The 110,848-nt window shown below is 39.3% G+C and overlaps 3 protein-coding genes, 1 long non-coding RNA gene and 1 other non-coding gene across 5 annotated transcripts; 3 read left to right on the top strand and 2 right to left on the bottom strand.

Annotated features, from left to right (window-relative positions):
• Positions 1-1,161: 1,161 nt before the first annotated feature.
• Positions 1,162-24,655, top strand: EFCAB12 (EF-hand calcium binding domain 12). The gene is made up of 9 exons (XM_031955511.1): positions 1,162-1,651; positions 11,794-12,296; positions 13,241-13,417; positions 14,167-14,317; positions 15,170-15,351; positions 17,816-18,029; positions 21,222-21,366; positions 22,381-22,437; positions 24,144-24,655. Exons 2-9 carry the CDS (start codon positions 11,835-11,837, stop codon positions 24,403-24,405), a joined length of 1,650 nt encoding a protein of 549 aa, XP_031811371.1. The 5' UTR covers positions 1,162-1,651; positions 11,794-11,834; the 3' UTR covers positions 24,406-24,655.
• Positions 1,844-16,397, bottom strand: LOC116421852. Its single transcript, XR_004232415.1, has 3 exons — positions 16,192-16,397; positions 12,024-12,128; positions 1,844-2,171 (listed from the first exon to the last, which is right to left on the bottom strand). It is a non-coding gene; the product is annotated as an uncharacterized LOC116421852 (long non-coding RNA).
• Positions 24,656-32,049: 7,394 nt separating the features above from the next.
• On the top strand, positions 32,050-36,665 carry RPL32 (ribosomal protein L32). Its single transcript, XM_012543650.3, has 4 exons — positions 32,050-32,155; positions 32,588-32,688; positions 35,476-35,657; positions 36,490-36,665. The coding sequence occupies exons 2-4, from the start codon at positions 32,593-32,595 to the stop codon at positions 36,617-36,619; spliced, it is 408 nt and encodes a 135-aa protein (XP_012399104.1). The 5' UTR covers positions 32,050-32,155; positions 32,588-32,592; the 3' UTR covers positions 36,620-36,665.
• LOC111719453 lies at positions 32,376-32,516 on the top strand. The gene has a single exon (XR_002769593.1). It is a non-coding gene; the product is annotated as a small nucleolar RNA SNORA7 (small nucleolar RNA).
• A 339-nt stretch (positions 36,666-37,004) lies between the features above and the next one.
• CAND2 (cullin associated and neddylation dissociated 2 (putative)) lies at positions 37,005-79,483 on the bottom strand. Its single transcript, XM_031955491.1, has 15 exons — positions 78,696-79,483; positions 66,455-66,598; positions 61,238-61,392; positions 57,951-58,074; positions 57,067-57,323; positions 55,035-55,140; positions 54,193-54,332; positions 52,762-53,054; positions 51,383-51,524; positions 48,306-49,808; positions 47,039-47,134; positions 46,298-46,467; positions 41,464-41,628; positions 40,069-40,176; positions 37,005-38,561 (listed from the first exon to the last, which is right to left on the bottom strand). Exons 1-15 carry the CDS (start codon positions 79,277-79,279, stop codon positions 38,334-38,336), a joined length of 4,215 nt encoding a protein of 1,404 aa, XP_031811351.1. The 5' UTR covers positions 79,280-79,483; the 3' UTR covers positions 37,005-38,333.
• Between the last annotated feature and the right edge of the window lie 31,365 nt (positions 79,484-110,848).

Raw genomic sequence — 110,848 nt, 5'->3', positions numbered from 1 at the left:
AACTGTGATATATGAAGGTAATAGAATATTAAAATATAAAAAATGATGAGCAGGGCGATTTTAGAAAGGTCTAGAAAGATTTGCATGAATTGATGCTAAGCAAAACAAACAGAACCAGGAATACATTATTCACAATAACAGCAAGAATGTGCAATGTTCAACTATGAAAGATTTGGTTCTCAGTGGGTCAGTGACTTTGGACAGAAAATGTCATCTGCTTACAGAAAAAGAACTATAGAGACGAGACAGTTTTTTTTTTTCTCTCTCTCCCATGGTTTTTCCCTTTTGCTCTGATTTTTCTCTTCCAACATGATTCATAAAGCAATGTGTGTTTAAAAAAAATATTGGAATTGGCTTGCCTCACCTCATTGTTGAAAAGTGTCCCATCTATCAGAGTTGACCATCACATAATCTTGTTATTACTGTATACAATTTTCTCTTGGTTCTACTCACTTCACTTAACATCCTCTCCAGTCTCTCCAGGCCTTTCTGAAACCAACCTACTGGTCATTTCTTATAGAACAATATTATTCCATAGCATTCCTTTACCATAACTTAATTCAGCCATTTCCCAACTGATGAGCATCCACTCAGTTTCCAGTTCTCAAGCACATTTTCACTAAATCTAGTGTTAGTTTGACTAGTTGATTCTCACCTAGTAGACTTCCAGTATTTTATCATTTAAAAAAGAATGGGATGAATTAATTGATTTATTTATTTCCACCATTATATATGCCCTAGATTTGAAAGTCCTGTGATTCTATTATTCTCCTGAAGCTCTTTATCTTCCCAGCTACCCAGCATGGTGTTCTGATATTTTATATATAGGATCTAAGAACATCTAAGTATCCATTTTCACACTAGAACCATAATAATTCAGAATTCTGCTTAGAATATTTGCTCAGATCTCTTGGGGGAAGTCTCTAGCCAAGCAGTTGGGCATAACCTGAGCACAATTTAAAATTAGGCTCTCGATATCCACCAGAGTTTTTGCAAACCAGAGAAAGCAGATTTGGGGGCCTTGAAAATGGCATTAATAACAGTGCTAAGAATAAGATAAAGAATACAAAAAACAGATGACGTCCTTCCTTAAGGGAAAAATAAAATACAGATAGACGTATTCCAAAAGTTAACACATGATAATTCTCAGTGAGACTCAACAGGGAAATTATACAGTTGTTCAGTCGTATCCGATGCTACTTAATTAGCAAAGGTAGTGGAATGTTTGCCATTTCCTTCTCCAAAGTGTTCCCATTTTACAGATGAGGAACTGCGGCAAATAGATGTCAAGTGCCTTGCCCGGGGAGTACGCTGAAAAATGTCTGGGGTTTGAAGTCAGATCTTCCGGACTCCAAGCCCGATATTCTACCTACTGCACCTAAGTTACTATTATTACGTGAAGTCTGTATCCCGGCAGTGCTTAACGCTGCTCCTAACCCCGCGCTCTGCCCATAATCAATGTTTAAACATAAATGTCTATTGCAGTGAATTGAATTATCTCTTTTGTCCTGGCCTTTGCTTTCCTTGCGGCGAAAGGCGTAGGATATCCTGGCTTCTCCCTCACAGAGCTTAAAGCACGAGAGAGCGGAGAGAAGACATGAATCTCTAGATTCCCAATGACCGAAGCGGCAGCCCTGCTTGCACAACCAAGGTAGGTCGGGATCTGTAGCGGTAGCCGCGGCGTGCTTGACATTGATGGGCCGAGTTAATGGCCTGTCAAGGTTCTAAGCTGCCCTTCTGTACAATCGGAGCTGCGGGACTGTAGTCATGGCATCCAATTTTACAACACACTGCTCGAAGCTGCCACAGCCAGCTAGGAGCAAAAAAGCACCAGCGCTCAGTCGGCCTTCACACTTCTAAGGTTAAAAACTCACTTATTAATCATCAAACTCTGATCCCAAATTTATTACTTATACAGTTTCCCTCTATTTTCCACCGCGTCACCCATTCTCCTGATGATACACCATCCCAACACGATGGCCCTACTCACAGATCTGATGCTACATAAAACTCCAGGTGCGGGAGCCTCTCGCGATTCTTGGGCAGATGAGCCGGTGTGAAAAGCACAGGCCTGGAAATCAGAAATCTTGGGTTCTAGTCCTGCCTTTACCGCGGTGTGACCTCGGACAAGTCAGCTGCCTTCTCTCGGACATCCTTCTCTGATCTCTTCCCTTCATTTGAAACAAAGAGAGCTGGGGTGGGCCACATTGTCTATCTCTAAGGGCCCTTCTAACTAAAATTCTTGGAGACATCCACTGTTACTGAGTTCTTAAGAGTCGCAAGGACTGAGCAAGGTGGATAGCCTACAGGTGGGAATACTTTCTGGAATACTTTCTGGACTTTCATGCTACCCTTGGGGAGCTGAAGTTCCTGTCACTCAGGGAATGGTTTATAAGATGGATGATGATCCCCAGCAATCACTAGACTAGTTTGCAATGAAAGGTAGACAGCCCGGCAAAACTAAGGGAAATCTTAAATAATTACAGATAAAAGTACCCTTGGAGATCAGCTAGTCCAAGTATCTGATTTTACAAAGAAGGAAAATGAGGTAAGGTGACTTGCTGAAGGTCACCAAGGTGGGAAGGAGAGCCAAGATTTAGACAGTTGACTCCAAATCTGTTTGGATCCTGTGAAGGCAGAGCTATTGCATAAGAAGGTGGCAATGTGGGAAAATTAAGCCTCTGCTCTATCATTATATATCAGAATCTTAAAGACTTCTTTGTAACATGTGAATCGATATCACAAAATCGGTAACACCCAGTGTGCCTCTCCAGGATTTTATTTTTAATATTCAGTCTGATTTCATTCCTCACCCTCAGGCACTTTGTATTCTAGTAATGGACAAGTAAAGGACCATACAGTTTTTCTTCCTTCAGCAACATTCAACAAATATTTATTAAAGACAGCCATTTTGCAGGCTGTCCTTATATAAAGTTTTTGTTGATTTTTTAATCCCCTGCCCTCAAGGAGTTTACAGTCTAGTAGGGGAGATAACTATGACAAATTCAAATAAAAACCATCTTCTGGTGAACCTTTTATGAAATAAAGTAAAACAAAAACAACAACAAAGCACACATACATAAAGGAATAGAATTCATAATAAGCACAATCCTAAGTATGGAGATGGGAATGAGAATGGACAAAATCTTGATCAGAAATTGGAAAAGTCAAAGGTATTGTGTGATGTTTTATATTAAAAAAAATTATTTGTAATAGCTACTAAGTTGAATTGTTTTTCTTCCTGGTCAATGTTAGATTTATAATCTATAATTTTTATAGCATAAAAATTTATATTTATATAATATAATTTAATATATTTACATATTTGATTGGAATAAGTTTAATATTTTAATACATTATATATAATGTATATTAATATCATTTTATTTATAGTATGCATTACATACTATAAATACAAATAAATATGAATTGATTTATAAATATTTTATATACATATAAGTATTTATAAATAAGTTTAAAATATATATAATAAAATGAATATTTATTTTAAAATATTATATAGTTTATAATATACAATTTTATAACATATTAACTTTTAAAAAAAATGAGAGCCACAAGCAAAAATCACTGTTCCCATCATCTTAACCTCACTTCATTTGTAAAACAATTCCTCTTCTCTCCTCCACCTAAAATACATTCCTTTGTCATCTCATCTTTCTTAGATTGGATCAGTTCACAACTCCACCAACAGTGAATTAATGTCTCATTTTCCCCACATATCCTCCAATGTTGGTTACTTTCCCTTTTTTTTTTTTTTTTTTTTTTTTTTTGTCCTATTAGCCAATCTAATAGTTATAAAGTAGTACCTCAGAATTGTTTTAATTTGCATTTCTTGCTGTTTGACCCTGGGCAAATCACTTAACCCCAGGTGCCTTTCCAAAAAAACAAATAAGAATAATAATTTGCATTTTTCCAAATAGTGAGTTAGAGACTTTTTTTTTCATATAGATATAGACAGCTTTGATTGTTTCATCTGAAACCATTTCGTATATTTTTATGATTTATCAATTGAGGAATGTCTCTTATTTTTAAAAATTTGACTTAGTTCTCCATATGTTTGAGGTCTTTATTAGAGACATTTGTTTCAATTTGTTTTCACAGTCACTATTGCTAATTGTATTTCCCTTAATACTATTCCCACACCCCCATTTATTCCTTTTTCTATCCTTTTACCCTGTCTCTCCTCAAAAGTTTTGTTCTTCTGAATAACTCCTCCCTTAATGTGCCCTTCCTTCTATCTCTGACCACCTCCTTCTCTGACCACCTTCTCTGATCCTCTTCCCTTCCTACATTGGTAGGGTAATTATTATTTGATAAATAATGGGGAACTATTGAAAGTGCTTGAGCAGTGCAGTTCATTTGTCCTTCATTCTTGAAGACAAGGGGATGATGCTATGCCATACAAGTGATTGCATTTAAGTGAGTTAATCTGAGTTATCTGAGTGATCTGGAACACAAAGACACATGAAATGGGCCTTCTAGAATGCAAAGGCATGCAATCTGGGTGATCTAGAACACAAAGGCACTTAATATAAGTGATCTAGAACATCAAAGGCACATGGATCAGGTGATGTAGAACACGAGACATGTGATCTGTGGTGATTTTGGTCCGGGTGAACTATAACACAGAGACACTCAATCTGAGTGATCTAGAACACAAAGCATCTGGGCAATCTAGAACAAAAAAGCACTTTGATCGGGTAAGCTAGAACACAGACATGTGATCTGGTGTGGTTGATCTGACCAATCAAGAACACAAAAACACACAATACAGGTGATCTAGAACACAAAACATGTAAAATGGGATGGTTGGTCCAGATGATTTAGAACACAAAGCCATGTGATCTGGGGTAATTGATCCAAGTGATCTAGCATACAAAAGACACTTAATCCAGATGATCTAGGACACAAAGCCATGTAATCTGGGTGAGTGAATCTGGGTGATCTAGAATGCAAAAACACACAATCTGGATGATCTAGAACACAAAGACATGATCTGGGCAATCTAGAATAAAAGACATGGAATCCAGGAAGGCAATCCAGGACATGTAATTGAAAAGACATGTAATCCAGATGATCTAGAACACAAAGATGCATAGTCTGGGACAATTACTCCTGGTGATCAAGAATGCAAAGACTTGTAATCCAGATGATCTAGAACACAAAGGCATGTATTCTGAGATAGGTAATCTGGGACAGATAATCCTGCTGATCTCAATTTTTTCTAGATTATTCTCCTTTTCTAGATTCTTTCCTGGATCCTATCTCTAGAAAATTGTTTTCTAGATTCTTTTTTGATGCTCAGTCTTTCCTAGATTGTTTTCTGTATTTTCAGTTTTTCTAGACTCTTTTTTTGGGAAAAACACTCTTTCCTAGACGGCTCAATTCAGAAAAACTCACTCCTAGATTATTTTCTTGAGCTTCAATCCAGAAAACACTTTTCTAGAATATTTTTCTAAAGCTCAATCCACAAAAAGCCTTTTCTTTCCCTAGATTCTTTTCTGGATCCTCTCTCTAGGAAAAAAAACTCTTTTCTAGAACTTCACTCCAGAAACCACTCTTTTCTAGATTCTTTTCTGGGCTTTCTCCTTAGGAAAAACTCTTTTCTAGAGCCTCAATCAAAAAAACTCTTTTCTAGATTCTCCCAAAAAAATTTCTACAGCCTCAATCCAAAAAAACATTTCTAGATTCTTTTCTAGAGCCTCAATCCAGAAAAATTTTTTGCTAAAATATTTTCTGGAGTCTCAAATCAGAAATTTTTTTCCTAAATTTTCCTAGATTCTTTTCTGGAACTTCTCTCTAGAAAAACTTTTCTAGATTCTTTTCCAAAGTCTCAATCCAGAAAAACTTTTCTAGATATTTTCTGGACCCTCTCTTTAGAAAAAAAAATTTCTAGATTCTTTTTTTAGAGATTCAATCCAGAAAAACTTTCTAGATTCATTTCTAAAGCCTCAATCTAGAAAAAAAAATTACAGATTCTTTTCAGAATCCTTGATTCAGAAAAAACTTTCCTAAATTTTTTCCCTACATTCTCAATCCAAGAAAATCTCTTTTCTAGATTCTGTTCTAGAACCTGAACCCATAAAACTTTTCTAGATTCTTTTCTAAAGCTTCAATCCAGAAAAAACTATTCTAGATTTTTTTCTAGGTTCCTTTATGGATCCTCTCTTTAGAAAAAACTTTTTTCTAGGTTCTTTTTAGAGCTTCAATCCAGAAAACCTTTTCTAGATTTTTTTCTATATTATTTTCTAGAGCCTCAATCCAGGAAAAAAAACTTTTTAAAATATATTTTCTAGATTCTTTTCTGGCTCCTCTCTCTAGGAAAAAAACCTCTTTCTAGATTATTTTCTAGAGTCTTAATCCAGAGAAACTTTTTTCTAAATTCTTTTTCAGAGGCTCAATCCAGAAAAGATTTTTGTAGATTTTTTCCTACATTCTTTTCTAAAGCCTCAATTCAGAAAAACTTTTCTAGATATTTTCTAGATTCTTTTCTGGATCCTCCCTCTAGGAAAAAAAAAAAAAAAAACCACTGTTCTAGATTCTTTTTTAGAGTTCAATCCAGGAAAAAAAAAAAAAAAAAAAAAAAAAAAAAAAAAACCTCTTTCCTAGATTCCTTTTTGGAGTCTTAATCCAGAAAAAAATTTCTAGATGTTTCTAGATTCTTTTCTGAATCCTCTCTCTAGGAAAACCCCTCTTTTCTAGATCCATTTCTAGAGCTTCAGTTCAGAAAAAAACTCTTTTTCAGATTCTTTTCTGGAGTTGCAATTCAGAAAAACTTTTTCTACTTTTTTTTTCTAAAGCTTCAATTCAGAAAAAATTTTCTAAATTTTTCCAGCTTCTTTTCTAAATCCTCTCTCTAGAAAAAAACTATTTTCTATATTCTTTTTTTAGAGTCTCGATCCAGAAAAAAAAAAAAACCTCTTTTCTAGATTCTTTTCTGTAGTTTCAATCAAGAAAAACGTTTCTGGATTTTTTCTAGATTCTTTTCTGGATCCTCTCTGTAGAAAAAACTTTTTCTAGATTCCTTTCTAGACCTCAATGCAGAAAAACTTTTCTAGATTTTTAAAGGAGTCTTTTCTGGATCCTCTCTCTAAAAAAAAAAAAAAAAAAAAAAAAAAAACCAATTTCTAGACCCTTAATGTAGAAAAAACTCTTTTCTAGATTATTTTTCTGGAGTCTTAATCCAGAAAAGTTTCTGGATCCTCTCTCTAGAAAAAAAAAATTTCTAGAGTCTCAATACAGAAAAACATTTCTAGATTTTTTCTAGATTCTTTTCTGGATCCTCTTTCTAGAAAAGTCTTTTTAATATTCTTTTCTAGCACCTTAATCCAGAAAACAGCCTTCTTTGATTCTCACCAGCTGAAAACACTGTCTATCTCCTATGATTCTTCATTTCCTCTTCAGTGGGGCTGCTAGGTGGGGAAGTGGACAAAGTGGATGGAATTCCTAGAGTCATGAAGACTCATCTTCCTGAATTCAAATCTGGCCTCAGACACCTATTAATTGTGTGATCCTGCTAAGTGATTCCATCCTGTTTGTCTCAGTTTCCTCATCTATAAAATAAGCTGGAGAATAAAATGCTGAAGAAAACTTTTGTGGAGAGTCAGAAACGATACAATATCTATTACTCATTTGCTTATCACATTCTCACTTAAATTATTATTTTCATCCTTCTCTACAAAATTGAGTACTTACTGAGAGACCATATCTTCCAAATTGCAGGTATTTAAGAAAAGTATCATGATGTTGAATATTTCTGAACTTCCATTTTCTGATGAGAGAACTGCATAAGCCAATGACTAAACCAAAACTAAAATTCAGGTTTCCTGAATGTTATTCTTTTAGAATGTCAGCCTTGATAGGACAAGACCAGGTTTCCTTTAGGTTCTGCTTGACTCCTGATGGTTTTAGATGAAGTCGACCATATCACCTCCTCTTACCACAGGTATCCCATAAATCTCTGTTTTGAACTACTTTATCAAAGAGATAAAAATCAAGAAATAGACTGGAAAAATGAGCAAACAACAGAAAAGATTTCTGACCACAGAAAATTACTATGGTGTGACTAGGAAGATCAAAACACAAACTCAGAAAAAGATAACAAAGTCAAAGTTCCTATATCCAAAACCTCCAAGAAAAATATGAATAGATCTCGGACCATGGAAATGCACAGAAAGGATTTTGAAAATGAAGTAAGAGGGGTAGAGGAAAAATTGGGAAGAGAAATTAGAGTAATACAAGAAAATAATGAAAAATGAGTCAACAACTTGTAAAGGAGACACACACATACTCACACCCACATATACACCTGAAGAAAATAACTCCTTAAAAAACAAGTCAAATAGCAAAATAGATTACAAAAAACCAATAAGGAGAAAAATGTTTTGAAAACCAGAATTGGTCGAATAGAAAAAGAGGCAGAAAAGTCACTGAAGAACAAAACCCCTTAAAAAGTAGAAATGGCCAAATGGGAAAAGGTACAAAAGCTCACTGAAAAAATAATTCCTTAAAAATATGAATTGAATAAATGGAAACTGAATTGATGAGAAATCAAGAAATAATAAAACAAAACCAAAAGAATGAAAAAATAGGAAACAATATGAAATATATCACTGGGAAAATAATGACCTGAAAAATAGATCCAGGAGAAATAATTTAAAAATTATTACTACTGTTAATACTATTACAACCTTAAACCCATGATCAAAAAAAGGGAGCCTACTTGTCACCTTTCAAGAAATCAAGGAAAAATACCCTGATATTCCAAAACCAAAAGATAAAATAGAAACTGAAGAGTCCACTGATCACTTCATGAAAATTCCCAGGAATATTATAGTCAAATATCAGAGCTCTCAGGTCAAAGAGAAAAATATTGCAAGCAGCTAGAAAGAAACAATTCAAGTAGCATGGAGTCATAGGATAACACAAAATTTAGTAGCTTTTACATGAAAAAGATCAGAGGACTTGGGATATGATATTCTGGTGGGCAAAGGAATTAGGATTATTCCTAAGAATCACATTGAGTATAATCCTAGGGGGGAGGAGGGGAAAGGGGAGAGATGAACATTCATTAAATAGAATATTTTCAAACATTCTTGATGAAAATACCAGAGCTAAATAGAACATTTGATTTTCCAATATAAGACTCAAGAGAAGGATTAAAAAAAAAGGAGAGAGAGAAAACAATCACAAAAAGGTGAACAAGAAAGAGAAATCATTAGGGATTGATGAGTTTAAATTGTTTATATTACAAGGGAAATGATATTTGTAATTAATGAGAATTTTCTCAGTGTTAGGGCAGTTAGTGGAGTATAATATAAATAGACAGAGGGCATAGGTGTGAGTTGAATATAAAGGGAAGACATCTTAAAAATAAAGGGGGAGAGGAAAGCACTGGGAGAAAGGGAAAAGGAAAGGTATAATGGGGCAAATTATCTCACATAAAAGAGGCAAGAAAAATCTTTTACAGTAGAGGGGAAGATGGGAGAAGGTGAGAAAGAGTGATTGAGCCTTACTCTCATTAGAATTGGCTCAAATAAAGAATAACAAACATTCAGTTGGGTATAGAAATCTGTCTTACCCCACACATAGAGAATTGAATCAAATTTATAAAAATAAGATCCATTCCCCAATTGATAAATGATCAAAAGATATGAATAATTTTCAGATGAAGTAATCAAGCTATCTCTAGCCCTGTTGGGGGGGGGGGGGGAACAATGCTCTAAATTCACTACTGTCTGGAGAAATGTAAATTAAAACAATCAATGAGGTACTACCTCATACCTATTATATGGGCTAATAAGACAGAAAAGGAAAACAACCAATGTTGGAAAAGATATGAGCAAAATGAAATATTAATGCACTGTTGGTAGAGTTGTGAATTTGTAACTATGCCCAAAGATCTACAAAACCATGCAGACTCTTTTGCCCCATAGATTTATTAAAATGTGTTATTAAACATTAATCTTTAATTTAATTTGATGTGATATCTGATATATCTAGCTAATCCACTGATCTCAAAGAGCTACAAAACCATGAAAACTCTTTTCCCCCATAGATTTGTTAAACATTAATATTTTATACAATTTGATGTGATATCTGATATATCTAACTAATACACTGATCTGTTTTGCCTATTAGCAGTTAATTTTTTTTTACAATTTTACTTTAAAGTTTGAGTTCCAAATTCTACAGCTCCTTCCCACCCTCTTCCCCTACCCCTGGAAGATGGTAAATACTGAGATATAGGTTATGGATGTGCAATTATGTAAAATATTTCTGTAGTAGTCATTTAGTATAAGAAAACTCAAAGAAAAAAATGACAGTAAATGAAAAATAGCATGCTTCGGTCTGTATTTAAACAAAATCATTTCTTTCTCTGGAAACAGATAGTAAGCTTCATCATTAGCTTTTTAGAATTGCTTTGGATGTTGCCTTACTGAGAAGTTAAGTCATTCACAGTTCTTCATCAAACAATATTGCTATTACTGCATACAACATTCTCCTCATTTGTTAACTTCATTAAGCATCAGCCCATGTAAGTCTTTCCAGGTTTTTCTGAGACAATCCTGCTCATCATTTCTTATAGTACAATAATATTCCATTACAATTACATTTCACAGATTGTTTAGCCATTCCCCAGTTGAGGGGCATCCTTTTAATGTTCAATTCTTGGTCACTACAAAAAGGTGCTATAAATATTTTTGTACAAATGTATCCTTTTCCCTTTTCCCTTTTTTTTGGATGTCTTTGCCATATAGACCCAGCAGGGATATTCATGCATACCCCTACTAGATCTGTATTCAAAAAAGAGATTAAAAAAAAACAAAAAGGAAAAGAACCTATATGTACAAAAATATTTATAGTAGCTCTTTTCTGGTGGCGAAGAATTGGAAATCAGAGGGAATGGTCATCAACTGGAGAATGACTGAACAAATTGTAGTATGTGATAGAATAATTATTGTACTACAAGGAATGATGAGCAGGATACTCTGAGCAAAACCTGGAAAGATTGACATAAACTGATGCAAAGTAAAATGTACTATATACAAAATAACACTAATATTGTAAGACGATTAGCTGTGAATGACTTAGCTATTCTCAGCAGTATAATTATCTAAGACAACCCTGAATGGACTTAGGATCAAAAATGGTATCCATCCCAGAGAAAGGACTGATCATTTTTGAATACAAATTAAAGTATCTATCTATCTATATATATATATATATATATATATATATATATATATATATATATATATATATATATATTTGCTGAGGCAATTGGGGTTAAGTGACTTACCCTGGGTCACACAGCCAGAAAGTGTTAAGTGTTTGACACCAGATTTGAACTTAGGTCCCCCTGCCTTCAGGGCTGGTGCTCTATCCACTGCCCCACTTAGCTGCCCCCATACTTTTTTTTAACTTTATTTTTCTTGAGGTTTTTTGTCAGTTTTGTTTTACAGTATAACTAATATGAAAATATGTTTCGCATTACTACATCTATGTCAAATTGCTTGTCTTCTAAATGAGGGGAGTGGGGAGGACAAAAGAAAGAATTGGAAACTCAAAAGTTTTTAAAATGAATGTTGTTTTTATGTGAAATGGGGAAAAATACTAAACAAGCCTTAAAAATGTTTTTTGATTTGAATTGAAGTTCTACTTCTTGAACTGGCATATTATGAGTTTTTATTTATTTATTGTTTTGTTTTTATTTTTATTTATGTATATATTTATTGGCATTATGATTTTTGACTGCCATCTTTTTCTAAGGATTTGCCAAGTTCAGAAAATGATGAATTGCCTATCAGAGGATGTATAGACAGCCACAGAAAGAAACAGAAATGAATTCTACTTGGTTCAAGTATTTCAAGGCTACCAAGAAGCCAAACTTTAAAATGCCCACTTGCCGCCACCGTATTTTCATTTCACCGCCCTCACCAGAAATACCATGCTCCCCCATTACCAGTGAATCCAAGGTTCTAGTTGAAACTGCCCCTTACCTTCAAGTGGATTCTTCAACCAAATCCTACCCAACAGGAGACATTAGTCAGGAAGAGAAGCAGATAGAAGATGAAGATGAGGTGCACAAATGGCTGATGGAGAGGCTAAAAACAAATAGAGAGTTGGACACTTTTGTGAACCTTGAGAAATGGATCTATAATAAACCCAGGACGACAAAGTTAGAGAACCGACTGTTAAGGAGGATTTACACCGAGCGGGAGGAAGAACTGGCTGCCCAGAGAGCCGCTCAAATTGCTCCTGTTGAAGACATGGTGAGCAGTTCCATTTTTCAGATGAAAATTTTTTCACCCATTACATCAATTGATTGTAAGCCCATATAAAGTAGGTAGGACAGGGATGATTATTTCCTTTTTGCAGAGGGAAAAACTAAAGCACTTAAAGGTGGTCATCAGTACCCAGTTGGGATCTAGAAATCAAGAGTAAACAAATTCTATGAAGAGGACCAATGCCTTTAGCTTACACCTTCCTTCCAGTACATAACTCAGGGTTTCCACCAGTGGTGACAAGTGACTAGGATAACCCAGAATCCTCTGTAGAAGAAAAGTAATTCTATTTCATTTGACACTATAAAGGATATTTTCATTTTCAATTGATATAATCTATCATGAAGCAGCTTGGCATTATGGGCTTAGAATAAAGAAGTCCTGAGTCAAGTTCCTGTCTTTGACATTATTAGTTTATTTCTTTGAACTGGACTTTTAACTCCTCTTAGTCTCAGGGGACATTTTAGGATTTATGGAAGTCATTGTAATCTAATTTGGTGAAGTGAGTTGCCCAAACTGTATTCTTATAATGGATAGGTAAGGGCAAGCGTGGGGAGACAGGATATTCATGTAGGGAAAATTATAAGCAAAGACACAAGAGTGGGAGCCTTCATTTCATGTCTTGACAAGTGACTATGAGAAGGTGGCCCAAGTAGCTCATCAGATGAAGTGGAAAAGGCAAATTACAGGCAGATCATGAAAGACAGGCAGATTTCCTTCTAATTAAGGATTCCAACAAGAATGGGAATTCAGAAAACACCCACTAGTGTTCTTCGGAGTCGTTATTCAGTTCCTCTTTGATACCCGTAGTTAGGGTGTCTTGTTGGTCAAGAGATGCATTCCATTGGCTCTGGCTCTCAAAGAACCAGGAACTGGTTCTTGTCCCCCAACAAGTCATTCATTTTCTTGTCTCCTTTGATTTTTTTCAACAGACAGCTTTCGGGCGACCCTGCCAAGGTATTCCCACAATCGTCATACCTGAACCCTCATGCCTGTCCGTTCTGTTTGAGCATCTGTTATCACACAGGATCAGAATACTGGAAATGTTCTGCAAGGGAGTGTGTGACCAACAGATCTCCAGGGAAGAGTTTGTGAAAGGAATGAAAAGAGTAAGCTGATGCTGCTGGGTGACTAGAAACTATTGTTCTTCAGAATCAGGTTCTGGGGAGCCTTGAATCAGCTTGCTGAGCTGTAAAAAGGAAGCACAGGTTTGTGCTGCAGTTCAGACCCTAAGAAACAGTTCTGCTTCATTTGGATGGGTGTACATATAGTATTTGCAGAACAATGGCTTCTTTTAGAAAGAATGAATGAATAGAAGAGATGAGAGTCAGTCAGCCAACGGGCATTTATTAAATATTTTACTATGTGCCTGCATTGTGCTAAACACTTGGGTAACAAGAAAAGAATATATAGTATAAAAATATAGTATATTCACACATCTATTTATAGTATAAATATATGGTATGTGCTAATATGGATGTATATACCATATATTTATGGTGTATGCTGACATAGATCCATATAGTTATATAGTTACACATTCTATTTATTCTATTTATAAATACATATACTATATATACACACTATATATAGGTATGTGCATATACTATATATGGATATGTATATAGTCTACATATTTATACTATATATGGATTTGTGGATGTAATATTTTATATATATAGACTAAATGTACACTCTACATAATACTTAGCTGTATATATACACCATATGTTTATGCCATGTTTGTACACACACTATAAATTTATACTATATATTTGTTATGTGAGCCAGAGCACTGGATATTTGTTTTTCCTATTATCACTTATCCTTTAAATGGGGATTTTGCTTCTATATTCAGATTGGTGCTCCTCTGACTGAACGAGAGTTTGAGGATGTGATGATCTATTTAAGTTCCTTGAACAAGAGCAACAAAATCTACCGGGAAGACCTGATGACTTCATACAGACGCTGGCTTTCTACCAAGAAAAGTGATGTGCACCAGAGAGCTAGTAAGAAGCCAGGATGCTGGTCCTCATCCTTCTGCTACTCTAAAGAATCAACAGACATTTATCAAAAACTTATGATGCACCAGGCACTGTGCTGGGTCCTCAAGAAATTCTTTCCTCTTAAAGTCAATCAAGTGCCAAGCATTTATTATATTGAATCTAAGCACTGAGGGAAAGGCAAAGAATGAAAGAGAGAGTTAGTCCCTGCCTTCAAGGCTCTTACAGTCTAGTGGAAGGGAGTGGGGAAAAGGGAAGCAGCTTTACTGGGGAAGAAGGGAAGAAGGCACATAGGAGAAATATGTTAACAGTTCATTGGATTTAAAGCAGCATGCTGGACTTCCTAGACTTCTGTCCTGCCATAGACATTGTATCCTAAATCTTCCACAGAATCACAACATTTATAGTTGGAAGCAGCTCTCTAATCTATTTCTCACCCTCCATTTTGCTAAGTAAGAAAGCAATGGCTTGCCAAAGGAGTGATACATGTAGAGGAAGGAGTATTGAAAAGTTAACCTCAGTTTCAGAACCCAGAAGTCCCTTCTAGCTCCAAATCTATTGTCCTACTTAACTCTTAAGTATAGCCTTTTAAAAATTTTTGTTTATACTTTAGTCCTTAGCTTAAATGATAATTTACCTAAGAGTTTATCTGTAAATTGCCTGAAGACCACTTTTTAAAGTTTCCCACAGCATCTACTTCAATGCTTTGCCCATAATTAATGTTCAGTAAATATCTGTTGATGAATGGAGAATGCCAGGTAAAGCAGAATATTTCTTGGCCCTTTCTCCTGCTCTTCCAATTGTATATATTATTATGAGATACTTCTTGTTCTTGATTTTTCCCTCCTCCCACTTCAGATATAAGCTACTGGAAAAGATTCAAACGTGCCACAACGAAGAAGGGTTTGCCTTCCCCATCCTCCTCTCCAAAATTTTTGGAAGTGCCTCCAGTTAACACTGATCCAGATAGAATGCAGATGTCCTATGAGGATATGGAGGTATCTGGGAAACGGTACAGAGAGCTGAGGCGACAATCTAAGGTAACTTTCCAGCCAAAGAATTGTCTGTCCTTTAATTATTCTCAGGCCAGTAAAGAGTTTAAAAGACAAAATAGGGTCTCGGCTTGCCTCTCTCATCCCATGTCTATGAAAAGACTGTTTTCTGGTTCCTTCAAGGCCAGACTAGCAAGCAGCATATATTAGAAAAGGTCTTAAGGGCAACATACTGCATGGATTTTGTAGAGGCTTCAGACTACAGAGGGCTCAAGTTTTTACTTTGGCAGTAATTAATGACATTTATTGAGGGCTTACTGGGCCAGGCATTGTACTAAGTGCTGGAAATAAAAAAAGGTGAGTCCTTGCCCTTAAGGAGCTTACAATCTAATGGGGGGGATAACAATATGGAAATTAATATACAAAGCAAAATATATGTACATACACAAACACAGGATAAATAGGAAATAATTAATAGTGGGGAGGCGTTTAAATTAAGAGGACTTGGGGAAGGTTTCTAGTAACTAACTGGTGATCTTGAGAAAGTCACTTTACTTTTCTCCTATGTTAGTTTCCTCATGTACCAAATGGAGACAATAATCTCTCTCCTGCCTGCCTCAACTCATGGCAATCACACACAACATACAAGGTTCAGTTTTGTGTTTGTTTTACCAGTTACATTGTTATTCATTGTGTATATTCTTTACCTGGTAGAAAGATACTTTTATCTTTACCTTACCTGCAAGGTAAGAAAGAAAAAAAACCCCACAAACCCATCAACCTACTATGCAAAGGAAGGGATAAAAGGCTAGGGACTAAATTGTAATTTCCTTCACAAAGGGAACTTCCAGATGAGGAAATTCCCCCCCTACTAATCCATGTCAGCACCTCTGCAAATTGTAGTCTTTTGAGAGTGACTGACAGTCTTGAGGAGTCAGTAGCTGGCTGAATTTATGCTGAAGAGGAAATGACTAGCCTGGGTCACACATTCAGGTTTTTCCTAGTTCCAAGGTCAGCTCTCCATCCACCATGACCCTCATGCAGATGAAAAGGATTGGTATTTATAACGTGCTGTTGATGTTACCACTTTTCACTTCTAGCTTCTCTCCTTTACAGTAAACTGGAAGTTTCTTGGTAGAACATTGAATGCCATGGACTGGGATTCTAGAATACTGATTTCATAGTTGGATATTCTGGAACACTGATTTTCTTTTTTTTTTTTTTTTATTTTTTATTGTATTTCATTTTGCTAAATATTTCCCAATTACATTTTTTTTAGATTCATTTTTTAAAAGTTTGAGTTCCCCTTACTCCAGCTCTTCCCCCATCTACTCAGAAGGCAAACAATATGATACCCATTATACATGGGCATTATACATGCCATCTTGCCAAAACAAAAAAAGGCAAGGAAACACAACGTGAAAAACACTATGTTTTATTCTTCATTCAGTCCATAAATTTTCTCTCTGAGGTGACAGCAATTTTCATTATTGATTCCTTTGAAATTGTCATGGATCACTGTGTTGATCAGAATAGCTAAGTCTTGCACAGTTATTATTATAACATTTTTGCTACCATATACAGTTCTATTCACTTCACTTTGCATCAGTTCATATAAGGGTTCCCAAGTTTATTCTTTCTCATTATTTCTTACAGCACAGTGCTATAAGAAAGAAGCATAGTAAGTATAGTGTTACATATATGTGCTCTCACACAACCACCTTATTATATATCACAATTTGCTTAGCCATTCCCTAATTGATGAGCATTCCCTCAATTTCTGATTTTCCTTTTCTTTTTCAAAATATTTTATTTTATTTAATAAAATTTTATTTTATATTTTGTTTTTAACATCATCTTTATTTTCAAGCGTATTCCTCCCACTCTCCCCTACTGAGAGGGAGCTGTTGATTGTTTTTAAAAAAGAGGAAATGAAAAAGCAGTTAATTAAAATTAACCAATACATCAGCCAAGTGTGAGATCATGTGCAGCAAAGTATGAGAACATGCAAAACCATGACCCCCAGTCACTGCAGAGAAAGAATCATATATGATCTCATTCATGTCCAAGTTTGGATCATCATTATACAGTACTAAGTTTTGTTTTGATGCTTCCCCCCCCCCCCCAAGGAAGACAGGTACATTTTCTAATTTCTTTTTTGGATTAGCATTCAGTGGCTCTGTGCTCTCTGTTTCTCTCTGTCTCTGTCTCTGTCTCTTGTTTGTCTGTCTCTCTTGCCTCTCCCCTACCCTTCCCTCCCATTGTGTGTCTTTACTTCTCCTTTTTGTTTGTATTTCATTTTCTGGTAGAACACTGATTTTCATGGTATGGTCCTGATAGGAATCTGTCCCAAAGTTATCCAGAGAAAGTTCTCCAGGACTTCAGGAACAAAGGATGAGGCTAGGGGTTAATGGAATGGTTAATTGAGTTCTCAGTGTCCCCCAAATAAACTAACATATTTTTTTCTAGGGATTACAATGGAGAAATGTCTGTTTTCTTTTACCTTTGACAGAAAAAAACCAATCCTTTGTTGTTCTTGGAAAGATATCGCCTAGTACGAACTGGCATCAAGCCTATGGATGACCATTGCCTTCCATCCACTCTTCTGGATGAATTTGGGGAGCTGACTAATGCCTTCCGACAGGCTACCTTTTTGGTCTACCTGAAGTGTGTGAAGGCCTGTGAAGACTATCAAATCCCACTGACTGAAAAGACCCTTATGAAAGGCAAGGTGGTGAGAATGGGCAGGGAATGAAATTCTGAGATGCTGGGTTATCAACCCACCACTTTGATAGACCTTAGCTCTTCCTTTGGTTAAAACACTCCTAACTAAATACTCTAATTCTTTAAGAATCTTGCCAAAGCAACAACAATCAAAGGAAGGTGACCTACAAAGAATATGAACAGATAATTTTCAGATGAAGAAATTAAAACCATTTCTAGTTACATGAAAAAATGCTCTAAATCACTATTGATAAGATAACTCTGAGGTACCACCTCACAGCTATCAGAATGGCTAAGATGACAGGAAAATGTTTGATAAATGATAAATGTTTGAGAGGATGTGGGAAAACTGGGACACTAATACACTGATCCAACCATTCTGGAGAGCAATTTGGAACTATGCCCAAAGGGCTATCAAACTGTACATACCTTTTGACCCAGCAGTGTTTCTACTGGGCTTGGATCCCAAAGAGATTTTAAAGGAGAGAAAGGAACCCACATGTGCAAAAATGTTTGTGGCAGCCCTGTTTGTAGTGGCAAGAAACTGGAAATTGAGTGGCTGCCCATCAGTTGGAGAATGGCTGAATAAGTTATGGTGTATGAATGTTATGGAATAGCATTGTTTTATAAGAAACAATCCGCAGGATGACTTCAGAGAGGCTTGGAAAGACTTACATGAACTGATGCTGTGAGTGAAGTGAGTAGAACCAAGAGAAAATTGTACACAGCAACAACAAGATGATACAGTGATCAACTGTTGTGATGGACTTGGCTTTTTTCAACAATGAAGTGATTCAGGCCAGTTCTAATAGATTCTGCATCCAGAGAAGAGACTGTGGGGACTGAATGGGGATCATAACATAGTATTTTCACCTTTTTGGGTTTGTTTGCTTGCTTTTTTTTCTTTCTCATTTTTTTTTTTTTGCCTTTTTGATCTGATTTTTCTTGTGAAGTGTGATAATTGTGGAAATATGTATAGAAGAATTACACATGTTTAATATATATTGGATTACTTGCTGTCTAGGGGAGAGGGGAGGGGAAGGGAAGGAAAAAAATTTGGCACACAAGGTTTTGCAAGTATGAATGTTGAAAACTATCTTTGCATATATTTGGAAATAAAAAGTTATTATTAAAAAAAAAAAAAGGAAGGTGACTTAGCTTGACTTTTAAGCAGCCCAAGACTGCAGATTTAACCTCCATGGCATTTCTGGTATCATTCTCCTTCTCTTCAGTCCTCTTCTCTTCACTCACACAGTCAACAAAGTAGTTAAAATATTTATCACTTTCTTTGGACTATTAAAATAGCCTTCTAGTTGGGCTTTATTTCTTAAGTCTTTCCCTACTCCAATCCATCCTTCAGATAGCTACTATAAAAGTGATTTTCCTAAAACACAAATTTTTGTTACTCTCTTAACTCAGTAACACTCTAGTGACCCCTATTACCTCTACTAAGGTCGACAACAAATTCCCTTATTCGACATTTAAAGTCCTTTACAACACAAACCCTAGCTTTATATAGCCTTATATATCATTCTAGTCATATATATAATCAATGGTAATTAGAGAAAAATTCACAGAAGCATAGAGTTTAGAGTTGGTAGGGACCAAAGAAGCCATAAATAGATCTTTTACAGATTTCCTAAAAATAGTCAGCTGCTTCCCTCATCAGAATGATGGCCAATGTCTTAATGTCCATCACAATGGCTGCTGTTCAACATCATACTGCTTCAAGCAACTGCTCATAAAAACTCCAGTGAAATGGTCAGCCAAATAAAGCCAATACATCAGAAAAACGAATTCCCCACACCTAGCTTCTCCATCTTCTTCAAATTATATCTCAGAGTGAAAGGACAATAGTTCTCTGCACTACAATTCCCACAAATCTTGGGGATTCTCAAATTATTCTCAAGCCATTCTTAGACGTCTCCCCGACCTGTATGTTGTCTCCCACTATAGAATATAAGCATCTTGAGGACAAAAATGGTCTCATTTTTGTTTTTGTAATCCTAATGCCTGGAGCACTGAATTTTTAAAATGCTTGCCATTTGGTTTACTCAAGAATGTGAACATCTTGCATCTGTATTCTATAGTTTGAAGTTCTAGTACATAGAATTTTGTGAACTGAGATTCTAAAACATTGGCTTTTTTTTAATGAGATTTTCATTTATATCTTTTGTCTTTATTCCTTCCTTTTCCTCCTTCCAGGAAGCCATACCATATAATAAAAGATTTAAAAAAATAGAAAAAGAAAAATAAGTTCTGCAAAACCAATATATTGAATATGTGTGAAATACACATAAATATATTGAAAAATCTAATATTATGTGAAATGTCTCACATCTGTGGATCCCCCCACTTCTGCAAAGGAGTTGGAGGGAAGCTGTCTTTCATGAGATGGTCTCACTCAGATGATCTCAGGATAAGAATGTGACCCAAAAGACTTATATGAAGTATAAATTTGACCTACTACTATATATGAAGTGGGCTTTGGTGAAGCACTTCCTCAATATGGGTTAGTTTTCTAGGTCATTTCAGTAAAATTAAATTAAATCCCAATTAGGGAGCATGGTAGAGTAAATGTATTTCAGATTCAAATGAGGTCCACTAAAACTATTCTAATGAGCCCCATAGATTGCATATTGACTTAGAAAACTACCAATTAACATTATCTGAGTTTTATTGTATTTTCATTAATTTTGTTAAACATTTCCCAATTACATTTTAATCTCGTACTGGCTCCTGCACACCGACTGTTGTGGCAATGACCTAAGTTGTGTGTTTGATATCTCTGGGATAATGGATAGAGAGCTGCCTTTGGAGCCAGGAGTTCCAGGATTCAAGTCTCGCCTATGAAACGTTCTATAGGCAAGTCATTTATTCTCTCAGTCCATCGGAAGCATGAAATCAATCAGTTAGCCAATGTGCATCTGTCAGGTGTTTCCCATGCACCAAGCACTGTGTTAGAGATTAAATATTCAAAGACAAAAGATGGAACAGACCCTGCCCTCAAAGAACTTTTAATACTTGTTGGATTGGATTGGTTTAGGAAGCAGATAAGGGAAGACCCCTCCATCCAGAACTTGGAATCCCTTATCTAGCTAGATTCTTAGAAAAGGATTCCCCCACATCCTAAAACCAACGAGCACCCTGTTAGGGAAGCCTTTCCCAACCTGTTGCTTTTCTCTTGTTGACAGCTCTACTTTACCATGGAGACAAAATTGTCCTGGAGAAAGATCATGTTCTCAAGCTCAGGCAACCAGGAGGCTATTATGATGAAATAAAAGAACACACACCAACTATGGCCAAGTACCATGTGATCGATGAATCGACAATTAAGAAGTATGTTCAGCTTTGTTTTGAGCTTCTCCAACCTTGCCTCCACCTCCATTGTGACCCTAAGCCAGCCGTGTAACTGCTCTCAGCCTCAGTTTCCTCATCTATAAAATGGGGATAATAATAGCACCCACTCCACAGGGTTGTTGTATAAGGATCAAATGTGATATATGTAAAATGTCCTACAAACATCAAAGAGATGTTAGTTATTTTCCCTTGTGGCTCATTTGAGAGATATGGACTGGGGGCAGCTAGGTGGTGCAGTGGATAGAGCACCAGTCAGGATCAAGTTAGTAACTAGGAGGACCTGAGATCAAGTTACTTAACCCCAATTGCCTCAGCAAAAGAAAAACAAAAACAAAAATAAACAAACAAAAAAGATGAGACATGTGGATTGTCTCTACATTGGGCTACTAAAGCTGTGGATCTGAGGGCTTTTACCTTATACTAATACCTAACCTGGGTTCCTCTTTCTTCAAACTGGGGTCCCAAATGTTTGACCATGAGCTAGTGGTGGACTGATGGAGGATAGCCATCTATATGCTGGAGATGGCCTTGGGTCTTGGGGAGAAGAAAATAATATTCTTAGAGAAGCCTGAAGGCAACCTCCACCTCTTCTCCCAGTCCAGGTCCTGGGATGCTGATCTTTTGAGTAAAAAATGGCAGGCACCAGCCTTTCTTATTGACTTCTGTCCCAGCAGTTGCTATCCTATTTCTGTGCAGGGGGTGAGCTCATGAAGCAGGTAGGGTAGTGTAGCAGAGAAGTGTACTGGGGGCAAGGAGTATGGTGCATGGCCATGTGTCATGTTTTTTGAAAGAAGATATGCCTTTAGGGCCGTTTCTGATATTTCTCTCAACAAGGCAGAACCCTCAGTTTCACTCAAGAACTGAAGAATCCCTGGGGGAGCCTCCTTTTGTCCTCTATTAGATGCAGCTCTCCTCTCCCACCCCCCAAAAGCTGCTGGGAACTTGAATTTCCTCCCCTTTTAACCAGGAGCTTTTTTCTTTCACTTCTTCCAGGAAACCACCAAAGCCAGTTAAGAAAATGAAATTTGGAGAGTTTGAGGCTCTGAGCAGGTCTGTATGAACAGACAGGTAGATCACAGAGGCTGTGTGTGTGTGTGTGTGTGTGTGTGTGTGTGTGTGTGAGAGAGAGAAGAGAGAGAGAGAGAGAGAGAGAGAGAGAGAGAGAGAGAGAGAGAGAGAGACAGAGAGACAGAGAGACAGAAGAGAGAGATTATGAGGGTGGATGTACGGACACTGGAAGCCTAAGAGTGGGACTAAGTGTCAATCCCTATCGTGAGTTTAAATGATGTGCAAAGAAACATCATGTGAACAACCCCAGGTGTTGTGCAGCTACCCTCATCCTGACTGTGGAACTCTCGGGGAAATGTTGGGATAGGGGTGCAGGCGAAGTTAGAAATGGAAGAATATTCAGATACAGTGTAAATGGTGGGTAATTTGGGGGGAAAGATGCTGGCAGGGGGAGTGGGAGGAAGATATCCAGGAAATGTCTCCAGCAGAAAATAGGATGTGAGATACTTGAAGAAAAAGAGGGTAGCAAGGGAGGAGTAGTGGCTGCTTTGGGGAGAGGGGGGAATGTCTTTTCTTCTATCCATCTCCTCTGAACATATTCATCGGCTACTTTTTATAGCTGAAAGAAAGATGTACCAACCTCCTGATGTAATTTAATCCCCTTCCAGATATCAGGCTGATGGAAGCACCCTGGGCTAGAAGTCAAGACACTTGGGCGTTAGTCCCAACTTTGTTATTCACAAAGTTATTCACTAATAACTTTGTTAGAAGGCAGTGGGCTACAATGGCTTTGGAATCAGTGGAACTGGGTCCAATTCTAGTTCCGATGCTGATTTCCATGGGATCACAGGCAATCCACTTCTTCTCCTTTGCCCCTTTTTCCTTATCTGTAAAATGAATTTAAAGAATTGGCTCTGAGGGAACCTCTGGTTTAGAACTATGGTCCATTCTCATCCTGGGTTTTAGTTTCTTCATGAAATTTTGGCAGTTTTCAAATTCCCTCCTCCTTGGATGAAATTCTGATGATTCTCCTTGGTGAATCTATGGTTCTAGGGGAAGAAAATCTGTAAGGAATCTCCACTCAGGCTGAGACACTCAACTCCCTTCCTCCCCCAAAGCCACTGGCAGCACCTTTGACAGGCTTGAGAGGAGGATAAAAAGAGATATTTACATTTGTCACTAATTCCCTGTTGTTAAGTTATGGTAAAAGCCTTGAAAAGTAGGCTGAAATTATTTGGAGATTATTTGTGCATTCTAATGAGCCATGAATTCCTCATCCTTGGTTACCATAAAATTACCTGAAGTTGGTTATTGTGAATCCTGGGATAGGAGTGGAAGTAGCTTGCCCACAGCCAGCAGTTGGGAAAGAGCCAGTGTCTGAAATGTACCTGCTGCCCCAAATTGGGAGCTTGGGAAGGCACTGGACAACCTTCTATGGACCTTGGCCCACAACATCAATCAAAAAACCCAAACCAGCTGACATCCTTTTATCCTTTCTCAATATCAACCACCTCTCCTTTTCCAGTTACATGTGCACATCTCCATATCCTAGGGCTTAGTAAAACTTCCTTTGTGAAAGGGACAGGTCAACAACTGTCTAGGGCCTACTGCATTGAGAATCCGGGTTCTTCCTTGATTTATATCCTGGTTAAAGCTCATAGAGTTGTAAATAGGTATCAGCCATTCCAGAAGTAGTACCTTCCAGGCAAACTGCTCTTTCTAACTTCCCTTCTCATTTTACTTCCTAGGAAATTCATGCGCATATTCCATAAGTCTTATGGTGGGATACAGCGTACCCATCCCAATTTCTTCTGGCCGGGCCACCTCCTGGATAAACTGCTGCTATACCTTCCTGACAAGAAGTGGGAAAAACAAATGGTTCTTTTCAGCCGGGTGGACAAGAAGTCTCCGGTCTATCCAGTCAGAAACCATCCTAGAGATTGTTGGCCCGTTTCTGATGCAGGCTATGTAATCTCTGGAGAGTTTGATAAATATAAAAAATACTTTTAATTGTATAGAGATTGGAAGACCCAATATAGCAGCAATATTGGCTTTATTGTCCATTAGGCTATACAACATCGCTGCATGAACCTACATCTAGTATCAACCTTCTTTCCATCTTCCCAAAGCTGGGGCTGAAATCACAGAGACAAAAGATATTATAATGAGTATATGAGGAGGAAAATGATCAATAATAAAAATTATAAGACATTGGACCAAAAACTCATTGTTTAAAATCATATCTTACTATATCAGATTACAAATCACAATACCTCAATAAATCCAAAGATCGATGTTTTTTTTGGGGGGGGTAAGAACTCAACATTTGCTCAAAAATTGCTGAGAAAACTAGAAAGTAATTTGGTGGAAATTATGCATAGATCAACATCTCACTTATATACCAAGATAAGGGTAAAATGAATAAATGATTTAGGCATAAAGGATGATATCATAAATAAATAGGGGAGCATGGAAAAATGTACCAGTCAGATCTATGGATAAGGGAAAAGTTCGCAATCAAACAAAAGGAGAATTATGTGATGCAAAATGGAAAATTCTGATTTCATGAAATTCAAAATAAAGACAGTCAAAATCATTAAGAAAGCAGACAACCAGAGAGGAAAAAAAATCTTTATTGCAAGTTTCTCTGATAAAGGCCTTATTTCAAATATGTAGGAAACTGAGACAAATTTATAAAAACAAGAGTCATTCCCCCATTGACAAATTTTGGTTAAAGGATATGAACAGGCAGTTTTCAAAAAGAAATCAAAATTATCAATCATCACACAAAAAAATAGCCCAAATCATTACTGATTATTGCTTTTATTTGTTTATGACTCTATATGATCTCATGGACCATCCGTTCTGTCTTGCGGTCTATCTGAGTTCATGTTCATTGTTTCCATGACACCATCTTTCCATGTCATTCTCTGCTGTTCCTTTTTCTTTTGCCTTCTATTTTCCACAACTCAGAGTCCCAACCCAGTGAATTCCATCATCTCATTATATGTCCAAAGTATTTATATTTCAGTTTTAGTATTTGACCTTCCAATGAATAGCCTGAATTAAGTATTGATTGATTTGACTTCCTTACTATTCAAAGACTCTCAAAAGTCTTCTCCAACACCACAATTCAAAAGCATCAATTCTGTGACATTCAGCTTTCCTTGTAGTCCAGCTTTCACAATCATGTTGCTACCAGAAAAAACTGTAGCTTTGACTATATAGATCTTTGTCAACAAAGTGATGTCTACTTTTTACACAGCTAATAAGTATCTGAGATTAGATTTGAATTCAGGAGGATGAGTATTCCTTGTTCCCAGTGTGTGGGACTGGCAACCCCTAATTCAAAATGACTACTCAGAGATTTCTCAAAGTGAAGATCAGAAGCTTTATTAGAATCTTGTGAGAAGCGGGCAGTCTGCTCCCTGGAGTCTCAAAAGAGACCAATTTTAACAAAGGCTTAGAGATGATTTAAATAGTCAAAAACCACAGGAACCTGTGGCCCCTCCCTTTATCTGGTTAATTTTCACTGCCTGCTCATGTGGAAGTAGCAAAGGATTGCTAAATTCTAGTCAAGCCAATATAGTTGACTTATTGCAGATGTGTTTGCCTGAGTTTACTGTGGTCAGCTTGTTAACAATGTTTGCAAATGTTTGCTTGAGCTGATATGAGCACTCTATTGTGACAGTTGTACAAAGAATTTCGTTTTTCCCAAAACCATCAGACCTTCATAAACTAAAATTTAGGTTATAGGTTCAATCTACCTTAGTTAATGATTTTATGAGAAACCATATAATCCCTCACAATAAGGAGATTTATTTAGAGGTAAGTAATTGATTAAGCCAGAGGGGTTAAAGATTTCTAAAATAACTAAGGAGATTTAGTTTACCTCAGGCTTTCTCAATCAACAAATAGAGATAGTCAGTTTGAAGGCTTCTCAAATATCTCCAAGCCATTAAATTATTAGTAAGGTTCTTCTCTAAGCAGTTGAGTAAAGGTCAAGGGTTTATCTCTTAGATGTTTTGTGCTGGTAGAGCAAGAGCCTTAATGATTAACAGATCCTTGGTGTTGAGTCTTGAATTACCCAAGGTTATTATTCTGAGAAGTCCTCAGTTTCCCCTTTTGCTCACCAGTTCAGTACTCTATCCACTGTACCACTTAGCTACCCCCACTACTGATCAGAGAAATGCAAATTAAAACACTTTGAACTTACCATACTTGCTAACATGACAAAAAAAGAAAATGACAAGTGCTGTAGGAAATATGGAAAAATAGGGGCATTACTGCATTGTTGGTGGGGCTGTGAACCAGTCCAACCATGCTGGAGAACAATTTGGAGCCATATAAGAAGAATTCTAAAACCCTGAATATCCTTTGACCCAGCAATATCACAACGAGATCTGCATCCCCAAAAGTTCAAAGAAAAGGAAATATGATTTATTTATACAATAATTTATAGCAGCTCTTTTTGTGGTGGCAAAAAAAAAAAAAAAAAGAAATTGAGGGGATGACTGCCAATTAGGAGACAGCTAAATAAATTGTGGTATATGATTGTAATGGAATACTGCTGTGTTATAAGAAATGCAAGCACAATGGTTTCAGGAAAACCTGGGATGACATATATGAACTGATGCAAAGTGAAGTGAGAAGAACCAGAAGATCATTATACATAGTAATAGCAAGATTGTAAGGATAATCAACTATGAAAGACTTAGTTCCTCTGATCAAGATAATAATCCAAGACACTTCCAAAGGATCCATGATGAAAAATGCTGCCCTCTTCCAGAGAGAGAACTGATAAATTTAGCATATGATCAAAACATACTTTTCTTTTACTTTGTTTTCTTTTATTTTGTACATGTTTTCTTTTACAACATGGCTAATATGGAAATATGTTTTGTATGGCTTCATATGTATAATCAATATCAAATTGCTTACCTCCTCAAGGAGGGGAGGGAAGGATAGAATTTAAAATTCAGCATTTAAAGAGTAATTGTTAACATCTTAGAGAAGAGGAAGTGGAAGTAGAAATAGAATTTGGGATTCAAAACTTTTTTTAAAAAGTTAAAAATTGTTTTAATATGTAATTGGGGTAAAAAAATTAAAAATTGTATATTAGATTTTTAAAATGATTGTTAAAATTTTACATGTAATTACATAAATATTAATATATGAAATATATTTATGATAAAATTATAATTTATAAATTTATAACATGTAAAAATATAATCATTTAAAAAAACAAATCATCAGCACCCTTGCAAATCAGTACATTCTAACCAAATTAGTTGAAATTTTTTAAAAAATTAACATTTTCTGCAGCAAATATTTCCAGCAGATTTGCCTTGGATTTGCTTGGTTGGATTTTGCAAGACTAGGGGCCTAGGAATATTGATGCAGAAATATCCATAATACTGACAATGCTCATCTCATTTCAAGGTCTTTGTAAATGTGCCAAGGAGAAGTAATCACTAGTCCAAGAGGTAGAAGACTTGAGATTATGGGAGCTCTTTATCCCCTAGAGTGATTTGTTACCTCAGTTCTTTCATCTGGGCTATTGATTGACAGCTTGAATTGAATGTGTGCAAATTGCTTTACTCTTTGGAAAAGGAAATATGGTAACTTCGTTCAGGCTTCTTCCCGGTCACCTTGATTATATACTTGCTTCAATCTATTTCCCTCTTAACATCCATCTACAACATGGGTACTTGGATACTACTGGTGCCTCCATTTATTGGATCTGGCTTCTATAAATTTATTGTTAGCGTTTTCCATGTACTCATCTTGTCCCCTTGATGTGATTGTCCATACATTCCTTGAGAATAAAGACCATCAGCCCTTTTTGTAGTGGCTAGAAACTGGAAATTGAATGGATGCCCATCCATTCAATGGCTAAATAAATTGTGATATATGAACGTTATGAAATATTATTGTTCTGTAAGAAATGACCCGCAGGAAGATTTCGGAGAGGCCTGGAGAGACCTACATGAACTGATGCTGAGTGAAATGAGCAGGACCAAGAGATCATTATACACTTCAACAACCATACTATATGTTGATCAGTTCTGATGGATATGACTCTCTTCAACAATGAGATGAACCAAATCAGTTCCATTTGTTCAATAATGAAGAGAACCAGCTACACCCAAGGAAAGAACTCTGGGAAATGAGTGTGATCTACAACATAGCATTTCCATTCCCTATATTTTTGTCTGCTTGCATTTTTGATTTCCTTTTCGGGTTAATTTTACCTTATTTCTAAGTTTGATTCTTCTTGTGCAGCAAAATAACTGTATGTATATGTGTGTGTGTATATATATATATATATATATATATGTAATATATACTTTAACATATTTAACATGTATTGGTCTACCTGCCATCTGGGGGAAGAAGGAAAAAGTTGGAACAGAAGGTTTTGCAAGGGTCAATGCTGAAAAATTACCCATGCATATATCTTGTAAATAAAAAGCTATAATAAAAAAAAAGAAAAGAAAAGAAAAAGAAAAATTTCCAGGAGGGGGGGATAAATGCTTGATCATTGATTGTTAAAAAAAAAAAAAAAAAAGAAAGAAAGAAAAGAAAGAAAAGAAAAGAAAAGAAAGTACATTTAAAAAAGAAAAAGAGAGAGAATAAAGGCCATGGGGACAGCTAGGTGGGACAGTAGATAGAGCACCAGCCCCAAAATCAGGAGGACCTGATTTCAAATCTTACGATACTTAATACTTCCTAGCTGTGTGACACTGGGCAAGTCACTTAACTCCAATTGCCTCAGGGGGAAAAAAAAAGAAGAAAAGCTGTGTTTTCCTATGTGTCCTTTCTCCCCTACTAATACCTATTACAAAAGATATAATAAACTTTTTTGAATGATTGAATGTGACTTGTAAGTCTAAAGGGAAAAGCCCTGTACTGGCAGTCAGGAGACTGACTCGCTTCAGGTCTGAGTTCTACTGTTAAACTGCTATTAAATATTTAAGATCAAATTTGAACTCAGGGCTCCTGGGTCCAACCCTGGCACTCCATCCACTGCATCACCTAGTAGACCTGAGGCGGCAATTTCCACTTAACATAGTCTTCAAAATGCTAGCTATAGCAGTAAGACAAGAGCAATCCAGGAAATAAGGATAGGGAAAAAAGAAAAAATATTGCTTTTTTGTAGATGATAGGATGATTCAGTTAGAAAAGCCTAGAATCAACCAATAAATTAAATGAAATAATAAATTCAACAAAAGGCTCATAATATAAATTCACACAAATTATCAATAGTCTTGTGTGTTACAACAAACCAACCCACCAAGAAATATTAGAAGGAGAAATTTCATTCAAAACAACTAGAGAAGTTATAAAATATCTGGTACTGTATCAAGACATACTTAGGAACTATATGAATTAGACTTATAAAAAACTCTTTGAAGAAATAAAAACAGACACATGATTGGATAAATGTTAATATTAATTAGAGAAATAATCTTTAATTCATGAATAGGTGAAGACAAGATAATGAACTGAAAATATTACCTAAACTAATTTTCTTATTCAGTTCTACATCAAACTACTAAAGAGATATTGCGGTGGATAGAATGTAGAGTTCAAATCTGACTTCATATTTACTAACTTTGTGATTTTTATACAAGTCATTTACATAAACCTCAATTTCTTCATCTGTAAAATGAGCTGGAAAAAGAAATGGCAAACCACTCCAGGATCTTTGCTAAGAAAATCCCAAATATGGGGAGGTGGGAGGTAAGGAAGAAAAATTTAGAACACACAGTCTTGCAACAATGAATGTTGACAACTATCTTTATATATATTTGGAAAAATGCTATTGAGAAAAAAAAAATCCCAAATGGGATCCGAAGAGTTAGGCATTATTGAGAAACTGAACAATGACAAAAGAAAAAAAAATTTTAAATCATAGGGAGGAATAAAAAATCAAGAATCTTAAGGATACTAAAGAAAAAAGAAAAGGAAGAGCTATCAATACCAGATCTCAAACTATGCTACAGAAGAGTAATCATTAAAATAAATAAATATATAAATAAATAAATATGAAAAAAAATAAAAATACTCTACTGAATAGTGTTGGACGGACTAAAAATCTAGAATAAGACATGCATTTCTGGACATGAACAATGTAGGGCTTTGCCTTGTTGGACTATCCACATGTATAATGAGGGTTTTCTTTTTCTTTCTTTCTTTCTTTCTTTTTTTATTGTTTAATTGGGCGGGGTCCAATGGGGGGGGGTTGAGATAATATTTGCATTATCTTAACTTACAAATTATTTTTAATTATTTCAATAGTATTTTGTCCCCCCCATTAATATTCATTTTTGTTAAATTTTGCGTTCCAAATTCTTTTTCTCTCTCCCCTCCCCAAGACAGCAAGCATTCTGAAACAGGTTAGATATGTCCAATCATTTAAAAATATTTCCTTATTAGTCATGTTTAAATAGGTTATTTTTTAAAAGCTTTTGATTCAATGGAGCAAAATGCTGCCCTGGAGGCTCTCCTATTATTTCTTTTGCATATATCAAGTTCATATATTCATATATTCAAAAGTCTTTGAAATAATTTTAATAATCCTCTTGTTGGAGTTCAAAAGAGACCCCCCAAAAGTTGGGGTTCTAGACCTGTGTGGCCACGTTATCTCAAAAGAATTTGCAGGATCAGACTCATCTCCAAGTTAAGGGGCACAGTTTATTATAATTGTATGGTTAACTGAAGCGGGCTGAGTTCCAAAAGAACCAGGAGCAAGAAGATAAATTTATAGGAAAAAAAAAAATAGAAAGATCAGGTGCTTCGGGTCACTGACGTGGCTTAAAGGTAGACGGGAGGAAGGGTCCCTGAGGTACAGAGAGGAGCATTGAATTCTGTGGTTCGGAGGTGAAGTTGCACCCCATTATTAGACCAACAGATTGTTATCTGACAATCAGCATTGTTTGTGCATCTACCAAACGTGGGTGGTCTTAGGGTTATTGCTCCGTGCACACGTCACTCTGATCATGCATGTAAAGCAAAGCCCGAAAAAGATGCTCTCCAAAGCATTTCTCCCGGAGCCTAGCAGAGTTCTGACCGCGTGGGGGCTTAATAAACATTTGTTTAATGAAAACACGAATTGCCATTGCAAACTTTGTTTGTATATTGCAACCCAGTAGGAATTTAATAAACATTCGCTAATGAAACACACGAGTTGCTATTGCAATCTATTGCAACTCTGCAATCAACCCAGCGAGAACGTGCTATAAACCGGTTTAAAATAGAACGTAAGAAACTGAAAAGAGCAGGAGCAAGCAAAGCCCTTTAGGAAACCACGTGGGTAACTCAGCTCTTCCCAGTTTGGATCCATCCCAGCCGCTAGGGGGAGGAAGATAGTAGAGAGAAGGAGCTGGCGGAAGTAGTTCCGAGACTCATCCGGCTCAAGAAAATAGACTTCAACTTCTGGCGGAAGGAAGTGCCTTCCCTGTCAGGTCTTGGAAGTAAATAAACAAATTACAACATAAAGTTTTAAATTAAGAATTCGTGCTCTTTCATAACTATTCTGACCGTAGTTTTGATAATCTATCGTATTGAGATAGTATCTGTCTTTTAGATTTTTTTTCTCTCCACAACTTGACTATTTAGATAACGCGGTTTCGGCGTCTCTCTCCGTTCTCCTTACAGGACTTGGGCGTAAAGTCCCATCAGCCCCCGCGCTACGCCTTTCCTTCTCTCTCTTTCCCTCGGCGCTTCCCGTGGAGGGGTCGCAATCTCTTCACCGGTAAGTTCCAATCCGTCGCCATCCTTGCCCCACCGGCGGCCCCGCGTGTCCCTTGTCACGGTAAGCAGCAGCTGGCGAGCCCCGGAAGGGACGAGCCGGTCGCTGGTTGGGGAAGAAGGCGCCCCGAGCCTCCGTGTCTCGGTGCGGGCCAGAAGCCAAGGCTTGCCTTACGGAGAGGGGGTACCTCCCCCTGCCGCGGCTGGGCCCTGCGGGGCCGCGTGACCTCCTCGGATCGCATCTGGAGAGCTCCCCGTGCTCTTCCAGCTTCGGCTACGGGAGGGAGAGTGAGGCCTGCAGAGGAACACCCATTCCGCTCCTAGCGCGCGCGTGGCTGGAGAGCGGAAGACAATCTGCCACAAGCGGCCGGGCCCGGCCCGGCGGGGTCCGCCTCCCGCGCTCGGACCCCGTAACGGCCTAGCTTTTGTTTTCCAGGCGCCATGCCCGCCCTCCGGCCCCTCGTGAAGCCCAAGATCGTCAAGAAGAGGACCAAAAAGTTCATCCGGCACCAGTCCGACAGATATGTCAAGATCAAGGTACGCGGCGGGCGCGCGTGGGGCCACGGTAGCGGGACTAGGCTGGCGGGCCTGAGCTTGCGGCGGCCTCACTTCCAACTGCCTGGCTCCCAGGGCGGGCTCGGTGGCGCGCGCTGCCAAAGCTTCCTGCGGCCCCTTCTGGGAAACGCCGCTTGTGGGGCCCGAAAGCTGCGCGGAAATGGCCTGTGACCGCCCCGAAAGCTCGGGGAAACCGGTAGTTTTAGAATCCATCAGGCTGGGTTTGCAGCTTGTCCTTTCGGGGTTTTTTGCAGTTTTTCCAATTGCGTGTTAAAAACCCACTTTTTTATTTTATTTATTTATTTATTTTTACTTTTGAGGCCCAAATTATCTCCTTGGTAAAGGTTTTACTTTGTGATAGTGGGAGATATTTGCCATTAGTCATGTTGTAAAAGAAAGCAAAGAACCACAAAATAAAGCGGAAAATACTGTGCTTCGACCTGCGCTCAGACTCCATCCGCTCTTTCTTTGAAGCATTTTTCATTTCCAGTCCTTTGGAATTACCTCGGATCACTGGATTGCCCAGAACAGTCGAGTCATTCACACGTTGATAGCTTGTAATAGTGCTCTTAGCTGTGTGCAATGAGCGGGATCGGCTCGCTTATCAGAGAGGTTATTTAAATTATAGTAACTTTTTATTGCCAGAACCCATGCCAGGTAATTTTTTACAGCATTATCCCTTGCACTCACTTCTGTTCCAGGTTTTTCTCCTTTCTACCTCCACCCCCTCCCCCATATGGCAAGCAGTCCTATATATGTTGAATATGTCGCAGTAAAATCCAGCTTTCTGTTTTTCTTCTGATCTCTGTTGCATTGGGTTTGTTTGTGCAAAAGCTTTTTTAATACAATCAAAATGATCTATGTTACATCTTGTAGTGTTCTCATCTCTTGTTTGGTTCTAAATTCTTCCCTTATCTGTAGATCTAATAGGTAAATTATTTACTTAGTTTTGCTTATGGTAACACCCCTTATATCTAAATAGCATACCCATTTTGACCTTATTTTGGCATAGTATAAATTGATGGACTCCACTTAGTTTCTATGGTTTTCTCATATTCCCAATATTTTTTGTGAGTTCTTGTCCCTAAAGGTTAGATTTTTGGGCTGATCAAACAGATTATTGTGGTAATTTATTGTGTGTCTAATCTATTCCACTGATCTCCCGCTCTTATGTCTTACTACCAAATTGTTTTGAGTAGCCATTTTGTAATATAATTTGAAATCTGGGGTGGTGAAGCATCTTTCGTATTTTTCGCCCACTAATTTGCTTGATATTAATTTTTGTTCTAGATGAATTTCATTATTCTAGCTCTGTAAAAATTTGGGGGGATAGTTTTGATTAGTGGTGGTTTTTTAGTATATATTTATGAATCATGTTGAGAAAATCAAAACAAAATGGAAAAACCATAGGGGGGGGTGAACATAGTATGTATTAGTTTTACATTCAATTTCTAGTTCTTTTTCTGGATGCAGATGTCTTTTTTTCCCAATTATTGAGATTGCTTTGGATTACTGAACCACTGAGAAAAACCAAGTCTATCATAGTTGCTTGACATGCTTGCTTGATGTTATTGTGAACAACGTATTCCTGGTTCTGCTTGTTTTGCTCAGCATCAGTTCATGTAAATATTTCCAGACCTGTCTAAAATCAGCTTGTTCATTATTTTTATAGAACAATAATTCCATTACTTTCATATATCACAGCATATCCAGCCATTCCCCAAGTGACGGGCATCTACCCATTTTCTAATTCTTTGCCATCACAAAGATGCTACAAATATTTTTAATGCATAAGTGGGTCCTTTTCCCTCCTTTATGATTTCCTTGGGGTACAGACCCAGAAATGCTGCGTCAAAGAGTATGCAGTTTTATAGCCCTTTAGGCATAGTTCCAGATTATTCTCCAGAGTGGTTGGATTATTTCACAGGGTCGTTTTGATTTGATTCTCTTGGATCAGCTTATTCATGAGCAATTAATATTTTTCCAGTTGTTTAGATTTGACTTTGTGTGACAAGCGGGTTGTGATTATGTTCACATAGTTCCTGGATTTGTCTTGGTGCAGGTAGTCTCGGAGGCATTTCTTTAAAAATATATATATATATAGTTACTGGATCATGGTATTGGAGTACCTTGATTCTATTCCCCTTCTGCTACTTTTTACAGCATTATCCCATAATCCCCGGTTTCCTCATCTGTAAAATGGGGAGATTGAACTAGACAACTTCCAAGTTATTCCTTGTTCTTTGCTTTTGTTCCTTCCAGTGCTTAAAATAATGTTCCCTTTCAAAAAAGGTATTTTGTTGATTGAATGAATGAATGAGCAATAGATATGAATACAAACATGTTCCTTCTAGTTTGCATTTTAATAGGGGGTACACAGGGGAATAAGGGGAGGAAATTTTAGTATGGGGTTAAAAACCTGAAAATTTAGGGAAGTGACATGGTACACTAATTCCTGCAACAGGGTTTTGATGCTACCATTTCAAGAAATGGAAAGTGGATAGGCGAGGCAGGTGTCCTCTGGGAGGTCAGACCCTGCTTTTCCTAGTGGATGGTGGGATGGGTCATGAAGCATTCTTTGGGACTAAGATGGTTAGTGGATTAGGTGAGTATTTACTTGCTGATGAGGCTGTATCAGTCCCAGAGTATTGGAGCTTATTCTCCCAGAAAGGGGCGTGGGAAGACTCTGTAAGATGTGATATCCTGATTTTTGAGCCACATGATTTAGTCTTTTCACGCATTGATTACCTTTGGGTTTTTTAAACACAGAGAAACTGGCGTAAACCAAGAGGCATTGACAACAGAGTGCGAAGACGATTCAAGGGCCAGATCTTGATGCCCAATATTGGTTATGGAAGCAATAAGAAGACAAAACACATGCTCCCAAGTGGATTCAGGAAGTTTTTGGTACATAATGTCAAAGAGTTGGAAGTGCTTCTGATGTGCAACAAGTAAGTTAATGTGAACTACCACACTTTCCTATTCTTGAGATATTTGTGGCAATTGTATTTAGGTATCAATAAGTTTCTTAACCTGTAAATCAGTATCTGCCATATTGCCTATAGAAACTATAGTTTGTGCTGTGATCAAAGTCCATGAAAGTTTGGTAAACCTTTTGATGAAATTGTATATAAAAATTGACATCTCCACTTTGGGGTACTCGGGACTCTTATCTGGCAAATGGGATGAAAGTGACCTGATGAAAGTTGTGTAGCTATTTAGTGGAAGGAAGAGGGTTTTCTGACTACAATTAAAGGTAAAGGCAACCTAATTATATTTTTTGATTTGGTGGTACAACCATTTTCATAGTCACCCTGGCTTGAAATTTAGGGCAATTAGCTTGCTGGTCTTGGTTATTTGTATCTTCTTTTCCAATTCATCTTTCATGGTGTCAAATTAATCTATGTGTATGCCAGTACCCATTTCATTGTGTTATTTCAGAGATCCAAACCTTCCCTTTCAGTTACCTTAAGTGCTTACTTTGGAGTAACTAGAGCAGGACAGGATGTGGTCTGATATGCAAGATGTCTTGGGCACAAGCAGCTTCCTGAGCTCTTTAGAGGAGAAGGATTGTAATAAATATCAACTCTACATGAAGTATCAACCAGAGCCATTTAAATGGCTATTTGGATTTTTCCTGTCTGTTGATTAAACCAATTGTATTTTGAAAAAATGCTTAGCACTGAATTTGGCCCATAATAGGTGCTAGATATTGCTTTTGCACTATGCTTCAGTATTAGTGTCCTGGCTTGTTTTTAATCTATTTATTTGATTTTTCTACAGATCTTACTGTGCCGAGATTGCTCACAATGTTTCATCTAAGAATCGAAAAGTCATTGTTGAGAGAGCAGCTCAGCTAGCCATCAAGATCACCAATCCAAATGCTAGACTGAGGAGTGAAGAAAATGAGTAAAAAGCTTTGCACATTTTTATTTGTGTTAAATAAACACTCAAAGTACTTCTGGTTTTGTTTTTTGGAGCTTTTAGAGGGAATTTGAAGTCATTATTTTGGAATTTCTCCATTTCTGCTGTTGTAGGTGATTGAGAATGCTTCTCCTGTTCCTTGTTTTTATATTTATAATCATCAGGAAAGATTTGGTTCCAGTTTCTATACCTGACTTTTCCCTCACTAGATCATATTTAAATCTGAAGTCTTGGTTCAAAGCTGATTATCTCCAACCCCTCTTCCTCAAAATATCTTCTTTTAAGATAATTATCAAGAAATGTAAAGGAGGTTGGGTCAAGTTATGTAGTATATTTCTTAATTTGGGGGATTTAGTACATTTTTGGTGGGTTGCTTTGGAGAGAAACGGCAATAGAAGCATATATTTTACCTTTTATTTATTTATTGTCTTTGTCAAACAGAATAGAAACCCAACATCCCAAATTAAGTAAATATTAAACTAGTAGAGTGGGCCACAAAAAAAGGGACCCCTGACTCTGTCCGACAAGCTTCATGGCTTGTCACAGTTCTGCCCATAGAAAGCTTGTCATGGAAACTAAAGCTTATCAATTAAGATTCTGTTTTGAGGTGATAAATAACCTGCATACAGCTTCTTAGAAACATTGCAGTTTATAAGGGAGTTTTGGGGACAGTAATTGTGACAACACAAGGTGCTTTAAGATGACACTGATAGGGAGGTTGAAGTAATTTCCCAGGATCCCTTCATCAATATCCATGAGGTTCAGGCCCTAGTCTAGCCACTGATTGCAAATACTTGAAGTCCAAAGTGTTGACATCCTACTCTCCCCCTCTTTCGGCCCTGAACTTTAAATCCTTAAGTACTGCCTCAAAGTTTGCTACTAGTCTCATTTGTAAGTACTTCTGTTTAGGATTAGGAGACTAACCCCTTAAATAAGGAAATCACCTTTAAAGTGAACTATTTATTCCCTAGTTGGGGTTGGGAAAGTGATTTCATGGAGAGATTTCAAAATTATTTTCCTCCTTAAGATGTCTACTCTATTCAAAATTCTCTTATATTTAGTGATCACCTCTATGTAATTGGTACTATTAGAATCTAAGGAAATAATGGGTTATTTTAGGTGAAGAAAACTGAGGTTTTTAAAACCAATTCATACACAACAGTAAATGACAGACAAGGATCTAACTTTACCAGAGGCATATTTGATTTTTTTTTTTTAAGAGAATGCTATATTTACTCAATTGAATAATAAACTAAAAATTTTCAAGCAATAAAGGGAAAGGGACTCCATGTGGAAATTCCCTTAAATACTAAGCTTGTGTTTTCTTCACAGTGTCTTTCACTCAGACATCCACTGAGTCTCTGAAAGTAGAACATGGGAACATTTCAGATAATGTGCAATATAGAAATTCTAAAAACCCTCATTTTTATATAAAGACAAAAACCTAGCCCTTGTGTAATCTCAAATGTCACAGAACTGAAAGGGCTTGGTTGTTGCTCAGCATTCTGCTCAACCCTTTAGTCTCTGGGCCCTCAGATTGGAGATAGCACCATTCTGGGCACGGAACTTCCTGATGGAGGCCAAGAGAAATGACAAGTGGGCAGGCCCCAGGTCGCAGGAGGCACTGGCTCTGACTGGGGTGCTCTTTAGGGATCTGTTCCCACTAATGGAGGGTTTATACTTGATCACAAAAGCAGAGGCCATTAACTTAGATCCATTGACTCTGGAGCATATAAGGCAGCCGAGTCCTTTTGAATGCTTTCAAAGAGAGCTGCCATCTCAGGGTTGGATCTGATTTGGGAAGAGAATTCGGCCATCACCGGGCTCTTTTCCACCTCCGGTATGGTCAGTAAGGCAGCCACAGCTCTCATAGCTGAGCGCTTGAGTTCGTCTTGCTTTTCAAATTCTTGTTTGACTGAACCAGCTTTTACCTAAAATGAGAAATTGGATATAGATCACACAAAAGGGATTGCCAATGACCGATTGCTCATTGTGGGAACTAGTTGGCTGCTGGCTAGCTCTGCAGCTTTATTTCTGTCTGGGTCTCGGTTTCCACCTCTAACTTGAAAGGGATGGATGTCTCTTGATCTGAGTTTTCCATGGCAGTGAAATCCAGGGGGTACAGAAACCTTCCTAATTGTTTTTATTTACAAAAAGCTAGAAACAAAAGTGGGTTGCTCATCACTTGGGGTGTGACTAATGGATAATGAAACTGATGCAAAATCAGGAGAACAGCATACCTAATAATTATAATATCTTTTTAAAAATTACTTAAAATGTTGAAAAGTCAATGAATAGAGAAGAAAACCTAAGAACTATCCAGTGTAATAACATTTTATCAGAGGTCGTTCTCTGTACCAGATTTTGGTGGTTTTTCTGTCAGAATTCTATCTGGAAGAAAGGGAAAGGAGTTAGTGAAAAATTAAGACAAAAGATAACAGTGAAATTTTAGCTTCTGGGAAGGTTGTAGAGGACGTGCCAGCCAGTCCACTAAAGGAAAGAGGTAGAATAAGTTTAGTTCACAAGGTAATTCTGTACTGACTTGTCAGATCAAATAACTAATGAAAATGGACAAAGGGAATATATTAGCTGATTGTTTGAAAATCACTTCTTGTACATTAGCACTAGACTTTGAATCAATCACACTCTAGCTTTGTGATCCTGAGCAATTCAATTTTGTCTGCCTCAGTTTCCTCAACCATAATAGATAATGATAATGACCTCCCAGGCTTGTGAGGATCAAATGAGATACTTTTTTTTTTTTGATTTGTAGTGCCCAGCACACAGCAGATGCCCCTTAGGGGTTTGTAACATCCTTGTGAGGTAGGTGCTATTCTACCTATGAAAAAACAGGTGCCATCATATGAAGTGATCCACCCTCAGACAATTACAGATTATGCACTAGGGACCTTAAGGCAGGATTTAACCCAGGTCTTGATAGCAAGCCCAGCAAGCTTCCTACTTAACCATACAGCCCCCTTAGTGGACCTCCCCATCTGCTTGGAGTTGAAGACAAAAAGCATCCCATGGATGAGCAGTTATTTCTCTTTGACTTTCCACAATCCGGTGTAACTGCCCACCTTAGAAGCATTGTGGTACTGCAGATAGCTCCAGGAAGACCTGGCTGGGAGTCCTGCCTAAGTCACTTAGATGGTCTATTAGCTCCCCAAGACCACAAGTTGTGGAGAAGTATTTAAAGAGCTCCCTCTGGTGGTGAGCCCCCAGTACCTGTGAAACCAGTCCCCGTGCCACCACAGAAATGAGTCTCACACGCTTCCTGAATGCACTTGTCTGCATGGCCAATGATCTGGACGTCTGAGGCCTCCCCTCATCCCAGCCCTCACACCCTCTCCACGGGACCACCCCAACTGCCAGCATCCCACTGGCTTGTGCTGCTGCTGGTCCCATCTTCCAAGGAGGAAGGAGGAAGGAACCTACCTTGGAGGTGCAGGTGGCTCGAAGTGGCTCCACCAGGCGGTCCAGCCTCTGCAGGACAGTGTCGGGACACAGAGTGGACAGCCGGGCCAACATGATGAAAGTCAGCATCTGCCAAGGAGGGGCAAAGATTGGTTGTGAAAGGACAAACCGAGGTCTAGACTTCCCCCGTAAAGAATCAACTTCCCTCTAGCTCCTCCTCCACAGCCAGTTGGAAAAGCTATGAAATCATCCTAATTCTGTGGGGAATCGTGGGAAGGAAGGGACAGCAAGGGGTCCAGAGAGCAGGAGGAGGGTTCTGCCTAAAAACCTGTCTCCCACATCTACAGTGTTGGATCTGAAATATGCTCTTGACTCCAGGATCAGCATTGTATCTATTGAACCACCAAGCTGCTTCTGATTTTTAAAAAAATTCTCTCACAAGAGGGAAATAAGAAAACTGCCCCAGGGAAAGTATTTTTTGGATTTGTTTTCTTTGAGATTGACTCTTCCTCTAAATTCAAATCCAGCCTCACACTGACTAGCCATGTGACCCTGAGCAAGTCACTTACCCCTAATTGCCTTCAAAGAAAAAGGAAAGAAAAAGGTAAAAATGAGATGGGTTTTAACATTTTTTTTGGGTTTTTTTGAGATTGACTCTTCCTCTAAATTCAAATCCAGCCTCACACTGTCTAGCCGTGTACCCCTAATTGCCTCCAAAAAAAGAAATAGGTAAAAAATGAGATGAATTTTCAAAGAGAAGTCTTTGTCTGAGAATTAGCTCCTGGTCACTAGAAGTCTTACAGCAGATGATCCAGGACATTTGTTGAGAAAGTTTTAATGGTGTGCTTATATGAACTTCTAAGTGAATACATCCTCTCCCAACTCTGATTCTCCTATGGGGATGAGAGTTTAAAGGACAGAAAAAACCACGACCTATTAGAGTTGGAAGGGACTTTAGATTCCACCCATCACACACACAAATATGTGTACATGTGCATGGAATATAAAGATATACGTGCCTCTGTGTATACTTTTGCTAGACATGTACATATTCCTATAGAAATAGTCTCTTAATGACAGTGCACTTTGCTCCCTATTTTTGTAGGGGGAGGGATTGTGGGTATGAAACAAGACTTAAACTACCTGCATCAGCTGATGTTTGGTTAAGCTTTTCTGAATTTCTCCCCTCCCTTTTTTTTCTCTGTTTATTTTTTATCATGAGAGATGGCTCAAGGAAGGGAAGAAGTAACTGGAAAGGTGATAGGAAACCAAAGCTATCAAGTGAAAAAAAAATTTTTTAAAAATACAGATTGGGAGGGTGTTAGAAGGGAGGGTATTGGGACAGAAGGTGGAAGCTGCAGTGGGAGCGGTAGTTTTAGTTACTCAGGGACGGAGAGTCTGGGATGTTGGGCTTACCCTAATATCGTAATGATCTTTGAGTCCGTCTTCCACGTGGTTTAAATACTCGTAGATGTCCAGGCGGTCCAGGCAGCTCTCCAGGAGCGTGTACATGCATTCAAAGGCAGCCTTCCTCACGTCCAGCCCATCGTCCACCGTGTGCTTGAACGGCCCCATCTCCACCTGGGGGAGAAGGCCACACAAAACTGGAGGGGAGAGGCCCATGTTGCCTGAGCAACCTGAGAGGCTTCCACAGTGGTGACCACTAGGGGACGGTGCTGGGCCAGAAAACTCTCCCACTGCCTGTCCTACCCTGGAAAACGCAGTGCGAGTCCAGTGCAATCAGCAAGCGTGCTCTACAACACCTCCATCCACAAAAGGGTCCCTGGAGACTTCTAGTGATGGGAACTCAATACCCTTCTTTTTCTTTCTGTATGTCTAACATTCATTTAAAAAATTTTACTATTTTCCTCTAATTACATATTAAAAATTTTTAACATTTGTTTAAAAAAATTGGGGGGTCCCAAGTTAATTTTCCTTCCTTTCCTCCCAATTCTCCTCCACTGAGAAAACAAACAATTTGATATAAGTTACACATGTGCAGTTGTGCAAAACATTCCCATCTCACATTCATTTTAAAAAGATCTGAGTTCCAAATTCTTTCCCTTCCTCAACTCCTCCCCTACCTACTGAGAAGACAAGCATATGTTGGTCACACATATGAAATCATACAAAACATTTCCATTTTATCCATGTTGTATGTGGGGGGGGAAACAAAAAATAAAGTGAAAACTTGCACTTAATTTGCACTCAGTTCATTAGTTTTCTCACTAAAGGTGGAGAGCATTTTTCCTCAGGCGTCCTTTAGAACTATCTTAGATGCCTGTATTTTTCAGAATAACTGAGTCATTCACAGTTGATCTAAATACAATATTGTTATTACTGTGTACAATGATGTCTTAGTTCTGCTCACTTCACTCTGCATCAATTTATAAGTCCAGGTTTTTCTGAAAATATCCTGCTTGTCATTTCTTATATCACAATAATATTCCATCACAATACTTACACCATCACTTGTTCAGCCATTTCTCAGTGAATATCTTTTCAATTTCCAAGTCTTTTCTACTTCAAAAAAGAGGTACTATAAATATTTTTGTACATATACATCATTTTCCTTTTTTTTTTTTTTTTTAAATGATCTCTTTGCGATATATACCTAGTGTGGTATTGCTGGGTCAAAGGATTTGTATGGTTTTATACTCTTTTGGACATAGTTCCAAATTGCTCTCCAGAATGGATTGGATCAGGTCTCAACTTTGTGCATTAATGTCTCAATTTTTTCCCATCCCCTTCATTATTTATCATTTCCCTTTTTTGTCACGTTAGCCAATCTGATAAAAGTGAGGTGATACTTCAAAGCCTTTTTTTAAAATTTGCATTTATCTAATTAATAACAATTTAGAACATTTCTTTCATATGACTATAGATAGCTTGAATTTCTTCTGAAAACTGCCTGTTCATATCAAAACTGACCATTTATCAATTAGAAAAAGGCTATTATTTCTGTAAATTTGATTCAGTCCCAATACATTTGAAAAATAAGGCCTTTATTAGAGAAGCTTATTATAAAATATCACCCAGTTTTCTACTTTCCTTCTAATTTTGGCTATATGGTTTTGTTTGTTTCTTTAAGAATCTGGATGTTCTCGAATCCAACCATTTTGGAGAGTAGTTTGGAACTATGCTCAAAAAGTTATCAAACTGTGCATACCCTTTGATCCAGCAGTGTTACTACTGGGATTATATCCCAAAGAGATCATAAAGAAGGGAAAGGGACCTGTATGTGCACGAATGTTTGTGGCAGCCCTTTTTGTAGTGGCTAAAAACTGGAAACTGAATGGATGTCCATCAGTTGGAGAATGGCTGAATAAATTGTGGTATATGAATATTATGGAATATTACTGTTCTGTAAGAAATGACCAACAGGATGATTTCAGAAAGGCCTGGAGAGACTTACACGAACTGATGCTGAGTGAAATGAGCAGGACCAGGAGATCATTATATACTTCAACAACAATACTATATGATGACCAGTTCTGATGGACCAGGCCATCCTCAGCAACGAGATCAACCAAATCATTTCTAATGGAGCAGATGAACTGAACCAGCTATGCCCAGAGAAAGAACTCTGGGAGATGACTAAAAACCATTACATTGAATTCCCAATCCCTATATTTATGCCCACCTACATTTTTGATTTCCTTCACAAGCTAATTGTACAATATTTCAGAGTCTGATTCTTTTTGTACAGCAAAATAACGTTTTGGTCATGTATACTTATTGTGTATCTAAGTTATATTTTAATATATTCAACATCTACTCGTCATCCTGCCATCTAGGGGAGGGGGTGGGAGGGTAAGAGGTGAAAAATTGGAACAAGAGGTTTGGCAATTGTTAATGCTGTAAAGTTACCCATGTATATATCCTGTAAATAAAAGGCTATTAAATAAAAAAAAAAAAAAAAAAAAAAAAAAGAATCTGGATGTTCTGCCATTTGGTGCTTCTCTGCTTTGAATCGATATTAGTTCATTGTCTTTTGTACCATTCAGAAAAATGCAGTTTCCCTGATCATCTTTACATCTCTTTTGACTTTTGTCCTGTCTCAGATCATGATTGCTACCCCCTGCCCTCTTCATCTTAGCTAAAGCTAAGATATTGTTCCAGTCCTTTAACACTATGTATCTTTCTATTTCAAGTGTATTTCTTGTAAACAACATATTATTGGATTTTGTTTTGTAATCCATTCTGCTATTTGTTTCCATTTAATGTGTGATTTCATCCCATTCATATTCAGTTATGATTACTTTGTAAGCATTTTCCTCCATCTGATTTTTTTGTTTATCTATTTCTCTTTTTACCCTATCCTTTCTTGATGTCTCAGAGTCAATATCTTCCATCTGTCCAATTCTAATTTTTAAAATTCAATGAACTTTTGTATCTCTTTCTGCCAGTTTTGCTTTTTAAGTTGTTAAATTGAATTTTTGTGCCTATTTTATCATTAGGCCGACTCTGTTTTTTCTTTTAGTATAATTTCCTTCAGTACTTTTTTTTATGTTTGTGCGTCTTTTACTAAGCTATTTTCTTGCATCACTCTCATTTCTTCTCCCAATTTTTCTACCATTGATTTTTACATCAAAAAAAATTTTTTTGGTGGCTCTTCTAGCTCTCTAAGAAATTCTAATTAAGCTTTTGTCCAATTTACATTTTATCCCCCTTTAAGCCTTTGCTTGTAGCTCTTTCTACATAATTGCCTACTTCTGGATTTGTATCTTGATCTTCCCTGTCACCACAGTAACTTTTTAATAATTAGGTTATTTTTTTTGTTGTTTGCTCATTTTTCCAGTCTTATTTATTGATTTTGAACTTAATGGTAAAGTTGTGCTCGGCTCATCTGGGGATAGGGAGACGTCCCAAGCACCAGTCTTTTTGGAACTGCTGTTTTCCAAGATAGTTCTGGGGGATCAGTGCTTCCAAGGTAGCGTTATACAGGGGAGAGGTATGATCACTGTTTTTCCTGGTTTTTACTCAGAAAGGGCCCCGATTCCCTGCATTGCTCTCTTCTGCTCAAAACTGCTGTTGCTGCTGCCTCCAACACTCACCACTGTTGCTACCCTTGCATTTGCTCAAGGTTGGCCTCCACCTCAATCACAGATCTCGACTTCTAAACTTCTAAGTTTTCTTAGGCTGAAAAATGTCTCCCTGTGACCTTTGGCTCTGCTGGCCCAGAATCTGATTTGAGTATAATTTTAAAGTTGTCTAGGGGAGAATGTTAGGAGAGTTAAATTGAATTGTTGTCTCTACTCCACCTCTTGGCTCCAACCCCTGAACTTACTACCTTTCAAAGCATCCCAATTTGGAAGCAGTTGTTGTCAGGAATCTTTTCTTGTCTGAAATCACTTTTCCACATCAGTTCCACCCAAGGCTCCTCCTCAAAGTTCCAGCAAAACAAGCCTGATCCCACTGCAACTTGAGAACCCTTTAAATACTTGAAGATCCACTTTCCTCTTCCTCCTTTTCTTTGTATCTCCAGTGCTTGCACAGTACCTGGCACACAACTGGCATTTAATGAATGTTTATTGACTGACCCCTAAGGTTTCTTTTTTCAAAAATAAATACACTTGATTTCTTCACCTAATGCTTGACTAAATGCATTGCCTCTATTCCTTCCACCATTCTCTTCCTCTCCTGGACATACCTGAGCTTATCAATTACCTTCTTGAAATCTGGCATATAAAAGTGAACAAAGAACTTCAGCTGTGGTTTGACCAGGGTATATCTAGAGATCTCTTGGGTTACTACCATAGAGTTAAGTGGCAGCTTGCAGCATTTACATGGTACTTTACAAATAGTATCTCATTTAATCCTCACAACAACCCTTGAAAGGTAGAGGCTATTCACTGTCATTTTTTTTTTTAATAAAACAAAGCATGCATGTATTATCATTTTAAAAATGCATAGAGATGTTGTTATGATTACTAAAAGTCATTAAAAGTTTTTTAATTCATAGTTTAAAAAAATAGGGGCTATTAATATCCCCATTTCACAGATGAATTAGGGCTTAAGAGGTTAAAGGCTCAAGGTCACACAGCTATTGAGTGTCTGAGGCTAGATCTTCCCGATTCCAAATTCTTCTCTTACTCAGTAAATAACCTGGGAGAAATTGTTAGAAATGGGAGTTGGGTTTGGCAGTAAATTAGCTTTGCAATTATTCTCACTGGCCTAGCTGGTGAGGACTCAGCGTGACCTGTCCCTCTCGCCATGTCACCCGTCCCACCTTCCCCCGCCTGCTTACTTCTCGGATGAGCTCCTTTCGGACCTTGGTCTCATTGTACAAATGGGGAAGTGTGTTGTCCAGAAAGTCCCGGATGAGCGAGGGCTTGTTGTGAGCAGCAGAGTTGAATAAGGCCAGAGCCACCCTTCGGACATTGAGGTCTGAGTCCTGAAGAGTCTTTAAGAAATCTCCTGAAAGGTAGGAAGGGAAGGGTTAGAAAAAGAAAATGAAAATCTCACACACACACACACACACACACACACACACACACACACACCTCATTCATTTTTGTTCCCATCTATGTTGTAGAAGAGTCTTCAATTCCAAAGGACTTTGAGTCCATCATCTCAAAATCTTCCACAAGGGAAACAGGGCAGGAGTTATTATACCCATTATACAGATCAATCTAATCCAATATGAATATACATTTATTAAGCATCTATTGTGTATAAAACACTGCGCTAAACTACCAGGGATACAATAATGTAGATATAATTCCCTTCTTTTCCCTTTCCTTCCCTCAAGTAGCTTACATCTTACTACATTTAAACAGATCAGAAGAACAGGTCTAACAGTTTGAGAAGGAAGCAAACACTAAGAACATCCCTGTTGCTAATGCTTCATTGCGTAGCCTCCCTCAGCATGGAGCCCCTTTGGATTTGGGACCTCAATCATTGCTGGGGTGGCTCTGCCCTTTCCTCCTTTTGTTTTGGGCAGTAAAAGTCTTGCCAAATAACCAAAAGTCCAGGGCTCCGGACTCACCGATGCAATCCTTCAGGAGGACGTCAACAGGCTGGGGCTGGTCCGAGATGGTGAATTTAATGGCAGTGACGACGGTACTCCGGGCATGTGGTGAACCTGGCGGGACCCAGAACAAAGCATGATCCATGGGGCCCAGGGGCCAATTCAGGATAACAGCCTTGGTGCCAGGGGTGGGGCAGAATCCCCTGGAGCTCCCTGACTCCTTCCCCTTTGCCTCTATGTCTCTCCTTCCCCCCCCATCCCACAGGGAGATCTCACTCCTGGTGCTCTGTCAGATCTAGAGCAGCTCTGGCCTTTTCAATGGATGGGGAGAATGTATGGGAAAGGACCCCCCTGACTACCAGCTCTCAATTCTCTCCCCAGAGGAATGGGAACCAAAGGGGTGACACACAGTATACATTCTACCCCTCCTCTGATTGAGTGGGGGTGACCACGATGATTTTGGCTGTGTGCTCCAAGATAAAGAACATTCTGGCTCTAAACCCTGCCAGCTGCTAGGCTCAGGATCCAGGCACGGGCCTCACCCTGGTGGGGACCATGGAGGGCTGGCCCTAAGAGGGAAGCCCTGCTTCTCACACATGCAGGCTGTGGGCCTGGGCAGATCGCACCTCCCAGAGCTCTGGTGAATCTCCCAAGACGAGGAGTCACAGAACAGGGACTGATCTGTTTCGGGGTTTGAGTGGAGGGTTCCCTACACTCATGGTGAAAACAGGTCTGGACCCAAAGGACGATCATGTTTGGGGGACAATAATCACTGCATTATCCATATCATAGGACTACTGAGCAGAAAAGGGTTTGGCAATCACAGAGTGTGAGAGAAATAATAGTGTCATTAAGAACAATAAGCAGCGTTTATATAGTGCTGTTTATATAAGTTTATATAAGAGCCAAGTGCTATTTGAGTCCTAGTTTACAGTTGAGGAAACCGAGGGAGAGTTTAAGTGACATTGCCCAAGCGAGGCTGGATTCTGTGGGCAGCCCGCGATCTCCACAAAGACGGGGGAGCGTGGGTATAAAATACTGCACATATGGTCGGGGGCACTCTGTGCTGCTCGGTTTTGCTGAATTTTTCCCCGGAGGGCTGGAAAGAAGCCGGCATGAGCCCTTCCGAATGAGACCCCCCCGTGGATACCTGAGAGCTGACTTGCTTTGCTCTTTTTCCTTTCCTGGATGAAAAGGACCAGGGCTCTTTGGGGAGGGGGGGAAGGACCCGAAGGTCCCTCTGCCCCCACCTGATGCACAGACTCACAGCCCTGCACCCCCTTACCTGCGAGGAGCTGCTTCTGCAGCTGGGCCAGCAGCTGGGCGGGGTTCACCAGGGCCAGCTTGCCCAGGCACTCGGCCACCACGTTGCGGGTCCCCTCCTCGGTGCACTCGCAGTGCCTGAAGAGCAGGGTCCAGATGTCGTCCACGTAGGGCTTGAGGGCCTCTCCCGGGGCCGCGCCGATGGTCTCCTTCAGCGAGTGCAGCAACAGGTACTGCCTCTTGGGCTGCGCCCCGATCTCCCCGAGCAGGAAGGGCAGGTACTCGGGCAGGTTGCGGGCGCCCACGCAGCCCAGCGCGTAGGAGGCCGCCGACCTCACCTCCTCGCTGGGCGATGAGAAAGCCTCCAGTAGCACCGTTTTCACCTCCCGCTGGGGCCCCATCCCGGCCACCACGTGGCCCATCTCGGCCAGGGCCAGGAAGGCCAGAACCTTGACCCCGGCGCTGGAGCGGGGTGACTGGGCGTCCCGGAGGAACTGGCTCACGGTGCCGGCCGCCTCCTGGGGACAGGCGCCCACCAGGGCGGCCAGGCACTTGGCCACCGAGTGGTGGGCCTGCTTGTGCAGGGGGGGCGAGCTCGGGCCCGCGCCATAGATGGGGCCCGTGAGCTGCTTCTTCAGCTCGCCATAGCCCAGGCGGGGGGCCTGCGTGCCCATCAGGGCCTGGAAGAAGCCCGTGATGGCGGCCAGCGCGCCGGCCTGCAGCAGCGGCGAGTAGACCAGCTGCAGGACCTCGGCGAGCACGGGGCCGCTGGCCTTGGCCAGGGAGGAGGGGTGCGCCTGGGCCAGGGTGGTAAGGAAGCCCACGGCGACCTGCGCCACGTGCATGTCGTTCTCCCCGATGAGCGGGGGCAGCTCCGCCAGCACGGCCTCGATGGTGGCCGGGGGCAGCGCCGTGCGGTAGTTGCGCGCGAGCACGTCCAGGGCCGCCAGCGTGGCCAGCTTCAGGGCCCGCTGGTTCTTGCGCAGGAAGGAGGCCAGGATGGGCAGCGCGTCATCAATGATGGGCTGCAGGTCGACGCGGAGCGGGGACCCCGCCACCAGGATCAGCGCCTTGACCGTGGGCAGCCGGGTGATCTCGTTCTTCAGCCGCTCCAGGAAGATGAGCAGGGTGGGCTTCAGCTCGGCGCCCAGCCAGTCTCTCAGGTGCGCCATGATGTGGCCCATGCAGGCGATGGCACGCTCCTTCACCTCCTGGTCCAGGTCGGCCGCCTTCAGCCTCGCGAGGGTGGCGGTGAAGATCTCCCGGACGTAGGGCTGGGGGTCCAAGGTCAGGGGCCGGTCCAGGGGCCGGAGGACCTTCACCAGCTGCTGGGTCACTAGCAGGGCTTCCGAGGTGATCTTGTAGAAGGGGTCGGACACGCAGGCCACCACGGGGGGCAGCAGCGCCGGCAGGTGGGTGTGGAAGGCCTCTGCGGGGTGGGTGCCCAGCAGCACGTGCAGGAAGGCCAGGGTGTCGATGCGCATGTTGGACGAGCTGGTCCTGTCTGTCAGGGAGAAGATGATGCCTGCGGCCAAAAAGGAGGTGGACACGGAGGCGTTAACGGGTCTCAGACACCGGTCCCCAGCCCCAAGCTCCTGACTCGGCGGCATCCTGTGCCCCAGGAACTAATTGGTGCACAGGGATTGTCTCAGAGACGCAGAAATAGCAGGGGAAGGGGCGTCTCTGTACCACCCACACTTTCATCCAGGCCCCCTGGGATTCACAGCCTGGAAAAGTTTGGTTCTACAAGAGCCTAGAGCTGGAGCGAGGGGCCCTCGCAGGTCTAACCGACAAGGAGTCGAAGTTCCAGAGCAGCGCAGTGACTTAATTTGAACTCAGGTCTTCTCTACCCCAAATACAGCTTTAATAAAGGGGTCTCCATATAGTTACAGTACAAGAAGTAGAGAGAAGCCCCCTCCCTTCTTCTCCTGATGTCCCCTTCTAGCAGAGATGCCAAAATCCACAAAGGACGAGGGCTTAGACTCATTTGTTCCTCTTGCATCTCCCAAAGCCCCCAGTGCGAGGTTTTATACAATAAATTATGTGTTGCCTCAGCAAACGGAAAACCGCCGGGCCAGCCCCTGGAAGTTGTCACCGACTGCCCGATTGCTGACCAATGACAGATGCATGGGGACCAGGGGGGCTACAGGGGACCCTTGGAGGGGTAGTACCCTCTCCCTCCTGGGGGAGCCGGGAAGCTAATGCAGCGTTAATAAAGATTCTTGAGAACAGACCGAGGCACCCCAGGTTACTGCTGTTCACTGTCTTCCTCATAGGTGGGTGAGTTGGGAAAGGAGGCAGAGGGGGGAGAAAGGGGGATGGGGAGAGTTCTGGGTGATTCAGGCAGTTCCGGGGGCACAGAGGGCCAAACGCAGGGAAGGTGCAGCTTCCGGCCAGCACCCTGGGAAGAGGATGAGGAGCTAGATCAGGGGTCCTAAAACTATGGCCGCGGGCCAGATGCAGCTGCTGAGGACGTTTATCCCCCTCCCCCGGGGCTATGAAGCTTCTTTATTTAAAGGCCCACAAAACAAAGGTTTTGTTTTTACTATAGTCCGGCCCTCCAACAGTCTGAGGGACAATGAACTGGCCCCCTATTTAAAAAGTTTGAGGACCCCTGACTAGACAATGACCAGGGGGAGCTGGAGAATCCAATCCATAATCAGACTGGGGATGGGATGGGGTTAAAGTGATTGCAGACTGAGATGGGAGGGACTTAGTCTAGATCTTGGCACATCACAGCCCATTAGCCAAATCTCACCCACAGCCCCCCAAGCCAAGAAGGCGTTTGTATGCATGGGGCGGGGTTGGATCTGGCCCTAGCCTGAGCTGCTGTGATTCTCTGGTTTCCCCGAGGTCCCAAAGGGTTCGCTGCTCTGGCCAAGGCCCCAAAGCTCAGATTGCTGGTCTCCAGACTCCAGCCCCGAGCTCTTTCTGATGCTCCACCCGAGCTGTGAGCCTCACCAGGGCTGGCCCGGCTGGAGGGGGATCTGAGGCAGGGTGGGAGTGGATCTGAGGCCGTGCGGGAGCTTTCCCAGACTCCCAGGGAGGGGGAGGCCACACCCAGCCCCAGCCCCACCCTCCCCTCCCAGCCCAGGTTACCTGGCACTAAGGCAGGAATATGCTCGGCCAGGCTCCCGGGCAAGACTCCAGCAAGTTCGGTGAGGACGCTGAAGCAGCCCTGGCGAGACTTGATACTCCGGTCCTTGAGCTGCCTCTGTAGAGCCTTGACAATATGGGGCACCTGGAAGGCATCTGAGGTGTCACTGACCAAGCAGAAGACCCCCTCCTCCTCCCAAGAAGCTCTGGAGGGGCTGCGGGGGGATCACAGGCCCACCTCTAGCTCCTCATCTGTCCCCATCGTCCAAAAGCTCACAAAGGCTTCCCTTTCTGTGACTGGCTGGCCCTAGGGCGGACCTGATCTTTCTGTTCCCTCTCCCAGGATCATCAATCTGGAGCTACCTGGGACCGCAGAGGCCTTCTGGTCCAATTCCCTCATTTTGCTGATCACAGAGACGCCCAACAAAGATCTGTCTGAGTAGCTAGAAGCAGACTTGGGATTTGAACCCAGTCTCTTGGGACTCCAAACCCAAATTCCTCATTCTATCCCACCCCTAAGGATTCAGCCAGTGAAGGAAGAATGAAGAAGGTTCATACGACACCATCCCAACTCATCGATTCCTTTGGGACTATAAGCCATCTGGGAATTAAGAATTCCCAAAATTAAGGGAGAATTGTAAATTTTTAAATGTAACTAAAATTTAATAATTAAATTGTTAATTTGTTGTTCAGTCATTTCATTCACATCTGACTCTTTGTGATTCTATTTGAGGTTTCCCTGGCAAAGATACTAGAATGGTTTACCAGTTCATTTTACAGATCAGGAAACTGAGGCTAACATGACTCGCCCAGGATCACACAGCTAATAAATGATTGAGCCTGGACTTAAAGGCAAATTTTCCTGAAAGCAGACCCAGCAATCCATCACTGCACCACCCAGCTGCCCGGTAGCTGAATATTAAATCAAAGATGACAGAATTGAGGGAGGAAAGCCCTGCCGACATCTCTGCTCAGAGTCCTATGGAAAACATCTTAAGAGAGCATCATGCCCTTATTTTACAGATGAAGAAACAGACTGAGAAGGGAAAGAACTTACACTCGCACAATGCGGGACAGAGGCCAGTTTCTGACCCTGAAGACAATATTCTGTCTAAGAGCCCCCAAAAGAATTAACTCATCTGTTAGGAGGGAGGTTTTTGGGAGCGTCTCCCAAGCTATCTCAGCGTTCCTGCAGAGGGCTGGAAGGGTGGAAAGTAAGGGAAGGGAATGCTCTTCATGCACGAAGGTGGAGAGATGAGATCCTTCCTGGCTCCACTGTGCCCCCAATCGGTACACTACTCCCCAAAAGAGCACAACACTCCTGAGGTCCCTCCAGAAAACATGTCCCTGTTGCTCCCATTGCCCAGACTCGGGTTCCTCACCTGATTCTGCAGCATGGTGAGGGGAATGTTCTCCTTGCCAGCCACCTCCGAGGTCCGGAGCCAGCTCTGCGTAGGATGCGTCTGTCTCAGCAGCGAGATGTAGGCCCCGAAGATGTCGGCCTTAACATTCTCCTCCCGCTCCTTGAACCTGCTGATGAGCACTGGAGAGAGGACCTGGTAGAAATCCTGCAGCAGGTCATGCCGGGTGCTAATGATGGCGGCCACACACTTGGCCGCGGCCCTCCGGACCTTCCAGCTCATGTCATCGTCGTCACTGTACTCGTCATCACTTTCTAGGGACAGACAATCAAAAGGGATTGCATGGGGTTAACTGCACATTACCCTGGGAGTAGTCAAAGCACTGCCTTAAAGCTTTCTATAAAGGCTACTTATTAAGGATGATGGGAACCAGTAAAAGATCTAGACCTTGGTCCAATGGAGGATCTAGATCTTAGTCTGACAGAGGATCTACACTTTGTTCTGATGGAGAATTTAGACCTTGATCTGATGGGAGGATCTAGACCTTGTTCTGATGGAGCATCTACACTTTGGACTGATGGGGATCTAGACATTGGTCTGATGGAGGATCTAGAACTTGTTCTGACTCAAACTACACTTTAGTCTGGTGAAGGATCTACACCTTGGTCTGATAGAAGATCTAGACTTTGGTCTCATAGAGGATCTAGATAGACCCTGCTCTGATGGGACCATCTAGATCTTGGTCTGATAGAGAATCTAGAACTTGGTCTGATGGAAGATGTACACTTTGATATAATGGAGGATCTAGACGTTTGTCTGACAGAGAATCTAAACCTTGGTCTGATGGAGGATTTAGACCTTTGTCTGATGGAGGATCTAGACGTTGGTATGATGGAAGAACTAGACTTTGGTCTGATGGAGGATCTAGAACTTGTTCTGATGGAGGATCTAGAACTTGGTCTGATGGAATATCTAGACCCTGTTATGATGGAGGATCTAGACTTTGGTCTGATGGATGATTTAGACCTTTGTCTGATGGAGGATTTAGACCTTGTTCTGATGGAAGAACTAGACTTTGGTCTGATTGAGGATCTAGAACTTGTTCTGATGGAGGATCTAGAACTTGGTCTGACAGAAAATCTAGACCTTGGTCTGATGAGAGCATCCAGACCTTAGTCTGACTGAGAATCTAGATCTTGGTCTGATGGATGATCTCCACCTTGATCTGATGGGGGATCTAGAACTTGTTCTGATGGAGGATTTAGACCTTGCTCTGATGGATCATCTAGACCTTGGCCTGATGGAGGATCTACACTTTGGTGTGATGGAGGACCTAGACCTTTTTCTGATGATCTACATCTTGGTCTGATGGAAGATCTATGCATTGGTCTGATGGAGTCAAGAGGACCAGCCTGCCATATATCCATGGCCCATCTTAATAGCCACAGCTACCTTGTTCTTCATCATCTCCATCTTCTGTCTCCATCATCTCATCCTCATCACTGTCATAGTTGTAGTTGGGGTCATGGGTCAGGTACTTCAGGCAGAGGTTGGTCACACTGGGAATATAGGGTGCCATCTCCTTGGGACACCTGAAAGTTGGGTGGAAAAAGCAGAATTAAAATCTACTTTGAACCCAGGACCCAACTCCCCTCCAGGATAATCTCCATCACACTTTCCTTGTCTCCCTTTTAGATCTTGCATATATAGAGAGAGGAAATGTTATCACTTTTTCCACCAACTAGTTATTGGACCTTTGGATTCTAAGTCAATTCAATTAAAAAAAAAATCATCTTAAGCTTACTGTATACTGATAGTCAGAGAGGGACAAAAACATCCTTGGCTCCTAAAAAGCTTACAGTTTCATAGAAGGGATTCAAAGTGTACCTAAATGGGCTGGATCAATCAAATGTTAAGCTCCGTGAGGGCAGGGATTGCTTCCTTTATGTCTCTGTATGCCCAGGATCTAGCACATGGTAGGTGCCTAATAAATACTTCTTATTAGACTATTTCATTATGAAGGCCCTTTTCATTGAAATTCTAGGGTTCTATGATCTTTATTATTTATAGCTAAGGTTGACTTAAATACTACTGGGGAGGGGAGAGTCACTGAGGGAAGAATGTTTCCAGAAGGCCAGAGAAAATGGCTTCAGTGGGTGTGCTCAGGACTATCTCAGCTCCAATCTAACCCTCCTCTTCCCCCTAACCCTATTTCCTCTACCTGCCCTCCTCTCCCCCAGCCCTGCCTCTCTCTGCAGCCCTGCCCTGTGCTGCCAGAGACTAAATCACGTCACCTCCTCACAAAGGACTCAAAGGCTTGGAAGCAGTACTCTCGTAGCTCATCATCCTCCACTGCACAAAACTTTACCACTAAAGGCACGATCCTTGGTAGGTGGGGACCTGCAGGATGAAAGGACAAGAGGCTTCTGGGCTGAGTCCCACCTAGCAGAACATGCCTCCTGGTGGCCACAAGACATGGCCCAGTCCTCAGTTTCCCCCCAAACCTACCCTGCTCCATCCCAGGAGTCCATAGTCCCAGGACTCTGATGAGTATATTATAATAGGTCTAGGTTCACTTCAGGGCAGAACCCTTAAACCCCCCAATCCTTTTCCTTCCATTCCCAAGGAGAGTAATGACAAGGGCTTGGGCTAGGAACTTTGTTCTGCAAGCCATGCAGAACAAAGTGAGTTCAATGACTCACTAAATTTCTTTTTGGGTTAGCCCGGTAATCCCCCACTTGCCATGCCTTAATGCCCTCTTCCTCCTAAATGATGGGACTCCTTTTCTTATTAAAAAAACAAAAAAACAAAAAACAAAAAACCCCAGGAAACCCCCCCCCCCGAAAAAAAAACCTTTATAGATTTTGCCTACTGTTTCTAGCATAATACAAATCTTTGTCTCTTGGGGAAAAAAAATATTCCACGACTCTAATGAAGAGACTAAAAGGGAAGGAACCAGGCCCAGGAAAACAATATATATGGATCAGGAGATCAATATATGTTCCAAAGACTATAGCAACAAGAATGGAAAAGAACAAAGCAATGAAATTGATGGCCAAAGAAGAAATACAGGAAGACACCTTCCTTCTCTCCCATGATCCTTTGTACAAACAGGGCACAACCAGTGAGAATGTGATATATAATAGCAGATTTTTTTCAAAAGTAGTTTTAATTTTTTGAAAAAGCTTTTTCTTTTTTCTTTCTTCATATTTACTATGAGGGAGGGATCTCTGGGAAGGAGCAGGGAGAGGAATATAATCAGTTAAATATAAAAACAATATAAATATATATATATAAACAAAATATAAATATAGTATAAAAATATAAAATAATAAAACCAAAAGTTATCAATAAAGATTAATTTTTTTAAAAGATGCAATGACTGGTTTGCAGTCTTGAAGCCAGAGAGCCAAGGTCTCCTGCCTCAGGGAAACAATGTTCCCCCTCCCTTCTGTTCTCAAGTCCAGTTTCTCTTTGTGCTCTTGGCAGCCTTTAGAGCAGAGATGCATTTATAGAGTACATTAATCAGGCCTGATAATATAGCCCCCTCCCCATTTTGGGAGCATCCCCTAGATCTCTTTCCACACCCTTAATAACTGGCTTCCACCTTTAGCCTTTTGTTCCTAACCTTGACACTTATGTCTCTTCCCACTCAGCTCACATTAGTCCCCCTATTCTAGGTCGATCACTCCCAGAGGCTGGAAGCACCTGAAAGTGCTTTCATTTGAAGATTCAGAAGTAGCCCCCAATATAGGAAAACCTGACCAGGGGGCTCAGGCATCTTACAGAATGCTGCACCAGCTTGTTTCTTAGAATCAAGGATAATAAGGAGTTACTCTATGTCTTAAATAGGCCAGCTGTTCCCCTCTTAAGCAGCATGGTTTTAAAATGTTCTTCCTTATAGTTTTCCCAATGTTTGACAGCTTTGCCAACTGTAACAGCAGTACCAGGAAACAAGTTACTATTTGCCATTATCTCAATTCCTTATTGAGACACTTTGCGGGGATTTTATTTTTGTTTGTTTTAAATCTAGGCTGTAGAAATTTTCCACAAAGTTGTAGTTCTGTGCAAAATAAGCTACAGTTTCCATAATGCTTGTTTGCAGAATAAATGGAGCTATTCATTAGAGGGGGGAAATATGCAGCCCTCAGCTGTTTTTCCTGAGTTCACATTTTGGGCTCATGGGAGTCACATCCTTCCTTTTGGCTCAGCTTGGCTGAATTTTTATCCTAGAATTACCCACCTGGGAACAAAGGTGTCACCTGCCCCCCTTCCTCACTCAAGCCCTCTCCCTTATCTACCCTCCCCCCGAATGCCCCACCATACCAACGCGATGGCCCGCCTGCCTGCTGATGCCTCCAATACACTGGATGTAGGTACGGGTGGTGGAGGTGGACGCATCTCCCTCCAGCTCGGTCAACAGCTGCTCCATGAGCTCCGAGAACAGGTTGGTGCTGCAGGTCATGACCAGGTGGCTCAGGGCGACAATGGCCCGCTTGCGCACTGCCAGGCGGGGGCTGGTGAGCTGTGGGACCAGGCAGTGCAGGATGGAGGAATGGAAAGAGAAGAGAGCCCCACCTAATCTGTGGCCAAAGTAAAGAGGAGGGCAATGGTGTCAGACTCCAATCTCTGGGGCTTTTCCTCCTTTTTTTTTTAATGTTTTTTTTTTTCTGGTTATACATTAATTTTTTTAAATAAAATTTTAAAAAATTTAAATAAAAATTTCTTTAGAAATCATGTTGGGAGAAAAAAATCAGAACAAAAGGGAAAAACCACAAGAGGAAAAAAACAACAATAGCAAAAAAAAAGAAGTGAACATATAGCATGTATCAGACTCCGGTCTTTGGACTCAGTTTCCCCAATCCTATCGGCTCATGCCCCACACTAGCCCACAATGGCCAGATGAGTGTTGAGGGCATTAAGGATCGATCCAACCTCATGCATTCTCAGCAGGGCTCTGGTATGTAGATTGAGAGAGGATATTATACAAGTGACATTATACAAGTCATCGTCACTCTGTGAACTTCACCTTCCTCATCTATGAAATTCCTGCACTGCTTTCCCTCAAGGAATGTGGTAAGGATCAAATGAGATCATGAATAAAAACACATTTTGAAAAGTCCAAAATTCAACAAAAATGTGCCCCTGGGGCTCGTGCACCCTCTCGGACCTTGACCTGAACTTCAGGCCTTTTTCCTTCCCACTCTTACCTGCTTAGCATGTCCGATAAGATATCCAAAGCCTCCAGCTGCACAGACACGTCCTCCTGCTTCCCAATAGCTCCAGTGAGCTGGGAGGTGATCTTTTTACACACGTTGGCTGCCATGGCAGAACCTGGAACATGGGGTTGAGAAACACTGGGAACAGGCCAAAAGGTGGATGGAACACTGATTCCAGCACATGTAACACACACCAAGTGACATCACATTTGTATTGCCCTTTGCGCAGCTTCTGGCATATAGTAGATGCTTCATAAATGCTTCTTTTCCCCTCCCCTTCCCTCTAACTATCCTCAGTCATCAACATGCAGCATCCCTCCCCCCGGTCATCATCACTGGGTTCAACTCCACTATAGCAGCAGTTAGGGCTTTTGAGGTTACAGTAGTATGGCTCCATCCCAATACCGGTTACGGCTTTTAGGCTGATAAAGAAAAGCCATATCCGAAAATATGGGTTGGTGGAAACTGTGCAGAATTTGGAGGCCAAGGGTTCAAATCTCTGCTTTGCCACTAGGTGACTGCCTGTCGGAGCCAGGAGAATGGGAGAATGAAGGCTCTGGCCCTGCCCCCTGCCTCAGGGGTTCCTGGACTAGGAACCCCTTCTAGCCCTAGCTCTAGGGTCTCACCATTGCGTTCTCCTGCCTGCCTCTAATATGGGTTCCTGGCTCCCATTACAATGTAAGCTCCATGAGGGAAGAGACCGTTTTTCTTATTGTATCTGCATCCCAATGTGTAGCATAATAAGCACTTGATAATTATTTTCCTTCCTTGCAAATGCTGCTGCACTAAACTAAACAAAGTCCCAGTGTGATAAGGTGGTTTCCCTCCATCAGCCTAAATCCCCATAATGGATGTCAAGTGTAGGGCTGCTGGAGCCAGGCTTTGTGATATCACAGCAGGTTCCCTGATCAATGAGTTGTAGAACTAGCAGGGACCTGGCTGGTCATCTGCTTCTACCCCTTCACTTTAAAAATGAATAAACTGAGGTAAAGAAAGGGGAACTGAGAGCAGAGCTGAGAATAGACCCCAGATTCTCTTAACTTTCAATTCAGTTTTCTTTGCAATGTACTAGTTTTTTCTCCTGAGGCCCCAGGCATGATAATAATGATAAATATGATAATAATTTATTAATATAACAATATATTATCATATTAATATTTATTTAATTATATTGCTATTCATATGTTAATATTCATGTCATTAATTATATAATAAACATATAATTATAAAAATGATAATAATAATAATATCCAAGTAAATAACCATTTATATAGGACAGCTAGGTGGTGCAGTGGGTAGAGTGCTATGGTGGGAGACAGGAAGCCCTAAATTCAAATCCAGTCTCAGGCACTTATTAGCTGTGGGCAAGTCACTTGACTCTGTTTGCCTAAGTTTTCTCATTTCTCAATGAGCTGGAGAAGAAAATGACAAACCAGTATCTTTGCTAAGAAAACCCCAAATCAGATAGAAAAGAATTGGATATGACTGAATAGTAACAAAGTTTTTATATCCTAGATTAAGGTTTGTAAAACACTGTACATATATATATATAGGGATACATTGAAGTATAAATGTATCTATTTACATAGATCTATAACTATCTATCTAGAGGTATAGATCTATACATGTATCATGTACTTATGTTGTCTTATTTAATCCTCATAACAATTCTATGAGCTGGGTGCTATCACTATCCCCATTTTAAAGATGAGAAAATGGAGGCAGAGAGGTTAAGTGACTTGCCCAGCTAGTAAGCAGCTGGGAAGGATATGAATTCCATGCCCAAGTTCTCTATTTATTTGCATCTTCCCCCTCTCCCCCCCCGAGGGATTATTATAAGGGCAATGAAGAATGTGACTCCCAGGAGGGCAGGGCAGCTGGCCAGGGACCATCAGTTAGACAATCTATAGGCAATAAATCAGAACTGCCTCCCTATCTTCTGGGAAATGATCCAGTTAGGTGGGAAAACCCAACTCAGCAGACTTTCTAGATACAATCCAGGATAACCCCGTTGTGAGTCAGCCCCTTATGAAGTCACCAGCAGCAGGTGCCTCTGAAGGAAGACTTAAAGGGGCACTTGCTTAGGACCATTGACCCATAGCCAGAAAGCACCTTGGTCTTTGGAGAGAGGGATTTAGCATCTGCTGAGTGTAGTGAGGATAAGGGGTACTGTATGGGGTTCAGAATCAATATCAATAATCAAGAAATATCTATTATTGTCTCCTGTGTGCCTGGCACTGGGCTAAGCACTGGAGTCTAAAGTGACAAGACAAGTTCCCTTGTTTTGTTAATAAACTAGTTTCTGGAGGTGGTGCTATGCCAGGAGTTCCCAGAATGGGCTGAGCAAGACCAGAGTCTCCTGGAGAATGCTCTTCTGCATTGCCAGGCTTGATGGATTGAGCCTTCCCCCTCACAGAGGGTGGGGACTGCTCTTTTCCTGCTGAGCTGAAATGAAAAAAGTGCCACCCACTTGGGTTTATGTCCTACTTCTGCTAGCTACTTGCTTCATGGTCTCAGGCAAATTATAAACTCCAAGCCTTTGTTTCCTGCAAATATCAATTCTCCTTCTCCTTGTCTCATGGGGTTATAGTTTGAGGGTGAGCTAATTAATGTATAGCCAAGTGATACAGTGAATGGAGTGCCAGATCTGTAATCAGGATGACCCAAGTTCAAAATCTAGCTGCAGACCCTTACTAACTGTGTGACTCTAGGCAAACTGTCTGTCTCAGTTTCTTCATCTGTAAAATGAGCTGCAGAAGAAAATGACAAATCATGCCAGTGTCTCTGACAAGAAAACCCCAAATGAGATCACAGAGAGTCAGACAGGAGTGAAAAATGACTGTACAAATATAGAACTGCTCCTATGACTGTTATTGTTCATAACAAGGGCCAAGGAGTAGGAAGGATTGAGGTTAGCCTCTTCAAAGAAAAATTATTCTTTTAGTTGCAGCTGCCGTATTCTGAACAAACAGGAGGCACACCCAACTAACTAACTAGGCTAGTTTGGGTGTGGTCCCTTATCAGAAGGCAGAGGGATGGAGACAGTTTGATTCAGAATATCTGAATTCAAATCTTGCCTCAGAATCACTAGTTGTGAGATCTCAGCCTCTCTGTGCCTCAGTTTCTCAATCTATAAAAGGAGGGTATTGGTTCTAAAATCTCTTCCAGTTCTAAATCCAGGATCCTAGGAATACAGAACTCATTTAAGCAATGAAGGTTAACTTGCACTCCCCCTGAAATCCCAAGACTGTCTACAGAGAGGGTACAGAGTTCAGTACCTGTGGATGCAGGTGGGAGTTCAGAGATGACAGTTTTCAGACCCATGCCAGAAATATCCCGGAGCTGCTCTTTGTCAGACAACATGTTGGTGCAGAGGGTATCCACAATGGTCTCCACTTGGTACTCCTTCACCTTGCCCACCAGCGGGCCCAGGCTACCAAGAGAAAGGAGAAAAGAGTCTTAGACCTGAAGTGACATGCTCACCTTCAAGAACTCCCTCCTGCCACTGCTTCAGAATTAGCCTGAAGTAGGAGAATTCAAATGCAATTTCTGGATCTCACAAAAATGATAGAGATCTTTCTATAGGTTACCATTTTGCTAACCTTCTTGCTGAATGTAGTGAGGATCACATCTGAACTTCCTGACTCTCTCAGGGCTTAAATAAAGAGACCATGGAATGGTATCCCTAAGTAGCCTCTAAGTTAATGCAGGCAGTCCCCAGTCCACCATTCCCTACTATCCTTACTTTATTTCCATTTTTTTCCTATCCCTACTTTCTATTTTTTATCTTTCATTCCTACTCATTCTTTTCTCTTTCTATTCAATCCGTGTTTATTGTTTAATTATTTGGCCACTTCAGACTAGGGTGATATAAAAAATGGAGATCTTAATGAACAACTTATTAGAATGGTGGTAATATGAACTACAGCCTCAGGTTGAAATACAAATACTTGTGGGTTAATAATAAGGTTTAATAGAGTTCCTAAAACAGAGATGTAAATTTTATTGCACAGATATCACTGAGAACTGGGGGATGGACTCCATGCCTAAAATCTGGTATTACTCAAAAGGGACAAATTGGATCAAAAAGTCTGGTGGAGTATTCTTGGAATAGAATGAGTGAAATAAAATTTACTTAGCACTTGCTCTGCTATCAATCCCGTGGTACTGAAACATAAGATAGTCCTTGCCCTCGGGGATTCACATTACAACATGGGACACACAACCAAGAGAGATTTCAGTTGCAAGTCAGAGGAAAAGATCTCTGAGGGCACAGCTGCAAAGTGGAAAGCAATGTATTCCATCTAGTATGACTTCAGCTGTTATCCAAAAGAATGAAACCGGCAGAGAGATCTAACACTGAGGGGAAGAAGCAGCATGATGGAGGACATAGCAGAAGTCATTATTACTGGAGTCTGCTAATGACTGCAAAAAAGCCTGGCACAGAAAATAGAGTCAATCTTAAAATCAGGAAGATCTGAGTTCAAATTCTAGGAAAAGACAGTTAACTTATTAATGCTTCAAACAAGTTTTAGGTATCTGTAACTGATGATAGAGATAATAGAGCCTTCTCATGAGAAGTGCTCTATACCAATGAAGTCATAGACCACATAAAAACTATTGCTACTGATGAGTGTAGGCCAGATGGAAAAAATGAATGATGCCCCAAACAGATTATGAAATATGATGACAACTGATGGATGACTTCAGCTATTTGAATAAGTGACGAGTTCTTTTTCTGCTGCAAGCAGAAATATAGGATTATTTGGGTGAATTAGATAGACGTGGCACATTACCTACAGTAACAACAAACTTATTATTATTGCATTAATTATTTACCAAATTTGTTAAATCAAATATTTATCAAATTATTACCAAATAATAATTATTACAGTCAAAATGTCCAGTGATTGAGAGTGGCAGTAAGTAAATAGCATTATTATGTAAAATACAATATTAATTAAGTGAAATATAGTAATACATAATTAATTAAATAAAGTATATTGGTAACAGAACAGAACACAAAAATGCAATTAAGGGCAAGAAACACAAAGAACTATCCCTAAGGAAGAGAAACAAAACCAAAAGAGTCGACATACCAGCTATTACCACATAAAACTAAAAGTGAAACAGATTAAATGGGCAATGACTCTTCACTCTTAATCTATTATCTTGGGATCTGAAGAAATCAACTAATTTAAATTTAAATACTTATTTACTAAGACATTTATTTGGTATTTTTATTTTTTTATTTTTACTGATATTAAATTTTTATAAGATATTAAAAATGACAACAAAGAGAAAATAGAACTACTCAACAATGGTTCCTTTTATTTTCTCTATTAAGGAGAAGGATCTTTAGACTCAAAAGTCAAAAAGGAAATTGAAGCCCAAAATCAGTGAAATCATTGAAGATGGCAATGAGTTAAAATCTAGATCCAACATAATAAAGAATAAACAACTGACAATGACCAATGAAAAACCATGAGGAGAAAGTAACTTTTTGTTCATTGAAAAAAAAATTAAGTTCAATAACCAAAAAAAGAAAGAAAGAAAGAAAGAAAGAAAGAAAGAAAAAAAGAAAGAAAGAAAGAAAGAAAAAGCACAATCTGTGAAAAGCAAGAAAGGTCTTATAGGCCTGTAGATGCTCAATTATTATCTTAAAGTCCATGCAGGTTCATTTTGATCAATTCCATTTGTATTAAATATATCTTTCAGGTCCCAAGTTGTTTACCTATTGTCTCTTCCATTAGATCCCCTCCAACCCCCACCCCCCAAAAAGAATGTAAGCTCCTTGAGGGTAGGGACTATATTTTTGCCTTTGTTCGTATCCCCACAATGTCTGGCATGTAGAAACTACTTAATCAAAATTCTAGAACAGATTATTTAAGGGATGCTCTGTGAACACTAGAAAAATGGGAATCGCTCTCTGAGTCAGCATGAAATGAACAAGAACAAGTCAGATCAGACTAAAATTATTTGTAATTTTTGATTGAATTTCTGTACTGTAAATGACTACCTGGATTTCCACATATCTTTTGGCAGTTTGCCACAACATAATGGAAAAGATGGAAAAAAACAATCTGAGTGAAGATACAGTCACGTGGATTCAGAAACTAGTTGAGAAAGCAGGCCTAAGAAACCATGATTAGAAAATGGTTCAATTATGCACATTTTGTAGAGATACTGTACATCCAGTAGTGTCTCTAAAGAGATCATAAAGGACAGAAAGAGACCCACATATGCAAAAATGTTTGTGGCAGCTCTTCTTGTAGTGTCAGTGAACTGGAAACTGAGTGGATGCCCATCAGCTGGAGAATGGCTGAATAAGTTATGGTTTGTGAATGTTATGGAAAACTTTGTTCTATAAGACATGATCAGCAGGATGATTTCAGAGAGGTCTGAGGAGACTTACAGGAACTGATGCTCAGTGAAAGGAGCAGAACCAGATTATTTTACATACAATGAGCAATCCTGATGGTAGTGGCTCCTTTCAATAATGAGATGATTCAGACCAGTTCCAATGATCTTGTAATGAAGAGAGCCATCTACGTTAGGAGAGAGGACTGTGGGAACTGAGTGTGGATCACAACATAACATTTCTCACTCTTTTTGTTGTTGTTCACTTGCATTTTGTTTTCTTTCTCATTTTTCCCTTTTTGATCTAATTCTTCTTTTGTAGCAATATAACTGTATAAAAATGTATTCATATGTTGGATTTAACACATATTTTTAACGTGTTTAACATAGATTGGATTACTTGCCATCTAGGAGAGGATGTGGGGGAAGGGGGGAAATTTGGAACACAAGGTTTTGCAAGAGTCAATGTTGAAAATTTACCTGTGCATATATTTTGAAAATAAAAAGTTTTCATTAAAAGAAAGGAAGGAAGGAAGGAAAGAAAACGATTCAATATAGATTTGGAGGGAGATCTTTGATGAAGGTGTCCTAAAGGTTCTCTCCTTGGTTCTATTTTGTTCATTATATTTATTAATCTCTAGAATGATGTTATGTTTATCAAAGATGTCAGTGACAAAATTGTGTGGAATAACAAAAATATCAGATATCAGAATTAGCATTGAAAAAAAAGATAGGCAGTACAGAATAAGAGTTTTTAACCTGTTGTCAATCTGGATGCTTTTGACAATCTGGCAAAACTTAGAGACTCCTCAGGTAAATATTTTTAAATGCATAAAATAAAATGCATAGAATTACAAATGAAACCAGTTATAGAAAAATACAGTTATTAAAAGTATTTAAAATAAAGTTATTAGATCCCAGGCTAAATACAACTGGTTTAGAATGACATGCCAGATCTAAGAAGATTATGTTTGTTCCTATTAAATTTCAAGTTCTGGATTTGAGTTTAAAAATCAGCCTCACAATAACAGAATGAAAGATGAGGCTAGACAAGTTCAAGTGAAGATGGAGGTGTTTTAATGGATTCAAAAGGAATTAATACAAGTGAATAGTCTGACAAGATGATTCTAATGATGTCAAATATAAGGAGGTGATGGTCCCATTGTCCTGTGCTCTGGTCAGTATGAATATGCCCCAAGTATTGTGTTCACTTCTGAGCAAGTCATTTTAGGAAGATGGTGACAAGATGAAGGGGCTCAGTAATCAAGGACTGATCTACATCTCCCCTACCCTCAAGCCCTGGCCACAGAGAAGCCCTATATCCATTCTACACTGAACCCCTAATCCCACAAACAATCTAGCAAGCTGATGTCATCAGTTACCAGGACAGCTAGATGAGAGCATGTGGACAGACCACTATAAACCTATTTCTGTGTTACTAGATAAACCATTCAGAGTCCAGTCCTAGTGGGAAAACGGGGAAGGAAAGGAAAGTACCATTGATAGATATGAAGGATATGATGAATAACATAGGCTAGAAAGTTAGTATTATCAAATGGAGAAATCATAAATGAATCCCCACAGAAGCCATTTGGCTAGGAGAAAAGGGCAATCTAGCTCAATCTTTCAAGGGGATAAATTTTAGAGATGTGAAATTAGAGATAAAACTTTTATTCAAGATTTTCTGAATGAGACTAAAATATAATTGAGAAATGCTTAATAAAATAAAGATGTAACATGTGGCCCACAAGGATCTATTTCTTTTTGAGTTTAACATCAGTATTATACATTGTTCCCAGGACCCTCACCCTATTTTTAGCCCTCTGTTCCAGTACTGATCCATTCCAGTCTTACTTTTCCTTCTACCTTCTATTTTCTACCATTGCAACTCCAGGCTCTCTGACACTCATACTTCAGTCTCAGCTACTCTGTTCTCAACTCAGTAATGATCTTCCCTTCCCTTGCCCACCCTCAGTTAGAAGGGAGCTCCCTTTCTCTGCTTTCTGGAACTTCCCTGATGGGGAATTCCTTCCTCACCATTCTGATACCCTTCACTCAGATCCACACATGGTTAACTCTATACATTCTAAGTTATTTTAGAGAACGGATGATGATTTCTTCAGGTCCCCACTTACCATTTGACTGCTAAATTCTGCACCTCTCCATTCTTATCTTCTAGAAGCTTTAGCAACATCTTCACCACCTTCTTCTCACTGTCCTCATCCAGCTTAATGGAATCCTTCTGCAACTCCAACATCAGGTCATTGGTGGCCATGAATCTGTAAGGAGAAGAAATTTTAAGCAGGTCCAACTAGCTGTATGGGAATCTGTGGTGTAAAGAGTAGAGTAAGGAAACAATGGATCTGGCCCCTGATGTTTATGAGATGGGGACAACCAACAAGTTCCTTAATTTCTCTTAGCTTCAGTTCCCTCATCTGTAAAATGAAAAAAATATCTGTTCTTCCTACATCACAAGGCTACCTTACAGGATCAAATAATATCTATCCATTCATTCATTTTTACAAACATTTGAGGAATATTTACTATGGTGCTAGGCCCTGGGGAGCAAAAGATAAAAATGAAACAATCCCTGCCCTCAAGGAGCTTATTTCACTATCAATGGGATGCAGTATATACACAGATGAATCAATATAAAACATATACAAAGTAAATTTAGTGGAAGAATCTGGAAGGAAACAATAAGGGGTACACATAGGAATCGTCACCTGAGCAGAACCTTGATTCCAAAATTCTGGGAAGTGTGCATCCCAGGCATCAGGAAAAGTTTATACTAAAGACATGGAAATGGGTAACAGAAGATCATGTGCAAGGGATAAAAAAGGCCACTTTGCCTATTTGAGGTACATACAGGGAGTAATGTATAATGGGTCATATAATCAGAATTTGTTTGCCTTGTCAAGGAGATGGAAAGGGAGGGGCCAATTTATTGATAAAGAATTAGAAAAAGACTATTAAGTAACTAACCCAGAATCTCACAACTACTAATTGTCTGGGGGCAGGACTTGAACTCAGGTCCTGGATTCTATTCCCTGTGACATGCTGAGTGATGTCCTGAATGGTTTTATCACAGATTCAGAGCTAGATGGGACTTTAAAGCTCATCTACTCCAACCCTCTCTTTTTATTGTCAAGTTTTTATCCTTACCTGCCTCTAATTTATAATAGAGATTCAATAGAGGGTCATATGTCACAGCAAGATTTACAAGGGTTTTATGAGCTTATGTGCTAAGGTAAACATTATTCCCATTTTATAGATGAAAAAAGGGAGGGTCTGAAAACTTAATAGCTTAAGACTAACAGGTCATACTAGTAGATCTAGTCAGAGCCATGAACACCCATGTTGGAGTTCAGTTGGTGTTCATTCCACTAGACCATAATCCCTCTCTGATACAAGTGATTGCAGTTTTCTTGTTTAAAGTCCTTGCATTACTTGGGATGTTGGAAGAGGTCAGGGTAAAGTCAGCTATTCTACAATCTTCTCTTTTTGCCTTTGACATTCATTCATCCAACAAGTGTTTAAACACCTACTATGTGCCAGGCACTAATTAAGTGTTCAGATGCAATAATAAAACAATCCCTGTTCTCAGGGGGAATTGTCATTCTACTTGGTGACAGAGAAAGTGACAGGTTATAGTGCTTAGAACTCTGGACCTGGAGTGAGGAAATGAGGAAGACCCTGGGTCCAAATTCTCCTCAAATACTTACTAGCTAATGCTTTTCAGGCAAGTTGCTTAATATCGGTTTCCTCTTCTATAAAATATAGTAATAATGTCAGTAATACCTACCAATGCTACCAATAAAATACCTATCTCACCTGGTTGTTGAGGATCAAATGGTGTATATTTGCATGGCAAAACAAGTTGTAGTATATGATTGTGATGGAATACTACTGTGCTATAAGAAATGATAAGCTCAGTGATTTTAGAAAAACATGGAAAGACTTGCATGAAATAATGAAGAGCAAAATGAGCTTAACCAAGAAAAGATTACATATAGTAACAATAATTTTTTTCTAAGAACAACTTTGAACGATGTCATTTTGAGTATTATAAATACTTAAATCAAGCACAAAGGACCTATAAATGAAGATGCCGTCCAGCTTCAGAGAAAAAAAACTAATAAATAAACGTATCTGTATGACTAATGTGGAAATATGTTTAATACAATTGTATATGTATAACCAAATTAGACTGTTTGCTATCTTGGGGGCAGGGGATAGAAGGGAGGGAGAAAAAATTGGGGACTCAAAATCTTATAAAAGTGAATGTTGAAAATTATCTTTACATGGAGTTAGAAAAGCTAAAATACTATTATGTGTATGTGGGAAAGTAAGTATAATATGGTTTCATACATACACATAAAATAGACACATTTGTATCTAATGGTAGCCTTCTCTAAGGCAGGGCATACACATACACACACATATACATATATATACATACATAGATACATACACACACATATATATATAGTAATGGAGAGTGTAATAGTGATGAAGCCACTGGGAATAGAAAATCTAGAACTATAGTTGAATCTGTCAGTTACCATATATAACTCTAGCCAAATCACTTAATGTATGTGGCCCTTAGATTCCTCGCTTCTAAGTGAATGGGTTGAACAGCCCCCAAGGTCTCTTCCGGGTCTAGACCCATGATCCTATAATCCTCCAAACTCAGGCTATCAGAATATCCATTCAATAGCTGTGGGGATGATAGACTGGAGAGAAAAGCTGATGTCTATTCCAATAAACCAGGTAAGAGATGATGAGGGCCAGAACCAGGTTGGTGACAGTATAGGTGGGATAGACTAAACAGGTGAGAGATATATTGGGGCAGGAGACTGGACCAGATCTGGTGACAGAATGGATATAAAGGTGAAGGAGAATGAGGAAGAATCAATGATTGCTTGGAGTCTGTGAATCTGAGTGATTGGAAGGATGATGGTTTGCTCAAAAGAAAAACAGAAATTAAGACAGTAGGCTGTGTATGTTCCTCTGTGGATATGATGAGGGAGTGCAGCAGAGATAATGAGCACAGCTACAGAAATGTTGAATCTAAGATGTCAATGCCTCCAAAATCCAGTTAAAAATGTCTATTAGGCCGAGGTTTCTTAAACTTTTTCTGCTCATGAGCCTTTCTTACCCAAGAAATTTTTATACAATTCTATATACAATTCTACAATTTTATATAATTCTATATATAAAATAGGCATACAGATCAACCACTTACTAATAATAAACCATAATTTTGTGACACCTCCCTCCCCCCCGCATTCAGTTGCATGACCCCATATGGGGCCACAACTCACAGTTTAAGAAACTTTGTCCTAGGCAACTGGCAATGGAAGGCAAGTGTTCTGGAGAGATGGAGATCTTGGAGTCATCTACTTAGAGACAATTGTTAAGCCCATGGGAACTGCTGATATGAGAAAGGGTAATTCTGGGTTCTATGAGAAATAGATTATGATCCACTAAAGAAAAGAGAGAAGGAATTTCTAGACAATGGGGAGGGAAACCATGATGGAGCAGTTATGAAAAGCAAGAAGGAGAAAGGGTCTCGCAGGAAAGAGAGAGTTGGCCAGACACATTAAAGACTACAAAGAGATCGTAAGGAAGGAAAGCTGAGGAAAAGTCTTCAGAGTTAGCAGTGAAAATAGATTTGGTAACCTTGGAGAGGAGAGTTTCAGTTAAGGGATGGAGTAGAAGATAGATTACAAGAAGGTGAAAAGATGAGGATGAGATGAGAAAACAGAACTCTTGAAAGGGAAGAAAAATGAGGGAATGATAGAAGCAATGTGTGTTCCTAAAGAGTAATACTATCAGGATTGATCCCCCATGCAGACTTCCCATAGCCCTTTGTTTTGTGATTTCCTCCTCTGGTATTAGGGCTAGGGAGATGTTTTTTATTTAGGTGGAGAGAGATGGTCTGGACTTCTGATTTTATCATGTGGTGCATCAGCCGCTATGCATACATAATTTGACAATTCTTTGTCAATTTCTAGTCTCAGGGAATTTCCTGGTACATAAAATGACTGTACCATGGTCATACTACTCTTAAATATCAGAGGCAGGACCTGACTCAGGTCTTCCATCCACAACATGACACTTTCATCTCTCCTCATACCTACTTAATAGTATATTTTAAAATTACATGTAAAGATAGTTTTCAACATTTGCTTTTATAAGACTTTTGTGTTTCAATTTTTTTCCCTCTCTCCCCCTCTTACTTTTCCTCTCCTCGAGACAGCAAACTGTCTGATATAGGTTATACATGTACAATCATATCAAATTTATTTCCATATTACTCATGTTGTGGAAAAATAATCAGAACAAAAGGGGAAAACCAGGAGGAAGAAAATACCAAAAAAAAAGTAGGGGGGGGGGGAAATAATATGTTTCCATCTGCAATCAGATTCCATAGTTGCTTCTCTGAATGACCTACTTTTCAACTTCATTTAACCTGTTACATTGGATATTACATTGATCTTTACCTGAATCTTATCCCCATCAATGATTGTAAGTTCCATGCAGGCAGGACCTGTGTCCTTATACTCTATATCATCCTAGGCCTAAGCAGAGTGCTTTGTACACAAGAGATGCTTAATAAATAGTTGTTGCTGGGCTGATGCAAAGGCTAATGGTCTTGGGCCCTTCTGAGAAGAATGAGTCTCTCTCTTTTGCTGATGCTTGCACTCGAGTATCACCTAGATACCATACTATCTTAAGGAGGGCACTGTTGGCAGAGCAAGACTCAGGGGGTAGGGAGTCAACTCCTGGCATGAAGTGACCAAGAAGGTTGTTCCGATCAAAAACTTTCTTAGATGGTTTATTACACTACTTGAAACTACCATTAAAAATTATTCTTGTATGGGTTAAAGACTAAAACAAAGGTCCCATATACACCAAAATGTTTGTAACAACTTTTTGTGGGAGCAAAGAATTGAAAACAAAGAAGATGCTCATGTATTGGGGACCTACTAAGCCAGATGCAGAACATAAATGAATGGAACCTTAATGCAATGTTAAGAAATGATGACTATGAAGAATATGAGAAGTATGGAAGACTTAAATGAACTGATGCAGTGAGATGAGTAGAACCAGGAAAATGATACTCATAATGACTACAATAATGTTAATAGGATGCATAAAACAGAACTGAATACTGCGTAATGACAATAACCAAGCTTGAACCAGAGAAATACTGAGAAAATGCATCACCTTCTCTTAGGATTGAACAGTGGACCTGGAATCAGGAAGTTTTGAGTTCAAATTCAACTGCAGACACTTACTATTTGTGTGCCCTGGGCACATTACTTAACCCTGTTTGCTTCAGTATACTTATCTGGAAAATAGGAATAATAGTAGTACCTATCTCTCAGGGTCATCATGAGGATCAAATTAAATAACTGTAAAATATTTAGTATTGCATATAGAACATAGAAAATGCTATATAATTATTAACTATTATCTTTATTATTATTCATCATAGAGGTGAAGGACTGTGGATGTAAGAAATTGTATCTATCGCCAGACATAGGATGTTCACTGGTTTTGTTCAATGGCCTTTTTAAATCTTTTAAAATTGTTGTCAGAAGGGACAGCTCACTGGATAGAAGAGGGGCAGGAACATATCTGGAAGTTAATGAGATATGAAAAATGAAGGGCATCAATTAAAACAAAACTTTAAAAAAAATTACTCCTTTACCTCTTCAAGTCTTTTAAGTCTCCTGAATTACACAATGGACAAGCAACTGATGCTGAGAAAAATAATGCCTTAAGATTTATCTTCTATCACTAGGATTAGAGGAGAGAGGCAGACTGGAAGTGAGATGAATTGGAAGCTACTTAAGTACAAGATTGGTGGCAATGGGGGAGATCCGATTCAGGAAAGAAAGGCTCTCAGAAGATAGGAGCAAACTTTGTAACCTATATGCATATGCATATCAATAAAGATCTAGATTTAATTTTACTTCTTCTTCTTTTTTTTTAAATCTAACTTACTCTGAAAACTTAGCAAGGTTCCATAAGGAAATTGAGGTCCAGGGATGTTATTTGTAAAATCAGAGACTATATGAGATTTACCATACTCCCCCCTCCCTTTTTTTTTTTTTTTTTTACATTTAGCATCCTTCTAGCATCCTGCTTTCTTAGCTGGCACAGTGGATACAGCCCAATATCTGAAATCAGAAAGACACAAGTTCATCTCAAATAATAAGTTGTGACTGTGGGAAAAGCATATAACTTCACTGCCTCAGTTTCCTCATCTATTAAATGGGGAGAATAATAACACCTACTTCACAAGATTCTTGCAAAGACCAAATGAGATAACAAGTGCAAAATTCTTTGAAAACCTTGATTGCTATGTACTTATTATTATTATAAAAAAATGACTTCATGTGAATATAACGGAATATCATTGTCTTATGAGAAATAATGAGTTAGATGGCATAGTGGGTGGAGTATGGTCCTTGAGTCAGGAGGATCTGAGTTCATCATACCCTAGCTGTGTGACTCTAGGCAAGTTACTTAACCCCAGTTGCCTCATCAAAAAAAAAAAATAAATAATAACAAAAAGGACAGTTTCAGAGAAACCTGGGAAGAGCATAAGACTGTAAGCTCATTGAGGGTGGAGACTATTTATCTCCTGCCTCCTTTTTTTTGTACCTCTAGCACCTAATATAGCACATAGTAGTTGTTTAATAAATGTTTACTGATTGATTGCATGAATTAATGCAGAGTGAAGTAAGCGAAACTAAGAGACTAATTTATAAAATAACAATATTGTAACAACCAACAATTTTTAAAGAATTAAGAACTCTCATTAATTAAGTGGCTAACCATGATTCCAGAGGACTAATGAGGAAACATGTTATCCACCTCTGACAGAGAAGTGATGGACTCAAAACACAGAATAAGATACACAGTATTTAGATATAGCCAATAGGTAAGTTTGTTTTATCTGACTATGTAATGTGTTTCAAAATGTTTTTCCTTTTTCTCAATAGGGGTGGGAAGAAACGAGGAAAGAAAGTAAATTGAAAATAAAACAAAGGTTTAAAAAATTAAAAATTAAGATTCTGGATTGGAATTCAAGTCTCCTAATTCCAAGTTCAGGGTGCTCTTTCCACTTTGCTGCGAGATACCGGGTGCAAATACATCTGGTAAACTCTTTAAGACCAAAGTACCTCCCTCCGGGGGCATCAGCAACAACTGCTCAGATTGACACCAACAGGCTCTCCATCCAGATGCCATCTTTATGTTATTTATAGCCTATGGCTGCCTGGGCTCTGCCTGAAAGCCAGGGGAAAAGCTCCCTGTTATTTCTTGCCTTTGGGTGCCAGGAATGGCCTGACTAGGACTGCATGAGACCCAGGGATATCAGGAGCCAGAGCTGAGCAAGAAGAACGGCGGCTTTTGTGAATCTCTCCACTCCTACCAGTGCACAAAGAAGTTAGCAAGCCAGATCCAGAAAAAAGGATCTTGAAGTAAGAGACAGGAATCCCAGAGTACAGTTCCAGATCCATCAGTCCCCAGCTACCTGACTTTGGGCTACAGCCTTCTCCCTTTCTGGGGCTTCAATTTCAATATCTGTAAAAGATGGTTTCTCTCTTGAACATGTTATGTTCTAATATGTTCCGAGGCTCTTTTTAGTTGTAACATTCTGTACTTACTAAATATTTATTGAAGTTGTATTTAGTATTTACAAGTATCAAACTTTCCAGTTGTAACAGTCTGTGTTTAATCAATCAACACATATTTATTAAATACCTACTATGTGCCAAGTACAGTACTAGGTGCTGGGATTACAAAAACCGAAACAATCTTTATTCACAGGAAACTTACATTTTGATAGAGAAGATAATAACATACAAAATATATATACAGCATAAACATAAATAAAGATAAAATGTACAAAGTAGTTCAAGCTACTGTAATTTGGGAAGATGGACTTTGGCAGTTGGGAATATCAGAAAAGACTCCATGACAGATGGCACCTGACCTCAAATGGAAGAGAGGCGAACTGCATTCTAGGGGGGTTATCTGGAGCCCCAAAGAGTTGGGCATGACTAATAGAAAAAAAGGCCATTTTAGCTTGGATCACAGACTGTGGAATGGGAGAGTGATAACGTCCATTAAGGCAGAAAAGATAGGATGGGAGTAGATTGTGTCTGGTTTTAAAAGCTAAATGAAAGGGTTTATATTTTATTTTAGAGGCAACAGGAAGGTGCTGGAATTGACTGAATGGGGTGGAGGGAATACAAGTCTAATGCTATTTTCTCACATTTATATTGTAAGGCCAGTTCCAAATCTCTATGTGCTGAGGTCTCTCAATTCTCAATTCTATGGGTTTATATAGTCTGGGCTCAATAAATATCCGTTGACTGATGGATTGAATTTGGTTATAATTATACTACCCACTTGGCTTTTGGATTTTGTGAGGAGTGGCAATGATGAGTGATGATTAGAGACTACCAGAAACTCCAAGTCACCTCCAGTGAAAAGAGAAATATTATCTACTCAATATATAAATGTTTGTTGACAGATTGCTTGGTTCAGAACTATATTGCAGAGCTGGGATTTTTAATAGAAGGGGAGTCTGGAGAAGGGGAGTCCCAGTCTGTTACTCTACAGTAGATGTGTGACCTTGGACAAGGAATTTCTTCTTTCAGGGACCAAGGTTCCCTTATCTATTAAAATGAAAGGGCTGGCTCAGCTAAATCCCTAAACTGTTTCCCAGCTCTATTATTCTAGGATTCTAAGTCAAAAACTGGCTTGATATAAAGGGAAGAACCCTAAATTGGAAGCTAAGAGATGTGGGTTTAAACCTTAATTTGGCAAGGACTTTACAAAGTCTGTAAATCTGTAATCTGTAAATGAGATAGGGGCAAACAGCTATAAGGAACCTTTTAGCATGAATATTCTAAGGGTCTAAGACACCATAGTTAGGATAGTTAGGGGCCTTTAGTACACACACTATGTCATAGCCTTGGACTGTGTAGTTCATTTCTACAGCACAGAAGATGGAATGTGCTGGTCTGGCCAGCTGATTCTGCAGCCACAGACACCAGAAAAGTATCTGTTTAGCCTGATAGCAAGTGAGTGATAAGTACAAAAGAAGAAAATTTTCTAGGGTCCAAGGATCCCAGAGGGAACAATGTAATAACTAAGAACTAGAACCAGGGGATTCTGGGTAAACTGAGGTAACTAACTTCCCCTTAGGCCTCAGTTTCTCCATTTGTAATTCCTATTACTTTTCCTCCTGTTCATTCTAGGCTGGTGTATAGCTGAAGTGTTATCCCGGAGGATATCAAAATAGTAGGGCCAGGCCCAGTTCTGCCATAAACTCCTTGTGTGTGTGTGTGTGGGGGAGGAGAGAATACATATGTATATGTGTGTTATATATATATATATATATATATATATATATATATATATATATAAAAGAGCTAGAAGGACTCTTATACTTTTCCCCTCCTGAGGCAATTAGGGTTAAGTGACTTGTCCAGGGTCACACAGCTAGGAAGTATTAAGTGTTTAAAGCCAGATTTGAACTCACATCCTCTAGCTGCCTTCTAATGCTTTCCTTTTTTCTTAGATTAGGAGACAAGAGGCTCAGAAAGAAGTTATTGCCTAAGGTCATACAGCTAGCAGATTTCAAACTGAAATCTAGGTCTTTTCACTCTTGTTCACAGTGCTAATCTCCCTGCTCCTCTCCCCTAATAGAATACAGTAGGGATTCCTTCTGTTTATAGGTTAGATTATAACTGAGGTTGTTTCCAACTCTCAGATTCTGAGATTCTGTACCATGATGCCAACCTGGCTCAACTTCTTTGTTTGTGAAATTGAGGACTCTTGCCCTCTACTTCACAGAGATGTTGAGAGATCTTAGAAATAATGCATGGAGACATTTGTAGTGTAGTAGAAATCCTAAAACCTGCACTTGAATCCTAGCTGTGAAATGTACTAACTGCATGTCACTTAATCTTTCAAAGTCTCGGTTTCCTCATCTGTAAAATGGGGATAAAAAAGATCTATGTCACATACTTTAAAATTGGATCCTGGAGTAAGGAAAGACCTTGGAGACCAGTTAGCAGCCTCCCCCTTATTTTAAAGATAAAGAAATCAAGTGTTACCCAGTCACAGAGGCAGAAAGTAAGCTAGCACAGCCAAGTTTCCAATCTAGAGGAAAGCACTTTGCTCACCGTGAAGCACTCTTTATTGAAAAGTATAATAGTCTATACAAGTGTAAGGGATTATTATAATAAAAGGCACATTATTAGGCTTCACTGGAAACCAGGCAGCAAGGCCCACCCCTGCCCTGGGCTGAGAGAGACACAAGGCTGACTCTGCATTTCCATAAACAGTGGTATGTACGGAGGAGCAGGCAGTCAGCTTGGCAACTTGGTCCATGTAGGGCAGGTTTCTGGCAGGGACAGGCAACTTTTCCCACCCCTGACCAACAGTAAGGAGACCCAGGAGAAAGACCCCAGGGACTCAGCACCTTGTCCGAAGGGTCTAACCAAGATCCAGGCAGTCTGGGAGGAACATCCATTCATTTCTTGACCTTTGGGCAGAACAGTCTCACAGATTCTCTACTGCTCTTGTAAAGCTAGTGTAGATCTACCTCCATTATCTCTCCCCTCCCCCAATTCTTTTTTGAGAGTAGAACTAGAACTCACCATTTCATCTCTGTAGGGAATGTGCTCCTCCTTCCATTTTAACTTAGCCAGTCTTAGAAAGTTGCCAAGGGCAGTGGGATGTTGGCAGCTTGGGGGGGGGGAAGTCTCACCATGATCACATGACTCAGTCTGGCTCAGAAGGACTAAAACTCAGGTTTTCCTGATATTAAGGCCTGCCGTGTCTGGGAACCCCCCTAGGCACCTCTTCCAGCCCCATAATCAACCTTATCTGAGCACCAGACTTGAAAGCTAGAGGATCTGAATTCAAGTTGTGTTTCTGTTACTAAATGGCCAAGACGTGGAGCAACTCACAACTTAATTCTCTGAACCTCAGTTTCTACTTACAATATGGGGGGGGGTACCTGAAATTGGGTCCTAAATTCAAATCCTACCTCTGAGAAATACCATCTGTGTGACCTTGAGTGAGTGACAATCTATTTGGGATCTCTGTTTTCCTATATATAAAATGAGGGTTCTGACTTTAGATCCTTGGTTTTGATTCTAAGAGCAGTCCCTTCCACTGTTAACACAGGATTCTGTGTTCCTGCCTAAGATCAGTCTTTATTACTTCCAGTCTCATGGCTTTTCAGCCCTAAAGACCCAGGACTGAATGAACTACACAATATTATAATTTACCCAGAAGGCTTAATGCCCTCTGCTTCTCCGTATCCAGTTTTCCTTCAAGAAAAGGGCATCTTTAAAGCCTCTCTGAGTTCAAATCATCGAAGATGGAAGAGATTGTGAAGATAAAGTCCGGGTCCCTTATTTTCAGAGGAAATAAATCTCCCCTCACTCAAATAGCACTGAAGAGTATTAGACTAAATGGCTAAGCCAGTCCCAGCTGGTTATTTCTAGTTTTTTCAGGTGTTAAATTGAAGTGGTTAGTTTCAGTCATCTCTAAGGTTCCCTCCACTTCTAAAATAAATAAATAAATCTTTAGATCTAGGAAAAATCTCTGGATGGCTGAACTTTCTACAAGGAAAGAAGACAACAGGAAGAGAAGGGACTCAGTGCAAGGAGAAACACTAACTTATCCCAGAAGTCTATCCTATAACGCCGTTGTGGGGTATCAAGGAGGTACTGGCATTTTGGAGAGGATGGAGGAGGAAGAGAAAGACACAGAAAATGATAGGCTCATACTTTGGAGTTGGAAGAAATCTTTGGGATCACTAGAGATTGATCATTGAGATCATTTCATAGGAAAAGGAAACTGAGGCCTGAGGAAGTTAATTGAGTTGTTCAAGGCCACAATAATCATCAAAATCAGCATTTGAACTCAGGTTATGGGGACTTCCCACCACGCCGCGATTGCTCTGATGATGAGTTAGGGGACGGGGAGGAAGAGGAGGATGGGCTGGAAAGTGTAGGAGAAAATAGATATGGGAGTAAGGAAGCCAGATAGGAATTGGAGGAGTGGGACAGGGAGATACAGGGAGCAATGAGGGAAGAAATTGGCCTGTACCGATAGAGCAGGTAGTCGAAAGGGAAGAAGGGAGGGGGGGATCCAGGATCAGGGACAGTGAGGACAGTGACGGAGTCATCCAGTAAGCATTTATTATGCACCTGCTACGGGCCGAGCACCATCTAAGTACTTGGGACAAAATGATATCTCAATAGTCCTAACCTTCAAGGACCTAACATTCTCCTGGGGGGAAGGGGTTATTTGGGGCGAGCTTACCTAAAATCCTTGTCCGTGGACGTCATCTTCTCCAGGAGATTGGAGATGTGGAAGGACACGTTGCTCATCTTGCCGGGCGCCGGGGGTCCCGCAGCAGCCGGAGGGGAGGGGACCGGGCTGGAGCCGGTGGCACAGAGAGCGCCGAGGCCGCGGCGCCGAGACTGCGCCGGCCGGAGCGGAGCGCGGGGGCCGGAGCGCTGGGCAGGAGCGCAGGGGCCGGAGCGCAGGGGCCGGAGCGCGCCGCCTCCCTGGGCCCGGAGCTGCCTGTGCAGAATATGGCTTCCCGGGGGCCTCAGTGGCGTCGCCCTCTGCCCGCCGCCCGCCGCCCGCCGTCCGCTCCCCGCCCGGGCAGAAGTAGCTGGAAAAGCCCCGAGCCCGGGCACTGTGATCATGAGATAGAAATAGCCGCGCCGGCTTCGGGCTCCAGACTCAGGGTTCCGCGCTGGAGGTTCTGGCCGCCCCCTGCCGGCAGTAACCTGCGCCAGCCCCGCCCCCCACGGGAGGAGGAGGGGCTCCGGGGGGCTAGGGAGGAAGGGATTTAGGGTCTGGGGGCATGAGAAGGAAAATATTGGGGGATTTTCCATTTCTTAAGCGAAGAAGGAGCGTGTCAGCAGGTTTGCTGATGGGAAATGGGAGGGATTGGGGTACAGGGGAGAGGGACTGGGGGATTTCCCTTCTCATCTTCAATGGGATAGGGGAGGTAATTAAGGGTGAGGAACTAGAGGGGGGAGGGTCTGTTGCTAGAAGAAGGAGGATTTGGAGATCTGTGACTAGAAAGGGGAGGGCTGCATTCCTTTTGAAGGGAGGAGAAATTGGAGGTTGGGAGGTCAGTTACAGAGAGAAAATTCGAGAGGACAGTGTCCTGGACGAGAGGAGTGAATCTTCGGGTCAGAAGGCTGAAGAAGGACGACCAGAGAGCTTGGGGGACGGAGGACCAGCAAGGGGAGGAGTCTGGGAATAGAACTCTGGAAGGGGGAAGTTCCAGGATGAGATCTAGAAAACTGGGGAAGGTAGAAGGGAGAGCTTTGGGGGTTAAAACCTGGAAGAAGACGGGGGACTTGTAGATAGAGGAAGAAATTCTAGAGGCGTGGCAGATAATTTGAGGTAAATAACAAGGAAAGGAGAGAGAATATCTTGAGATTTAAAACTGGGAAGGACTTTACAAAAGCCGTATACATATCTGTAGTCTTTAAAGTGAATAAGTTGCTTTCCTTATTCCCAGTCGCTGAGTCAAGTAGTGGAAGTATTATTCCCATTTTACATATGAAAAAAACTAAAGCTCAGAGTGAGATTACTCACTTAAGTACAATTCACTGTCACGCTGAATCCCAGATCTTTGATTATTCTCCTGGATGCTCTCTTGTGTAAAAAGAACAATTTGGAGAGAGTGGAGAAGAGAGAAAAGGAGAAGAATTTGGGGAAAAAGGAAAAAGATCGAAGGTGGGACATAGGAAAGTGGGTGAAGGTCTATTTTCTTTTGAATTTAGGGAGCAAGCCTTACTTCCCTTCCGTTCTGAGATCAAAACTGAATCTTTCCGGCCCATTACTGCTAGAACCACTTTGTCCTGATACCTTAGTAGAGGACTATGCAAAGGACTTCTATACATAGTAGGCGATTCTAAAGTGTGTATTCCCTTCATTTCCCTGGCTAGGCTGTAGATCCCCTTCCCAGCTCAAGGAAATACTTTATGCGATCGTGGGAGGCAGCGTGGTATGGTGCGATGTGTATTATTACACTAGGAATAAGCAGATCTGAATTCCATAATCAATAATCAACAAACATTTATTAAGTGCCTACTATGTGCCAGTTAGTACTAAGCAGTGGGGATTCAAAGAAGAAAAAGAAAATTTTACCCTCCAGTTTACAATCTGCTGCAGAAAGACAGGACTTGAAAGGATTCTGAAAGGAAGCTGGAGAGGCGGCCAGAGAGTACCTTGCTTAAGGGCTTGATATTTGCTGAGTCAAAACCAAGGTGAGCAGCTGGTAGAAAAAGAATTGGCTCCTATGTTCCGGGGACCAACTCCCTCCCCTTCTCTCCTGTAAAACCTATTGTTAAATGTCCAGGGTAAGCATTTTTACTTCAAAAACCAGAGCTTAATTTGTTGTTTTGACCATTTAATCTTAGGAAAGTAATGGAGAAAATGCTAACCATGCAGGTTAAACTGAAAAGTGTGGTGTGCCTTTTAGAAAGCCAGTTGGTTTTTAATTATTTTTATATTAATAGCTTTTTATTTTTCAAAATACATGCAAAAATAGTTTTCAACATTTATCCTCACAAAACCTTGTGTTCCAAATTTTTCTCTCTCCCTCTCCTTCTTCCCCCTCTCCTAGAGAGCAAGTAATGCAATTCTTCTAAATATATTTCCCCCTTTATCTTGCTGCACAAGAAAAATCAGCTCAAAAGGGAAAAAATGAAAAAGAAAAACCAAGCAAACAATGATAACAACAAAAAAGGTGAAAATAACATGTTGTGCTCCACATTCAGTCCCTATATTTTTCTCTCTGGATGCAAATGGCCCTTTCCATCACAGGTCTATTGGAATTGTAGAAAGTCAGTTATTAAACATATACCAGCATACCACGGCTCCCATCCTGACTGTCACTAATTTGCTGTGCGATCTTGAACAAATTACTTAGCCTCTCCATTCCTGTTTTCTCCAGTAGTCAAAAATGGCAGAATTGGACTATTCTTAATTAATCCAATTCTGTGATTCTAACTCTATAACTAATTTGTTCATAATGATGTTTAACAGTAAAGGTGGGCAAGTACTAAATAAGTTGTGGTATATGATTGCTGTGGAATCCTACTGTGTAAGAAATGAAGAGAGAGTCGATTTTAGAAAAATATAGAAAGACTTACATAAACTGATGCAAAATGAAACAAGAACCAAGAGAATGTTGAAATATTAACAACAGGCATATTGTTCAGAGTTTTGTGAATGACTAAACTCCTCTGAATAATATCATGCAAATCAACTATGAAGGACTTTGGAAGAAAATTATATCCACCTTCAGAGAAATTAATGTTACATGGAAGTATGTACTGTTTGGTTCTATGCATATGTTTGTAACAAATGTTGATCTTCTGTAACATGAGGTTGAGAGGTGAGGAGGGAGACAATTTGGAACTCAAAATATAGTCTCCCCAAATTTCTTTAATTAAAACCAAAAAATCCCAGGAAATATGATGGTTTGGTCTAAGAAAGTCCTGATATGCTTATTAAACGTTAGAGGAGAGAGTTCTTTGAATTCAAGGTCTAGCTGCCCTGGTTTAGAATTCTTTGATTCATTAGCACAGAATGTCCTGTCATATTAGTTAATGTTGGAAGGTACTGAGAGCCTAGCCTTGAAGGAATTTTGTTGAATTGAATAGAACATAGTAGAGAGATTTAGATGGGTTTGGCAGGGTGGTTGAGGGAGGGGCTCTTGCCTGGCTGATTCAAGAGAATCATTAAGAAAGAAGGGTGCTCAACCAAGCAAAATAGGCTCAGTGTTGGGAGGACATGGTGGTGGTGATGCTGTGTTTGAATTTCAGCACCAAATGATGAGATCTAGGAGAGCAATTGGCATTAAATGTTGGGATTTGTTACCAAATGTTGGGGCTGCCAACAATGAAATTTAGGAGAGCAATTAGCATCAAATGTTGGGGTTCTTAAAAAGTAACCAGTCAGGTTGTTACCAGAGCCAATCAATTAATCTCTGGGAATATACTTCTCTGAGGGAAAATGTATTACACACTAACGTTTTCTCCATGACTTTTAAGTCTAGACAAGCAACAAAACAATGAATCTAGCCATGATTTGTGAAAATTTAACAGGCTTGTTGTCAATTAGAGCTGGTTTCAGCACACCCCTGATATTAATTCCACTACAGTTTACTCTTCCTTAGCACAACCCTGTGTTCTAACAGGTGGGTTTTATCTTCTCTTTCCCAGTTAGAGACTTTCACATTACTATCTGGCCTTATCTAGTTCACTCTTCTTTCTAGCATGATATGTCTTTCTTCCTTCTTTCCTTCTTTCCTTCCTTCGTTCCTTCTTTCCTCCTTCCTTCCTTCCTTCGTTCCTTTCTTCTTCTTCCTTCCTTCCTTCCTCCTTCCTTCCTTCCTTCTTTCTTCTCTCTTTCCCTCCTTCCTTCTCTCCCCTCCTTCCTTCCTTTTTCTTTCTTCCTGCCCTACTTCCCCCTCCCCCCTTTCTTTATTTCTACGTTGCCCAGATTTTCTATCTTACTATGGCCACTTATGATCCCACTATGGATTAGCAAAGTAACTTAGGCTGAGTCACCTTTCCTTAGGCAGTTCTGTGGCCCTCCATTTCAGGGGATCCACTATGTTAGTTCTGGACATACTGTAGATGACTAATCTTAGCTCACTGTAGCTTAGAACTCAATCTCAAGATATCCACTAGCCTTTAGCAACCCAGTAGCAGGCATTATAGGTATTCACCACTGTACTTTGCACTCTTCAACAATTTCTAACTATATCATCCTATTCCTTTTAAGAAAGAATAGAAATAAAATTAAGCATCAATTGATAAATCTGTGATTTAATTGGCTCTTCCCAATGAGGAAGTTCCTTCTCTCAATGAAGACAAGCATCTACTCTGCAAAGTATGATTTTAGAGAGTGGCCTAGATCACTGAGAGTTTAAATGACTTTTCCCTCTGTGCAACCGGCATTCTTCAGGGACAGGCTTTAAATCGGGTTTGCTAGACCCCAAGATTTGTTCTCTGTCTGTTACACCAAACTGGTTAGATCAGTTCACAACTCCACCAACAATGTATCATGTCCCAGTTTTCCCACATTCCTTTCGACATTTATCATTTTCTTTTCCTGTCATCTGGGCCAATCTCAGAGGTGTGTAATGGTACCTCAAAGTTGTCTTAATTTGTATTTCTCTGATCAATAGTGATTTAGAGTATTTTTTTTTTCATATGACTAGAAACGGTTTTAACTTCTTCATCTGAAAATTGTCTGTTCATATCCTTTGACCATTTCTCAATGGGAGAATGGCTTTTATTCTTATAAATTTGAGTGAATTCTCTCTATATATTTTAGAAATAAGGCAAAAGGCCTTTCTTAACCATTATTTCTGTCCCATTATTATTATTTTCTCAACCTCCACCAAAATTACTTTGATTTACTTTCTTCATAGGTTTATAGAAAATATATAACTCTAGAACTAGAAGGGACCTTAGAAGTCATCTGATCTAGATCCTTCATTTTATAGAAGAGTAAAATGATAGGTTAAATTGAAGTTGTATTATATGAATAAAATGGAATATTACTACAGAATCTCAAATTTGAAAGGGATCCCAGACACTTGGGTATGTATTTGAAAGTACGTCTAAACAAGAATCCCTTCTACTAAATGTTGCCAACAAGTGGTCATTTGGTCTTGATTGTAGATTTTCAGGGAGGGGAAACTTCCCTTTAGATGTAATCTTTCAGACTTTGGGATTGTACGAATTCTTAAGAAGTTATTCTTTATACTAAGTCAAAATTTGACTCTGCAAATTCTATCCATTGCTTATAATTCTGCCTATGGAGGCAAAGGAGAACAAGTTTAATCTTTCAGAAGCTTCCATATGGCTCTATGCTTCTCTTTTCCTGCTAAAACATACTTAGTTCTTTAACAAGATCTTCCAAATCCTGGATGCTCTTTTAGTGACCATCTGCCTTTTAGTGTCCTATCTAAAATGTGCTGTCCAGCAGAGAAAAAAATACTCCAGATAAAGACTTGTCAGGATAGAATAAGGCAGAGTTATGACTCACTTTAGATTCTATATCTTTTTTTGTGGGCTAAGACTTCAGTATTTTCTTGACCTATTGACTAATTTTCTTTCTGTTGAAGGTCCCAAATCTCTTCCAGATAAACTGCTATCTAGTCATGTATCCTCCATCTCAGGATACTAACTAGCTGAGTGACCATATATAAGTCACTTTATCTCCTTGAGCTTCAGTTCCTAATTTTTCAAAAAGGGATAATAAAAGTAGTTATTTCATATGTTGCTGTGAAACTTCTAGGAGATTATGCAGGTAAAGTATTTTGCAAATCTCAAAGTGCTCTATAAATGTCAGCCATTATGAAAGCCTCACAACTAATGCTTCAGGCAGGCAAGGCAAGTGTAATCCTATGATACAGATAAGAAAACAGAGAGTTGGAAATTGTGATAGTCCCAAAATTATCTAGCTATCAAATCAAAGCCAGGGAAGAATTTTGGTTTCCTGAAACCTCAATATTCTTTCTGCTACACTATGGATTTGGAATATTACTCTGTACCCTTGGAAGCAATCAATTTCTGGCTTCTTTAACTCCACTCAATTTTAATCTTCTTTCATCTTTCTCAATTCTTCCTCTTCCAAGTAGAATGCTACAGGTACTCAACTTTATCTTTGAAAATCCTACCCCAATGTAGACCTCAAAGACAAAAGAAATTGAAAACCTGCACAAAGTAATTTTCATTTTATCTTTTTTCCCCCCTTAATAAAAGCCTCAAGCAGAATATCTCTCTTCATAAATATTTTCATCAAGTTCAGCTCCTTTTTGTATCTTGGGGAAACTGGTTTATAGCAGGTTTGATCTGTATACTCACTGGAGTTTTTCAGTATAGAAGGTAGATTTCTAATCAATAATCAATCAAATTCTTATTAAGTGCGTACTATGTACCTGACCCTGTGCTAAGTGTTGGGATACAAAGAATCAAAAGAGAGTCTCTTCCCTTAAGGAGTTTACAATCTAATGGGTAAGACCACATGCAAACTAAAAAGGAAATAAATAACATAGGAAAGCACTGGAATTAAAAGAAGATAGGGAAGGATTCTTGTAAAATACGGTATTTTAGTTGGAACTTAAAGGAAGCCAGTAGACAGAATTGAGAATTAAAGAGGAAGAACATTTCAGGGATGGGGGACAGCCAGAGAAAATCCCCAGAGATGACAGATGAAGTGTCTGGTTCATGGAACAATGAGGAAGCCAGTGTCATTGGATCAGAGTATGTGCTGGGGATAAGATATAAGAGAACTGGGAAGGTAAAAGGCATTTAAGATGTAAAGGGCTTTGAATGCCAAAGTCAGCATTTTGTATTTGATCCTGAAGGTAATAGGGAGCCACTGAAGTTTACTGATTGTTGGGGGTGGGGTATGACATGTTAAAATTGAACTTTAAGGAAAATCCCTTTAATACCTGAACTAACATGGAAATTGGAAGATCTGGGACCCATTCCTGGTCCTACATTTCCTGTATGACCTTGAATAAGTCATCTAATCTCTCTAAACCTCTGTTTTCTTATCTGTAAATGAAGAAGTTGGTATTAGAAGGCAGGTATTTTACACAAACTGATGCCGAGTGAAACGAGCAGGGCCAAGAGATCACTATATACTTCAACAATACTATATGATGATCAATTCTGATGGACCTGGCCATCTTCAGCAATGAAATGAACCAAATCAGTTCCAATGGAGCAGTAATGAAATGAACCAGCTACGCCCAGCGAAAGAACTCTGGGAGATGACTAAAAACCATTACATTGAATTCCCAATCCCTATATTCTCTCCTGCCTGCATTTTGGATTTCCTTCACAGGCTAATTGTACAATATTTCAGAGTCCGATTCTTTTTGTACAGCAAAATAACAGTTTGGTCATGTATACTTATTGTGTATCTAATTTAATATCTACTGGTCATCCTGCCATTTAGGGGAGGGGGTAGGGGGAAGGAGGGGAAAAATTGGAACAAGAGGTTTGGCAATTGTCAATGCTGTAAAATTACCCATACATATAACTTGTAAATAAAAAGCTATTAAACAAAAAAAGAAAAAAAAAGGCAGGTATTATTGCTTCCTTAGCACATTGACTAGCATATAATAAGAGCTTAACAAGCACCTATAGACCAACAAAACTAAATGAATAAAGGGAATGAATTAGGTGATCAACAAGATTCCTTCTAATTCCCTTCTAATCCAAAAATGTTGAGTCCATTTGGGAAATGAAAATCACATTCTTAATTATACGACAGAGGCTCATCCACTAAAAGAACCCTGTGATGCAGAGCTAAGAACTTTTGAACTAGCCTTTATTCCTGAGTTTATTAGCTCTAGAAATTCAGTAATCTGTATTTTCAAAGTAAAATGTTATATGGAAATACATATTTGAACTGATATAAAGAGGAATAAGGAAAATCAGGAAAATGACAAAGCAACAACAAACACCTGAACTCTATAGAGTAGTCATGATGAAACTTGGATTCTTAAGAATTGACATAATTTGTAGAGGTGGAATACTGTGGATATGGAATGGTACATACACTGCCAGACTCAGCTGACCTGTAGGTTGGTTTTGCTGAAGTGCATTCTTTCTCTCTTCTTTATTCTTTGTCAGAAGGAATGGCTCTCTTGGGAGGGAAGAGGGAAGAGGGAAGGATGTACTTAGATACAGGTGCAGGTGAGGTCAAAATAAAATATATCAAAAATTCTTAAAGTTTAGTATAATAATAGTCCCAATTTGCTGGGTAACAATAGTAAATTTTGTTGTCTATACCTACATTCATTGGTGCATAGACCCAGACTCTGGGGAATGAAGTATGAGAGAGACTCGAGGCTGATAATTAGGGAAGAAAAAGAGAGTCCTGGCTGAAAGGAAGATAAAAGAATTCTAATCGGGAGAGAGAAGTAAAAAGGTGCTGTAAAATGGAAGTTCCAATTCTTCCCTTTCTCCAGGTCCCATCTCATTCCCATTTCCTGATCTCCCTTCTCTTACATTTCATATGTAATTTCTGGAGAGTCCACTTCCTTAATCTCCTTCGAAAATATATTGTGTGATGCATACTCTCTATCAAATTGCTAGCTCTCTTGGAGAGGGGTACAAGTGAAGGAGGGAGAGAAAAAAAATGGAATTCAAAATCTTACAAAAATGAATCTTGAAAGCTATCTTTAAATGTAATTGGAAAAATAAAATACTATTGAATTAAAAAAAGAAAAATATATTTTGTGTACTCTATACCTAGATAAGATCAAAATAACAACGTAGATAAGATCAAAATGAGTTCATGATTTAGATATAAAGAGTGATATAAGCAAATTAGGAGAACAAGAGATAGTTTACTTGTCAGATCTTTGAAGAAGGAAGGCATTTATAATTAAACAAGAGATAGAAGATATTCTGAAATACAAAAGGGATAATTTTGATGATATTAAATTGTAAAAGTTTTTGCACAAACAAAACCAATGCAGCCAAGATTAAAAGGGAAACAAAAAACTGAGAAATATTTTTTATAGCCAGCGTTTCTGATAAAGGCCTCATTTCTAAAATATATAGAAAACTGAGTCAAATTTATAAGAATATAACCTATTTCCCATTTGACAAATAATTAAGGGATACAAATGGACAATTTTCAGATGAAGAAATTAGATTGTAATAATTGTAATATGTATAAAAACTATATCAGATTGCTTACTGTCTTGGGGAGAGAGGGACAGGATGAAGGGAGAAAATGCAGAACTCAAAATCTTATTAAAATGAATGTTAAAAACAATCTTTCCGTAGTATTTGGAAAAAATAAAATACTATTAAGTGGGGAGGGGGGGAGAAGAAAATATATTGTGTGTGATATCACATTTCACGTGGTGCCTTTTGCCTTTAATTTCTCCATTGCTGCCTAGAGGCAGCCAGGTGATACAGAAGATAAACCTGGACCAGGAGTTTAGAAAACCTGAGTTCAAATTCAGCCTCAGACTCTTACTGTGTGGCTCTTGGTGGTCCATTTAACTTTTATTGCCTCAGTTTCCCCAATTGTAAAATGAGGATAATAATACTACCTACCTCATAGAGCTATTGTGAGGATCATCAAATGGGGTGACAAATTTGGCTTTTCCAACCTTAAAGCACTTTACAAGCATACATGATTTTGCTTCCTTCTCCTTTACTCCATTCTCATTGACCTCCATGACTTTAATGACTGCATCTGAACAGGTAATTCCCAAATATTTATCTCTTGTTCTGAACTCCAGGCCTGTGTCTCTAATTTTTTTCAGAATGTCTCCACCCATATGTCTCCCTCACTTCACAGTCAACATGTCCAAAATTGAATTTATCCTCTCCCCTCTAGATCTGGTCTTCCTCATTCAGACTTCACCGTCATTGGTAACGCAGAATTACAGGTCTCAACTTTGGCCTTGTCTTTCTGAGGGAGAACTCAGATATCTCAGGGAGATCTCAGTATGTATCCCTATCTCAGCTGGGATACATCATGATAAAACATGGGGTGATATTGCAGAAGGAATAACAACCTGTTTGGGGTTTGTTTTCCTGCTTTACAACATTTTGTTATTTGTCATTAGTTGTTTCAGCCATGCTCAATTCTTTGTTTCCCCATTTTGGGTTTTTTGGCAAAGAAACTGGACTGGTTTGCCATTTTCTTCTCCAGCTCTTTCTGCAATCCATCCTACAAAAAAGTAGATCATCTCTAACCACTAAAGGGTGTAATATGTCATTTGGCCACCAGGGGGAATTACTATCAGACCACCAACCAAGTGGTATTTTGAGGTAGGTATTCACTGTACCAGTTCCTAAAGACAAGGTATCATCTCTGCTCATCATAAGGTGTCAGCCTACAAAATCCTGGACTTCTTCTCCCACTGAACCCAGTTTATTCACCTTTTTAGCACTTAAAGGTGGACCTGGAGTTCAATAAAGACCTAGAAGTATGATATTGAATATACTCCAAAATTAGAGAAAGGGGAAAATTTGTCATTTCTACCAAAACTTCCTACTGATATTAGGGAGTTTTTCCTCTAGGTGACGGACTTTCTATATTTTATTTACAAAGGCAATCCACAATGTAGTCACACTCGATTTATTGTACAGAACACAGAGGCAGATTGTCTTTGATTATTTCCTAAAAAGGAAAATCTTTTTATTGTCTTTCCTGCTTTTTTGCAAAGGGTTAAAGCCTCCATGGCAGGACGTGGGCATCTGAGATCCCCTGTCAATGGAAGGGATGACAAATTTGTCTCCATTTTTATCTCAACAGTTGATAGCACTCTCAAAAACTATTAGTTAGGTGCTCTGGAATCCATCTCTTCCCTAGGCCTGGCTTGACTCGGCTGAGTTGATTCCTGCAGTCCTAATAGGCAGCTTACATCTCAGTTTTAGGTCTGTATCTTAGCTCACACACTCTCCTGATCATAGCAGAGACATCTTAGATGTCATATCTGCATCAAAAGCAGCTCTGGGCAGCAGATACATGTCAGCTCAGATGTTTTCCATCGTTCCCACCCTCAGCTCACACACCCCCAAATTGGCCATGACTAGAAGAGAGTGTTAGAATCATGGAATATTTAAAGAAGTTTCTTTTCAGGATGAAGCCCATGAAGAAGAATGGTGGGAAGACCCAGATTTGGTTGTTGTCTTTTGTTCTCAAAGAGGACCAAAATGATATCACTATGTTAGAATGGAGTTGCAGTGTGTCCGACTGTGGCTGATCAGACTCATATGAGCTGGGAGTGCTCTGCCACAGGTTGGTCTCAAATAGTCCATATGAACATTTGGGGTAGCTTCTCTAACTTTGTACATCTTCTGAGCCAATTCAATTCAGTTTTGCTCTTAGCACATTCTCCAATGAGGGCACACCATGCTGGGAAGACCAAAACATATGCAATCTCTTCATCAAAATCATACCATGATCCCTCATGTGACTTCATCCCTGCTTTGAATTTACATTTCAGTGGGTCCTGCTTCCTGCTTTTTGGAACATCCTATTGATTCAGTTTCTAATCCTATAGAGAAAAAACTTTTAGTGTATCCTTCTCTAACTCATGTATAAGGTGTTATCAGTTCCTATCAATTTGGTCTCCATACTATCTTTTACATCTATCTTTTCCTCTGTGCTAGTAGTATAGAGTATAAGTTCTCATCCCTACCCATCTACAGAAGACTTACTGCTTTCTCCCCAACCTAGCCTTCTTACAGCTGCCAGATTAATCTTATGCCTCTATCTACTCAGTTCACTTCTTAGCTTACAAAGTTTCAATGGTTCCTTTATTGCTCGTGGAATAAAGTTCTTATTTAAATTGTTATATTTAGTTTCCTTTTTTAAATTAAACCACAATATGCTATAAAATAAATATTAAGCACAATCTAGCAATAGTGAAGACACTCTCTTAGTATAAAGAGTTAGTCAGAAAAATCTGAAATAGAAATAAAGATATGGAATAAAGTTCAATCTAATTTCTTTGTTTGGCATACAAAGCCTTCCACAGCATGGTAATACCCAAAGTTATGCTGGTGGATGTTTAACAATTGGCTCTCCAGGGGGGTAAATGTGACCCCTTTTAAGTTTAATCTGCATTATTAACATTTTTGCCATCACTTTCTTAGGTCTGATTATCCACAAAATGACAAATTAAGCTGATAGTATTTGTGGGATTCCAAGGTGTAAATGCTCACATGGCAAAGTGGCTCTCCAGAAACTGTACAAGCCGATTCCGTTAACAACTGACAATTTCTTATTCTCTTCGTCTTTTTCCTATTGCTCTCCTCCATATAGTCTATACCGAAGTTTCTTAAACTGTGGGTCACAACCCTATATGGGGGTCATCTAAATGTGGGGTTGCAAAATTAGGATTTGTTAACAGTAAATATTTGATTTGTATATTTATTTTATATATCTATATACTTAGGTTCACATAAAAATTTCTTGGGCAAAAAGTGGAAAAAGTTTAAGAAATCCTGGACTATTTGTCTATCCCCCCAAAAAAAATCCTTGCACATCCCCATCTTTCCCACCTACATTTGTGGAAATCAGTCTACATGTCTAAAACATCCTCCATAACCTTCCTTGACTGCTTTATTCATACGCTTAAGGTAATAAGAAAAGATATCTCTTCTCCAATGCCATTGGCTTAAACTCCCATTACGGATGTGTTCCTCTTACTGGTAGCTATCAGTGACCAGTGTCCATGCACCATTTAATCATCTAACATCAATTAACTTTTACAAAGGAATATTGACTTGGAAGATATTGCAAGAAAATAAATGTAAACATTTTGCCCCAGCACCTTGAAGACACAATCTTACCCATCCCTCCCTAGGCTCTGGGAAGGGTGGGCTCAGACATAGCACCGGTTCCAATCTTACGTCACCCCTACATGTGTGCCTCAGTACCTTTTTGCTTCAAGCTTGAGCCCATTCTCCCCGAAGACCAAATATATGTAGATGACCGTATATGCTCCAAGTTGGGAGGACTGTTTCATAAATTAAGTCCTTGCTATATCTTCTCAATAAATATATCTTTGTAAAAGCTAATTGATATCAACTAGTTGGTCAGCATTGGGGATAGTACACTTGAATGAGGGTTCGTGAGAGACAGTATTAAAAACTTTAGTCTACTGGGATTACTCCTACAGCCCTGATGAGAGGAGTAGTCGGCTGCTTTCTAGAGAGGCACCAAACCTTCCAGTATAAGTTAGGGTTAGATGAGTGAATGGGGCAGGAGGGAAGAAAAAGTGTCATATTAATAAAAAGGACAGAGTAATATTTATACCATTTATCTTATAAAGTTGTTGTGATGAAGATATTAACTTATCCTCTAATATTAACTTATCTCCTAATTAGATTAAAGAAACCACATAACTAAATCTTGTATTTTCTCTAATATCTAGCTAGCACAATAGGATATACAGAAATATTGAAAAATAGACTCAACCCATAATAATAGTTCAGTAATATGCATCTAAATATTGGAACCCCTCCAGGTGAGAAAAACTGGAGAAGTGGCCCCAATATAGCTGTACAACTTGTCTGAATATCCCATCATTTTCCTCTCCTTGAATAGGTCAGCTCCCTCCCATCTGATTACCAGAAAACCTGAGTATATTCATGGATTAGTACGAAGACAAATTTCATGAATTCACAATTCTGGAGCCAGACTTTGCCAAGATTGAAAACAATATTTCAGGGAACTAAGCCAGAAAAACTACTCAAGGTCAATCTGAAATTCTCAGATCCAAACTTGGCAGAACATAAGGTACAGAAGGTTCCCACTGGGGTCTTTCTCACCCTGCCCCCAACTCCACAACAAATGAGTTTAGTCCTTGAAAAAGACAGTAAAGTGCCCTGTACTGCTCTTTTATGTAACTATCTAACTTGTGTATGTAGAGAAGAAACAAATGTTTGCAAGGCCAGACTGAATAAAATGGAATGAGATATCCTAGGACAAAAAACAACTATATATGCATCTTCATTGTGAGTGATAGTGAGATCTGCTGTATGTTTTGCAACTTGAAAGAGAGAAAAATATGGAAGAAGAGAGACAGGTTTTGGCCCCCCCCCCCCAATTCTTTCTTATTTTCTCTCACTGCTGCTTCTAGTTTGCAAAGAGTGATTTTCAGTTGTTGACTTTTCCTTGCTTTTTCCTCTCTGGCTTGCGGAGAAGTTTAGGGGATTTTCCCTTTTCCCCGCCTCCTCCCCTTCTATTCACTCCCACATTCTCAAGTATCAGGAATTTTCTTCTTCTTCTTCTTCTTTTTTTTTTTTTTTCTTCTTCTTCTTCTTTAGCTGAACCAGGAGCTCAAAGGCATCCTGGCAACCAAATAAATAAAAGAACACAAAGTGATTGTGAGTGATTGTGCATGTGCCTGTACGTACACTTCTATTATTAGTGACTTGACCACCTGCATTAACATTAGCCAGGTTGCACCATCTTGTTCTATCCTGTTTACCATAAACTTTATTGCCTTTTGATGTTATCTTCCTTCATGTAATTGCCATTAGTGTAACCCTAAAAGCCTTCCCATGATTCTATATGACTGTGAATCATAAAACAACACAATCTCTGAAGAATCAAAATGTTGATGATCCAACTGGCAAGACAATAAAGAAGTATATGGCATTCATAAATGGGTGGTAGCATATTGCCAATGATAACTTACACTTTAAATGTAAAAAGCTAAACATAATTAGCAAAGAAAGTGACTGGCCAAAGATGAGGAATAACAGTTGCAGTAACCTTCCTTTGGAAGATTTGTTGGAAGATTATAGACCATTGTCAAATAGAATAAGAAAGTATTAGACAGTTTGTAGTCTGTCCCAATGTATTCACATTAATAAAAATGGTATAATAGAAAGAACATTCATTTTGGAGTCAGATTTGTGTTTGAATTCTGCCTCTGATACTACTTGTCAACAACAATAGTAATAACAATATAGCAGTACTGTATGTCAGGCACTATGTTAACATTATCTCACAACAACCCTGGGAAGTAGGTATTATTACTGATTTCTTTGGGTCTCAGTTCTTCACCTGTAAACTGAGTGTGTGAGACTAGAACTAAGATGGGAATTGGGGAGCATAGACTGGGGTCCAAAATGACTTGTATGTGATCTTGAGTAGGGAACAGATATTGTTGAGTGACAATGAAGTCCAGGGTCTGAATAATCTCGTGTGTGATGAATGAGAGAAAGTAACAAGAGGACAGAGGAGTTAAGACTTCAAGGATTTGTGAAGATGGTACTCTAGGAAGGAAAAATGTAGCTAGTTACCTTGTGCTTCTTTGTATCTGTGTTGCTAATAGCACAGAATATATGACTGAGTAGATATTAAAATTGCAGGTAATGATTAGACATCAAGAAATGCTACAGGAAACCTGATGATTAATCCTCCATGGGTCAGGATATGGCTACATTGACACGTTTTCTAAGACATGTTTAAAGTAACAATTTAAAGCAGCTGATATTCTCTTCTCCCTGTTCTTTTTGAGTCTAAAATTTGTTCCTTCTGCAGGATTAGGGTATATCCTGATCCTTGCTGATTACAATAGCTATTGTGCATGTGTAGCTTTATGGTTCCAGAGAGCTTTTTAGTACCTATTCTTAGGGATGTCAGCAGGGATTATTATACCTGTTGTATAGATGAGGAAGATGAGACTCACATTAATTCTGAACCTTGAAAGTAGAAGGATAGAAGGGGGGTGGCTAGTGCAGGGGAGTGGAACTTACATTTTTTTAAATTGTGGTTTACTAGAGTTTCCTTAGAAGGAATTCTTTCTTGCTCTACTGTTATGAATTAATGCATTGCGTTGAAACTCTCTTTGGTAAAGGGGGTGGGGGCTCTTGGCTGTGGGAATTCTCTTTTTGCTTTTTTTCAAGCTGTCAGTAATAATCCTTGTTGGTAGACACTATTTAAGTACTTTTTTTTTTTTTGCCAATAAGGGAGAATATGATTATAATTTAAAAAACAAAAAACCTACCATTAAAAAACTAAATAGTTCTTTACATATTCTAAAATAACAAGTGTATGAAGAAAGATTTTAATCTCTGACCATTTCAAGGTTTTAAAACCAATATAAAATTTGTTTTACATGTAACTGGAAAATTAAAATGTTAGATATCAAAAAGAATATTAACTTGGCATGTTTATAATGGCATTTTGCCCTCTTTCTAGTCACAATTGAAGATAGTCCCTGGTAGGCAGCTGTGTGATCATGGAAAGAGAGATTTGGGGAGTCAGTTTTTATGTGCTGGACATTGTGCTAAACACTGAGAATATATAGGGATATACATGGAGAAAGAGACAGAGAAAGAGAGACAGAGAGAGAGAGAGACAGAGAGAGAAGAGAGATGCTGCCTTCAAGGTACTTACAATATAATAGAGAAGGCAACATATAAAGGAAGCTGAAAAAGGGAGATAGGTCCATGTTGGGGAAATATACTAGGTATCTAGAAATGACAGAGGAGTACAGTGGGGTGGGAAATGAAGAAAAGGATAGCCTAATTCTGTTTAAATGGAAATTCTGGGAAGAACTCTACATCCAGAGGGAGGGAAGGGCTCCAAGGCAAGATGAGGTGTCAGTTCTAAGATTGACATCATCTTGCTGGATGATGAATTTCTTTGGCCTTGATGTCAAAGCCCTGAAGAGCTCTGTGGGAAATAAACAGTGCTAGACAGAGTGAATAGCAAGATTGCCTCTGAATCTGAAAGACTAGGGTTCAAGAATCACCTAGGACAGGTACTGGGTATATGATCATGTGCCAATCATTTAGCTTGTCTTTGCTAGAAGGGAGGGAAGACAATGAATGCTGGGTAGTTTTAGCAACTAGCAGGTGGTTTTTAGACTAATTGATAGCTCTCCTAGGTTATCACTCTTTTATTTCAAGGGTTGGTATGCAGTTTACTTGTAAAAATTTGCTCCTTAAAAAATAAGGGTACCTCCCCGACAAAAGGGAAAAAAAATCTATTGTAGTCACTCATAAGGTATTTGAAATGCTAATTTGCAGCTGTGGTTATGTAGCAGTTGGGTTAGCAGGCCTATTCAAAATAATTGAGTCTCCTTAAATGTAATCTTCCTTACAAACTGAAGAATGAAACTAAATTGCAGAAATTCTATCTGAAAAATTTCCCTCCACCGAACCACCTCCGGAAATGTCATTTCAAAGCTGCTCAGAAAATTTCTGCATCTATTTAAATGAGTCTAGGGACTGGAACTGTGATTACATTGGTAAGGAGATGCTCTCAGGGGAAGAAACTCCCCCTACCTGCTCAGGATTGACACTTTCTGAGAAGTCTGCCCTTCCTCAGGGCACTCAAAGTCTTGCCTAGGATCACACATCCAGTATCAGAGACATGTCTAGAACTGGGTCTTTCCTGGCTTCATAGCTTCCTCTCTAATCACTGTCCCACGCTGTTTTTGTGTATGTGATGGGAAGCGGGAGCTCTTGATCAGGTTATTCAGCCTCCATCCTCAGTAACTCTAATCCATCCATCCAGTGCCATTATATAGAGATAGGTCAGACTGGGATACTGTCTTGATGATACATATCATTAGACAAGTCTGGGGCAGGTCAGTCTTGCAGATTCCACATGGCTCCTCCCAGATCCCTCCCTAGCTTCTCTCTAGCTCCTCCCCAAACTCCTCCCTAGTTCTTCCCCTTAGTCCCTCGACCTTGCCCTTGCTCCTCCTCTCCTCTGAGACAGCAAATGTTTCCCAACCCCTAAGGACATTGCTTATCATCTGTGATTCTGCTTTGGGTTAGTCCCATTTGGTTAAGCCCATGAGTGATTTCATGTAATAAATGATGATCCATGATAGAAGGCTGACAAGATTTCTTCATGTTGTGAACCATTGCTTTCTAGCACTCTAAAACTATGCTATCTCCAAAATAATGATCCTCTCTCAGTCTCCTAATCCATTTTATAAGTAAAAAAAATGTGTTCTATGTCCATATTTTATTGGACAGAGATTGCACCCATAGGTAGGAAAACAAAACCTGTCTTATCAAAGGGCCCTCATAAGGCAAAGATCTGATAAGGATGTCTATTGGGAGAGAGCATCAGGCCTATAGTCTGGAAGACCTGAGTTTAATCTCAACTCAGAATCTTACTAGCTATGTAACCCTGGGGAGATTACTTAACTGTTCAACTCAGTTTCCTCATCCATTAAATGGGGATAATAATAGTATCCATCTTTCAAGGTTGTTATGAGGCTCAAATGAGATAATATTTAAAAGCATTAGTACAGTCAATGCCTGGTACATACTAAGGGCTATATAAATCATTTTTATTCATTTATTTGTCTGAGAATAGGTTAAATTTCCCCAAAACTCATTATAAAATGCCTCATCTCTATCACTCAATATGTTTGTGAATTTGGGCAGATTATTTAATTTCTTCAAGTCTCAATTTACTCCCTTGTAAAATGAGTGGGTAGGATACTAGCTCTAAATCTGTGGTCCCGGGTACAACCCTGTGCGCTTAGTTTCTTACTGAATGAAGTTTGTGAGCCTGGGCTTTTTTTTTGTTTTTCTTTTAAGATCTCCTTTCTTTTTAAAAAGCCAAATCCATTTAACTTTCAGGGCAATAAAAGTAAAGGGGGGAAAAAAAATCACAAATGCTTATATGTTTTTCATAGTAACACTGCCATCTTGTGACTTTGGAGGGTATTGCTTCCAGTTCTCCAAAGTAATAGCTCTGGAACTGACCCTTTCTTGATATTTTGCTTATAATATTACAATTATTCATTTGTATCAATCGCGAGGCTGGGAGAATAATTCAGAGAATCAATTTAATCCATGATTAATTTTCTAGATTTATAGGAACTGTGTTTAGTATTGGGGCAGCCCTGGGGAACCAAATCTCTTTGTTTTGTCTTGCCCTCACTCAAAATTTCCTTTGAGAAATTTTAGAATATAGCAATAGCTCCTGGGTAGGTCTTCATAGTGTGAGGGATGTAAAAGACCCTCACCCAAAATGATTACTCAGAGATCATTCAGTAAAAAGGCAGAAAAGTTGTTTATTGAAAATCTCCAGAGGATGAGGCATCCCACCACAAGAAAGAGAAAGCTTGTGGTAGGAGGGCTAAAGAAGTAGTAAAGATACATAGCTTTTATACAAGAAATTACATCACAAGTAAGAGAGCATTGAGAAGGGGAGGGGGAGGCATCTAATTGGTTGTTGCTGTTTGGGGAGATTGGAATGGAAGGTTTCAGGGAAATCTCCTGATTTCTAGGAAACAGAAAATCAGGCCTTTAAGCTTAATCAAGCAGAGAGTGGTCCAGCTAATAGACTAAATATCGATAAATGTCAAATACTGATAAATGTCATCAGCTCAGGTTAAGTAAATATGATTATAGTTGGCCAAGGCTCAAGTAAATATGAGCCTGCACATATTATACAGGTCATAGGGGAAACACGGAAATGATGAAAATAAAATACAGAAAAAGAATTCATACATTCCTGTAAGTTCTTTACCTTATCTCTCTCTATTCCATACAATAGTTATGTATAAAAGGGACAATTGTTCATTGCAAGCACTCAGAGTAACAAAGCATATGTGAAACAGGACAGCTTTTATTTCACTCTACAGAAAATGTAAAAAAAATGTATAAAGAATTCATCATACTAGTCTAAATAATCAATAAATGTTTCATCCCTTTCTCATGAGTCTTACCTTTTCTTTGGGGTTCCCAGACTCATAGCTTGGACTCCTCTAGGAAGGGAAATGAAGTAGGAGTTGCTAGAAAGGCATTTTTCATCACCACTGTCCCCTTGACACTCTGTTGAGTTCCATTTTTTTTCTGTAGGATGTAGGAATTCTGTTTCATGGCATAATTAGTTTCTTCCTTCTGAAGTGATTGTATTGTTCACATTCCCCCTTCTTATTTCCATTGGGCTGGAACGGGTTTCTATATTTTCCATCATAACTTCCAATAATATAAATCTGGATACATGTGACTACTTTAGGAGAGTCATTATTCCAACTAACAGGACTTAGCTGTTGTATTCTAAGGGCTCAAACTCAGCCTAGAAAAATTGTGGGTAATATTGTTGGAGAAGAAACTCCTTTTCCAATTAGACTTGCATAATCCAGATAACTCATGGTAACAGTGAAGGACAAAGTACTGATTTTTAGATCCTTTGTGGCTGTGCTCAATCCCTTTTTCCTCAAGTGGTGATTGTTATCTAGAAATGTTCTCCTCTCTCCAGGGAAAGGAACAAGCATTTATTAAAGTAACTACTATGTGCCTGGGACTGTGCTGAGCACTTTACAAAGCTTTACTTTACATTTACATATACTTTACATATACAAATTGATATTCTTAAAATGTGGATCAAACCAGGTCATCCCTCTGCTCAAAAAGCACTTTACATTTGATCCCTCACAACAATCCTGGGAATATTATGATTCCCATCTTACAGTTAAGGAGATTTAGGCAGACAGAGGTTAAGGAATTTGCTTTGAACTCAAGACTTCCTGACTCCAGGCCCAATACTCTTATCCATTATACCACCAACCTGCCTTCTCTGGAACCTGGAGTACCTAGACAGGCAACAGGAACTCCTCCTTCTCTCTTAAGTTTTGAATTCTAAAACTACTTCTACTCTATTGGGGCCAAGTGGTTGGGTATATGTGTAACTATTAGGCCTCTAGTCTATGGATAACAAAAACAATAGTGATGTGAGGAAAGTGATTATTAATTGTTATGAGAGCAACCTGCTAGTGGCTACTGGGGATCTAATTCTGACCAGCAGAATAGATCCCTCTATGTGAGGGACTGATAACAATACAGGAAAGACTGAGAGGCAGTTGCATTCTCTGCCTTCTCTCTTTCCTCTTGCCTCCGATTTATTTCAATCCAATCCCCAAGCAACGTTGGAGTCAGTCAGTAAAGACTGATTTGCAATTCCTTCAAGTGTGTTATGATTCACAGCTGTGGGGCTTTGGAAGAACTGACCCGCCCCTTAATGGTACAGTCCCCTTTAGCCCTTTACAAGCTTTCAGGGTTTTGCACTTAGCCATAGTCCTTAACAATTAATAACCAATGATTTGGAGAGATCCAGAATTCCCCCTTTTTCCAAAGACATGATTTCAAAACTTCAATCTCTTGAAGGATATTATTGATAATAACATTGGACTGATTTTCTTGTACAGACCCCACCCAAGTAGGATAGTTATTGTGTTTGAGTGGAGATAAATTCTTTGAATAGATTTTCCAAGGCAGGGGGGCAGGGAAGCAGGGGAATGGTATTATTGTTATTTGTCCTTCTTCTTAAAGGGGACTTAGACCTCTGGGAGGCAATGTCATGACATACAAGTGAATATGTGCAAGATTATCTGCCTCAGGCTAGAGGAGTAACATAAGAACTGAATAACAAACTTCAGATATACCTTCTTTATAATATTCATTCTCTCATTAACTTTTTCTTTTCTTTTTTTAAGTTTCAGTAGTATTTTATCTTTCTACCTCCATGCAAACATAACTTTCAACATTCAGACTTTGAGTTCCAATTTTTTTTCTTTCCTTTGTTACCTCCCTCTTCCTGAAGACAAGTAATTGTTTTCTTTTTTTTTATTAAAGGTTTTTATCTTCAAAACATGCATAATTTTCATCATTCACTACTGCAAAACCTTGTGTTCCAAATTTTCTCCCTCTCTTTCCCCATCCCCTCCCCTAGACTGTCAAGTAATCCAATATTTGTTAAACACGTGCAATTTTTCTAAAAATATTTCCACGATTATCTTGCTGCACAAGAAAAATCAGATCAAAAAGGAAAAAAAGGAGAAAGAAAACAAAATGCAAGCAAACAACAACAAAAAAAGTGAAAATACCATGTTGTGATCCACACTAAGTTCTCACAGTCCTCTCTCTGGATGCAGATGGCTCTCTCCATCACAAGACCATTGGAACTGGCCTGAATCACCTCCCCATTGAAAAAAGCCACATCCATCAGAATTAATCATCACATAATCTCAGCAAGTAATCTGATACAGGTTAAACATACGCAAATACTAATCCACATGAGTCATATTGTGAAAGAAAAATCAGAACAAAAAGGAAAAAACATAAGGAACAGAAAGTAAACAAAAAAAGGTGAAAATAGTATGCCCTGAACTGCATTCAGTCTTCATAGTTCTTTCTCTGGATGCAGTTCTCTCATTAATTGTTTACCAATCAGAGTTGATTGTCATCCTGGGGAATATACTTCTTCCAAAAGGACATATAAGGTGAGCCTACCATGATATATATATACATGAAACAATATAGCTTTAAAGTTTGTAAAACACTTTATAAATATCACTTTATTTTACTCTCACAACAGCTCTAGAAAGAAGATTCCATTATTCCCCCCACCTTAAGTAACTTGATCAGGTAGTGTCTGAAATCAAATCAGGACTCAGATCTTCACACAGGTCCAGTTCTACCATTGTACTATCTTGCTCCCTCTGATAGAGTGTTGGACCTGAAGTCAGGAAGATTTGAGTGTAAATTCTTAGACACTAGCTGTGGGACTCTGGATATCACTTGACTTCTGGACCTCAGTTTCTTTTTTATTAAATGAAAAGATTGTATTTGAGAGCATCTGAATTTATGGTCCATTGAATTATATGGCAGCTCTCTAGGGCTGGGTACAGGAATTCCTGCTACTCAACTATTTCTCTGGGTGTCTCGGTCAATCTGCACAAAAACTCAGACCAATTAGGGGATCAGTAAATAATAGTGAAACACTTATTCCGAGTCAAAGAATTGCATTTCAGGGCAACTGTCTTTTCAGACAGGGATGCCCAGAGAGAGGAGTTATCCTTGAGGTTCTATACACTCAGGAGGGACAGCTAGGTAAGTGGATGGAATAGTGGGGAACAAGCTATTTTACTGCTTTAGCCACAGAGTCATTTGAAATTCTGCGAATGGAAGGAAAGGGAATCCATATGATGGAATATTAGGGGAAATGATGGTTTCTGGGGGCAGATTTTACCCAGTTCTGATACTTTTGAACAGGCTCTGATAACACAACCTGGACTGATTTCAGGAGGTAACAATAGCTGGATGCAGTTGTTTCAACAATGTTAGGTCCTCTGTCCTCTGTCCTAATAGTCAGGACAGTCAAGATTCATAAAAGGAAGATGGTCCAATTCAGTTTCACACTATCATAATTCTCTGGAACTTAGGGGAAGGTGATTAGTTGGTTCCTGGAGGAAGCTGTGTCAGGAACCAAAGTTGACTGTCTTGTTCTTTGGTCTATGCTAAGCTTTTTCTGGATCTCTCCTAAAAAACATGAGAAAAAAGGGACCTCTTTTTTTAAATAGTCCCAGTAAAAAGGAGAGACTTGAGATCCACAGAAGTCTAATCCAATAAATTTGTACTCAACCCTTAGTCGCAAAACAAAGCAAATGACCTCATTTTCCCTAGAGATTACCAATGTTCACTCTCATGCCCTCCTTGGAAAAATTGGGAAGATAGAATCTTAATCCCAAAGGTTTACCATCTTGTAACTTCATCAAATTGATAAGGAACCAGGAATTCCTCTGACCTAACTACACATAGAAGCTGGAAGGTACAGTACAACATAGAATGTCAGAGCTGAGAAAGAATTTATTCTAACAGAACATGTTAAATATAACTACTGACATTTATGTAGTGCTTTAAAATGTGCAAAGTTTTTTACACACATTTTCTTTTCACACCAACCTTATGACAAGCCAGTGAGGCAGATCCTCCTGCTATTAGTTTCTTGCTTTTCCAGATAAGGACTGTAAATTTCAGAGAAGAGAAGGGACTTGACCAAGGTCACATAATAAGTAACAGGCAAGATATGAAGACATTTCATGATTCTACTTATAGTCCTCCAATAGCTTATCAGGGTCCCTTGGGAAGAAGACTGAGGCTCATATCTGGAAGTGACCCACCAAAATTCCTCCAGCTAATTGGAAAACCAAATACACAGTGATGATCATTGAATCCATGGGAAGTGATGTGATCACTAAGAAAAACGGTAGAGTAGGAGAAGAAAAGAAGACCCATGTCAGAACCTTGGGAGATAGTTAGCAGGTATGACCTGCTAGAGGAGCTGCCACAGAGGTAGGAGAACACCAAAAAAAAAAAGGTGTCACAAAGAACTAGAAAGATTTCCACAGGTATAATGCTGTTCAGAAAAAAAGAAACTATGTAGTCAAATGCTAATGAAAAGGTACATAGTGTACAAAATAATTAAGAAAATACCTAAGGAAAACATTGTGGGATCTTAAATAATGATTATCTTAAGGTGGGTGAGAAAGGAGAATTCAGTTCAACAAAAATTAAACAGCAAGAGTACAATAGTGGATGAAACAGGGTTCCTGTTTTTCAAGATCCCCATTCAAATAAACAAACACTTAACTGGAACATACTGGGTACCAGGTATAGTGCTTGACTGGGGATACAAAGGCAAACATCTAAACAAAAGAATCCATATAAAAACGTCCTCTAAAATCTCTCTCCATTGATGATGTCTCCTCTTTCTCTCCTTCCTCCTCTTCTGTCCCCTCCCTCTGAGATTCTCTCCATCTCTGTTTATGATCCATCCCATGTTGATGGTAGACTATTGGATTTGAAGTCAGACATCATTTTGAATCTCATTTCTCCTACTTACTGCCTATGTGATCTTCCTCTGAACCTTGATTTCCTCAACTCTCAAATGAAAGACTTGAACAAGATGCTCTCTGATGAGCAGTATTTCTAGAGCCTCTCATCACTTTTACTTCTTAGTTATCCTGGATTTCTTGAGAATCAGCTAAAATGCTATCTTCTGCAGAAGGTCTATGTTGGTCCTTCTAGCCCTTTAGGCCTTCCCTTCCAAGGTGACCTTCTGTCCACTTTGTATGTACCTTGTATGAATCTGTTCATTTACATATCGTCTCCTCCGTTAGAATGCAAGCTTCTTGATCATAATAAAAGGAAATGAACCTACATATACAAAAATATTTATAGCACTTTTTTTGGTAAAATTGGAAATTGTGAGGAATATCCATTAATTTGAAAATGCCTGAATAAGTTGTAGTATATAAATGTAATGGAATACTATTGTGCTAAAAGCACAATAGCAGGTAGATTTCAGAAATACTTAGAAAAACCTACATGAACTGATGCTGAGTGAAATGAGCAGAACTTGGAAAATATTGTACACAGTAACAGTAACATGGTGTGATGATCAACTATGATAGACTTAGCTCTTCTCAATAATACAACTATCCAAGACAATTAATTCCAAAAGGCTAGAAAATGCTGATCACATACAGAGAAAGAATCATGAAGTCAGAATGCAGATCAAAATATACTACTTTTACTTTGATGGATTTTTTTCATGGTTTTTCCCTTTTGTTCTGTTTCTTCTTTTACAACATGACCAAAGTGGAAATATTTTTGACATGATTGCACATATATAACTCATATCAGATTGCTTGTCATCTTGGGAAAAGATGAAGGGAGAGAGGGAGAAAAATTTGGAACTCAGAATCTTATTTTTAAAAAACCCCATTTTTAGGAATTGAATAATGTTAAAGTTCAAAATAATCTGAACTGGTCAGAACAGTCAAGGATATTTAAAAAAAAAGCGTTTTTCCCCTTAAAAAAAATAAAAAATAAAAAAACCCCAACAAATGTTGAAAATCATCTTTACATGTAACTTCAAAAAATAAAATACTTAAAAAAAAAGAATGCAAGCTTCTCAAAAGCAGGGATTGTTTTTGCCTTTCTTTGTGCCTCAATCACTTAGTATACTATCTGTTCACATAATAAGAAAACACAAAGTATTGATTGATGGAGTCTGTAAGCTATTGTACAAATATAGGTAGACTGCAAATTCCAAAAACTCTGAATAAGACTGCGGGATTGTTCTCTTAAAAGTCTTATATTTGAAAATTTCTCCCATGCTCTGGGAAAGGGGTGGCTATGGGTAAGCGGGGTGAGGAGGTGTATGATGGGGAGTGGTATGAGTGTAGGGAGTTATGACTTCTAACAGTTTTCCCTTACAGGGATGGGACCAAATCATGAGGAGCTAGGGGCTCTTACTTCCACTCACACCACCTATATCTTTTCACAAACCAGTAAAATCTGATTTTTTTAAAAAAGGAAACATTACTGACTTTCTTAATGTACTCAGCATATAGTGGTATTGCATAGAAGAGGTTTCACAAAAAACAAGAAACTTAAGGAAATTACCAAAGAAGAGGGTGTGTGGGTGTGTGGGTGTGTAGAATGAAGGATTAGCATGATCTCAAAAATTATCCTGTTATATCAGACCCAAAAAGTGGTCATCCAGACTTTCTCTAGAACTTGCCTCAAGGGTTGTTTTTCCAAGCTCTCCAGGGGCAGTTCATTATTCCACATTTAGACAGCTCTCATGATGAGATGGTTTTTCCTTCCACTGAGTCTAAAATAGTCCCTCTTTTAGCTCTTGGATACCCACTCCTATCAGAGCCCTCCACGGAAGCAACCAATCAACAAGTATTGTGTCAAGCATTGTATCAAGTCCTGGGAATACAGAGAGAAGTGAAACAATTGCTCTCATGAAGCTTATATTCAGCGGAAGGACACAGCACATGCATTTGTTATCTTTCAGTTGTTTCAATTCATCAGACTTTTCATGATTCCATTTGGGGTTTTCTTGGCAAAGATACTGGAGGAGTTTGCCATTTTCTTCTTTAGCTCGTTTTACAGATGAAGAAACTGAAGTAAACAGGGCTAAGTGACCAGCCCAGGGTCATAGTTAGTAAATGTCTGAGTTCAGTTTTGAACTCAAGAAAAAGAGTTTTCTTGACTTCATCCCCAGAACTCTATCCACTATAGCACCACCTAGTGGCCCTCATACATGTGTAAGCATAAACAAAATAATAGGATTAGGAGCAGCATCTGTGCTTTCATTGGAAAACTCCCAAGTAAATTAAATCCTGCTGCATCTTTTCAACTTAGAGTTTCCTAGAACATTTAGAAGTTAAGTAACTAATTCAGGGGAATAAAGTCAATACATGCAAGGATTCTTAACTTATTTTGTTGTTGTTATTATTTTTTGTTATGACAATGTTAGGGTCTGGGCATGCATAGAAAGGCATGCCATGGAAAAGTTTATATTCTAGTGAGAGAGATAAAATGCACACAGCTCCATAGAAGATTTCTATAGTAAATTGGAGGCAATTCCATAGGCACCAATGTGGGGAAGAGTTTGAGACGGGAAAGACTTTTTGAAAAAGGAAGGATTTGAACTGAATCTCAAAAGGAAGCCCAGGAGATGGGGAGAAAGACTCAAAGAAGAAGGGTATTTCAGATATGGGGGACATATCAGTGAAAAGGCACATGGAGGGACAGCAAGAATGTCAGTGTCATTGCAGAGTGTGTGAAGAGTGGTAGAGTAAAAAGAGTCCAGAGGAAGGAAGGGGCCCATTGAGTAGACAGTTTCCAGAAGGGAAATGCCCATCTTGTTGTCTTCGACTAGCACTATCAAAGATTCTGCTACATTGGACCCTGAAGTTCTAGAAGCAGGTCTACATGGGGATTTGGGTTTTAGTTCCATCTCTTGGAAAGGAGTATACAAACCCAGAAAATTCACAAGAAATTCACAGAAACCAATCTTCTCCCCACTCCCACCCCCTAAGAACCTTCCTTCTGATATTATGTCCTTGTTTTTGTTTTTTCTTTGTAATTTCAGTCCCTGGCCCTCAGTAAATGCTTTAAAAAGGCTTACTGACATGCAGAAACTCCAACTCTTGGAAAGCGGTGATCAGATCAGTGTTGTAGGTGAGATTCAAATGTAGGAATGTGCTGGAGCCAGCTCTTAAGAACTAATCATTAAAATTTACATTGTTGGAAATCAACAAACACTATATATCAAAGTTTGATTTATCATTTTGTTGATTGTCCAGACATAAGAAAGTGATGGACAAATGTTAATAATGCAGATTAAACTTAAAAGTGTTTCCTGAATAAATATTTTTTCTTTCTCAGAGAGCAAATTATTAAATATCACACCTCTGATCTTCTAGTTCCAAACTAAGTATTCTTTCTTTCTGAAGGGGCTGTGAAGAGCTACAAAATTCCCAACCCTTATCAGAACATTTTTTTTAATTTTAAATTTTTATTGCTAGTTTTGTTTTTTACATAGCCTTCAACTCTGAATGTACCCCTGCCCCACTCTTTGCCCAGGGAGCCATCCTGGACAAAGACAAAAGACATCCTGAATTGTTTATTCATAAACAAGATATAGCAATGAATTAAAAGAAAGGGAGAGGAGAAAGTAGTTTAGAAATCCAAGTGTGACAGTATATTTGATCTTGGATCTTATTTCTAAATCATGTCCTTCCTCTTTTACATTTCTAATATACCAGCCTTTCACTCAGCTCCCACAACCACACCCTAGTACAGGCCCTCATTCCTCTTACCTGGATATTTCAATAGCTTCCAAGCTGGTTGACTTATTTTCCATTCTAGCCCATCCTTCTTCATTCAGATGCCAAAAAAGATTTTTTTCTAAAACATACACCTCATACATTTGTTCAATGAGTTCCAGTGGCCTCTAACACACATTTATGAAATAGTCAATTTAAATGGTTTCTCTACGTTTTAACAAAAAGTGATCTTTTTTAAACTCTAGGGAAGGGAAATATGGAGGACCAGGGACTGAAAAGCCATTTCAGGAAACTCATCAGACTTAGGGAGCACCTGGGTATTCAAATTCTTTTATGTACTATAAAAGGTCAACATACCTTCCAAGTATCATGCTAGGAAATGGAAATGGTCCAATTCATTACCAGTATGACCTTTGAGTCACATGGATATATAGCTCTGCTCCAAGAGTATCTAGAAGTCATCTTGTGACTGCAAATGATCTGGTTAGCTAGTTATTCATCCTTTAGCAGGTACCTTGAGCTCCTCTGAGGAATGTGGCAGTCACCTGCTGAGCATTTCCCTCCTTCCTTTCTCTATATTCCTCCATAGACCTATTGGTTTTTCATGATGGCTGAGACATCACTCTATTCCTTGAGGTCCCAAAATCCTTCAGATCACCTGATCAGGGGGCTTTTATCTAGGAATTTGCTTTTGCCCCCTGCCCTCTGAAGCATTTCATTTCATCATTGGGACAATAGAAAAGCCGCTTATTTTGGAGTAAGGGGACACAGCTTCAAATCTTTCCTGTGGTACGGTTTTATACAAGTCAACTTCCTCATACCTCAGTTTTCTGATCTGTGAAATGAGGATAGCTGTACTCAGTGTCCTAGGAGGCCCTTGCCAGCTTTAAATTTAGGCTATAGAATCTATGTTCCTAATCAAAAATAGTATTTATTGTCTGTACCAATGGCTCTTGATCAAGGAAGGAAGAAAAGAAAATAAACATTTATTAAATGCCCATTCAATGCGGCACTATGCTAAGCACTTTGTAAATATTTTCTCATCTGATCCTCAAAACAATTCTGGGAGGTGAGTATTTACTTTAACAGGTGAAGAAACTGAGGCTTCAGGGGTTAAACAACTTTTCCGGGGTCACATCACTGAAAAAATATCTGAGACCACATGTGAACTCAGGTCTTCCCGACTCTCTATACGCTGAGAAAGTTACAAGAGCTGCTAACTCTTGTAAACATGGCCAGGCCCAGAACTATATTCATTGTGCCAGATAGCCAATAGTCTATGAACTTAAAAAATTTTTTTTATATCTGCATTTTGATAAAATTGTTTTCTTTTATAATCTTTTATATTTCATTTTTGTACATTTAACAATATTATTCTGAGGAATCTGTAGGTTTTGCTAAGCTAATAAAGGGATCCGTGACATAAAAAGAGTCAAGAACCTGTGTATCATTATTGTATATCTTGACCCTTATCCACTGATCATCTCTTATTTATGTCCACCTAAAAAAATGAAGCTTGAGGCTCTATAAATGATCACTGATTTTGAAAAGAAAGGTGCAAGTGGATTACTTAAAGTGAGATCCTTTCATCCAATTTGAACTAAATAAATGATCTGTAAATACTAATGGACATTTTACTCAGGGTCAAGAAATTACAATTTGAGGCAATCCATTGTATTTTCAGAGAGGAGGGGCAACTAAGTAAATGGATGGGATCGTGGGGAACAAGCTATTTATTGCTTTAGCCATGGTGTCATTTGACACACTGAATTTGAAAGGAGAGGGAATCTATGTAATAGAACATCATGGGGTGATTTCTGGAAGTGGATTTAAACCATTTCTGGTTGAATAGGTTCTCATTACACAGATCTGGTTCCAGGAAGTCACTGTAGCCTGGATACAACATTATTAGGTTCTCTGTCCTAATAGTGAGGGTAGCTCTAAATCCATAAAATGGAGATGGTCCAATTCAGTTTCATTCACTAATATTTTATCCAATTTAGTAGAGTGGAAAAAAACACTGGATTGGGTAACAGGAGATTCACGTTCCAGTACTGACTTGCCATTCACTTGCTGTAAGGTTTGGGATAAATTATTTTGCCTTTCAGATCTTGGTTTATTCAATGAATGATGTCAACAACCCTAACATTTTACAGTTATGAGTTTCATTCTTGTGGAAGGTAGCGATCATATGTTAAAGTCATCTTCATTATCCAAAGTATTCGGTCCAGAGCTAATGCAATAATAGGAGCTCAATTATTTGTTGACTGATTGAATGAGTTTAGCTACTCTGTCATAACTCACTTAACTCAAGTAGTATTTGGCATTGTTTCTAAGGACATGGCTATGACTCAGTAGTCCTGAGCCACCTGGCCAACCTCCTCCAACCCTTAGCTCCAGGTCATAGTGTTAGAGACTGGCTATCAGTCAGCAAGGGCCTCTTTCCTGAAGGAGATCAAACGGGCCCATGTAAAGAAAGATCCCAAAAGTTTTCTGTTAGCCATTAGCTATAGGGCACAAACAAATCTCCTTACTTGGACTCCAAAGACAAATCTATAATTTAATTAAATAAACATTTACTAGGTCAATACATCAAGAAACATTTATTAAATAACAAACTGCTTGCTAAGTATTGCCTGAGGATTAAAAAGACTGGCAAAAGCAATCCTGGCCCTCAAGGAGATTACATTCTACATGGGAGTAGGGATTTCACTGTAATATAGAATACTAGAGCGCCTTCTCTGAAGCTTACAATCTTAAGAGAAAATTGCCTAAAGCACCAAGAGATATCTTGCTTATTCTGTGTCATGTTAAAGGAAAAATTTGAAATGTAGCTTGATCTGTCTTGGTCAGAGCAGAGTCAACTCTCTATCATCTACTATTCCCCACTGATTTTTTTTTTCCTGAGGCAATTGGGGTTAAGTGACTTAACCAGGGTCACACAGCTAGGAAGTGTTAAGTGTCTGAGATCAGATTTGAACTTAGATCCTCCTGACTTCAGATATTCTATCCACTGCACCATCTAGCTGCTCCCAATCCCCACTGATTCTTAATGAAGGAATATAATATATATAAATAAATAGATGTGTGTATATAGTACATATATTTTATATATATAATATACACATACTATATTTATGCAATACTATATATGAACATACACACATGTTATATATACCATGTATTTTATATACACACATGCAATTTTATATATACCTATAATATATCTATATATTTGCATATACGGTGTATATTACATTTATTATACATATGTATGTATACATTGTATGCCTGTGTGTATATCTACGTATACATACACATATGTATACATATAAATTTGATCAGACTTTTAAAAATATTAGAGGAAAGTCCATGAGATTACAAAGAGTTAACCCTGCCTGATTCAATGACTGAACAGAAAAGCACCTGCTTTTCTGAGTCATGGGCCAAGGGCAAAAAGGACAATAATGGATAGTCCCTGCTCTCAAGGACTTGACACTTTATTAGGGCA

The sequence above is a fragment of the Sarcophilus harrisii genome, chromosome 1 (genome assembly GCF_902635505.1).
Source record: "Sarcophilus harrisii chromosome 1, mSarHar1.11, whole genome shotgun sequence".
Taxonomy (NCBI): Eukaryota; Metazoa; Chordata; class Mammalia; order Dasyuromorphia; family Dasyuridae; genus Sarcophilus; species Sarcophilus harrisii.
The sequence above is the reverse complement of the archived record's forward strand: the minus strand, read 5'-3'. Positions and strand labels throughout refer to the sequence as shown.

Excerpts from the sequence above, each read along its gene's own strand:
- CAND2 (XM_031955491.1), bottom strand. The coding sequence starts at position 79,279 with ATGGAAAATCCCCCAATATTTTCCTTCTCATGCCCCCAGACCCTAAAT. Across the intron at positions 53,055-54,192 it reads TGGAGATGATGAAGAACAAG|AAAGTGATGACGAGTACAGT; the intron begins GTAGCTGTGGCT and ends GTCTGTCCCTAG. Across the intron at positions 41,629-46,297 it reads GAAAGGAGCTCATCCGAGAA|GTGGAGATGGGGCCGTTCAA; the intron begins GTAAGCAGGCGG and ends CTTCTCCCCCAG.
- RPL32 (XM_012543650.3), top strand. The coding sequence starts at position 32,593 with ATGCCCGCCCTCCGGCCCCTCGTGAAGCCCAAGATCGTCAAGAAGAGG. Across the intron at positions 32,689-35,475 it reads ACAGATATGTCAAGATCAAG|AGAAACTGGCGTAAACCAAG; the intron begins GTACGCGGCGGG and ends TTTTAAACACAG. Across the intron at positions 35,658-36,489 it reads GTGCTTCTGATGTGCAACAA|ATCTTACTGTGCCGAGATTG; the intron begins GTAAGTTAATGT and ends ATTTTTCTACAG.
- EFCAB12 (XM_031955511.1), top strand. The coding sequence starts at position 11,835 with ATGTATAGACAGCCACAGAAAGAAACAGAAATGAATTCTACTTGGTTC. Across the intron at positions 15,352-17,815 it reads AGCTGAGGCGACAATCTAAG|AAAAAAACCAATCCTTTGTT; the intron begins GTAACTTTCCAG and ends TACCTTTGACAG. Across the intron at positions 21,367-22,380 it reads GATGAATCGACAATTAAGAA|GAAACCACCAAAGCCAGTTA; the intron begins GTATGTTCAGCT and ends CACTTCTTCCAG.